At 35.2% G+C, this 144,179-nt stretch overlaps 1 protein-coding gene across 1 annotated transcript; it reads left to right on the top strand.

Moving 5' to 3' along the window:
* Positions 1 to 24,170: 24,170 nt before the first annotated feature.
* Positions 24,171 to 113,930, top strand: GABRG2 (gamma-aminobutyric acid type A receptor subunit gamma2). Its single transcript, XM_008015221.3, has 9 exons — positions 24,171 to 24,792; positions 50,945 to 51,096; positions 52,608 to 52,675; positions 54,770 to 54,990; positions 58,471 to 58,553; positions 61,132 to 61,269; positions 100,873 to 101,025; positions 107,507 to 107,712; positions 111,504 to 113,930. Exons 1-9 carry the CDS (start codon positions 24,686 to 24,688, stop codon positions 111,777 to 111,779), a joined length of 1,404 nt encoding a protein of 467 aa, XP_008013412.1. The 5' UTR covers positions 24,171 to 24,685; the 3' UTR covers positions 111,780 to 113,930.
* Positions 113,931 to 144,179: the final 30,249 nt, after the last annotated feature.

Here is a 144,179-nt window from a genome sequence, read left to right as displayed (position 1 = left end):
AAGGACATATATATTAGACATAGTGTCTTCTGTATTTCACTTTTCAGAAATTTGATTTTTAGAATAGAAAAACAGCGACATAGAGTCATAGAAAGAATCACATTAAAGAGAGATCTAGCAAGCATTATGAGGTTTCCAGAACTGGTCTGTTTTCCTTTCTTTCTAGCTGTAAGTTACTCAAGTCTTTATAGCTATAAGATGTATTAAGAGTCTTCTGCTGAGCATGGTGGCTCACGCTTGTAACCCCAGCACTTCTGCAGGCTGAGGTGGGAGGACTGCTTAAGGCAAGAGTTCAACAATAGCCTGGGGAAAATAACAAGATCCTCATCTCTACAAAAATAAAATATAAAAAGTAAAAATTATCGGCCAGGTGTGGTGGCATGTACCTGTAGTGCCAGTTGTTCAGGAGGCTGAGGTGGGAGGATCACTTGAGCCCAGAAGTTTGAGGCTGTAGTGAGCTATTATCACATTATTGTACACCAGTCTGCACAACAAATAGAGACCCCAACTCTTAAAAAAGTAAAGATCTTCTAATATTTTGTTTTAAGTAAGATAACAAGAGTTTGTAACTCAAAGAGGGTCAATTATTAATTGTATAAAACTGCTGTACATGCTATTTACTGTAGCTTGTATCTAAAAGAACCTCAACTAGTAGTACAAGACTAAGAAAATGTTCCAGTACTCATGTGCATATTCAAATTTCTATTTTTGTCTAGAGTGGCAAACAAAATTAATATTTTAAAGAACATGATATTGAGAAGTGAGACACGAGAAAGAAAGGGGATGAAAGTAAAATTCAGGAAGAACATCTCAGAAGTTGGGGAATTGACTAAATGCATCCCCCAGCTAATTCCCAATTGCATGTTTTTCCTTCACTTTTCTTTCCTTTGTAAAGAATAAATAATAAACAACATACAAGATGGCTATTTGTTAACTTTTATTCCTTTCACCTTAGAGGATTTATAACAAATTGGTAGCTATAGGAAAAAAAATGATTTTTTAAAATAAAGGTTTAAATGTTCTTTAACTTTATAGCTTAGAAAAATTATTTGAGAATTACTGCACTATTATTAACCTACTATTTCCTCTTTTTAAATGTATTTTAATTTCTTTATTCTTTGTCTCTGATCATAGAAAAAAATACCTTTTGGAAAGATTGCAAATAACAACTACTTGCAATTTTTTTTCTTTGCATATTTATGTGACAACACTCAAATATCCATGTTGTGGAGGTTTACTATAGTGAAAAGCAGAAAACAACCTAGGGGAAGAGGAGTTAAATAAATTATGATATATCCATTCCTTGGGATATTAGTCTGCACTTACCTAGAACAAGATTAATCTATATTTTGTCATGAAGCAATAGTGCTTTTAAGGCAAAAAAACTAAAAAAAATACAAAAAAAGTATGATGTAATCTAAATTTTATATAAAAATATTTAAAAAGCTTTCCACCTCCTAATACCATCATATTGGGTGTCAAACTTGTCATATGAATTTTGAGAGGACGCATGCATTTGGTCTATCACATTTTATAAGGCCCTTATAAACCCTCTCCTTCTCACATGCAAAATACCCTCATTTCATCTCAATACTCCCAAAAGTCTGAACTCATTTTGGCATCAAGTCTAAAGTCTAAAGTCTCTTGTAAATAATATCTAAATCAGATATAGGTGAGACTCCAAGTATGATTCATATAATTCTTCCAGAGACAAAGATCCTCTCTATCTTTGAAACTGTGAAACCAGATTAGTTACATTTTTCCAAAACCCCAAGGGCATGCACAGCAATTTACCTCAAATGGCCTACCAAAAAATCAGCCTCCCTATCACCATTGACACTTCAAGCATTACTAGATTTGCTAGATCATAACGTCGAAGCAGTAACACGTCTTTCACAGCAGCCTGAACCTCTTGCATAGCCTTTTCTTGTTCCGGGTTCCACTTATAACTAGCACCTTTTGGATTACTTAGTAAATTGACCAGAATAACACACCCAAATGTAGAATATGTTCAAAAATTCAAAGAGATCCCTAGGCATTGTTCCTTTGTTTTTTTTTTGTTTGTTTGTTTGTTTTTGTTTTTGTTTTTTAAAATCTCGGCATGCCCTATATCATTGGGCCCCTAGAAATTTTACTGAGGTAGAAGACCCCTGAATTTATTCTGATTTTGTACTCTTTACAGGCAGATATCTTATCAATAAGTCCAGAATAGTTGCTACTTCTTGCACTCTAGGTCCAATCAGCATAATGTTATCAATATAAGGCACCAGTGTGATATCTTGTGGAAGGAAAAGGTGACCCACATCTCTGTGAAATAATTGGGACATAGGGATGGAGGGTTAGTAGATTCTGAAGAGTTGTAACTGTGCCAGCCACAGTATGAGATGCTGCATGCAATTTCCAGTCATCTCAGGCTTGAGGCTATACAAGATGAGGATCTCCTCTAGAGCACTCAGAGAATCTTTCAGGTTAGTTATGTGGCACTTAAGCTGGGAAACTGAATCCCTGAGCTCATCTTTTTCTGTTATCATTTTGTCCAGCAACACCAGGAGCAACCCATTTCATAATATTCATTTTTTTTCCAAAAATATGTGTAAGTGTAATATAGAGTCATTCTGATTCTTGCTTTTTATAAGTAGTGATTGACTAGGAGTATCATTATCTGTATTTATTACTTTTATTTAATTACAATTTTTAGGTTTGTTTTGTTTTGTTTTGTTTTTTGCCTTAATACTCTTAAGTAAAAGGCAACAATTGCTTGCGAATAGTTGAGGTCACAAACAAGGTATCATATTGAACTATTTACTCATAACTGGCAATGTGGCCACCTCAGATAAAATACACTGAATACAGGAAGGAGAATTCTGTTCTTATCACAATGAAAAATTGTTAAAAACTATACGGTACAATCCCCATTTTTAATGAGCTTAAAGTTTCCTTAGTAAGATGAGAAACTATATTGATGCAGTAGTATTTCTTAAAAAGATAATTTTAACAGTGTATTCAGGTTTCACACACACATGCACATGTGTACACAGATGTACACACACACACAACTCTCTAGTTGAAGAAACACATTATTATTATTGTTGTTGTTGTTGTTGTTGTTGTTGTTATTTGAGACAAAGTTTCGTTCTTGTTGCCCAGGCTGGAGTGCAATGGCACAATCTCAGCTCACTGCAATCTCCACCCTCTGGGTTCAAGTCATGCTTCTGCCCCAACCTCCCAAGTAGCTGGAATTACAGGTATGTGCCATCACATCTGGCTAATTTTGTATTTTTAGTAGAGACAGGGTTTCACCATGTTGGTCAGGCTGGTCTCGAACTCCTAACCTCAAGTGATCCACCCACCTCGGCCTCTCAAAGTCCTGGGATTACAGGTGTGAACCACCGCACCCAGCACATTATTTTTTAATATTACTAACATTTTAAGGTTATCTTTCATATTACTGCTTGAAGATTTACAGACTGAGGTATCTAAATATGCATAAAATATAATTTTCGGTAGGGTCCAAAGATATTTATATTTCACTTCCATGAATAGGTTAATATGAGAGAGACAGACAGACAAAGGAATTTGAATGATATCTGTCATGAGGCAGTATAGTCCCAGAAGAGGGAAAATTTAAAATTATGACGAGAAAGTAGGCATGACTTCAAAGAAGAGGTACTCAAAGCATGGTATTAGAGAAAAATCAGAAGGCCTTTGCTTGCTTCTATCACGCTTTTATTGTGTAGTCTTTGGCAAATCATTTAGCGTTTTCAGAATTCAAGTTGTTTCTTAGTAAAATAAAAAAGATTGAATTGAATTATCTGTCACTAGGGTCCTTCAACAAACAATCATATATGGCTGTATTCGAGAAAAAAGTAGACATTTTGCAATTCATTTTATTTAATTGTGGGGATAATAGGTTTTCAATTTTGCTTGTAAGTTAAAATTTAAGAATGGTTAAAATAACCTTAAAAATGCCAAAGTTGCCCATGAAATTTAAATATATATGCTGACATTAAACCAGGTAGAATGTTCACATTGTGAGCAGCATGTGGGAAATGAAGGTAAATAAGGCAGGAAACAATTCACTTAACTCATTCTCTGCTTCCTCTTGGAATCAATGGCAGAGATTAAGGGAAACATCTCCTGGAATCTACCTTCTCGTCTTTGATCTTTCACTATCTAGCTCTTGAATTTGTACTCACCCTCTCTGGTTTGCACTTTTCACACACTGTAATTAAACTTGCCTTCCTCTGTAAATTTATAAGTTTCACAATACATGCAGCTGTCTGTATCTCTCTCACAAACCTACACATTGTTGGGGATTAATAAATGTTTATTGAAGCAACCATCAAATTTAAAATTTAAAATTTTGTGTTTACAATGAGACTCAATTAAACATGTAATATAAAATACATATATAAACCATATGAAATATAATATCTATACATCTATACAGATAGATGGTAATAAAAATACACAAGTGAACACTTACTACTATGATATGGCTAGTTATGTACCTGCCAGTATGCTAAGCACTTGACTAGAATTACCTTATTTTTTTCATAATGGCCTATGAACTAGTTATTGGTATTACCTACATTTTACAAATGGGAAAAATAAGGCTCAGAGAGACTTTATGTAATTATAATACACAATTAACCTAGAACTAGTAAATTTTCAGCCAATATTCAATCAATCAGTATAATTCTAGCAGCTACAATTTATTCTAAGTATCAGTCTGTCTACCATCTATACATCTATCCATCCACCCATCCATCCATCTGTTCTCTATGTCTCCATCAATCCATCTATCTGTAATCTGTAACTAAGTTAAAATCATATAAGGTATATCTTCTAAATCCTGCTTACTTATTTAGCAATATACCACCAACATATTTTTCATCATTAAGTATTTTAATATTGTCTTAATGACACGTATATTTCCCTCTGTTTTTAACACTATCTACCTCCTTCTTTAAAAGGGGATTTTTATTTCCTTGCTACTTAATCTATATCTTAACACAACTTAAGCTTTTAGCTTCCTAAAAATACCCTAGAAAAATGGCATTTTACTCAAGAATTTTCATAAAATAAGTCAAATGTGTCCCTGAATTTAATTATGTACTCATGAGTTAATTATTATTTTAAAAGTCTCTTCAATTAGCTACATATCACATTGGAGTTTGAATTCTCCAGCAATTTTTTATTCATTTAAAGTCTGAAACCTAAAGTCTAAAATAAAATGCTAAATGACTAAATGGGTTCTCCTTAAGGCAGCTGGAGATGATAAGGCTAATATGGTCTAAATGAAAATGAAAAATGTTTGGAAAAATGAATTTTTATGTTAAAAGGGAATATTTTGTTTTTCTTTCTTTCTTTTTTTTTTTAGTTTAGTTTATGTTTTGTTCATACTAAATGCTTTATGCCAGCCTAGTTGAAAAAAGCATATTTTTCTCAAATGAAGATAAAATTTATAATCACCACTTATATTTTCGTGTACTTCAGGTATATAAAGTACTGTTTAAAATGTGGCTAAAATAAAATGGTTGTCACTTGAGTAAGAGTCCAAGAAATGCAACCAACATTCCAAGAAAGGAAAACAAAATGGAGAGTATCTTTCTGAAGAGATGAGTAAAAGAATGACACCAGCTCAATGGTTCAAACCAATTCCATCATTAAACTTAATTCTTAGCCAAGCAAAACTCCCTAACTGGAAGCCCCACCCTATGCATTGCACTAATAAGCAATACTTTGTTCTCCATCCCCAATACTGTAAAATGATAAATGAAATATTGTTATCTTGAATAATTAAATTTCATGACTTAACTAAAAGCAAATCATCCTTTAAAGACTGAATTAAATGAACAAGAAACAATTTTATGTATTTCAGAGTATTTAGTAAGAAGAATTGAATCACAAATACTTTATGACCATAATATACACCTTTGTCTTAAACTATAAATTGAAGTCATTTACATGGATGGGAAGACAAGATGAGGCGTGGTAGTGAATTTGCATTTCCTATCTTAATTCTGTTATTAGTCATCTGGGTAACTTTCATTCAGTCATTTAACCTCTCTGGGCCAAATTTATATATTTTTGATACACAGAGAAACTTTGGTCAGGCATTTTCCTAAGGTCACAGTCAGGTCTGGAATTATATTTGATAACTTTCACACTGAGTAATCCATTTGATACTGATTAAGGAAAATGGGTGGAAAGTAAGAAAGTTGATAAACTATCAAATTCTGTAGAAATTACATCATTGGACTCCAGCAATTTTTTTAAAAAGTTCTAGTTGCAATTCTATTTAATAGCTAATACGCCAATCTGCCATGAATAATCTCTTAGAATGCCAACAAATATTTCATCTTCTTAAATCATTTTTTATAAAATGCAGTACCTTAAAAAACTTGTCACCACACTGCTTTTCTTATGTATTTATAAGGGACTTGAGGGCAAATATCATGACTTACCTTTGCATTCTCCAGCACCTGGCAGTGTCTGACACCCTAATGACAATTAACAGTATTTGTTAAATGAATGAATGAATGATTTAATGAATGAAGGAATGATAACCTGACTTAAAAGCATACTAGTTTGCCCAGGTTTTTGGAGAACTAAGTTTGAAAAGTTTTTCTATTAGACATTGAATATAAAAATAGTTTTTACTATTTTGTTACAAAACTTTTAATAACTCTATGATATACAATGTTCCTTGGTTTAAAATGTTTCATGTTTTAAGATTATTTTATGTAACTACACATAGATCATATAATATTTTATCATTATATTTTAAATGCAATCAACTTGAAACTTATTTAATGTGCAAATAAGAGCAGAAAATCAAGAAACTGGGGAAAACACAAGCAGTGGGACTTGGACAGGAGTCACCCAGTCATTTAACTATTAGGCCATCAGACAAACAGTCCTAGACCATCTTTTGCAGAATGTATCATTTAATTGGAAAGACAAGAATTAAATAATCATTTAATTAAGTATGGAATTACAATCATTTATATTTGAAATGATGATAAATCCAGGATGATATGAAACATGTTTAATGGAGACTTTACCTAATTTGTGAGTGAGGGAAGGCTTCATTGAAGAAAACATGTTAAGATGACATCTGCATAGTGTGTCGGAGATAACCAGGCAAATAGAAAGACATTATAATGCAGAGACAATAGTATGAGTCCAGGGGCTAGAAAAGCCTTTTGTACTGTAAAGTATCAGTGTGGAAAACCATTACACAAGTGGTCTGAGAAAGCCATTACAAAAGAGGTCTAAAGATAGACAAATGGGTAGGGTTAGCTCATTCAGAACTTGGGCATGTTAAGAGTCCTTAATTTTATCTTACTATGGCAGAGGAGATGTATTAAATTAGTTTAGCAAAGTATGTAATTTCATACAATTTGTGTTTTTACAAGATCACACTAAGTATTCTAAGGGCAGCAATGGATATGTGGTCAATATATAAGGGTATTGAACAATAATAGGTGAAAAAAATGATGAGGATCCATATTAGGGGATTTGCAGAGGGAAGGAGAGTAGTATGGATTAAAGTTAAATTTAAAATCAATAATTGAGAGGACTGTGGTTGAATGTGAAGGCCGAGGGAAAGTGTTATCAAAGATGACTCCAGGTTTACACCTTGATTTGCTAGTTAATATTATATGAGCAATCATCTGCTTTGAAACTGGCTGAGGTCCCAAAGCTGATAAAATACAAGAGTTTCAGACCTCCTATGCAGAATATACTGGAAAAAAAAAAAGTAAAACTAATACTATAATCCTCAGTGAGTATTTTCCAAAGGAGGAATTTTGGAAATGTGTGTGATGATTCTGGCTATTACAACCATTTGAATGCCTCTACATATGCTGCTGTGTGCTAAATGATACAACCTTATGAAGAGTCATTCTTCATCCCACAAAACTTTCCAATGTTCTGTTAGACTAAAACTACTATATATATTGATAAAAGAAAAAACTTCAGCCGAATTAAGTTTAAAGGAGCAATGAATGATTCGTGAATCCGGCAGCCCCCGGAATCACAGGAGATTCACAGAGACTCCAGGGGTGCCTTGTGGTCAGAACATATTTATAGACAAAAAAAGGTAAAGGGATGTACAGGAATCAACGTGAGGTACAGAAACAGCAAGATTGGTTGCAGCTCGGCGTTTGCCATATTTGAATGCAGGAAGAACGCTCAGAAGACTGAGTGGTTGAAGTTTGGCTGCTGGGATTGCCCAATACTCGGCTATTGTTACAGGTGCATACTATTAAGTAAGGTTTTCAATTTTATCTGACTATTAAACTAGAGTACACAGTTCATCCACAAGGACTCAAATATAGAAGTATGGAGTCCTTCTCAGGCCATGTTTACTTTGCTTTAACAATATAAATCATATTTCTTAATGTGAATACCAGAATCTCATCTGGGCTTGGTGGCTCATGCTTGTGATCCTAGAACATCGGGAGGGCAAGATGAGAGGATTACTTGAGCCCAGAAGTTTGAGAACAGCCTGGGAAACATAGAGAAACCTCCTCTCCAGAAAAAAACTTAAAAATTAGCAGAGTGGTGACACAGGCCTGTAGTCCTAGCTACTTGGGAGGTCAGGAGGGAGGATTGTTTGAGCCCAGGATGTCAAGGCTGCAGTGAGCCATGATTGCACCACTGCACTCCAGCCACAGCCTGGGCAACAGAGTGAGACTTTGTCTCTAAAAAAGGGAAAAACTACAGTCTTTTAGGTTACATGAAAAGCTAGCTATTAAACAAACAAACAACAACAAAAAAATTATTGAGATGGAAACAATGGAAAGGAGATATGATGTAGAAAATTTGTTCTTGGGGCATATTCTTAATGCTGAAGACAATTTACAACATAACATTTCTAACTCCATATTTACTTGGCAATATTACAGCACAAGAGTGCAATAACTGAAAAAGAAAACTAACTGCATCGTTGCAAATATGATATAGATCCACTAAAATAAAATTAGATCAAATTATTAAATCAGTAGTGACAAATACAATATTTCAATCTTATTAGATTTCAGCAATATTTTTTGTCTTAAAACTGTTTTATACTTTCTCACACAGTTAATTCTTGTGGATCCCCCAAAAACAAAAGATATGTATCACTAAAATCACATGCTAAAATTCTATTTAAATATAATTTTGTTGTTGGTTTTTGCTTACTTTTAGTCTTACCTGCTTCTATCCCTGGTGCCACACAATTCTTATATAACATCTTAAGTTCTTTTCTTGTCAGTCTTATCTTTTTTGTTCTTTTCCTTTCTCTTTTCCCTTCTTTTCAATCAGACTGAAAAAAAAATGGGCAAAAAATCATTTAAAAAGATGCTCAATACCAGTAGGAATGTGCAAACTAAAAACACAATGAGATACTATCACTCCTATCAGTATGGTGAAAATCCAAATCCAAAACCCTGACAACACGAAGAAAGGCTGGTAAGGACGTGGAGCTGCAAGAATTCACGTTCTTTGCCGGTGGGAATGAAAACTGGCACAGACACTTTGGAAGAGAGTTTGACAGATTCTTACACAACAAAACATACTGTCAGTGTAACATCCAGCAACTGTGCTCCTCAGCATTTACCCAAATGAGTTGAAATTTATGTCCACACAAACCTGCACACCATTTTTAAAATAACTTTATTCATAATTGCCAAAACTTGGATAAACCAAAATACTCTTCAGTAAGTGAATGGATGAGTAACCTGCAGCACATCCATATGATGAAATAGTATTCAGTGCTAAAAAGAAATGAGCTATCAAGCAGCAAAAAGGCATGGAGGAAACACATTTGACTAAGAAAAAGAAGCCCATCTGTAAGATTCCAACTATATGACATTCTGGAAAAGGCAAAACTATGGAGACAGTGAAAGATCAGGGACCGCAGGAGTTTTGGGGGGAGAAAGGAATGAGTAAGTACAGCACAAGGGATTTTTATGACAGTGAAACACCTCTTATGATACTGTAATAGTGACTATATGCCATTATACATTTGTCAAAATCCATAGAATATACAACACAAAGAGTGAACCCTAATGTAAACTGTGGACTTTGATTAATAATTAAATGGGCTGGGCACAGTGACTCACACCTGTAATCCCAGCACTTTGAGAGGCCAAGGCAGGTGGATTACCTGAGGTCAAAAGTTCAAGACCAACCTGGACAACATGGTGAAACCCCATCTCTACTAAAAGTATAAAAATTAGCCTGACGGCAGAGGTTGCAATGAGCCAATTTCAGCCACTGCACTCCAGCCTAGACAACAGAGACAGACTCAGTCTCAAATAATAATAATAACAATAATGATAATAATATGTTGGCTAGGTGCGGTGGCTCACGCCTGTAATCCCAACACTTTGGAAGGCTGAGGGGGGCAAATCACTTGAGGTCAGCAGTTCGAGACCAGCCTGGCCAACATGGTGAAACCCTGTCCCTCTAAAAATACAAAAATTTGTCAGGCGTGGTGGCAGGCACCTGTAATCCTAGCTACTTGGGAGGCCGAGGCAGGAGAATTGCTCAAACCCAGGAGGTAGAGGTTGTAGTGAGCAGAAATCGCACCACTGCCCTCCAACCTGGGTGGCAGAAAGTGACTCTGTCTCCAAATAAATAAATAAATAAATAAAGATATGTCCATGTTGGTTCCTCAGTTGTAACAAATGTATCACACAGGTGCAGACTCTTGATGGTGGAAGACACTATCTGTGAAAGAGAAAGAAAGAAAAAGGGATATGTGGGAACTATGTACTTGCTGGTCAATTTTACAGTGAACAAAAGACTGCTGTAAAGCATAAACCTATTAATTTTAAAAAATATTGACTTCTTTGTATATTTTATGATAGTCATGCCTTGGTGTTTACAGGTTGGAAATATATTTGTATTATATATTACTTTACTTTTATTTTCCATTATATTACTGTTAGGAAAGTATTTTTAAATTATTGGCTAGGTAGGGGTGGTTTCGAATTGTATTATAAGATAGTCCATGGATGAATAAAAAAAAATTAGTTAACAAAAAAGGTGATTAGGTTTGATACAGTTGAGAACCATATCCATATTGATCACCTAACCCCAGGGCATGAAAATGAAAATGATAGATTCATTAACAAACATTACACAGCAAGCAGAGAGAATTTCACTGGGGAATTTTCAGTGTGCAGTTAGGTCTGTTTAGAAAACTGTATCTATGGGAAGGAAGCCAGGAAGGGAACTGCTTCTCATTTTAAGCTGTGTTTGGAGTTCAGAGGAGTAATCTGTTCCTTGGAGAGCTTGCAGGACATATGATACGTGCATGATTCAGAATTGGAACAGTCTGAAGGCAAGAGACTAGGACTGGAGCTTTCTGGTAAGAGAGGAAGACACAGCGCATGGGAGATATCCTGGGCTTTCACAGATTGGCAACATAGTTATGTGTTTTCCAAGTTAGATGTGATTTCCAAGAAAGGAAGTTGGCGGTGGGTCACTGTAAAGGACTTGTGATCAGTGCAGAGACTGAGATCTCAAACTGAAAGAGATCATCATCACCACCCAGATACCCTCTCTGCAACAGAAAGCTTTTAATGGTTCTTAGTGGGGATAGCCGATGAACTCTCAAAAGTGTTTTATAAAAGAGACAGTAATTGTGTATCCAAGGTCCTGACACCAGATTATAATGTATTTATTGAGTGAAATCTTTTCTGCTTTCTTGTTAGAAAGCAACTTCAGAGCGCGCACGTGTGCGCTTGCATGTGTGGGGTGTGTGTACTTCTCAGGGATGGAATGGAGGAAGATATACCAAGACAAACAGAAGTGTTAATTAATTCTCCCTCCTCTGCTCAGCTTTCTTCTCCTGATGTAAACCTTTCCATTGCAGCAAGACATGTTTTCAACTGGGAAGCATTTGGAGTTTTGTGGTAAATTGAATTGCACTTCTTAATGCCTCCTAAATACCCATTCATTAATTAGCTGACAGGGCCAGAAAAACTGTGAGAGATATGGCCAGGATTTCATGTGGACACAGGAAGAATTAGTTCACAGAGGACGTGGAAATGAAGTTTTTTCAGAAAGATTGTATAAGAAGCTAGGTTTTAGATGTGCCAAGTTTATTGCTCTGGGAGACTCCCAAGAGAATAGATCTATGAGGGAGAGGTTATTTGTTTACAAAGCACAGAAGAAGAAAGTGCTTACTTAGTGTTCCAGTAAGAGTGAGAATGGTAGAAAATAATAATCACTAAACTATAATCTCCTTAAGGGCAAGAAATTTGTTTAATGCAACTTTGCTTAAATAATGACTAGATTATATGCCTGGTAATTAGTAGGTACTAATAAATTTTGACACATGTTGTAGAATAATAAGAAAAGTCATAATGATTTTAAAAGATAATATTTATTGAACATATAGGCTAAGAATTGTACAAATTGTTTACACATGTTAATCTTTTAATGCATGCGCTGCCATGACATTAGTATTATTATGGACTCCTAAAAGACAAATGTAAAAATTCTTAATCAGTTGTAACCTAGAAAAGATACTAACATTTCTGATAAGACTTAAAATATATATTAATTCTCCTTGCTGAAACCTTTCACTTTTTGACAGTAGCATTTATATTTGGCAGTTAATATTTTAAGATATTTTCTCTAAGTTTAAAGGAGCCATGCTTTCTTTTAAATATTAATATGAGGGGATAAAATTAGTTTCCTTAACAAAACAGTCTGATGTTCTTAAGCTGAAAGTCTCCCTACAATTTGGTATATTCATATTGTATTTTCTAAGTTTTCATGCTTGTTTTCTGCTGATGCAAACTGTATCAAATAAACTGTGATAGTTGCAATAAGGCTTTTATTTATAATCATGTTTTTACAAAAACTAAACATGTTTTCAATTAAATCCATAATTTAAGAAATGATTCACGTTTCCAATGTAAATCATAACCACAATGAGATATAATTTCACCCCAGGAACAGCTATGATCGAAAAGACAAAAATAAGGTTATTTTTGCCTTTAGAATAAAGGTTATTATAGCCATTCTATGTGAGGCTAGCCAATGACTAGATTGTAGCTTCTGCAGAGAAAAGAGAACTCACACACTGTTGGTGGGAATGTAAATTAGTACAGCCACTATGAAACACAGTATGGAGGTTTCTCAAAACACTAAAAATAGAACTACCATGTGATCCAGCAATTTCACGGCTGTATTTATCCAAAGGAAAGGGAATTAGTATATCAAAGCCATATTTGCACCCCCATTGTTTATTGCAGCACTATTCACAGTAGCCAAGAGTGGAATCAACCTAAATGTTCATCAACAGATGAATAGATAAAGAAAATGTGTTATATACATGCAAATGAAATACTACTTCCTCCGTTTAAAAAATGAAATCTTATCATTCATGGCAACAGGGATGAGCCTGGACAAAGTTATGTTAAGTGAAGTAAGTCAACCATAGAAAGACACATAGTGCACGTTCTTAGTCACATGTGAAAGCTTAAAAAGTTGTACTCAGCAGTAAACGGCAGAATTATGGTTACTAAAGGCTGGGAAGGATAGAGAAGAAAGGAGGACAGGGAGAGGTTGATGAAGGAATGCAAACCCACAACTAGATAGAAGGGATACATTCTACTGCTCAATAGCACAATATGGTGACTATAATTAACAAAAATTTATTGTATATTTTTAAATAACTAGAAGAGAAGATTTGAAATGTTCTCAAAACAAAAAGTAACGAGTGTCCAAGAGGTTGGATATTCTAAATACTCTGCTTGATTATTACATGTTGTATGAATGTATCAAAATATCACACATGAGCCATAAACATGTATAAAATGTTAGGTATCAATTTTAAAAATTCACCTTTTGTCTGAAAAAAAGAAAGGAAATTAATTAAAGTATATTCCAAGAATGCCATAAATGATCACTCTGATTGTGTACTGTCATTTCTACTTGCCCCTTATTTGTCCCTGCAGTTTAAAATCCTCTTGTAGGGATACCTGTGGAGATTGGGAAGCCATTAGAAAGGTAATTCACACTACAGTTCCAGGCCTGTCTGTCCCACAGGCACTCCTGTGACTCATGTCTACAAGGAAGTCCTTGGGAGGAATATCATTAGCAATAAGATGATAGCCTGGGAAAAATTTGCTTACCTGTGTCATGATTGCCTAAAATATCTTAGAATCATTACAGGGTAATTCACAGCATTGATCAAGTTTTACATTGTGTGCCATACCAAGTAAAATATTGAGAACGGCTAGGAGTTTTCAGACTATATTTTTGGCATTTAAAAAAAATGATAAACCTAGTGATTTCAAAAGAATGGTCAAATTGGACTTCACACATTTGTTTCTGGGCCTTGGAGGCCCAGACTTCAGAACTTACATATCTGTATATTCTCTTGAACAAACCAAATCATGAGGACAGCCCAAGTTCAAAGCATGGAAAAAATGAGTCAGTCTCTTAATCTGGCTCATCTAGTATTCTCCTGAACCACGGGGTAAGTACTTTGACTCTCCTGTGAAATTTAAGAACACAAAGCTTAAGATGACTAAACAAAGCATTTTTTCCAGTTTTTCTTTTAGTGAAATAACATGGACATTGACCCCATTAATGTCATGGTCTAATTAAAGGAGCTAATGTATCTGGAGGAGTTATAGATATTTTGTCTCATGATCAGTGAATGCTATAACTTTAAGATTTGTGTCTATCTCCTATACCATCCCGTCATTGTTTGATGAGGAAATAATATATGAAAAATGCAGTAATTTTTTCAGCGTCACAGAGTTAATGACAGAATCAAGATTCCTGACTCTGAATTACATACTTTCTGTATCAGAGCATGTTGTCACTAAAGTTTTGTTATAGCTAATGATTAGATAAGTGAATTGATAAAAATGCTGTTTATTACAATCATATTATTAAAACACTGTATACATTTATGCTTAAGTGTGCAAATTTTAAAATCAGATTATCCGGGTTTAAAACTTGCTCTACCATGGACTATATGAACTCTATGGGCAAGCAATGTAACCTTCGTAAACTTTAATCTTCTCTATAGTAAACTTTAATAATAATAGTATCTTCTTTGTAGGAATTTTTAAATAAGGATTAAATAAGGTCTGTCACCTAGCACTCAGCCTGGCATAGGAAAAATGCTTAATGATTAACATAATATTTATTAATCAAATTTTTAATTAAGACTAAATTGACACATAGTGAAAATGCTTAGATCTTAAGTGTATGATTCAATGAGTTTATAAGCATTTAAGCCTATTTATAACTTCCTATAAAAATGTGGAATATTACTTCACTCAAGAAATTTCTCCTGTGCCTCAACCAGTGAATTGCTAACTATTACAGGCAACTTCTGTACTGATTTTAATCACATAGACTTATTTTGCTACTCTTGAAGATTATATAAATGGAATTGGGTAATATGTACTGTTTTTGTTCTTTGTTTAATATAATACTTTTGATATTGAACAATGTGATTGAATGTATAATATTAATGAGTTTTTCATAAGATTGTTGCTGAATGGTATTCCATTGTATACGTATACTAAAATCTGATTATTTGGTTTCCTGTTGATGACATTTGGACTGTTTCCAGTTTGAATATATCTATATAATTCTATATTAGAAGGGCTTTATTAGAGATATATATTTTGACTTAAAAAATAAATATCTTGAAGTAGAATCACTTAGTTTTATGATAAATGAGTGATTAACATTGCTAGAAGCTCCAAAATATTTTGCAAGTTGTTGAACCATTTTACATTTTCACCAGAAATGTTTTAGTTTTTGTTACTCTATGTCCTCAAAATAAAATTAATAAAACTGATATTACCAGCTTTGTTCATTGTGACTATTATAGTGAGTATAAAAAGTACAAATTGAAAGCATTTCCTTTGAAAACCGGCACAAGACAAGGATGCCCTCTCTCACCACTCCTATTCAACATAGTATCGGAAGTTCTGGCCAGGGCAATCAGGCAAGAGAAAGAAAGAAATCGTATTCAAATAGGAAGAGAGGAAGTCAAATTGTCTCTGTTTGTTGACGACATGATTGTATATTTGAAAAATCCCATCGTCTCAGCCCAAAATCTCCTTAAGCTGATAAGCAACTTCAGCAAAGTCTCAGGATACAAAATCAATGTGCAAAAATCACTAGCATTCCTATACACCAATAACAGACAAACAGAGAGCCAAATCATGAAGCTTATTTTGTGAGAACTTGAAAAGAATGCACATTTTATAGTTTATTGTGCAATTATTGGATGTAGTATTCTATACACGTCAAGTCAGAAAACTTCTGTTAATATCTCCAAGTATGATTATGGGATTTGTCTGTAACACCTGCTCTCTCTGCTTTTACTACATTTACTTTGAAACTCTATCATCAGACATATAATTTCTTATAATTTGTATGTCTCCTTGGTGAGTTAATCTTTTTATCATTGTAATAAACCTCTCATTATCTTTTATAATACTCCTTGGATTCATATCTACTTTCAGCCACAGTTTTGCTATTTGGATTTTGTTTGTCCCATTATTTTCCTTCTCTGCTCTGTAGTTTCTGCCTTCTTTTTCATATATTAAATTATTTTTTAGTTTTTTTGTTTTAATTTCCGTGTTTTTAAATATATCTTTTTTGTATTATTTTTGTTGATACTTTCAGGATTGCCATTTTCATATTTAATGTATCGAAGTCTATTTACAGTTACTATTATATCACTTCATTAGATAAGCAAGAAACTTATAACAGTAGAATTTTATTTATCTCCAACTCCAGAAAATGTTAAGTACAAATTATAGGAGGCTATTATTTTGGACTAAGCTCTTACACTAGGCCCTAACAGACCAGACTAAAAATCAAATGGGAGTAATTTATGCTAAAGTTCCAGATTACCAAACCTAAACTAAGGTGTTATCTGACCTTCACAGAAATGAGAAGAGACAGATAACAGCCAACGTCTCAAAGAGGTCAGTTGAAATCTTCAGGTGACAGGATAATGAAATTTTCTCTACTTTAATCCTTACACACACACAAAAAGCAACCAAGGCAGGGTGTACAGGCTCAGGTCTGTAATTCCAACACTTTGGGAGGCTTAGGAAAAGGAATTACTTGAGGTCAGGAGTATGACACCAGCCTGAGCAGCATAGTGAGGCTGCATCTCCTTAAAAAAAAAAAAATTAAAAATTAGCCAGGTGTGGTGGTGCATACCTGTAGTCCTAGCTACTTGAGAGGCTGAAGTGGGAGGATCACCTGAGCCAAGGAGTTCTAGGCTGCAGTGAGCTATGATTATACCCTTATACTGCAGCCTGGACAATAAAGTTAGACCTTGTCTCTAAAAAATAAAACAAAACAAAAGAGTTAGCTTCAAGTAACCTGATGTTAAATAATGTTATTTTTCTATTGTTTTTCCCCCATCCCCACCTTGCAAGAAAAGTAAACTTTGAAAGGACTACTGACTAATTGTTCACTTCTGCTTCCTTCAGCCCCTCTCTATGAAACCAATCTCTTCTGCTCAGCTCGTTGGAACAGATTCTACTTAAAGAAATGAAGCATTGCCTAATTCTAGAATCACAATAAAGCCAATTGAGGTCTTTAAATTCGTTGTAATTTCATCCTGTGGCACTACTTTGTGCTATTGTTAACATATATTTTATATGTGCTATAAACTCAAAAATGCACTGTTACGGTTCCTGCATTAAAAAGTCAGGTGCCTTTTAAAGATATCAAGATAAAATATATCCTCTTTTTCTGTTTTCTCACATATTAACCATTTTCAGTGCTCCTCACTCCTTTTTCTAGATCTGGGTTTCCATCTGGTCTCACTTTCAGCATAAAGAATTTCTGTAGCATTATTTTTAGTTCAGTTTCACTGGTGACAAATTCTCTCAGCCTTCATTTATTTGAAAATGTCTTTATTTTGCTTTTATTTTTGAAGGATTTATTTACTAGATATAGAATTCTGTGTATACATTTTATTTCAGCACTTTAAAGATGTTGTCATCCAAGAAGCCAGCATGGTGGAGCTTGCCTGTCATCACTACTACTCGGGAAGCTGAGGCACGATCGCTTGAGCCCAGGAGTTCCAAGCTGTAGTGTGCAATGATTTTGAATAGCCACTGTGCTCCAGCCTGGAAAACATAGCAAGACAAAAAAAAAGAAAGAGAAAGAAAGAAAACGAAAGAAGAAAGAAAGGAAAGGAAAGGAAAGGAAAGGAAAGGAAAGGAAAGGAAAGGAAAGGAAAGGAAAGGAAAGGAAAGGAAAGGAAAGGAAAGGAAAGGAAAGGAAAGGAAAGGAAAGGAAAGGAAAGGAAAGGAAAGGAAAGGAAAGGAAAGGAAAGGAAAGAGAGAAGAGAAGAGAAGAGAAGAGAAGAGAAGAGAAGAGAAGAGAAGAGAAGAGAAGAGAAAAGAAAAGAAAAGAAAAGAAAAGAAAAGAAAAGAAAAGAAGTTGTCATCCACTATTTCCTGGGCTCACTTGTTTTGGTAAGTCACTATATTATTGGCCTCTCTAGAGATTGTAATGGTTCATCTTTCTCTGGGTACTTTCCAAAATTTCAATTTCATCTTTAGTTTCTGGATGTGTGACTATAAAGCTCCTACAAGTTGATTTTACAGTGTTTACTCTGCTTTGGATCTACTAAGCTTCTTGGATCTATATGTTAATATTGTCCAGCAATTTTGGGAAAATTTTGCCCATTATTACTTTGAATATTTTTCTGCTTAATTCTTCTTTTCTTCTCCCTCTACACAACTTTATTAGGATGTTTGATGTTATCTCACAGTTAGCCTGTGTCTTTTTTATTTTTGTTTTTAATATATTTCTTTTTTTAATATTGGATAATTTTTATTAATCTGCCTTCAAGTTTTGCTGATCATTTCTTCAACTGCTATTCTGTAATTGACAACCTGCTATGAAAAATTATGCAGTGACTTGTTCCTTTCAGGCCCTATACATTTCAGTTCTACAGTTTCTATTCTGCTTTTTAAGAAAATAAAATCATTCCAGCCAGTCACAGTGGCTCGCTCCTGTAATCCCAGCACTTTGGGAGGCTAAGGCCAGAAGATCACATGAGGTCAGGGGTTCGAGACCAGCTTGGCCGAGATGGTGAAATCCCATCTCCACTAAAAATACAAAAATTAGTTGGGCATGGTGGCACGCACTAGTAGTCCAAGACACTCGGGAGGCAGAGACAAGAGAATCACTTGAACTTGAAAGAAGAAGTTTACAGTGAGCCAAGGTCACTGCACTCCAGTTTGGGGGACACAGCAAGACTCTGTAATAATAATAATAATAGTAATAATAATAATAATTTCCATTGATCTGCTGTGATTCACTACTGCTAACTTATTTGACCATAAATATTTTATTACCAAATTTTTCTTTAAGTTCTTTAACAACTTTATAGTGGTTGCTTGAATATCTTTATCTGCCAACTGCAGTATCTGGAGCATCTCAGGTTTTGCCTGTTTCTATTGACTGTATTAAAAAATATATACATATCCACACATACATATATATATGTATATATATTTATCCTATTATCTGTACTGTTTTGTGACCTTTTTTAAACAATGTACAAGACATTTTGTATATTAATGACATTCTGATTTGTTATGTTCCTCTGATTGATTCCTGTTGATTTTTATTATCAATATTATGAATTAAATTACTGATAAATTAATCTTGTGGAGGATTCATTTTATACTTTTTGCAGTTTGATCAATCTCAGTTTCATCCTTAGAGTAAATCCATTGTTTAAGAACAGAGAAAAGTTATGGTCCTTCCGGGGTTTTGAAGGAATGTCAGAGAGGTTTATGAAGACCCCCTCACTTTTTGGAATTCAAACTTCAAACTCTGTGTCTCCTGCAGTTAGCGGCAGCTGAAAGATTTGCTCAACTTTTTAAGTCTCTCAATTTTTGCTTTCTTCTGGGCTTCTTGATGTCTTTTCTTCTTTTTCACACAAAAGCGAACAAAATTTAAGGCAAGTTTACATACAGATGTGGAGTCTTATATTTCTGTCTATGATTTCCCTGCTCATGTGAGCTGCTCTGCTAGTCCCAAAGTTTCCTCTTAAACATCAAGTCAATAAGATCGCTGCCGTCTGCTGATTCTAACCTTCCTGCATTTTTGGAATGGAAGGACTTCCTGGATGTTGGACTTTCTGTGCTAAAAACCAGGAAGTTTCCACAGGGGAAAAGCCACAAAATCTTAGATCTTATCCAATTCAATTTTATTTATTTATTTATTTATTTATTTATTTATTGAGATGTAGTTTTGCTATTGTTGTCCAGGCTGGCATGCAGTGGTATAATCTCGGCTCACTGCAACCTCCCCCTCCCAGGTTCAAGCGATGCTCCTGCCTCAGCCTCCCAAGTAGCTGGGACAACAGGCACACACCACTAAGCCCAGCTAATTTTTTGTATTTTTACGAGAGATGGGGTTTCACCATGGTGGCCTGGCTTGTCTTGAACTTCAGGTAATTCGCCCGCCTGGGCCTCCCAAAGTGCTGGGATTACAGACGTGAGCCACTTCCCTTGGCCTCAATTTCCTCTCTTATTGGCCGTATCTTCACACTTTCTGCCTCCTTTCGGTAGCATCCCACTACTTCACATATTTGCTTATTTAATATTTTGTCTAATAGTAATAATTATTACCTACAAAATAGTCCACTTTGTCACTATCAGAAGCAGAATAAAAATAATATATTTTACTTTTCCAAGTAATGAGAGATTTGATATCAACAACCAAACTTGTCCAAATTATAACCTCATATTTCACTTCTGGGTATAGTAACTATCACAAGAATAGTAGTAATAATACAATGTCAAATTATAAGCAAAAAAAAAAAAAACTTTATTCATGGAGAATTAACTTGTAAAACAATTTTCCAATGTATTGGCAAGGCTTGTTTGGATAAGTGGATTTGGGTGGTAGTTTTCTTCTTTTACTTTCCAATGTTTTTCAAACGTTAATATAATTAAATACATACACACACACATACACATATATGCGGCAACTTGGCATACTGAGGATTTTAGACTGAAGGAAATTGAGAAAATCACAGTAGCAAGAAGGTCTTTCTGACCTTCTTCTACACCCCTTCTCTCCTGAATCAGGCCGTAGAAACTATAGAGAATTTCCTTCACTCCTTTTCCCCAGCAGTGGGCCATAAAACCTAGTTGACCTTCCCCTGAAAATAGGTCATAAGGCCCTCATCCAAGGGATGTCCTCCCCGTGCCTCACGTAAAACAAGGTCTTTGTCTCTGAAGACACAGAGACATGGAGAACAATCTGAACCAGCAAGTCCCTCTGAGTTCCCCCGTTTATGCCCTTTAGATAATATCTGTTTTCATCCAATAATGTTTCTGCACAACTATCCACTTCTTTATTCAATTTAGCATAAAATATACAGTTTTCCCTGTTTCTTTTGACCTTTCATTTCTAAAGGCTCCCATGTCACATAAAATTTGTACAAAATAAATATTTGTGCCTTTCTATTGTTAATCTGTCGTTTGTTGTAGGGGTCTCAGACATAAAATTTGTGTCAGATAGGAAAATATATTATATATTTCCTCTACAATATATGCATATATACTATGTACAATGAGAAGATAAGCATCATGTTTATCAAATAACACTTACTTTATTGATTATAAGTGTAATCTTAAAAATGGGCAAGAGTATACCTCAAAGTTAATAACAAAAGAAATTACTAGATCTCTTATAAACACCATTGAATATAACACATGGTTTAAAATCTTAGAAAATATATTAAAATACTTTTTTTAAGACAGCAGTCAGCAGATAAGAAAGATCCACAGAGGCATACTGATGCCTACTAGCTATGAATGGCACAATTAAATTTGTACTCAGATACTATAAATATGAAAATTACTTCTATGGTTTCTCTTAATATGCTGGGCAAAATTCCATCATTCAATAACTTCTAATTTATAGGGGCCATTCATATACTGATAAGGGATCAGTATATGAATCACTTCTTTGTGAATGTGGCAGCATTCATTGTCACAACTTCGTTATGTTTGACAATAAATAAACTCACTTGAGAAACGTACACTCAAAAAAATTAGAAATGTCATGCATGGTAGATATTTTATATAGTCCATAAAAATTGCAGCCTTGTGACCTGGATGCCTACTTGGTTGGCCTCCTTTGTATTTTAAAAATTAGAACATTTTACTCTGCAATTCTTATTTCCATTTCTTCTGGCAATTTTGACTGGAACTGAACAGTGTGGTAGCTCCATTTGGATGGAGTATTGGCACTTGAGTGTGCATGGTTTTCACCACTTTACTGATTCATAACCTGCCAATGTCTTCCATTTATCTCACTTGCTTGGGTTCTGTAGGCTGTTAAGTAAATACACACACACACACACACACACACACACACAGAAATCTTAGCCTACAAAAGTGTGATTCAATAATTTCACTAAGAAAATATATACAGCTATAAACAAACTAGGCTCTTTGAAAGAAAAATTGCGAACATAAGAAGGGGCATGACATTAGCCAGGCATAGCGATGTAGTCCTATAGTCCCAGCTACTTAGGGGGTTGAAGTAGGAGGATTGCTTCAGCCCATCAGTTTGAGGCTGCAGTGAGCTATGACTGTCCCACTGCACTCCAGGCTGGGTGGCAGAGCAAGACCTTGTCTCTAAATAAATAAATTAATCAATTACAGAAAGGAAAAATACCTTCACAGTGCGGCAAAGAACAAGAGGATTATATAAAAACGGGATTTATGTTTGCTCTGCCAATATTTTAGTCACAATGGAAAAAAAGTCAAAATTGCATTTGAATATGGTTTTCATTGGATTTTTGTCTAAATGCCTTAAGAACGAGTTAATGGGTGCAGCACATCAACATGGCACAGGTATACATATGTAACAAACCTCTACATTGTGCACATGTACCCTAGAACTTAAAGTGTAATAAAAAATATCATTAAAAAAAGAATAACTCTGCCTAAGGCAGAGTTATAAAGCCTTGCAGGATTCCAGGTGGGTCTGTCAGGCCTTTTTTGCTTCATTGTCAGAATGCATCTCCTAAACCCATGTGTTGGGCAACAGCTACTGGTAATTCTTTCTGCTTTCCTTGGGTATACTTTAGTGTTAGTGATGGAGTGTGGACCTGATTTTCTCATGTTCTATTCCTATGTCTCCTGGACTCCTTACTCAAATTCCATTCCTAGAAGACTTTTTTCTTGCAGAAAAGGCACTTATTTTGAAACAACTCCTTTTCACTTTCCACAAAGGGCTAAGATTGGTCCTCATCACTAGTACTGCTTCCTGCACACCTTTGTGGTGGTATCTTGACTTCAAAGAACCATGAAACACTCCCCCACTTTATTTTTCATGATTAATGAAAGGGATTTCCTCTGTGGTGGATGAACTAGTTTGGTATAAAGGGGGTATCTTCTATATATTAGTATCTATAGTAACATCCTAGGCAAGAAAGTAGCATGCTAATACCACTCATCCAACCTAAAAACTTTCAGGATTATTACCAAGAAGAACAAAAAAATCAACACCCCACATAACAAACAGAAAACCCTTTGCATTGTTAAATGACCTCCTGACTATACCCCTCTGCCCAGCCCTCCTTCAAAAAACGGCCCTCCTATTTTGTGGTGTGTAATCTTTACTCAAGCAGCTATCCCTATGCAATTACATTTGTCAAACTTCAAGCAATTTCGTGTCTGTGCATTTTCACTGGGGTTGGAGAACTGACAAGGGAGGAATGAATTCTGAGTAGCATAGAATTTCTCCATGTCCTTTAATTCTATCAATGTTTTCTTCTCTCATTCAAATTGAATTCACCAAATCTGTCTGCCTACAGGATGACTTACTGAGACACTCACACCTCCCCCACTGTCTGCTCCCCCAGCTCTAACAATGCAACCATGATTTCTAAGACTGTACGAGTTTAAAATAAGGATTCTTGGCAGATCTGACGACCACAAACCTTCTGTCATTGATGATGTAGTTTCTAGGCTTGCTAAAGCATCTCTTGTCCCCATGAATGCCAGTCCTTGCGTGCTTGTGTGTGCAGTAAAGGGTTAAAAAGCTTTGGAAAGACACCACGCATGTGTTAATTCGTGCTGCAGCAGCGTGCATCACTTCCACTTTGACCTCATAGTTAATCTGCGTGATAGTTAATCACGCAGAGTCGCTAGTGATTTTTTTCCTATTTATTTTAAATACACACACATGCACAGGGCGCTGCCCCCTGTAAAAGAAAAAAAATCAAAACAAACAAATAACCCCAAAGAGATGGACCCGGGGGAGAACGCGTAAGTGTGAGGGGCATGAGTATACACGAGTGTGCACGTCTTTCCCTCTCCCTTATTTGTCTCCGTGTGAGTCTCTCCTTGTACCCTCCCCCTGCCTCGATGATATTACTCCCCCAGACTTGGAAGCCGCTGCCAGAGTGACGCTTTGATGGTATCTGCAAGCGTTTGTGCTGATCTTATCTCTGCCCCCTGAATATTAATTCCCAAATCTGGTAGCAATCCATCTCCCCAGTAACGGGACCTACTAGAGGCAGGTGGGGGGAGCCACCACCAGATCATAAGCATAAGAATAATACAAAGGGGAGGGATTCTTCTGCAACCAAGAGGCAAGAGGCGAGAGGAGGAAAAAAAAAAAAGCGATGAGTTCGCCAAATATATGGAGCACAGGAAGCTCAGTCTACTCGACTCCTGTATTTTCACAGAAAATGACGGTGTGGATTCTGCTCCTGCTGTCGCTCTACCCTGGGTAAGATGTGCCCTTTTTGGCGTCGTTTTGTTCTGAAGAGGTGGGGAGAAGGTGTGGGGAGGGGGAACTCTGGAGACCACCCAGATTTAAAACACTCTCCTAGGATGGGAGGCTTTATAATTTAGGGGAGAGTGAATATATGGGCGGGGATTGGAGGAAGAAAAGTGGAAGGTCACTTTCGTTAATGTATTCATTTATTGGATTTTATTTTATTTTTTGTTTGGTTTTAGAGTGGAAAAGGTAACCTCATAAAGACTAAATATTTGGGGAGTAGCATTTTGACATTACTGCAGTCTGATGTTGGAGTGGGCTGTGCTGATAGACGCAGGCATTTGAGGCCATGTTGCAAGCGTTTTGGGTGGGGGTCTGATGAAGAAATTTACAAATGGGTCCTGGCGCACACCGGAGAGATATGTGTGAGGGAGCTGGGGGGAGGGGCGGCGGGCGGCCCGGTTCCTGTGTACTAAGGCATCGCTTGCTTCTGCACCTGGCATTCTTAAGGTCAGTCAGCCAGCCAGGTTTTGCATCCAGTCCCATTGACCCAACAGCCAACTCCCCGTGTGCAAACACGGTTCAGCACCAGGGACAGCAGTCCTGGTTAGGGCCAAAGGGATAGAGAGGCTTGTCTAACCTGATAGAACGTCTCTAAATATACTCAGGGCATCCATAAAATCAGACAGAAGGCCAATGAAGCCACGGGACACTAATGAAATATAGAGATCCTGATCTGATTACCTCTACTCCCTCCTTGATATGGGAAGAGGACTATTGGGCATAGGGTGGAGAATGTAGTTAAATTATTGCATAGGGGAATATGTGTCTGGAAAAGAGTTGGCCTTGCTGCAGTGTTGGAAAATATGCTGAACCAGGTGATTGTGATGCCAAAATCGTGAAGTATGCATTAATGCTTTAAAACCTTGTTGCACTGAATAGAAACAAAAAGGACAGGCTGGAGACTGGACTCCTGAAAACCCTGAGAATGTATATGCTCTGAAGTGCCTGGCATTTAAATTTACTTGAACTTCCTTGAGCTAAGAGTATTACAGGAGTAACCATCCATGCAGCTTAGTTGACTACTGGTCTACCTACCTAAGTACCTCCCCCACTCTCCAAGCCTTCTAGCTAGGACCAAAGGCGTGTTAGAGGTCCACTATTTACATTACTTGCATTTTTCTATACTTTCGTTTTGAAATAAAGTTCTATAAATATACCTCTCATATCCTACCAATGTAAAGAAAGAAACAAATGAAAACTAGCTATAGAAATTATATCAAGACAGTGCCCTAACATTTTTTTGTGAGATGACAATCTTACATGGTAGTTGTAACAAATGCAGCTGAAAGGGATGGAGGTTAAACTAGTTTTTTTTAAAAAAAAATCATTGAAACTAGGCAACTTCTCTGGCCCCCTCTTATCTAAGATGGGTAGTAAGATAGATAGATTTATGATAAAGAAGTCCAGCAAAACAAAGAGAGAAAAATCTCACTTTAGAGTTTCTAAACAGAAGGTCTGCTTAACTCTTCCAGCACTTTTTGTACCTTCCTTATTTACTATAAAAATAGAATGTATTTTCACTAGGATTATAAGATTTCAGCAGCTTTCTCAGAATAGGAGAGGGCCTTTTACTGGAAACAGTTTTATATGTAAGATAATTTAGTGAAATCCTGAAAAAAAAATTTTTCGATTCAAAATTTGAACTCATTTTTATACTTAAGGTTGTGGATAGCTGTTAATTTGTTTCAGAAATTAGAAAATAGTTACTTACTAATAGAAAATATCTTTCCCCTATTTCTATGATTAATGAAACCTGTGGATTAAAATCTAGACAAGACACAAGGGAATGTCTTTATTTTTGACTCATCTCCATCCTAGTAAACAATTGTCTAACTTAATAGATAAAAATATTATGCATTTTATCTTCAGTAACCCTATTTTAACCTAAACATGTTTAACTTTACTGTAGTTCATAATAAAATATTATTTCAGGTGTCTTCTTGTTGCCACAGCCCCACGTTTTCCATTTCAATGTCATATAAAAAGTAAATTTGATGATGCGTTCTAATTTTCAATTTGTACCAGACTATCTTAGATGAGTTTTTTAAAAGAGCTCTAAAAACATGAGCTATCTGTAATGGAAACTCCCCAAAGTGGTAATCTTTGCATTCTCTCATAGTGACAGAGAATGGAGTCATTGCTGTTTGGTGCAGAGAATGTGATCAGAGTTTCAGTCTGCTGCAATCCCATAAAAAAAGTCATTTGAATCGTTTAGTAGGACTGGAGGTAAATAGAAGCTTTGATCTCTAAAGTTGATCCTAAGGAAGGACAATAAATAATTGGGAAATATTTGAGACATGAGGAGCCCATAGGAAATGAAATAATTATTTATGAAATAATACTTTTGTGGTAAACAGTAGTAGCAGAACCACCTGGAAAGTTAAAGAGAAATCAAAATAAATAATTGGTTTTTTATTTATATAACTCAAAAGATTGTTTTCATCCTCATTAAATGACAAAGTTTATTAGTCTGTGTCTTTACAAAAGTAAAACAAGGAGATAGATAAAGCATCGAAGTGAGAATATTAATAACTAATATGTCTTCTTATAAGTGAAATAGTTAATTTCTGAAACTCAAAATTTTTAAACATTCACATATCTTGTGCTGTCATAAAAAATAACCTGCAGAACTTGCTAAAATGGAGATTCCTACACTATACACTGAATGCTTTTGAATCATTATGTCTGGGGTGGAGAACAGAAATATTCAACAGGAATATTTTCAACAAGTACCCTAGATCTCACTTTGAAGAAAAGTGGTCTATACTTTGCTGATTTCCAAAAGTTTATTTATTACTATATTTAATATTTAAAAGTGTTTTGATAATTCATACTTTATTATTCAGCTGGGCAGGATGAATCAATTTAACATCAATAATCTTTTATTTGTATGTCAATCATTGAGAAAATTATACATATAATAAAGCATGAGGAATAGTATAAAGAACGCATCCACATTAGTTATGAGAAGATATTGGTTCCAAAAAAAAATAAAACATATATACATATATAATGTGTATGTGATTATATTGAAAAACTATATATATACCACATATATGTGAATAGAGATTTTAAAACAAATCTTATACTCTTATAAACTTTTTTGGTGTAATTTTATTCCATGTCAGAGTGAAAATACACTAAAGGGAAGAAAAAATATAGAAAAATATAAAAAAATAATTTAGAGTAAACAAGAATAAGTGAAACATAAAGTGTTTTCATTTTATTAGAATAAAATAAGATTTTATAATATGCTTAGAGTGACAAACAATTATTTTTCAAGGATAGACTGAGCAGAAATAAATTGGACTGAATTTTTGATGATCCATCCAAACTTTAAAGTGCTCATTCTGAATTTTTAAACAGAAAATGCAGTTAAAGGTTTATACATATTTTCTACTTTTAGCTGTTGCCTAAACTAAGATGCTTTCCATGATGTTTCTTATGAGCTGCTAAAGTGTTTTTATTCTATAATTTTATTTTACATATTTCTTTAATAGGCTAGGACTAAGCATGTAGAAAAAAAATATTTTGATTCTTCAATATACCCTTATTTGTTTACAGAATTAATCTCTACCGACAAGCTTTTTACTCCTTATCTTTCTAAATGCTCCATCTGGTATCCTCCAGAAAAAAATTTATTTCCTCAGCAGCCTAAATTGCTTTACTTGTAGACAAAACATTTCAAATAGTCTATCCTGAGGTAGACTGGGTAGACTATTTGAATGGTAGGGTTATTCTACCTTCCAAATTTGAAAGGTTATCCTGAAGCCACCATTAACCTGAAAGAAAAAATAAAGAAGAACAGAAAGAAAGTAAATACTCATCACCCAGTATTTCCCAGAACCCAGTTGCCCACTACTATCTAAACAAAACACCTGAATTGCAGGCAGAAGTTGAAAATTGGCTTGTAATTTAAATAATGAGTTATATAAATGCCTGTTTCATGTCCTAGATTCATTTAGAGCAGCTAATTTCCTCAAAATAATTGATTTAAAGCATATATATTTTAATGACAGAGGTCTCTGTTCTATACTTTAAAAAATTGTTTCATGCCAAGGATTTCCACTCAAATTGGAAGGAAGTTAAGACTAATTTTAGATACTGTATTTCTTTGCTATAAATATTATGCTACTAGGGTCCTGGCTACCTCTCTACTACAATTTCCCAGTCATTTCAAGACAGACTTTTCAGTTTAAGTACAAGTAGGCTTTACTGGAATTATACATACTTGTTGTTCTCCAAATACTTCTGCCAAATTGACTGATTGTAGAAGACTGAATTGTAATTAAAAGTTATAATCAGAGTAGTTTGGAGATGGTTTGATCACTACGGGTGTCAGCACTATTCAAATGCTTAAAGATTCAGGATTTCAGTTGAGATGAATATTCCAGATGTGATACTTTATTCAGGTAGTCATGCAGAAGACAATGCATCTTTCTGCTGCCGGGGTATCAGACACCTATGTGACCTCTTCAAAGTCAGAAATCAAATAGTCATAAGATAATATCAATTTCATGCCCCACTTGTGTCATGTTATACATACACACTGAATCAAATAAGATACACGCGCAAACACACACACACACACAAACACACACTTAATCCTCACTGTGACTCCATAAAATATTTATCATCAACCATATTTGAAAGACTAGGAAACCAAGATTATAGACAGATTAAATAACTTGCTTAAACACAATAGATAATTAGAAGCAACATAATATAATAAGTATGAATGTGGATATAAGTAAACATGTATACATACATAATGATGTTTATATATGTGTATACATATGAATCATAATAACTTGGTTTTTTAGATCTGTCAATATTATCTTCTGTGTTTTTTTAATCAGTTTGGAGTCTCAATCCATCAATAGTGTTCCTAGAAGTGTAACAGGTGGACTGGATTATCTATAAGTTATTTACTAGTTTTAATATTCATGATTCTCTCATTCTGTCGTCAGATGATAGAATCCACAACATACTTTACATCCATTCAGTCCACTGAATAAATCAAAATGTCTAATCTATATAAAGACATGGTTTAAGATACTTAGTCTCCAATAATGACATCATTATTACATTTTCATTGCTTTGATTGAAAGGTCTAGACAGAAATGCTTAGTAACAGTCTAAAATTCAGTTTTTCTTAATTTAAGAGCATATTAAATGGAATTATTTACAGCTGAACCAAAATTATGTTTAGATAATATATTTCCTCATTGGTTGTGTCCACGTAAGTAAAGTATAGTTTAATCTGCACTTAATTATTCATCCAGAACATCCAGAAACTTAACAATAGCATGTCATTCCATTTTTAAAGAGGAGACTTTGCCTTCTATTGAGCAAATCTGTAGGAAACTTGCTCAATGTTTTCCTCCAGTTTTCTTACACAAATTCTTAGAAAAGTGGAAGACAAAATTGAAGCAACTATACTCAATATTAAAGTAGAAATAATATTACAACTTCATGTATGGATATGTATAACTTTAATATGTAGGTATTGAATGATGACATATTTTTAATCACCCCAATCATACTAGCAACCAGTTAATTAACATTACTATGTGGTAACAACATAAAAGCTCTTACGTTTTAATTTCTAGGGTAATAAGAAGTTATAATTTCTAGAAAGTAATAGGGATTTTACATTTTTACACGAATGTTTGCATTCACAGTTTTATTCTCTCAGTAGACTCATGAGTTAGATGAAAAAGATAGTATTTTCTTCTGACAACTGTAGAAAATGAGATATTGAGAGATTAAGGGACTTCTTCAAGGATCCTTTACTATTAGCTGTAGAACAGAATTAAGATCCCCTCCTTGAATTCGTATCGCAATACATCACATTGAACAAGTATAGTCACCCCTCGCCCCCCCGCTTTTTTTTTCTAAACGTAAGAAAATACTTTGGTTGTTTAGAAATGTAAAAGTCCTCTCTAACTTGCGTTACTGGGGAGGGTTATTTCCTATTCATTTGTTCCCCATACTACAGAATAAATATCCTTTTAAAAAGGAAATAAAAAGCTCCTTTAAAGTTACACATTAGTGGTTCAGGGTAAAAATAAAACTTAACTTCAAATCATATTAATCCCTACAGTATTATGATATAAGAGCACAAACTATGGTAATAATTCTATATTATTATAAAAATCATTGTAAAACTCTGCATAGATAAAATACCATGTAAATGCTAAATAAGTAGCACTGATACTACACTCTCCACCCATTCATAAAGAAAACCACATAAGTACCAAATAACATAATCATGGAGAAAACAAGGGATGTTTTAAAGCAAAGATCCTTTGTTATAATTGAAACCCTGCCATGAACCCAAGTGTTGCTGTAAAGCTAAAGTCTACCTAGTAAGACAAATATACAGTGTGTATTTGCTTAAATACACCTAAAGAAATAGCAGAACTTACTGTATATTTATATCAGTAAAACAGCTAAAACAAACTGAATATAATATGTCATTAAAATCTTGATAGGAAAAAATAAATGACTGATGCTTTCACGTGTTCTTTTTTTGTTGGTTATCAGTTCTTTTTATAAATTGCTTTTGAAAACACACTTGAGATACATAATTGAGGAAAGCAACTCCAAACATAAAAAGAGAAAGAAATGCATAATTTATTAATTAATTTATGAAATGAATTGTATTTGAGTCAAATCTGGGATTTTTGCATTATAGAGAAATCAGGCCAAATTTCCCTAAAGAATTTTCTAACCACTTGTTTAGAGAATGCTAAGAGGTTGTAAAAGTTTTTGTGTTTGTAGTAGAGATAAAAATTGGCCTCTTAGTCTTTTTTTATGGTGGACATTTATGAGTGAATTACCTGATTTCCGTAGGCAGAAGTGGAGCTACCTCCCACTATGGTAGGAGATAAGAAATTGAACAGCTCCTTCTACTCCTAAGCCAATAACCTTCTTCCACAAGTACTCCTCTGCCATTTAATCCTTAAACTTCTACACGTAGCTACGAGGAAGGGGAAAGAAAAGGCACCGAGGGCTGTTTTACCAGTCTTTTATAGAAAGTTCTGTTCCTTCTTAGCAGTGTACCATCTATACTAAAAGAGAATATGATGCTTGTCTTCTTCTTTTCTCAGTATCGGAAAATTAGTCATGATAACATAGGGAAAATTTTGTATAATATTATGTTCCCTGTGCAATGTGTTTCTCTCACATATCCACAGATTAACTCACCTTTTGGAAGCTTTTGCTCAAACTTCACCTTCTCAATAAAGCCTGTACCTACCACTCAATGTAAAATTGCAAACTTCACTCCACCCTGTACTTTCAAGTCCTCTAATCCTCTCTGCTTTACTTTGCCTTAGTACTCACTTATAGTCTTTAGTAATTAATCAGAAAAAAATACGTTATTTATTGGTTTATTATTTTTACTTTTAAATTTCTATCTCTCTCAGCTAAAAGCTAGAACCCACAAAGGAAGAGATGCCATTGATACAACTCACCTTTCATAACACACCTAGTCTCTAACAGATGTTCAATAATTGTATGCTTAATTAGGTAATACAAATTGCACTCATTTTCCCCCAAATTTTTATTCTTTTCAATAAAAGGAAATATTTTCAACTTGTTTTACAGTATCTCACTCTAAGTCAGCATACACGGTTGTCAGAAAAAAAATAAAAGAAAATAAGCAAAAAAATAGTTTCCACAGCATGGTATACTTCTTAATAGCATAAGCTATGGAGACACACTTGATCAGGGTTCAATTTGTTGACCCTCAGTCAACCAGTTTCACTCTATCTGTTCATATATATAAAAAAATGAAGGTTTGGAAAGCTGAGGCAGGAGGATCGCTTGTGCCCAGGAGTTCCAAACTGGCCTGGGCAACACGGTGAGACTGTATTTCAAGAAAAAAAAAAAAATTATCTGGGTATGGTAGCACATGCCTGTGGTCCTAGCTTCCTGGGAGGCTAAGTCAGGAGGATCACTTCAGCACAGGATTTCAAGGCTGCAGTGAGTCATGTTTGCACCACTGTACTCAAGCCTGCGTGACAGAGTGAGATCCCGTCTCAAATAAAAAGGAAGATAATAATTTTTCGTAAGTTTATTTTGAGTAGGAATTCATACAATACATGTTAAAGGGCACAGAGTAAGTGACTTTTACTGGGTGTTATTTTTGCTACTGTTATTGTTATTGTTGGTTTTGTTATTAATACAGAACATTATTTATCCCCTGATATATCCCAGGAGGCATGAGTAGTCTCCCCATCCCTGCTAAATTCTGAACTTTGTGGGAGTGTAGAAGAGGGATTTTTTTAAAGTACAACTTTTCTAATTCTTCAGTCTATTGCTTTGACTTGTATGAAATAAGCAAATTGGGTAGAGGTCCCTAAATTTTGAGAATGCCTATTTAAACATTGAACTTAATAATATCTCGAACAGTGTGGAATAGCTTCTATTTAAATGAGAAAAGATGTACTGTCATACAAGACTCCTTCCTGAAGATAATTTTGTCACTGTATGTAAAGAAGGATATTTTCCCAAAGATATTGTAAAACATTATCACTGAGTTGCTAGGCAAATGTATTCAACTCATTATTCAGAGCAAACTCAGGTTGCTACTCTTGATGGTCAAGTTTATATTGGACAGCATGAAGTGGAAGCAGTTGTTGTGGAATCTGGAGAGTAATGAGGAAGGAAACAATCTAAGCTGGCATTTTGCTATTCAGGGTCATGACTTTTCAATTTTCTTTGTGCCTCATACATCTGATCATATAACAAAATTCGACATCATCTGTCACCTGGGTTACTTCAACACTGCCCAAAATACCTTTCTGAATATGTTTTTGCTAACTTCCAATTCACTCACCACATAATAGACTTTTCCCCCACAACTATTTTTTTTTAAATAAAGACATAATATAGATTCAATAAATTATTCAGAATTTAATATACAGTTAGATGAAGTTTTTTTCCAAATGTATGCAGCATTATAACCGCCACCCTTGTGTGTGTGTGTGTGAGAAAGAATGCGTGTGTGTGTGTGATTTTTCTATCACATCACATGTTTTATTGTGCTTCTTTAATAGTCATCATTCTTCCTCTCTCCAATCCCTGCTTGCCCCTGGTAGCCTCTTTTCTGATTTCTTTAATCATAGATTATATTTTTCTGTTGCACAACTTCATAATAATGAAATTAACAATATGCTTACTTTTTTGTGCCCAGCTTCTTTTGCTCAACATAATATTTTTGAGATATAATACTTTTGCACATATCATGAGTTCTTTTTCATTATTATGAATTCCATGGTATGAATTACAGTACATTTACCCAGTATCCCCTTGATGCTTCTAGTTTGAAGCTAATTGAAAACAAACTGTCATGGATGTTATTGTACAAGTGATGGTGAAGGCATCTGTTATTACTCTTGATGAAATGTCTAGGACGTAGCATGGATGTATTTCATTGTAAGAAATTTAGCAAAACACTATTTCAGTGTATGACAGTTTAAGTTACTTTAATTCATTGCAACCTTAGATATCATCTGTCTTTGCATTAGTTATCTATGTCTACATCACCAGTTATTCAAAAGTTAGCAATTGAAAATAAGAAATACTTCTTATTTTGCAGTGTTTGAGGAGCAGGAATCCAAGAATGGGTAGTTTGGTGATTGCAACTTAGGATCTCTCATAAGACTGCAGTCAAGTTGTTGAACAGGGTCCTGGCCATCTTAAGGTGCTAGAAAATCAATTTTCAGGCTCACTCCAATGTGGCCATTAAAAGGAAGTTCCAGTTTCTTGTCTTATGAGCTCTACATGGTGTTGGAGAGTTGGAGAGATGAGACAGAATGGATTGGGGGAGGAAAGAAGGAGGGAGGAAGGGAGTGGGAGAGAAGATTTTCAAAATGAAAGCCATGGTCTTTACAATAAAGTGTCAAAAATTATACACCATTGCTTCTGTCATATGCTGTTGATGATACAGACCTATCCTGATGCATAATGGGAGGAATCTACATGAAGCTGATTCCTTAGTCTGCTTCTGCTACTAAAAAAAAACACCATAGATTACATGGCCTATAAACAACAGATATGTGTTTCTCAGTTCTGGAGACTGGAAGTCTGAGATCAGGATGCCAGTATGGCTGGGTTCTGATGAGGGCCTTCTTCTAGGTTGCAAATTGCTCTTCTCATTGTATCCTCACAAATAGTGTTATGCCACATTAAACTTAATCAAATCCCTTTAAACACTGGGCTTATTTTCCTATCACCTTTCACAGGCATTGCTTTCAGAGCAGCTTACCATATGTGTGTGTGTGTGTGTGTGTGTGTGTGTATTTTTTAAAATTTATTTATTTATTTATTTATTTTACTTAATTAATTAATTAATTAATTTTTTGAGACGGAGTCTCACTCTGTTGCCCATACTGGAGTGCAGTGGTGGAATCTTGCCTCCTGGGTTCACACCATTCTCCCGCCTCAGCCTCCGGAGTAGCTGGGACTACAGATGCCTGTCACCACGCCCAGCTAATTTTTTATATTTTTAGTAGAGAAGGGGTTTCGCTGTGTTAGCCAGGATGGTCTCGATCTCCTGACCTCGTGATCCGCCCGCCTCAGCCTCCCAAAATGCTGGGATTAGAGGTGTGAGCCACCGTGCCCGGCCACCTCTTATCTATTTTTTTAAATCATGTCATCTTTCTTCAATACAGAATTTTCATCAGAGTGATGGCTCAGTGTTTGAGATGTAATTTTATCATAGGTATTTTCTATTTAAAGTTTAAAAAGTGAGGTCATACATGGAACGATATTTAGCTAAGCAAATTATTGTATTTTAAAGCCTGAAATAATAAAAGTGACTTTGCCTAGATAAACAAAAATCTACAACCTTTCAGTCACATTGCATGTCACCTCAAGAAAATATTTTATATATTAATAATTAAATTTATTAAATTTGTTTAAATTAAATACATTAATATTGCATAATTAATAATTTTTAAAATGCAAATAAAATGAACTCAGTGTCATAAAAACAAAAATATATGAGTACTCACATACTCCTCAAAACATCTATTACAGTTGATTGTAATTTTCCAGGTACTCTTGTGCTCAACAGGCCATTTACACAGTTTCCATGGTCCATGATGGAAGTCCTCTTGGGAGATCGACTTCCCTTTGCATGTGCAGCTCAATTTCTCTGATGACCAAGCATCACAGTAAATTCTAGAAAGTCATATGAGGATGGAGAAATTTCTTGATTCAATTTTAGTCTCTTTTACTTCAGGTTGTATGTGATGTACCAAGCAGATTCTTAACAGTTGTTTAAGTTTTAATAAAATATATCAGAAAAGTGCAAATGCGCATAAAGCACCAAATTAGAGATCGTAGTTGTATACTCTGATTCAGGTAACCCACACTATGCCCTCCTGGATTACTATTTATTTTGTTAATCACGTTTTATTAATTCCTACCCACTATGTTGCTAGTACCGTGCCAGCTGCTGAAGATATGGTGCTGAACGAGGCAAACAGAATCCTTGCTCTTGTAAAGCCTATATTCTAGAAGAAGGACATAGTTTTAAAAATATAATATATTATATATAATGTAATAATATATAACACTGCTTTTATAAATTTACTTATAGACAATGTCATACCTATATATTGATTTACTTCACTTATTGATTCTGAGACAAAGTAATTGTATACCCAGATATACATCTTATACTCAAACATTATTTATTTTTATTTTATTTACTTATTTTTATTGAGACAGGGTCTCACTCTGTCGCCCAGGCTGGAGTGCAGTGGTGCGATAGCTCACTGCAGCCTCCACCTCCCAGGTTCAAGCAATTCTCCCACTTCAGCCTCCTGAGTAGCTGAGATTACAGGGGTGCGCCACCATGCCCGGCTAATTTTTGCAGTTTTAAACCGTTAAACCCACATGATTCTGTTCATTTTTCCCCTGAAATAAGCTAACATAAGATACCATTTGGCCCCTGTTGAGCTCTGAGGTAATGTGTTAAATGCAGAATGAATATAAATGCAAGGTGGACAAATTCCTTCCTGCCTGCTTCCTGCCTTCCTGTCTTCAATAAATATTTATTGAGTTTCTAATACTTGCATGGCACTGTACTAGGAAATAGACCTTGCTGTCTGGGGGAAAGCAGACAGTAAACAAACAAATTAAATAAACATCAAATTGTGATAGCATTGAGGAAATAACAAGTGCGGTGTGATGAAGATAATCCAGGAAATTTTACTTTGCATATACTGGCCAAGAAAGGCAATTATGAATAATGGATAAGAAGTTGAGACTATGAGAGGAGGAAAAGAACCCAGCAATGAAAAGATTGAAGGGAAGACCATTATCATCATAAGTAACAGCAGGTACAAGAATCCCCAAAGAAATAAGTGCTTGGTGTAATTTAAGTATGAAAAGAAGGTCCAGGTGGCTGGAAGATAGATTGAGAATGAAACAGTCAGGGGGAAGAACTTGGGAGGCAGAAAACTATTTCCTAATGTATGGTCTCAAAACCGTGGTAAGTAATTTGAATTGTATTCTAGGGAAGGAGTTTAGACTGGTGTAAGACTTCATATACTAATACCAACAGTTTCATTCTTAGGGAAAAGTGTACCTATATAATCTGGGGAATGGTGAGGGTTGCATTTTACCTACCAGTTTTCAGTTGCTTGACAATTAACTCAAGCGCTGACTTTTAGCTTCATCAGAGTTACATAACGTGTTGTTCTACATCCTACTGCAAAATCTTAGCGAGACCAAGAACCAGTTATTGATTTTACTATTATGCCAATGATTTAAAACATATTTATTTTATGGCATTGTAATGAAATTATTGCATTATATTTAACTAATGTGTGTAAATGTGTAAATAGGTTTGTTTTTATAGAGCTAAATACTTTGCGTCTAATAAATGGCAAAGACTATTGCTAAATTCCAAGTTAATTATTATGATTTGGACATTAATGAATGTTTAAAATTTTAAGGGATTCTCATAGAGACCACTGACAAAAGTATACTTATTTCCTATCCATAAAATTTGTTATTGAACTTAATCTGTGTATAAATCCAGGCAAATAGTAAGACAGGATTAAAAATTGTATACAAAATTAATAAGAAACCAGAGTACTAGTTCATTAATGAAATTTTATTTCTCCCCACAAAATTTTTAAAATTTTAAGCCCAATTATCTCATACTTTATTATTAGAAAATTTCCACAAATATCTAATGGCAGAGAATATTTTTTAAAGTTTAATGATGATTACAGAATAATAATTGTATTTTTAAGTTATCATACAGCATAATTGACCTCTTAGTGTATACTTACATACATTTTAACACATATATTAGTTTTCTCAAGTACCATAAGCATCATCCAATCAGTATTCTTGGTTTGAGTGGTACTTATGGTACTCACAGGAACAAAACAAAAGCAAACAACAACAACAACAACAAATCCTTTACTCCTTGAAACTGATCTGTTATTCATCATTGAAGATTTTTCTTTCAAGAGTATAATTAGAGACACATACAATTCATTTAGCATAATGCTTTTGAGATTCATCTAAGTTGTTGAGGTGTCAAATAAGCACAGGACAAGGGGTTCAACATCATTAGCCTTTACCCGTTAGACAAATGCAAATTAAAATCATAATATGATATCACTACACATCTATTAGAATGGGCAAAATGAAAACCACTCTGGCAAGACCAAGTGTGGTGAGGATGTCAAGCAACTCGAACTACATAGCTAGTGTGAATGAAAATGGTATAGCTACTCAGGAAAACAGTTTCGAAATTTCTTATAAGGTTAAACACACACTTAATATATTACATAGTAATTCCACTCCTAAATATTTACATGGGATAATTAAAAACTTATCTTACAGAATACCAGATTTTAAAACACAGTGACTGTCTAGCTAAGTTTTTTTTTTCCAGAAACGCTTACATAAAAATGATCACATTCAGTTCTCTAGACAAAATGGAGTTTTTTTTTCCCTTGAGAGTACATTCTTGATTGAATTAATTATGAACTTTTCAATGGTTATGTGTTCTGCTTTGATACCACTGGTGATTATGTACCCGATGATATTAGAAAGACTAGAGAAAGTAATAATAGGGAAGACGGGAGAAGAAGTACGGATTCTATAAAAGCCTAATTTTACAAAATGCACATTAGTGTTGCAGCCGTGTGTAAGAGATGGTAATATACTGCCAGCAAAGACGGTAATTTATCTTGTTATTTCATTAAGGCACTCTCATTTTCTAATATGAATTCATAATAATTTAAGGCTTTTAGCCTTATTGTGTGTTAAAAGACTTAAACTTGTAAATCTGTAAATTACACAAACAGCCCTCTTCTATTATATAAACCTTTCTGACTTAACACATGCTTAAAATTGGGGTGAAGTTAGGATGTTTTCAAATTTCATTGGGGATTTTTTTGTATTGTTCCAGAATTCCAGGAACAAATGTAATTTTGGACTTTCCAAAATGGGTTCATGAAGAACTAATTTGTTCACTCTGAATATGGAACTTTTAAAAAAAAGTAATAATTCTAAGTGCTAAGAATAGTGCTTAGCTCATAAGACATGTCTGTGAATAAACACAAACGAGTGAATGAACACAAATTTCTATAATCTGGAGTATTCATAATTCCTAGTTATGTAAATTCATATTATATAGAGATAAAAATAAGCTATTTATATAACGAGAGTAGGAGGAAAGAGGAACAAGAACAGTACTAACAACAAGACTAAAAGATAAGGGTAAGAAATGACTTGATTAACTTTTAAAGTGAACAATAAAACCTTAATTTTGAGAAAATATTTTATCTATAAAGAGTCAATGAAAACTTAGTAGTAGTCTTCTAGAATTGGCCCTGACCACGAGGACAGATTTGGCATTTGTTTACCTTGAATCTGAAAATAAAGTTTTAGCACAATTTTAGAAAAGAAAGAAAGAAACAGAAAAGTATAAGAAAGAAGAATAAGAAAAATTGCCAGAATTATGGTCATTCAGATGTATGCACATGTTGTTAAAACTAGTATATGAAAATGAAAATTTAATCAACTATCTGAAAAATTTTGCTCCATAGTTTCAAACATCTAAACATGAAAATAAAATTGGAATATTTCATTTCCTGTCACCATAGAACAATATGAATTTTTAAATACATTTGATAAATTTGAATATCTGCCTAAATATGGAACCAGCCTTCATTTTCATACACTTGTTCTCAGTGACCTTTAAATGATTCTAAATCTGAGACAGTTTAATCTTTTGTTCATGTGTCACGTGAAAGTGCACAGAAAATCTCCTATCCATCTGTGGACTCCTTGCAAATATTTAAAAAAATATTCATGATTATATATATGAACATTTTTGCTAGAGGAAGAATCAAAAGTTTTATCAGTTCCTCAAAATATTTTATATTCCAGAAGAAAATTTTCTTCTTACCCACATAAATTGAGATTTGAAAGTGAATTCAGGCCGGGCGCGGTGGCTCAGGCCTGTAATCCCAGCACTTTGGGAGGCCAAGACGGGCGGATCACGAGGTCAGGAGATCGAGACCATCCTGGCTAACACGGTGAAACCCCGTCTCTACTAAAAAATACAAAAAAAACTAGCCGGGTGAGATGGCGGGCGCCTGTAGTCCCAGCTACTCGGGAGGCTGAGGCAGGAGAATGGCGTAAACCCGGGAGGCGGAGCTTGCAGTGAGCTGAGATCCGGCCACTGCACTCCAGCCTGGGCGACAGAGCAAGACTCTGTCTCAAAAAAAAAAAAAAAAAAAAAAAAAAAAAAAAAAAAAAAAAGAAAGTGAATTCAAAAAAACATTGATAGAAATAACCTCAATATCAAGTTGGAGGTGCTGACAGACAGAGCTAAGTCATGTTCTACAACGTGAGAACTTTTTTGGTATTGTCTTGCATTGTTATTTAAGCGTTGTTGTTTTTCTAGCTGTTCAGGTGTTTGTCTTCTTAAATAGATGAAGTGTTTTGATATCAGCATTATACTTTGTAATTCTTTCCGTCTGCAACTGTTTTCAAAAAAGAGTCTCAAATATAAACCGTTTAATGAAGGATCAAGAAATCTAAATCTGTAAGTCAGTGTTTCCCAAATTCAGTGTTTTCTGCCACATCTAAGTAATACATGATCATTTATGACTGAACTTTTTTCATAAGACAAAGTAGTTTTTAGTAAGATTATTTTATTTAATGCATTTAATAAAACAATACAAACTGGAAATCAGTGTCACTTTTCATATTAGAAGACAACAGCAAAGTAAATTCAATGATAACAGAACAATGTTATCAAATTTTAATTATGTATTTGGTCTCCCAGATATGCCAAGCTTGCTCTTGCTCTCTTTAGAAGGCAGATTAGCAAATTGAAGAGTGGCTAAAGATAAATTAGAAATAAACCGAGACTTTGCCCTCAATATAATTAGATATGCTGAAAGAAAATGTAAAAGGGAAAAACTTTCTAATTACATGTTTCAATATCTTTTAATACCATACCTATGTGACACTTAATTAAAATTGTCTGTGTACTACAGCAGGTGTCCCAAGCTTTAGGAAATGCTAATACAGGGCTATCTTAATAGCCCAAAAATATGGAGGATGATGCTATTTTGAATTTTCGGTTTACCATGAAGCAATATAGCAAGTGACATCTGGCTTACCTAAAGCAGTTACCAAAGTAATTATTTACTCTAAGAAAAGAAAGTCCAGGTTGTTCTGTCATACTATCTTGCAGTAGCTCTTAATTACGGCTGCACCTTAGAATTAGTTGAATACCAAAGTCTTGGTCTCATGGAGACCAATTAAATCAGTATAAGAGATAGGAGTTCAGCACTGGCATTTCTTTAAACCCTCCACTTAATATTAACACCCAGCCAGGGTTAAGAATGACTAACCTATGTCCTATTTTGAAAATTCAGTATTTGCTGCACCTTGCATATTTATAATGTATTAGTCATCATATAAATGAAGAAATACAAAGTATTTCTTGCTTGATATATTTCCTGAGGGTAAATAATTACATCCTTCTCTTTTATGGTTTGCATATCTTCTCTGATTAAAATTGGTCTTGGATTTTCATAGAACATGGCAAGAAATGCAATCTATGTGTGTTTCTGGAGTGAAGGAGTGGAAGCCTTCTTTATTATATTGACTTTGTCACCATGTTGTCATTATAGAACAATAACAAGACAAGTATAGTGTGTAAGTTCTACCATCTGATTAAAAAAATGCTGTATGAGACCAACATATTTATGAACCCACTTCAGGTTACTGCCTTTAAAATCTTCCATGTTAGTGTGTAGTGTGCAAGAAAAGCTGTACCAGCTTTCCCAAGGTCATGCAGGTTATGAGGCTGTCAATATTTTTGTATGTAGCGATATTTCACAAATTTGCATTGTTGTACAGTATTTCATTATATGTACATGCTATATTTTATTTACTCATTTTACTGCTGATTTGAGTTTTATTTATTTCTGTATGTGACAAATAATGCAACTGTGAGCTTCCTTGTACATAAGTAGAACGAAGTCATCGTAGCTTTTATTCTGTAGCAAGGTATACACGAATGAGAAAGCGAAAATACTATTTTTAACGTATTGTAAATAATTCTACTGAATGCTTTATAAAGAGATAAATGAGAAATATTCCAGTTTAATAATCGTTTGTCAACATTTCTTTCTAACCACAATTTAGCATGCGCATTTTTCTTTCTGTCCTACCCAGCAGCCATGGACAGTTGACGTGACTTTAGGATTTGTTCTTGTGTTAACTTTGACTTTGTTTCATTTTTTTTAGTACTTTTTTTTTCTTTTTTTCTTTTTTTTTTTTTTTTTACTTTTTAAAAAACTTTTATTTTGAGTTCAGCGGTAGGTACAAATGCAGGTTTCTTACATAGGTAAACTTGTGTTGTGGGGGTTTGTGGTACAGATTATTTCATCACGCAGGTATTAAGCCTAGTGCCCATCAGTTATTTTTCCTGATCCTCTCCTTCCTCCTAGCCGTCACACTCTGAGAGGCCCCAGTGCGTGTTGCTCCTCTCTATTTGTTCATGTGTCCTCATTGTTTAGCTCCCACTTATAAGTAAGAATATGCGGTATTTGCTTTTCTGTTCCTGTGTTAGTTTCATAAGGATCATGGCCTCCAGCTCATTCAGGTCCCTGCGAAGGACGTGATCTCATTGGTTTTTTTATGGCTGCATACTATTCCATGGTGTAGATGTACCACATTTTTTAAAATCCAGTCTACCACTGATGGACATTTAGGTTGATTCCATGTCTTTGCCATTGTGAATAGTGCTGCAATAAACATACTCGTGCATGCTTTGTTTCATTACAGTTTAAAAAATGTTTTAAACATATGTCATTTGAGTTTTCCTGTGCAGAGAATCATCAGCACTTGATGAAGAAAGCAATGGGGCAACCGTACAATGGCGACTTATATAGGCAACTCCTTTCAGTATTAACTCTAATTGTTACATGGGCACATATATAAAGAGAGTGAGCTACTTACTAAGTTGATTTCCACAAATACTGAATCTTCTTTTAAAAAATTAATACTCGTGTTTTGAAAACTATTCATTGGGTGCCTTGCCAAAAGCCAGACACTTAAAAAGTTTTAGAAAACAACACCTTTGAAGACAGAAGCAGTTCTTTTTCTTAGGTGCTTAATGTTCTGCTTTTAACCTTCATAGCTAAGCTTGATTAGTTTGTTTTCTTAAGAAGTATTAATGTATAAAAAGCATGGAAGATTAAAATATAACTCAATGCATTATCAAAAACTGAAATAAAAACCCATGTAGTTACCAACTATGTCTGAAAATAAAATATTGCCAATGCCCCAGAAAACGTCTTCTTTGCTTCCTAATTTCTGTCCTATTTCTCTTACCTCAAATAACTGCTGTCCTGACTTTGAGCACTACAGGTAATTTTTCTTGTCATTAAATTTTATGTAACAGAAGTATTACGTATTTATCCATGTATATAAATGTCCAGACATCTTTTGCTCAGATTTTCATTTTTCAAATTTATTTTGCTGCATGTAGCAATGTTTCACAAATTTGAACTGCTATACAATATTTCATTATGTGTACAAGCTTTATTTTATTTATCAATTTTACTGTTGATTTGAGTTCTATTTTTTCCTGTATGTGACAAATAATGCAACTGTGTACTTTCTTGTACATTTCTTTAAGTAGATGTGTTAATGCATTTCCTTTTGGAAATAATGGGTTATAGAATCCACAAAATGTTCATTATTAGCAGATCATGCCAAAATATTTTCCCTCCAGTAGTATAGAGTCCTATTTACTCTACATCTTTTCCCTTTTATTTAAGAAGGGTTGAAGCAAAGAATAAAAACAGTGAACTATGATAGGGAGATGTAATCCATAGAACACGAACTATAATGATAATTTCAGAATGTAACCTGACATTGATTATTTATTTCTGTTCTACTCCCCACAATGAGCATAGTCACTGCCTCTCTACATTCTCCCTCCTCACCTTCTGAACTACCACAGTTTTAATTTGGTATCTGTGAAACTCATGTGCTTTTTGGTAAGCTGTTTTCATATTTTATGCTAGTGGTAGGTTTATATAATGAAGGTTAAATATTTATCATTTTCTCATTCTCTGGCCACTGATATCAGTGTAATGTGTCTGATCTCATTTAGGCTAGTGATATTAAAAAACAGGAGGCTTTTGGGGGTGCTTTTAGAAAAGTGACTCTTTTCCTCTTTTAGAGAGAGCTTTTGGAAAAGTCTCTCTCTCTGTTTTTGTGGATACATACAAAGAAGCATAGAGGTGAAAAGTTGTTGCCAGAATCTTGTGACCACATAGATCCTTCTTTGGGTTGAAGTTGACACCATGGAGGATAGAAGAGAGAGAAAAAAAATCTAACGTTTTGAATACATAGTTAAGGAACTGAGTCGAAACTCCCAGAAGCTCATCTTACTTTAGGATTTAAAATTATACCTGTTAGTGTCTCCCAATTTAGTTTGAATGCTGTGATACTTACAATCAAATTCATCTTAGCTAATAAAATCCCACAGACATTTATTTGATATGCATCATTTGTGGCTGTTAATAAAGTAAACAATTTGCATTTTGTGTATTGCAAACTAAGTGTCTGATAATTGATTCAGCCAGACACACCAACAGCTGTTAGCCTAATATCAAAAAAATTAAACAGGATGTGAGGTGAGAAAGACATTTTAAGTAGGACAATTTGTTAGCCGAATGGTTTACTTTCCTGCCCTAATTCTACCCTTTTTGCATGTACACACTCACATGTGCCCACTTATGCATACAGCACCCTCTGAACAGGTTTTGTTCAGGGAATTTGCATGTCCTCACTGGGAGGAATAAAATCCCACAGGCCATTGAAGGACCTATATGAAGAAGCAACTAGCGCCCCAATAGCCCTGTCCATTGAACACCACTATGTCTCTAAAGAGTAGCCAGTCCTCCCGGATAGTACTGCGTGGAGTCCCCTTTATCACAATCATATACTGAATTCCCTTTGCCTCCTGAGGATGTACACTCACCTACTCTGCCTGTTCCTACACTGTTTACCAAACTCCACCTTTTGCAGTGGCTGAAGGATATCCTTTAAACTGAACTACTTTATATGTGTGTCTTGTCTCTGTTATATACATTGCTTTCCAAACAAAGGAAAGAGTTTAAATGAGGCAGATGATCACATCCATTATGTTAAATTGCAAGCTTTGCTTTTATTCCTCAGTGTGGTGAGATCAAATCATTGGTATCTGCAGTGGCAAGTTTATGAAATCTGAACGTTATTAACTTTGTGCTAAAGGCATCATGTCTTTTATTGGACTCAGGCATCAACTAATGTATTGTCCTAAGGGAAAATGAACTGGAACAATCATTTATTTTGGATGATCTTATTGTTTAATGAATGTATAGCTGTAGATTATTTGGTCTTAATTTCTTTCTCAAAGTCATGAAGAATAATGGTTCAATGTTTAGTTTTGGCCAACTAAAGTGACAATTGTGATTGTAACAGTACATCTTTATCTGTAAAACAGGAATAATTATAGGAATATCAGTGTTTTGAGGATTGAGAGAATGTATGTGAAATCTTTATTAAGGTTATACCTAGAACATAGCGAATATTTTTAATACTATTACCTCTCCGAGGAAAACTGGTGAGTAAAAAAAATCATTCATTTCCAAAAATCTTCATCGAGCATACACTTATGAAATTTATAGTTTAGTAATGAAGGCAGATAATAGACAAGTCAATAAATGCACATTGTGATAAATTCTATGAAACAATCTCCTGGTAGAATGATAAGATAGTCAGAAATGGTCTCTATGATTAGATGCTTTTATTGAAACATGCTAAGTAGTAGATTGAGGAGTGGAGCAAAGGAAAGGTTGAAGGTAGAAAGGACAGTTACATGCAAAGATTCTGGAGTTTGGCCTGATTTTCAGAACTCAGTTAACTCTCAGGTAACATGATGATGTAGGGAACAAGAGATTCCTGTATTAATGATACTTTTGGGGCATGGGTTTCCCAGTGGAATCTACAGTCTCATGGGAATCTGGAGTAGCAGTGAGTCCCTGTGCATGTGGTAAAGGAAGGAATAGAGATTTATGAGATATAAGTAGTGGATATTCACAATTTAGTGGTGACAATGGAGCAGAAAATCCAATGCATGGGGATTTTTATTAGAAAAGGTCAAAGGTATCATTTTCCTGTGTGTATGTCTTGAGAGATTTATTTTGACCTATAAAATACTTTGCATATGAACTCATTGCACTTATAAAAAAGTAAACCAAAAATTTTACCAAGAAAATATTAGTGAAACTAACGTTATGAAAGAAGGAAACACTAAAAATATAAAAATAGTTTAAGAATACAAATAATCAATTTTTAAAATTCAACTACTTACCTGCGTTAGAGAAGGATAAATATATATTCAGTCTTTATTATGTCAAACACCAATAGATTTAAAGACATCTGAACAAGCAGACAAATGTCTTTATTTCTCATCCAAATATTTGCTGTTCTACTATCCTGGGCAATGACTAGATTTTCCTCCTCCACCCGTAAACTTAGAGCTTTATTACATATATAGAAATCTGAAATACCTAGGTGGAAATTTAAAATTCCAGAAACTACATGACTAATCTTCACAATGGCAAACATCCAGAATATGTACCAAAATTAAAATGTCTAGAATCTTGTTAAAATTGTGAGCAACCTCTCGTTGAACAATCTCTATGCAGTATTTGTTGTGTTTTATAAACCACTTTTGTTCTTCTAAATAGGATTGATTTTTACTTCTAATTACAAGTATGAATTCATGTTTGTAATCATGCCTAAATTCAAATTATGCATAAAACTGCAATGATGAGAATAAAAATGAATAATCTAATATACAACATGGAGATTCAGATTTAGATCTAAAGCAGGAACCTGAGAATTTTTATTTTAAAAAATCCCACCCCAACACATACACATACATGTACACATACAAGTACATATACACGTACACATACTCATACACATACACATACACACAGAGCCAGGAATATGTGCCACTGATACAACTACTCTATAACTGAGATCCTCAAATATTAATATGCATATGAATCATTTGTGAAACTTGTTCAAATAGCAATTCTGATTCCAGGGTCTGAGTGGGTCCCAGAGCTCTGCATTTCTGGCAAGCTCCCAGGCGATGTTGCTGCTGTGGTCCCAGGCTCTCAATAAGGTGATTTTCTAACCATTTTTTGGAATGTTTTCAAAGATGAAAACTTCACATTCTTTTCTGACACGATCACTCAGAAACGATCACTCAGATGACAAAAATGTTTTTATTATGGTTAGCTAATTGAAGGATAAGTTTAATTTCAGTTATTTTACTCTGTAAGAATATATTTTTAATTACGTGGTACCAGGAGGAGTAATAACTTCTAAAGGCCGTTCCATGTAGGTAAGTACCTTTAGCCAGAAGTTCAAATATGTTTGCTCTCTACCCACTCAACTGTTGAGTGAATTCCTCAAATCATTACCAATCTGTTTCTGCCCAGACATTCTTATGGAGCCTACAATTCCACAGAATGTCTCATCTGATGGTAAGACTTCACTATTCCTAGATAGCCTACCTGTGAATGCAGAGGTTTTTATGTCCAAAGCACTCTAGAGAAAGAAAAAGCATAAATTTAATAAAAGAAGTTCCTTTCTTAAAGACAAATCTGGAAACAATCCCAGATTATGCATCAGCTCCTTTAATTTAGACCTCAGCTGGAAAAACGGTGGAAAAGAATAACTTTATTTATTTATAATGTAGACACCATTATTTTTCTTCCTGACAAACATTTGTTTTTAGTTCTCCTCAACCCATATTGTATTAAAAGTCTTGAAGCAGCATATGTAGATGTAGGCTTTTGGTACATGTTTGGAGCTGGTGTTATAAATCTATCAGTGGTCACTTTATAAAATGATTAATATAATGTTTATAATAATATTTATTCCATTATTAATGAATTATGCTACTGCTTCATTAATAATGTAGTAATTGTCATGGACTTATTTTCAGTACTATGTGTCAGGCACTGTGCTAAGCACTTAAGCATTATCTTAACCTTACACAAGAATGTAATATGAAAACTAATATTAAACCTATTTTAAAGATGAAAACTTTGAGGCTTAGCAAGGTTAAATAACTTCCCCAAAGTCGTTAACAGTAAGTGTCAAGCAAGACAAGAATCCAGAAAGCAGAACTAGCATTTCCTGATTCCCAAATATATACTCTTAAGTACTCTATTTTACCTCTCGATGGCTAAGTAGACATCCTGAAGTGTGAAAAAAACTAGGTGATGACTCTGAGGGAATTGTTGGAGCAATTCTGGAAATAGTCTTACTTCTCAAAAAGTATCCCTTATCTTTTCACTTTACGTATTTTCCCTCCTGGTCTGCCAGATAGTAGTAATGACGGTAACACAACACCATTATACTTGACTCATTTATTTCTTGGCGTGGGAGGTGTCATAAACAAACACATCAAACAATTTAGTACATATCCCCTTTCTTGAAGAAAAATTAATAGGGTGCATGTGTCTTATAGACCTGAGAGAGAGAGACAGAGAGAGAGGAGAGAGAGAGAGAGAATGAGATAGATTTTTTGAAAAGGCAGTTTTGCATGAACAATTTAAACTGTAATAATTTCTATTATGGTATCTGACGAACCAACCATATTCTTTTCTCAAGAGTTATTGGAGGGATTTGAAAATTACTTTGCCAGAGAGCCTTTTTTTTTTTCTTTCCCTAAACCAGAAAGATTTGGGTCAGAGGATTAAAGTTTTATTAGGCAGAGTTCAGCAGTGCTCTGGAGAAATGATGAATTGAGGCCCAAGAGGGATTTTTTTTTTTCTAGCAGCACACTGGCCTCTGCTTGCATGGAGGCTTTTCTCTCTGAGAGCTGACAGAAGCATTGCCCAGCCCATTACACCCACTATGGGTACTGTGTGAAATTAATGCTCCTTTAAACTTCCTATGCTCACTAAAGTGCAAGATGTAAGACACAGTATATTAGGCCTTTCGCAGATATATTTACATGATGTTTCCTAGTCATAAAACTTTAAAGGAATGAAAAAAAGAGGTTACTGTAATCACTAAGTTGACCCATGACAGTAATTACTCTTAAGACTTCATCCTCTATCCTTACTTTCAAATCAGATTAATCACATAATCATCTTCTGCAATATTTAGTCATCAAGATCTATATATACGAAGTATATAAAACATATATGTGCATTCATGTGTACACACATACATACACACATAGCTATGTATATTTAACTACCTTGTGCATGTATATATACTTGATGACTGAGTATGACTGAAGAAAGGCGATAAATCTGGCTTGAGAATATATGAATATATACATTTATTTATTCAAGGTAAATGTGGCAATTACGTCATAGCTGACAAAATTCATTCTATACTATACGCTTAGTAAAATAAGGTAAAGATGGGGGCAGGGGTAGGAAATGTTGTATTTTAAGTTTGTATCTTTTTTTTAAATTTTACTCTAAACTACAAAAGTAACCAACATTCATTCGGTGCTGATAAAAATGAAAATGGCAGATTTTGCAAGGGTGTGTGTTGCCCCTGGATCTGGAAAATATCATCATCTTGGCAGGCTTGCCCTGGGACTTGGGTTAGGGGGATTGGTAAGCTATAGGAATTCCAGTCCCCTTCCAGAGTCATTCTCAGGTGGCTTCTAGCCCAGTTGCTGAAGGGGTTTCTGATAGGTTTGGGTATAGTGAATACAATCAAAGAACATTATGTGGCTTTTTGATCAGTTATAACAGGTCATTTCATTTCTATGACTGTAGTATATTAACCATTGGTATGAGTTTCCAGCTTAGAAATATTTGCCATGATAAAGGGTGGTTTAAAGTCTGTAACCACATTTTTCTTCATAGTACCGGGTTCTTCACAACCAAAGATAAAAGAACCGCCCTTGCCTTCAGTGCTAGTGAGGGGAAAAAATACACATAAACACACCCTGGGGGAAGCAAAGGCAGAGAGACTGAGCGCTCTCCTTAGTTTTCAAGTTGGTGGGGAGAGGCAGGTCTGGCAGTTCGTGGGAGGGAATCTAATTATCAGTCTCTTACTTTCGTTAATAAGTTGAGGCAAGTGAACTCTTCAAAGGAGGAAAGAGGAGATATTATACCTGAATTCTTAGACTACGTATGGTCATTTAACCATCACTTTCACACAAATAGTTTCCTTATAATTCCTTCAGGAGACTGGGAAGTAGGCAGAAAGAATATCAAATATGGGAAAAGTAAAAGTAACTGGCAAAACATGGTTTATTTGTACATGGGAGGGCAAAGAATTCTGAAAACCTGAAGTGTGCACTTGAATACATTTAGTCTCCATCTATGCAGTTTAATTAGAATAACCCTCAAGTGAGACTTTCCAGTTTAAACATCGCTTTAATCCTGTTTCATTTCTTCTTTTCCACTGGTGGTCTGTGGATAAAAGTCGACTTGAGTATAATCTATATGTTTTTGACCAATATGCTTTTTCTTAGCTTCACTAGCCAAAAATCTGATGATGACTATGAAGATTATGCTTCTAACAAAACATGGGTCTTGACTCCAAAAGTTCCTGAGGGTGATGTCACTGTCATCTTAAACAACCTGCTGGAAGGATATGACAATAAACTTCGGCCTGATATAGGAGGTTTGTTAAAGTCTTTTGTGTTGTGCTACAGATAGGAGCACATAAACATGTCTACTTTGTTAGAAAAAAACCATCAGTGTAGTTCAAGAGCAAGGAAGATTTAAATTATACTTTTTTATATGTTGTAAAAGTAGTGATTAAATAGCATTCTGGCCTAGGAGTGGGAGGAGTGTCAATAAATTCAAAATGAAGAAATATTATTTTCAAGTGAAGCTTGAGAGCTAGAGTTAGAAATTCAAATATTCCTAGATATCTCAGACAGAAGCTGTAGAAAAAAAAAGCAATGACCCCTTTAAGAAGCAACATAAATCAAACAAGACAATAATAATAAAGAGTGGATATGTTGTTTACCTGTTTTTGTGTAACAAACAACCAGAAAATCTCAATGACATATGACAATAAACATTAATGTAACACCCCCCTGAGAGATATACTAATCTAGGCTAAAGCAAGCTGGAACTGCTTATTTAGGGGAACTGTACTGTGCATGTTCCTCGTTCTACTCCTGGGACCAGCGCCTAGCTAGGATAACCCTTCTCATAGTAGTAGAAAACAGCCAGAGAGTAAGTAGAATCTCATGAGGCTGAATGTTTAGGCCTAGCACTGGTACATTCACTTTTGTATATATACTATTAGCTAAAGCCAATCAGATGATCCAACCCAAAGTCGAGAGGTGGAGGAATAGCCTCACCCAGGAGGAGGCAAGAATGTGAATGCCAGTTATAGACACTTCAGTCCACCACGGTGAGTTAGGACATGACACTTTCAAGGAAAAAAATAAAGAAAGACTAACGCTCTTGTTGTTCATTAAATGTTAAATAAAAATGGGGACCATGCATTTAGTCATGGATATTATACCACAGATTTTTAGTATCAGTCTTCTCTGACAAATAGGTATGTAATGGGTTTCCATATGATTTTCTCATATTATCTGTGGTATCACAGTGTACAATAAATCATCAAGGAAGATTAATTTTGTGTTGGTGAGAAGTGTGTGAGGATAATGTGGTAATTAAAAGAATCAACAGGGAACTGTGATCCAAAACCCATTTATATTATCAGTTTGCTTTTTATGTTCACTTCATGTTCTGAATGCATATTTTTTTCTGAGTTATTAAGCAATTATTTTTCTATATGGGTCAAGTCAGGGACGTGCTCAAGTCAATTTCAGAGCTTGAAGGAAACATGGTAAAATTCACAATATCTGAGAGAAAGATGGAGAAAAGCTAAGAGAAGCATTTTCTAATTTATTCATTTTTATGTTAGTTTTAAAAGGATAATTGGTTTCAAAACTCTACTAGGCGTGCTTATTACATGTGCATGCTTAAAAAAGATATTTCTTTGAAAACAAAATAGTTATTCAAATGTGGTGAATTAGTAACTGGTACCAAATTAGTTGTGAATAAATTACTTCTAATGTAGCTAAATAAATCTATTCTAGAAAACAAAGATTAAAACATTAAAATCTTGCACCTGTCTACGTGCACACATTTCTATGTTTCTCTTTACAGTGAAACCAACATTAATTCACACAGACATGTATGTAAATAGCATTGGTCCAGTGAACGCTATCAATATGGTGAGTTTCCAAGTAAATTCTTTGTCTATTTTATTAGCACGTTTGAGAGAAAATGCGATGTCATGGAAATAGCAAGAAACATGCCAGCAAAAAGTTTAAGTTTAAAACTTTAGAAGTGAAAGATAGTCATCCAGATCCTTTTTTTCTTGTAATATGAAGATAACTAAATGTTGACTATTTTTGTTATGAGAATTAAGTAGGATTATATATATAATTAATTTGTGTAAATATGCTATGCTGTTGAAATTCATCAGTTGGTGTTTACTTGCCAAGTGCTACTGACTACAAAATAGGATATAGTACTCAAATACTTATTAGAATATCGATAGTTTGGTTCAAATCAGAAATGTTTCTCAGATAAAATAATATGTCAGATGTAATAATAAATGTAATTCTGTTCTTATGTAACACTTTCTACCCAAATGTGAAATATAAAACTAGACTGGAGTCCAAAATATCATATAATAGAGAACATAAAATAGAGTAGAGCAGAATGAAGTACAACATAACATAATGTAATATAATATTTTATATTATACCATATATATATTTTTTTTTAATATATGGTATAATATAGTGATACTATAACTTTAAAACCATTTTTACCAAACTAGCAATAAAGATGCTCTGCTAAGTCAGAGAGATTGATATGCCACTTGAGGCAATATACCATCACCTGCATACTCCAAGCTAGTAAGTTTGCTTGTTTAATCATTAAACAAATTCTAACTTCTTTATAGCCATAATTCTCAGAATATTTAGAGTTCTGAAATAAATCATAAATATCTAAGAAGCAGAAGCTATATAGATAGTTTATTTAAATGCAGAACTTTCTTGTTTTACAAATAACAGTCCCCAGAACTGTTCCAGGATCAAAGATTGTGAAATATTAGTTTTAAGATTCAAAGTTTTTTATTCATGGCTTTTCTTGCCAAAATGCAGAATATAAATTAATTAATTATTCTTTCTACGGGCACATCACTAATTGGTTGACAAAAGATTTCATAAAACAGGTTCTTTCCTCATTACTTGTAGACTGTAAAAAGGAAACTAAATGGTGAACAAGGGTAGAATGGCTTTCCAGGGTAGAAATGTAGCTAATCACAATGACACCCAGTGGGAGGTGGTGTAACGAAAGAAAACAGAACAATGTGAGTGAGACAAAAGACTCAGGCCTAATGGTCTGAATTTCACACCATATCTGCTTTTTTTTACTGAAGTAAAGCACTCTCCAGTTTAGTGATATGTATACTTGATGGAAATAATTACAGTAATTTGTCACTATAGCATTTAAGAATGCATTTTGTAATAGAGATTAGCACAGTATTAGAAATTATTTCTAATTGTTAATTTCATCTTGTTTAGAGAAAAGAACATTACAAGTAAATAGTGGAAAAAAAAACCTCTTCTTAGGTGTTTGCTCTCTGCCAGGCATGATGCAAAGGACCTTTTGTTGATTCCCCTTTTCTATTCTAACACAGCTTACCCAGTTAGGTTCTTTATGATCCCCATTTTAATATAGGCCAACTGAGTTTCCACATCTCCTGCTTAGGACTTTTTTGCATATTCTGTACTTTGTTTCACTCTATAGCCGTGGTTCTGAATCTGGACTTTTTTTTCCCTTTCAGGGGATGTTTGACTGTGTCTGAAGGCAATTTTAGTTGTCATTATTTGGCAACATTGAGTGTGGGTTTGTGGTTTGCTACTGTCATCTAAGGAGTAGAGGCTAGAATTGCTTCTAAACATCCTACAACGCACGCACAAGACAGCCCTCACAGTAAGGAACTAGCCAGCTCAAAACAACACAACGCTCTGCTCTATAGACATGGAAAGGAAAGGATTGTATCAAGGCTATGCTCTTTTGCCAGAACTCACTTAGACAGGTCTACTTTTTCATAAAAGTATTGAACATATCTACAAAAGATGGCTGAAATGGTAATCTCCTCAGCAAAACTCTAGCTTTCTTTTGGATTATTCAAATCCAAGATAGCTTTGTTTCAGATTGGCAAAGAGAACAGGAATGAAATATACAAATATTCAACAATATAATCTTACTGTGTACAAATTTTCTGTTTTATCACTTCATTAAAACAGGAATACACTATTGATATATTTTTTGCGCAAACATGGTATGACCGACGTTTGAAATTTAACAGCACCATTAAAGTCCTCCGATTGAACAGCAACATGGTGGGGAAAATCTGGATTCCAGACACTTTCTTCAGAAACTCCAAAAAGGCTGATGCACACTGGATCACCACCCCCAACAGGATGCTGAGAATTTGGAATGATGGTCGAGTGCTCTACACCCTAAGGTATTATTTTGCAAAAGGAAAGGAGTAATTGTTAGGAAGAAAACAAACAAACACAAAAATCAGCCACAAGTCAAAAAAAAAAAAAAGAAAGAAGGAAAGAAATGTCAAAACTATGTCTTGGTTGGCATGTTATCAAATAGTATATGACATCACAACATTAGTTTTTTTCTTTCTGCTATCAATGAGCTTTATCAAAGCACTAATTATAGGCAAAACTTATTTTTCCACAGCTGTTGTGAAAACTTTTTTTTTTCTCACAACTGACCTGAAATTTCCTTTGTCTTGCAAGATCATCTGTCCTTTGCATCTGTCTTGGCTTTTTGTGTGTTTGCGTGTTCTGGTACTTTAGAACACAAAAATTAAAACATAACTGGTCATCCTTGGGACTGCACCTCTTATGCTTGGAAATATGTTCATTTCCAAAGAAATAGTTGCTAAAAGAGAATTTTTGATGTGTATGTCTCCATACATTCTTCTCTTTTTAGCTTCACAATAGGGAGCACCTAGCATCTATTATCTTTCATCTCCTGGCACCCCACTTCCCATTATGTTAATAGGTTGTTTAACTTAATTTATTGTCTATCTTGGGAATAGACATACTTGGGAGAAAGTTGAAGGAGCTATCTTTCAGCCTCTGAAATTAAATTCTGAAATTAAATGTTGAAATTAGAGTAAAATGCTACTTTAATAAAATAATGATTTTATGCCATTATCTTAGCACTTCATACTTTGCATTTAAAACATTTTTTTACGTTGAAGTTTCTCATTGGTGGGAGTACATTATTAGATAAAATAATAGGTGAGTACATAGTCTTAGGAATCAGACATCTGACTTTGGTTCTTAGCTCTCTGTCTTATCTGCAGGAACTAGGGCAACTCTCCAGCATTTCTATATAAAGGGACTTTGGGGCAGCTATCTGGTGGGAGGACTTTTGGTGTTAGAAGCTTTGTTTGCATAGTAAGCATGATGTTTTTACACGGTTACATTTTTATTTAGGAAAATTAGGTGAGAACTGATGGAAATTATTGGGAAAGAAAGCACAACCACACTGTCCCACCCTGTACCGCCTCTCCCCCAACCTTGGCACCACAACTGAGCAGACTCTTTTACCTTTATTTCTTTAATTTCTATAAAACAGAGATACTTATTCTGACCTTATGGAGTTGCTACAAGGACAAAATAGGGTGATAAGTAAAGTGATTAACATAGAGCCTGATACATAGTAAATATGGAAAAATTAAAATTATTTATGCATTTTAATCAAAATAAGAATAATGCAATTCTAAATCTTCGTATCTGAGAACTTCTAGCTTCAAATGATTCATGTTAAATGTGCTTGCTCAACATACAAAATATAATACTCGAAAGTGGCTCCAAAATCTTTATCAATTATATCAGTTATTAGAAAAAGCCACAATTCCAAAATAAATTCATTCCAGGCATTTTATATTCATCATGGCTTTCGTAAACTTAGAGATATAGTAATAACTGAATTTTTATTTATTTATTTACTTATTTATTTAGAGACAGGGTCTCACTCTGTCACCCAGGCTGGAGTGCAGCGGCGTGACCTGGGTTCACCTCAACCTCTACCTCCCAGAGGTTCCAGTGATCTGCCCACCTCAGCCTCCCGAGTGGCTGTGACCACAGGCATGTGCCACTACACCCTGCTAAGAATTTTTTTGTATTTTTTTGTAGAGATGGTCTCACTATGTTGCCCATGTTGTGTTGAACTCCTGGGTTCAAGCAGTCCGCAACTCAGTCTCCCAAAGTCTGGGGATTATAGGTGTCAGCCATGTCATCTGGCCAATGCCTGAATTTAGAATCTAGTGGGTACAAAATTCCCCTGATACATCAGAGCTCAGTCCAGCTTTTGAAATATGAAGTCAATCATACTATCTCAAGTGTCTTTATTGTTCTTATAACATTGTAGTCATTTCTGAACTTAATTTGTGGAATCACTACATTAGTTAATTATGAAAGCCACCTCAAAAGTGTCACTAATGGAGATTCAATCAAAGCTTGAATAGTTACCAGTCTATATAGAGAGACGATTTTGTTCTGGCTATCTAAAATGAGCTATGAGTGTGTTTGTGTTTTTGTGCATGCCCAAAGACATTTAGATCTGTATCTATGTTTGTATCTGCAATTATATTATTTTCAATTTTAATAATTCCAGTTTAATTTGGAGTAGTAATACTAATAAAATATCAAATTTAATTGTAGCTTCCTTTATGACTAAAACTATTCTTCCCTTTGAAGAGCATATAAATATATAGTAACAATGATTAAAGCCTCAAGTTTTGAAGGTAGATAATCCTGGGCCCAAATTTCAACTGTGCCTCTAGTTATGTGACTTTGGACAAGTTCAGGTACAATAAATGCATGATAATACTTGTTAAATGAGAAAACAATTCACTCTACCCAGTGCTTCATAGTTAATTAAGGGCTCAATAATTATTAAATATATTTTAACATCAGTAATTGCTCCGTTATATCATAGAATTGTAGATTCTTAATTGTTTTCAATTAAAAGTTATACTAATTGGAAAATCTCTTAAAAACAAATTTCCCTAAAATAATACTTTTATTACATCAACAATAATATCTGTACAATGTAAGAAATATAGCTAAAAATATGAAATTTTAAAAATCATCAACCCATTACCATTACAATTTGAGACTATATTCATACTTACCCAAAGGTGGTAAAGACATCTGACTTTCAAATCTTCTCCCTCCTGGAGTTCCAGCCCAGGACTTGAGACTGAGAAAATCTGTATGCTTTAATAAGCACTAACTAATAAGACTTAAACTAATTAAGATTTACTGGCAAACATTTTTCAAATATGTCTGTGTATGTGCATTTAACATTTATTGTATTCTATTAGATATTCTTCTACTCTATAATACCTATTTAATGACATCCTCTAGAATATCCTATTTCGTGACAGTGTAGTATAGAATGAATGCCACACCATTGTGCAACACAGGTATTTTTAAACTCACCTTTAGCAATTAAAGCTAACAGCTAACAAGTTCTTACAAACAGAAGGTCTTGCTTTAATTAGCAGATAAGATCTTAGAATTATCAACATTCATTTACATGCAAACAGTAAACAAGCTTAAGTTCTTAAAACAGTTGGTTCTGTTAAATATATTCACTGAGCAGTTTCACGTGAGCAATTAATTTGCAAAGAGAAAAACCAAAACCAAAAACTTAAGTGATCATAAATTTTCAATAAATATAGTTGAGGTAAGTGAGGTGCCATTATTTGGTTTGTGAAAATGAACAGACTACATTAAGTCTTATGTAATTTTTTCCTGGACTTGGTGGATTTCTTCATTGGGGATTACTCTGTGTTTTCAATCAGAATGTGAGATATTCTCTACAAAAAAAAAATCATTTACAATTGTGCAAATGTACAATTTAAAATTATGTCTAAAATCCATCTTATGTTTAATATCTTTCTACTTAGGTTGACAATTGATGCCGAGTGCCAATTACAATTGCACAACTTCCCAATGGATGAACACTCCTGCCCCTTGGAGTTCTCCAGTTGTAAGTAATATTCCTTCTCCATTTGTATCCTCCCTCACTTACACTCTTTCTGATTGCCATGTTAATTAATTGAAAGAAACATAATGAATTTCAAAGTTGTATTAAGTTATGTTACTGACTTCAATGATTTTGACCATCTCTTTCATCCTAATCCCAGCTTGCTCCAATTAGGGTGATTCCTGCAAAAGAAGGACTTATTTAAGAATCACAAATAGGTTACATTGAGTTGCATACTTTTAATATATTGGTTGCCTAGAGCTTTCTTTTTTTTTTTTGTAATGGATTGTAAGGCCAACACTGGACTCAATAGAAAGGGTGCAATCTTTAATTATATATCCTCTTCCTTTTTCTCCTATGGGCCTAGGAAGGGACTATAGCAGCACGTTGCTAGTTAAGTTCTGCCCCACAGCAAAATTATTTCATTGATGAAATATATGTGAACTACTATTTGACACACAATGAGATCAAATATAAAACCATTATTTTTATATTTATTATTTTTATCAGATAGATGATAGAATGTAGCAAGAGGATCCCTGATGATCTAATGCAGATTATGCTTTAGTAACCTTTACAGATATTTTCTGCCTGAACCAAAGTCAAGCAATCTTAAATTTCCCAAAACGCTTTCCTTACTTATTTGTTCAGCATCCGTGAAAGGTCAATCACTTCTTTTACAATTTTTGTCTGCCCGTTGTGCATATTGGACAGAATAAAAATCTTATTATAGATTTTAAAATTATCTTTGTAGAAAAGTAATTTCTCAACCAGGGAGTCCACTAAGTCATAGTAATCACAGTTTGAAAAAAGTTGATGATCAGAGAAGTAATCACATGTTTATCATTTCATCAATACCAGAGGAAAACAGGAAAAATATCACTGCACATCATATTTATCTAGAAAATTTCTGATTATAAAACTTATTTCATGCTTTACTGAATCAAAGAATAAAATATATTTAATTATAAAGTTAAAGCTTCCCTGAGTTTTAGAGAAATTAGCTTTCTTACTTTTAATTTTCCAGGTGGGACTACTTCTTTCTTGTGTCAGCTAAAACTCAAGAACTGTTGATTTCTGTGCCATCAGGTGGCCAGTTGAAAATGGTCCTCTGAACCCAAACACAATTTAATATTACTTATTGCTATCTGAACAATTCAGTTACCAGCACATTCTCTGCACAAAGTTGTCTCATATCATCATTGTTTGTTGTTTTGTTTTGTTTTGTTATTTTTGACAGGGTTTCATTCTGTTGCCCAGGCTGGAGTGTGCAGTGGTGTGATTTCGGCTCGCTGCAGCCTTTGCTTCTGGGGCTCAAGTGATCCTTCCACCTCAGCCTCCGGAGTAGCTGGGATTTTAGGAATGCACCACCATACCCAGCTAATTTTTCTATTTTTTTGTAGAGATGGGGCTTTGCCATGTTGCCCAGGCTGGATATTACCGCTGTTTTCCTCAATTTTCATCACATCCTATCATACCCCTCTCCATCCCCTGCAATAGTTCTCTACAGACTCTTTTTTCCTCCCTCTTTAATTAATATAAACATATAATAGATAAAGCTGCATCAAAGGGAACAGACAGGAGGAACTATGTGGGATTTTATTCCAAGTACGCAATCAGTGTTCATAATCAAACTAATCTTTACATGCCATTATTATTTATTATCACATAATAATTAGCATTATTAGTACACAAACTGTTAAAATGGTTTCTGGCTTTCATTTATTTTCTTGAAAAAGTTAATTCTGCAGTTGACTTCATAATAATGTTTGTCCATTCAACAAATATACATTGACCATCAATTCCATGAGATAAGTACTATTATCCTCCCTATAAGGGAACAAACAATTTAAGAGGAAAAATATACACTTATCCAAGGTAGAATGGCTGGGAAATGGTATTCATAACCACTACTTTATCTCACCTGCCAGTGTGAGGTTTTCAACGAATACTTTCTGTTCTATTAGTACAAGCTCATTGATATCGTCCTCTTAGCATTTCTACTTACTACTACTTTTAATTGTGTATTTCTGTGTATATTAAAATGGAGTCCTGACAAATTGAGAAAGAAAGATAATAAATAGTTTAGTTTATTTTTTCCAACTATCTTCCACCTCAAATGCATCCTTTGGAGAAGTTTCGAGTCTGTTCTTTCTTACTATTTTCTGTTTCTATGTGACTCAAAATCTTGCTCTGTTAACTGCCTTTCACTGTGATACAAGACTTCATATTTCTACTATTTATTATGGACTGGTCAGTTGGTATGCACTATTCCAGATGATGGAAAGTATGCATATGGCATATATAAAACCACATGTAGTATACCTTCTATGTCATTTAAATTATTTTCAAGAGTAAATTTGACCTTTGAATTTTTGAATCTTACTTCCCACTAGGATGCAATGTCATTGTAATTTATGTCCTCACTGCAATGCCCTGTGGTCCAAGATCCTCATCTAGCTTGTAACTATCTTTCTCAGTCTTTACCTCTGTGTCGTGTTCATAGAAGATTGTTGCTACATATTGCTACATATGCTAATTTATAATCATTTTTAATGTGAGCTTTCCTATCTCATGGCAGATGGCTATCCACGTGAAGAAATTGTTTATCAATGGAAGCGAAGTTCTGTTGAAGTGGGTGACACAAGATCCTGGAGGCTTTATCAATTCTCATTTGTTGGTCTAAGAAATACCACTGAAGTAGTGAAGACAACTTCTGGTAAGATGCACTTGCAAAGAATTTCAAGTGACCTTTCCAGAGTTGAAATTTTGGTATATATGATTTAGAAGGTTTTTCAATACCTCTCTATGAATGATAATCAGAAAATTAAATGAAGTGTTTTAATTTTCTAGAGAAAATTATAATTGAAATTCAAGTAGAACAGATAAATATAAATATATTCTACCAATCTGGGCAAATTGGGTTCAAATTGGATTAGTAAATTATTCCCTAATTTATTTAAGGAAAAATGAATACCAATTATGAAAAAAGAAAATATTTATTAGAAGTACTTTTTTTAGAAAGTATGTTTCATAATGTACTGAAATCGTCACATTTTACACAGGAAGACTGAATTTTTTACAAATGCAGAAAAGTGAGCATAGTGGATATGGACCCATTCTCCATTCAGTAGTTTAATATTTTAAACTTATCCATCAGTGGATAACAGAACAATTCTTGAGTATCAGAGAGGATTGGGTTCAAATCCCAGTTGCATCAGTTATAAGCTATAGACATCGGGAAAATGTATTGAATCTCTGAGATCAGCTTTTCCAGATGCCTAATGTGCATTTAAAAAATTACATCACAGGGAGACAGTGTTTATGCAAAATATAAATAAAATGAAATGCTTAGAATGATAACTGGCACTTAGTGAGCACTTGGTCAATAGTAGCTCTTACTAATATTAATTATGATTATTGGATGTGCATGATAATATGGTCAGGAATTGAGATTTATTTTAAGACAAGCTAAAAGTAAATTTTTTATATTAAATCTCATAATTTCTAATAGTATCAATTATTAATTTAAAACTCTATGTCGGGCAACTTAAATACGTTTCCAGACCAGATCTATCTCATGGGTGGCCAGTTTCAACTCTCAACAATGCTGCTTACATCCTCTATGTAGATTAATCCAACTACTCCTTTTAAAATTATGTTAATTTATATATGTTTAAATTTCAAATACAGACATTGTGTTCTCAGCTTACCATCTATTAACACGTTATTTGAAACATATTTCCAAGAGTTGAGCGATTTTATGTTGATTTAGTCACAAACACCTGATCATTTTCTAGAATTCATAGGAAATATTTTTTGCATGTAGAATAATTTGGAATCAGGCCTTCATCTACTTTACAGAGAGAAGCAAATAAAGGACCTACACAAAGATGGAAATTTATGATTCTACTTTCAAAAGTACCATCCTCCAAATCAAAGAATTATCTAACTGTAACATTGTTTTGAGCATTTGCAAATGTCTCATAAAGGCTCTTTTATTTGGAAAAAAGAATCTGAAAGAAGGTCATAGTAATGCTTGAGTATATTATTTTAAAATGGCCTTCTGTTCCCTTATGCACAAGAAATCTGACCATCACCATCAAGTATTAGAACAATCTTTTTTTTTTTTTTTTTTTAGAAGGAGTCTCGCTCTGTCACCCAGGCGGGAGTGCAGTGGCGCGATTTTGGCTCACTGCAAGCTCCGCCTCCCGGGTTCACGCCATTCTCCTGCCTCAGCCTCCCGAGTACTGGGACTACAGGCGCCCGGCACCACGCCTGGCTAATTCTTTTTTTTTAGTAGAGAGGGTGTTTCACCGTGTTAGCCAGGATGGTCTCGATCTCCCGACCTCGTGATCCTCCTGCTTCGGCCTCCAAAAGTGCTGGAATTACAGGCGTGAGCCATTGCGCTCGGCCTAGAACAATCTTTCATTTGATTCAAAAAGGAAAAGTTAAGGATTGCCTTAGAACTTAAGTCTTCCATCTGCGAAAGAAAACACACACACACACACACACACACACACCACGTAAAATTAATCTCCAATTCTTCATGCTTCCAGAATGAGAAATTGGCCATTAAGTTCTGTTGTATATTCATATTTCTATAATTATTCCAGCACTCTAAAACAGAACCCACAAACTCATGACTAGAAGGTTTCTTGTTTAGTTGTTTTGAGCCCAAGAGTGGTATGAAGGACTAATGGTGGAGACAGAAGGGTTGAGTTTACATCACAGAGCCTAACATTACCACCTCCCCAATGTCTCGCGTGGAGAATGATCTAGGGAATTTACTATCTATTAAGAGACACTTGTGGGAGAAAATTATCTACTTGCTTTAAGCATAGCAAAAAGACTTAACAAGGTCCCTCAAGGCTATTAATCTTCCTAAGGAAATCACAGCAAAACAGTATTGAAAGATACTACATTTCACACTGAGTACCATCATGTGACTGATCTCATTAACTTCTTTGTGCGTCCTAATATTGTGGATAGCCTCCATAGTTGGCCTTCTCTCCCACTCCTCACCCCGCTGGTTTGTATTTTGTGTGTAGTACTATTTCAATGGGCTCCGTGAAGAGAAAGGGCTGAATTGAACATTAATGTTGATAATGAAAGGCAGCCTGATTTCTGTGACAGTGGATTTTTCAATGATTGGAAGTTTTTGCTCGATATTTGCTTGACTTTTGATGCTATTCTTATCTTCAAAGCATAGCCCTGTAACTAGTGAATGTCTACAAGGAAGTTAAGTTTACAACTTTCTTGGGAAATTATCAGGAGCTCAGTCTTAGCCAATTATAATGTGACTTTCTTTTACACTTGTGGTAAATGTATCTCTCTTTAAAATGCCTCTTTTGTAACTGGACAAGAATATTGCCAAATTGTGACATAGCTTAGTGAAGGATTTTCCAACCCTTATTCCTTCAAGCTTTGTTATATCCAAGTAGCGACTGTACTTCTGATTCCTATTTTTTTTCTTTAATTGATTCATGTGTGTGTGGGGTTTTTTTTTTTTTTTTTGAATGCACAATGAATTTTATTATTTGTTTTAACTTTTAGGTTCAGGGGTACATGTACAAGTTTTTATATAGGCAAACTTGTGTCAGGGGGGTTTGTTGTACGGATTACTTCATCACCCAGGTATTAAGCCTAGTACCTATTAGTTATTTTTCCTGATCCTCTCCCTCCTCCCAACCTCTACCTTCCCAAAGGCCCCAGTGTCTGTTGTTCCCTTCTACGTGTCCATGTGTTATCATCATTTAGCCCCCACTTACAAGTGAGAACATGCGGTATTTGGTTTTCTTTTCCTGTGTTAGCTTGATAAGGATAGTGGCTTCCAACTCCATCCATGTTCTTGCAAAGAAAATGTTCTCATTTTGTGTGACTGCATAGTATTCCTTGATACACCGTTTTTAAATGAAATTAATTTTTCAAAGGAAAGTTAATACAAGGACCATAATTGGAAAGCCAGAACATTTAACAAAAATATAAGTGATATAAAAATATGATTTAAAAACAAGTGAATACTCTTACACTTTAAGTGCATATATTTGTGTTCCCTAGACTTTGAATATGTTGAAAACGAGAGAAAGACAGAGAAAAGGATATTAGAGCTTGAGTAAACAGCAGTTAGCACTAAATCAAAACATTCTCTTTGATGTAAACAGAATAATAGAAGAAGAATTTCACAGGAGAGAATTTACTCACCAGGAAATTTAATGCTATGTGAGAGTCCTTGCATCCACCACCTGAATCATCTCTTTTAATACTAGTTTTATCTGTACTACAGTTGAGAAAAATATTTCCCCTGAGGTAGGTCGATAAGATTTGAAGAATATTTTTAATTGGTTGTCAATATGCTAGAACAGATTCTGGATCCATGATTTCTTCTTCAAACTGTAATTCCTTCCTGATTGTTCTATATCTGGGAGAGAACAACCATTGCCCCAGTGAGCCAAGCGTGAACACTCAGAGTCATGTCTCTGCCTCCCACATCTAATGAATCATGAAGGCACTTATGCTTCTGAAATATCTTGTGTAACTGTCCTCTTTTCAGTTGCCATTGCCACTGTCCTAGTTCATGATTCTGTCTGCTCTCATCTGGAATGTGTCAGTAGCTTATTAAGTTATGTGCCTGCTGTCAATTTCTCTCTCATCTCCAGTGTATGCTTTTCACCTTAATTGTAAAAGCTAGCACTTACTAAGCACTAACTACATGCACCACAGCAAGCACTATGTGTAAATGATCTGCTTTCTCATAACCATAGTTACATTTACTGTTAACACTGATGGTATCACTGCAGATGAGGAAATTGAGACTTTGAGGGGTTCATTTACCTGCAGGGATCAAGTTCAAGTACTGGGACAGAAACTCAAAGTCGTCTGCTCTGAGATTCATGCTCTTAATCACAACACTATTTGACTCCCATCATGGCCCAGTGAGCCCCTGATATATCCCTTCCTCATGTCTCAATAATTCGGTAGGTTCAATTGAGCGCAAGCTATTGTTTCTAGTATGTAAGAACCTGGTCGCAGGAACTTTCCAGCCTTGTTTTCTATAATTTCCTAGCTTGTGAAAGAACCAATCTGTGAATACTTTTCTGTGTTTAACCAGTCTTACACTCACATTGAATCTCAATCTCTTTCTGTTTTGAATGGCTTCTTAATGCATCACTACCATCTCATCTCTATGACTTTAAGGCTTAAATCAATGGCATCTCTTCAACAGTGCCTTCACTGATCTTAATACCAAAACAACTTGAAGCAGTTTTTAAGAATGTTCACCACTGGAGTCAGACAGCTCAGGTTTCAGCACCAGCTTTGCCACTTACTAGTGGTGTGACTTTATATAAATCATTTAATATATCTGAGCCCAATATCACCAGTATCCACAGGGTTGTTCCAAGAATTAAGAAACATACTGCATTAAAAATGTGCCTGACAAATGGGAAGAGCTTGGCAAATGGAAGGCAACAATATTACTATTATTATCACTATCATTATTATTCCATTAACTCCTCCAAGAGCATTGTCACCGACCTTAAGAAAACATGATTTCTGCCTTGTGTTGCTTGGGCACTTGTTTTACCCTTCAGTCTCTGACCCCTTCCTCCACTACTTAAGCTTCACAACAGAAACTTTTAAATCACCTCTAAGCCAGTCACCGGTGTGGTAGTCACCATGGACTATTAACCTGGTGTCTGACTTAGAGGTGATTATAGATAATTGTTGTATTAATCACTTGTGACAATTACATTGATACAACAGTATATCATTCATCAATGAAATACATAATGGAGAATGCTATTATCTATGTTTTCCATTGCTCATTGTGTACTCTAAACTGGAAGAGTTTACTCTTTTTGTCATGTTGCCACGGCTAGCTCATCAAATTCTATCCATAATTTTTGACTCTTTTTTCTTCTCTGTTGTCATCCTGAGATGTGGGCTAGAAAAGTGGACAAATGGGTTTCTTACAGGAAACGTACATTGCTGGGATCCTTGTGCCATCATAATGAATCACAAAGAAATATACCACATTTCTCCCAAGTGAGAATACCACTAACTCATATTGTCTTTAGCAATGCATCCGAAACATCAGGGTTTCATGAAACATCTTCATAACTATTTTTGGCATAACTATGTAAATTATTTTCTGTTTTTGTTGTTTTTAATCCCACTTTCTTCTTAGATTCCATGATCTAGTTATATTTTCCTGATTTTTATCACAAGGAATATATAACTGGGAAAATGAAAAATCTGTATACCACTAAATTTATCTTCCTTTCTGCCAGTGACATGCAGATCACAATCTCGAAACACCAGCTCCATGGATGAAGTTCATGCTTGTTGCCTGATTTCTAAAATATCCATATTCTGTATCTTTAAATGCTATGCATCATTATCCCATCATACTGTTCCCTTCCCTGAGGTTTTCTTGCTATATTACACCTATCCCAAAGTCTCTGTTCCTATTTATTTTATTATTTAATACCAAGCTCAAGTCCAGCCTTTTCTGCCTACATCAATATTTACATATGAATAAAATCCTTCCTCAAATAGAGAACAATAGCTTCCACCTTTTAGGCTGTTTTAATTTAAATGTCCTTGGTAAACTAAGGAGACATGCGTAAAACTTGACTCATCATTTAGATGATCTAGTTTGGCAGAAGAAAAGGAAGGTAAAAAAAAGTACGAGTTAATGGTACTTTTTAAATTGAAGAGGTTGAAAGGGAAAAACAACAACAACAACAAAAACTAAATGAAAAAAAAAATACTAAATGAAAAAAGAGAAATAAACAACTACAGCACCAATCCTACAATCTCTTGTTACTCCTGCATCTCAGTGAGTTGTGAGCCTATTTTAGTCAATACTAAATTTTTCAAACTACTTGAAGCAGCGTAATATCTTAAAATAAACCAGTGGATGATTGCACAGTAATAGATTTTAATTTTATTTTTAAGCTTCAATTTAGAAAGTTAGCTTTGCTCTCAGGAGAGAAAAGTGTATGAATTTTGTAAATAGAGCTGGGCCTAGAGCAGCCATGGGGAAGTCACTTTCCCTCCCTGGGATGAAAGTTACTTATCTATAAAAGGAATGCATTTGATTAGATGCTTCTCTAAAGTTCTTGTCCTCAGCATTTATTCATAATCCCTGATATAACCAAGGTTACACTGTCAATGTCCTAATGTAAGAGCCACTTTCTTTATAAATGAATATTTTTCTAGAATGTTTTTCCTTGATCAAGTTTTCAATAAAATTTCAAAACAAATACAAAAGCAAATTCCTTGGGATTTTTAATTTAGAGGAAGCAGTTCTCCCCCTCTATTTTGTTCTTAGTGATATGTTATTACACACATTAAACAAAAATGTTAACCAAAAATGATAACCTATTTTGTTTCCATTGTGATCCTGGAATATTCATATGTTATGTTAAAAATCACACATTTGGATTTTAAATTCCAAGGTTGTGTTCACACTATCTAGCATGGAGATAGTTTTTAAGGGGTGGAGGCAGATGGCATAGAGAAGTTTTGTGAAATCAAAGGAAAATTATCTGGTTTCAAGGTGACACATGTCATTTCTGCTTCTGTTCTATTGGCAAGAACTAGTTGCATATTCCTGTAGAGATAAAATGGGGGTGGGAAATGTAGCTCAGTTTTGAGTTGGGAAGAGACAATGGATTTTATGACTTTCTAGTATCTATGCAATACACACAATGGTATTTTATTTCTCACAAAAGCTTCTGAGAAAGATATTATTTTTCCATTTGATAGATGAGGAAACTAAAGTTTAGATGGGCTAAGTTATTTGTTCAAGGATATTCAATGGATAGAGCTATTTATTCAGATCCAGAATTTTTACTCTATAAAGAGATGAATTAAAATAAAAACTATTCCTAAGCTTGATAACAGCTACTTTTACAGAGACATGCAACAATGAAGTATTAGCACTTAATATGGTAGCCATATATATGAATCAACAGTATGTTAACCTGTAGGAATAGCAATTATGTTTAGATATAACAAAAGTATCAAGTGAGAAACTTAATTTAGCAATTATATCCTTTCATTTTTCATTAAAGTTATTTACCACTTAGAAGATAGTATTATTTACTAGTTAAGTGGTCAGTACTAGTCACTAGTTAAGTGGATCTGCACATGAGCATTCAAATCTGGCTTTAACTAAAAAATTGTTGAATCCAGTGCATTTGTGAAAACTTGTTCTTTGGAAAAAAAAAATCCATTTGAGAGAATATATAATAAATGGTTTACATGACTACTATTATAATAAATTTTAAAATTAATATTTTGTCAGTCTATCAAAAGCAACCAGATCAAAAAATCATTTTTTTAATCCAAGTTGTTGATATTTTCTAACTCAACTGAAAATCCTATTTTGCTACATTTAAGAGAAATTTACATCAGTGTGACTGATATAACTAACAGATCTCTCCTAAACAGCTACTGCCCCAAAATAAATTTGAAAGAAATTTTTTTTGAAAATGCAAAAATGTGAGAGGATGAAGACTGAGCCTTTAGAGATGATACTCTACATGTAAACTAATTGAAGATTGCTTTTACCCTATTTGACGTAAGCGAATGATTTATTCATCTTAGTCTTGCAGTTTCAGAAAATAATGCTATTCAGCATTGCAGATATGCACTTTTAAGCACATGACAGACTGGAAATGGGCAGCAAATAGCAATGAGGAAAGTAATGTATTCTTTTTAAAATATTTTACCTTCTTTTCTTTAAAAGGAAATTTTTATGAAGGCCACAACATTGTGTCGCACAACATTCTAGAAAAGAATTTGCTGGGCATACAGACTAGGGCCTGCAGAGTTTATTTGCCATTTTCACCTGCCACTCATGTAATATATTTCATTTAAGAGATTAAGAACATCTAATTTTAGTAGTACATCCAGCAAAACAGAAACAGACAGTAAAACCCAAGGAAAAAGGATTGACCATTATGTTAAACATGGTTTACAATGTCACTTTTTTGTTTGCTTTTATTTTATTTTATTTTAATATTATTATTATTATTTTGAGACAGAGTCTCACTCTGTCACCCAGCCTGGAGTGCAGTGGTGAGATCATGGCTCATGCAACCTCCACCTCCCAGGTTCGTGCCTCAGCCTCCCAAGTAGCTGGGATTACAGGTGCACGCCACTATGCCTGGCTAATTTTTGTATTTTTAGTAGAGACGGGGTTTTGCCATGTTGGCCAAGTTGCTCTCGAGCTCCCAGTCGCACGTGATTCACCTGCCTAGGCCTCCCAAAGTGCTGGGATTACAGGTGTGAGCCACCGTGCCCAGCCTGGTTTGTTTTTATATATGGATATCTCTGCTGTTCAAGAAATTGACAGTGCTTTACAGTTAACATAGAAAACACATCATAGATGTCTAATTTTTCACATTTCTCTGTTTTCCAATTTATCCACTCCAAAATTAACTACTCTTTGCAGTACACCATGTTCCACAATGATGACAAGAAGATAAACTAAAAAGATCTATTCTCTTAAAATTAGTTCTTCTTCCATGCCCACTATAAACCTAATTGCTTTGCCCATAAGCACTTCTCTAGCAGCTTTATAAGATATCTTTCTTTAGAAACACTGGAGTACAATAAATAAGTTATATTGCTGACAAGACTCAAAGATGAAAGCTTCAGTTTAGACAAGTGAGTTTACTGGATTAGTTTCCAAACATAATTTGTAATCTGCCTATACTCACATGACTAATAGCACCATGTACCACTGATGTACTTTCAACATTACATCTACTGTTCATTGCTAAGTGGTGAAGAGCTATGTACTATAAAAGACAATGTGCAATTCAGGAACTGTGTAATGGTTCCTTGTTAAAGAGGTAATGCAATCATGGACACCAATTACAATCGCCTAATGATCACTTTTCCTTGTGGGTGGTTTCCTGTTACCAGTATTAGTGACTAAGAGTGAAGTAGGATTGGTACAAAAATAAAATTTTAGGGCTGAATCTTAAAGACCAAGCCCAGGTGTAATTTCACTTACAGGGAAATCACTCCAAAGAGGTAAAGTCAGAGCTTCCGAATTGTCAGAGCTTCCGAATTATTTGACTCCTGCCTGTGGCATGGGGCTTTAGGATGGGCAGAGTTAAATTTTATTTTATTTCTCAGCTAATATTAAACAACTGAGAATTTTTATGGGAAATTTAAAGATTTTTATATCTTAAACATCTGCGAAAGCCCTCATTCCCATGTAAAAGCATTTATGTAGAGCTGAATTGTCACCTGTCTCAACATGTGGGTGATACAATCTCCAGTTTACCAAAGTCTCTACTACTCCCTGTCCTATTTCCTGTTTTTGGAGTTATGTTTTCTTCTTGAGCTACTGTTTTCATATTTTGTAAAGCAATGTGTATGTGTATCACTATAAAAATGGGGAAAATTAAAGATAATTAATCTCAAAATGAGATCGCATATGTATCTGTAGAGATGAAGAATATCATTTTATCTTTTAAAATAAAAGATAACAGGAGGTTGAGGCAGAAGAATCCCTTGAACCCAGGAGGCAGAGGTTGTGGTGAGCTGAGATTGGGCCATTTGCACCCCAGCCTAGGCAACAAGAGCATAATTCAGTCTCAAAAATAAATAAATAAATAAATAAATAAATAAATAAAAAGATTAAAGGGCAAAGAGGATTTTTCTATCACAAAATGACACTCTAAAAAATGAATGCTAAAAGCATGACTCAATCAAAGTTTGCCTGAATATAAATATTAGGCGAATTGCAAAGAAGTACCAGAATCTTGTCAATCTAGGTCTCACCTCCTTTTGACATTCTGCAACTGGGCTTATGTATCATAAATATCTAACATAAGCAATTTTAAGTTCATTCAGTTTATCTCTACTTCCACTTTCATGGAAGATGGATTTTGAATAAAAATAAAATTGGGAAGTTCTATATATGGACATCTGTGCCTGTAGTCTTCACTGTCATTTAGTTTCTTTTTCAACTCACGTGTAAGTAGCTAAAAGCTTTGTTGCTGTTTTTTGCTTTGTTGCCATTTTGCTTTGTTGCCATTTTCTTGCACATTAGCAGTCTTGCATTGTCAATCAAATTGATACTGTGTCCTTTTGTAGTTTTCTGAAGATCTGTGTAGTTAATGTTCTGCAATAAAATCCTATTCTTTACTTGCTTTGATGAAATGAGGCAGCTGCATATAGAACTTTACATACCCTATGATTCCTATTTAAAGGTTTCCATTTTTGTTGTGGTATTCGTAGCTGAATGACCTTAAGGAAGTCATTTTCTCTTTGAACCTGCAATTTCTTCACCTCAAAACAAATAAAAACCAGACTAGACTGATTTTGCAGGTCTACTTCACTCATAAAACACTGTCATATTTCCTGGTATTTAGCATCTCTGTTATGAAGCAAACATCTGGTGGGTATTTGCGTTCTCTATGTCCCCCAGAATTCCTAACAAAACTTTTGTCATGTTTTCTTGTTATGTCCCATTCAGAAATTAACAGATCTACTTTGTCTGTCACATGTGGAGATCTTAGGTGAGAGAAGGGGACCAGGGTGTTGCCATAGAGATGGTTGATAAGCTAGCTAAGGTCTGATAAAGTGAATTCAGCATGAAAACATAGACCTGCTGTGAATGGGAGGAGCAAGGGCAGATGCTAACTGAATTTATGTGAATGAGAAATTAGGGATGGGGTGAAGGTAGGACAGTGGCTGTGACATGGCTTTCAGAGAGGAAGGAATAGATACTCAGGTCTTCAAACAGGAAGAAGACTTGCAATCAAGAGTGCATAAAAGGACCTTAATTTATTAGCTTATTATTTTGTTTTTAATATCTTAATTGTATAAATTGGCTGAACTTGTATAGTCCTGTGAATCAGCACTCAAAATAATAATGACACTACTACCTCTACAATAATAGTAATAATGATAATAATAATAATATGTGCTAACATTGTGAAGCACTTCGTATACATCAGCTCATTCATTTTTCACAGCCATTCTATAATGTGATGCTCATTTTGCAGAAGAAATTACCAGGTACAACCAACCTTGTAGTAAAATTGACAGAGAGGGTGGGAACTTTGTGCAATATCATGGTGTAAGTTACTGAATAGGCACTCATCTTTCCTGACTGACAGTCTGATTCCAATTATGAATTAAACACCAAGGGGTGTGTGTGTGTGTGTGTGTGTGTGTGTGTGTGTTTCCAGAAAGACTTACTCTTGGCCCTATTTCTTTATCTAGTGTGTAATTTATGATTTATGTTCCTGTTATTGTTTTGGCATCTATCTATCTATCTAAACTATCCTTCATCTATTTATCTTAAGCTGATTGCATGTAAGTATGGTAGAATCAGTCTGTATTGGTCAGCTTAATCTAGACAATGCTATGGTAGCAAATAACCCTCAAAATCTCAGTGGTTTAAAGTAAGAACAATCTCAATTGTTCTCCCTCCTGTGTTTCTTTATTCTGTGGCATATCATTCTCATGAGCCAAAGGGGAAATGATAGAAGAGTAAAATGGTCCTTAAAGCCTCTGCTTTGCGGGTCTTAAGTGATTTCGACTCACATTCTACTGACCAAAGCAAATCCCATGAATAAGTCTGATGTCCATGGAATATGATGCACAATGCTTTCACACAAAGGGACACCAGGGAAGGCCTCTATAGGGATGGACTTTGTAGAAAGGGGAAGCAAATATCTGGACTACAAAACCATCACCAACAATTAACAATAGTATAATCCTTTATACTACACACGACTCGCCTACCTGGCCATGTCAGAGGGGCCAGTCACCAGTTCTCATGAAGTCTTCTCTAGAAGCAGTAGGGCAGGCAATACTCTGTGACATTTAATTCTGCAGTATGAGACCGTAACTTTGACAAAGATCCCATCTTCTTAAAGAGGTTGAAAGGAATTCCTAATCATGTGAATGGGGAACAGAGTCCCAGGCTCGTGATTTGCCAGTTTTAGTTTCTGTTCCGATCTCAAGATCATGTGTCAGGATAAGTTACTTTTAATAACAGAAAGGGATACCGTGCTCACAGAGAAAATACAGCCCAGGCATGAAAATGTCTGTCTGAGAATTATCTTCTCAAAAAGAGACTGTTTTGGGTCAAGCCTGTCTCACTCTGTCAGTGACCTATAGCATGATTTCTAATTTATGTAAAATTGGTTTCAGAAGAGCAGGTGAGAACACATGATATTAACATGAAAATGATTGTAGGGTGATGGGAACTGTCACATTTTATAAACATAAGCAAAATTTTCTTTGTTGTACTGCTGAGACAGCTTTATTAATTATAAGTCCAAAATATTGGTCCTGTACTAAATTCGATGTTACAGTTATTAGCCAGTGGTAACTTCTAAGAAATGATAAACCAGAATCATCCCCTTGTCAGTAGGAGGAAGTAATTGAACATGATTTAATAAAGAATGGCCACAAAATAATGTAAAGTTCAGATTGTCTTGATTGTTATTATTTTTTGCATGGAAAAATATCCTTGATGTCCCTAACAGTCCTGTGTAAGAGGAATATATTGTCAAAAAGAGTAGTTTCCACCAACTTTTAAAACGCTTTCCTGTATTTAATCTTAACAATCGAGCTATGATTTAACCTTTTCTTTTATGAAGCATTCTTAAATTATGTTCCTCTATTTTATAGATAAAGTACATGAAGCATAGTGCTAACAATAATTTAAAACATTGCCATATGGCCAGTTATTAGTAGAACTAAAGCTAATTAACAAGCATAGGGAACCCCAAGCAACTGTTCTGTCCTCTACCCAAGACTGAATTAGTACAAAACAGAATTGCCATTTCATTGGTTGACGTTGAATAATTGAGTACTAAGAGATATTTTGGTCCTAAAAATCTGCCACTGTTAATATATGCACAGATAAGTAGTGTTGGTAATGATATGATGATGATAATGATGATGATGATGACGCAGATACTAAAGCAGACCGTTGTTGGGCATTTCACATATGAAAGACACCGTGCTAAGCACTTCACTAAAACTGTAAACCTGCAACAAATTTTTGCAGGTTTTTGAATTTTAGATTCAAATCCTGAGTCAGTAGCTGATTTGAGAAGTCAGCCCCAGAATTTTTGTCAAGTCTTATTTGTAGGTAATGGTGATTTGGTATAGCAGTTTTGTGTATTTTTTTCTCCTCAAATCTTTTTCTGCCATCCATAGTAGTTTTATCAAGGGGGAAAAAAAAAAACAACAACTATTGATATTCACAGAAGTTCCAATGCTGTGTGTGTGTGTGTGTGCATGTGTATCTGTAATAAACATGATAAAAACATGTATTTTCAGGGTACTCATGCCAATTATATACTGTAACAGCCTGATAAGTTTTATTGACTGCAATTAATGGCCATAGAGTTTTGATAATTAACTCTAACCTAATATGCCTAGTTTTCTTTATATAAAAACAAGAATGAGGCAGTAACAGGTGTAACTTAATCAAGGACATTTAAAATGCTTCCCATAACTGGACATATTATCTATGTCTCAAAGGAAAACTCTGGGTATAATTACATAGGTGCTATAATAGCAAAACTAGGCTAGAGGTGAGAAGATCTGGCTTTAAGTCCCAGGTAAACTTATGAACATGTGAATATATTTGAGCAAAACTCTCTCTCTCTCTATATATATATATGCATATATACACATATGCATATATATGTGTGTGTGTGTGTATATATATGCCAGTAAGCAAATTGACACATGAAATAAATGAATCATTTCTCCCAATTCCACAAGAAGCAAGACTGAGATTGTGAGTCAAGTTCCTGCTTCTCACTCCTGGGTTCCTGTGTTCAGATTTTGTCATTGGCACTTAAGAAGGATGACAAGCTGATAACAATCAACGGTGTTATTAAAGCAACACAAAAGGCAAAATTCTGACTTTTCTGTCACTTTGGTGGAAAATTGCTATTAAAAGATGAAGGCTAAATGTGGAAATAAAAGGATAAAGAATGCCTCACTTAGAGGAAGCCAGAGGAAGGCGGTATTGGGATGGTCCCTAAGATTAATGCAGTTTAACCTAAAGTGAAAAAGGGACCTGTAGCATTAGACCATTGTGAAGTCCCCAGGGGCATTTGAGAATGCTGGACCCAGTTAAATACAGTCCTTTAACTCATTTGGGAATTGAAAATTAAACTTTCAGATAAGAAATGTAGGATGAAAAACAATTTGAAATTAGACTCCACAGAGAGATATAGAGAAATATTTAAGAGACTTATCCTTTCATATTAAAACATTCAATGCGTTCTCTTGCCTGTATGTAGGGACACAAGGAGAATTACAAAACTCTGCGTTAGCGCTAGTCTCTGTTCTGTCTGGGGCTGAGATAAACAAATGCTTATTTCCTCCTGAAAACTGAGAACCTATTTTCAACTTCCCAAATTTCTCTCCGGATAATTGCTGTTTACTTCAAGATTCCATAGTTACCCAATGTTGTAATAAGTTATTAGTGTATTTTGTTTGTTGAAAACTACTGTGTGCAACAAACTGCCCATAGCACTTTGTTTATAGTATATCATAATTCTCTTTAGAACTTTGAAGTAGATATATGATCACTACCTCCTTTTAGAGGTAAGTTTCTTGATTATTTATTCTGGGCCTCCCATGTTCCCAAATAGGGTTCAAGAAAGTAAATTTTCCTTGATCAGTCCACAGTCCAATGAAATGACAATGAGTCAGATGTAACTGAACATTAAATAATTTTTATATGAATCTCTATATGCTAAGACTGATGAAGCACCTACCCTTACACTGAAATCTGTGCTTTTTACTACAACTGAGCACATCAGTGCCTACAGGCTTCAATAGCATGTCATTCTCATTTTTATTTTTTCTGAATGAAGAAATCATTATCCTAAATATACCTTAACTTCTTAAAATACCTTAGGATATGTTTGGAATATAATTTGAAGGTATTGGTACAGTCATAATGCTGTTTAAGAGCTATTGTAGTTCTTAATTGTGATGACTCCAGGGGCTTATTTTAGCAAGTTGCCTACTTCCACCCACTCCTCTTCCTGGCATTTGGAATGATCGCCCCCATGCTTGCCATGCCTAGTGCCTCTCAGACAGAGGCTGGTGGGAGAAATGTATCTGCAGCGTCCATCTGCCAGCCCTGCACTGAAATAACTGGGGTTTACTTGAGGAGCCTTTGCTGAAACCTCAAAAAGTGACAAAAGTGGTATTTCCATAGCTGTGCCAAGTTAACATTAATTCAGGTGCTATATGGTTTATAGTTGCCTTTCCCTGTCTTTTACATTCAATTTTTGGCCATGGAAGTACCAGGCACAACGTTTGCACCCGTACATATGTCATCTGTCTGTAATTCTAGATATGATAGTCATTTGATGTTGTGTCCAACACTTCCATCTTACCTCATTCCCTCAGGGGTTCTTTCTGAGGCCTAGGAAAATATAATATAATAGATCACATTCAAAGAGAATATTAAACTCTTTTTGCAATTATTACTCTAGCACTGAAGTTTCATGTCTGAACCTGAGGTTATGCCTACTTGAATTCTCTGTACAGTGGAGATATTAGAGAGTTGCAGTTAGGACTCAAGAACTATAACTTTTGCTTGACCATTCATCCTTCAACATAAGAGACAGACTTGGGAGGATTTGGGATGAAGTATCAGATAATAGAGATGGCATGTGAGCTCTCATGACACCTCTGCAAGCTGCATGAACTTAGGCAGTTTCTAATCTACCTTAGCCACACTTTACGTGCCTATAAATAGAAAATAAATATTCAATTTATCTGACCTTATAGGATCCTTGCAATTATTAAATGAGATTAAAGTATATGAAAATGACTCTGCAATTGCAAAGTACTATAGAACTTTACAGGACCATTTAAACTGCGTTATACAAGAAGAGAACTAGTCAGTTTAGATTAAGAATTCTCATTAAAACCTGGTAGTAAAAGCCAGCATTGCTCTCTTTAACCAAGCTATTACTCAATTAGAAACATTGTTCATTATTTGTTTAGTATTTGCTGAGCACATATTGTATATAAAACACTGTATCAAGGGATATCAGGTTCAAAGTTATACAAGGCAAGGATTCCCGTGTTAATAAGTTTAAAGTCTTACCTATTCATGTGAATCATTATAAAACTGTAGAAGCACTATGCTTTTTACTGAAACCTCCCTCTGTCAAAAGTATGGATGAATGACTGTGGCAATTTGAACGCTAAATGCTCATGAGTCATTCCATCGCATGTCCACATACTTCTGCTGAGTTTAATATTTATCCAGAGTCAGTTGTGTTTCTGCCCAAACCTGTTAATGAATGTTGGACTATTATTGCAATGATGCAATTTAAATGTTACATAACGCCATATAATTAGGTGTGAGCTAATTATTTGCAAATGCTTATAAAACAGCGCATATTAGAAAGAATTTTTACACTTGATCTTTTTAAAATTGATGAATTTGAATGTGATTTGTATATGAATGATGACACCTTGACAACCAGTTGGCAGACTCTAGCTCAAAGCAAAAGAGCTTTGGATCTATTTTTTTTTTAATGGTGGACAAAGTGTACATTTTGTAGATTTTTAATTAAAATGCATTTTGAAACATTCTATAAATTATATTCATTAGTAACTTATAAAAGATTCCTTTTCACCAACGGACCTAGTACAAGCTCTTTTTGTATTTGATAAGAGGGTTTCTCCTTCATAAGAACGATTCTAGATACAATGCCACGAACATCCCATTTTATTGTTATCTCCTTAGCAACTAGCTTAGTGCCTAGCACACAGTAGGTGCTTTTTAAAGACATTCTGGAATTGAAGGAGGTAACTAGAAGAAAGATCATGAAATGGAAGCATTTGAAATGAATCTTGCAAATAGGGAGAAATTGGGTTTGATAGTGAAGTGGACAGAACAGAAAGAGCATCAATGTGTCCCCTTAAGATCAAGGGATTATCGTTTAATGTAACTTAAGGCATTTGAATTTCTGTATCTATAAAATGTAGAATAGCTAGCAGTCACAGGGTCATATAGAAACTGTGCATGCATAAATAAATTAGTGCTGTCATTAACTTTCCAATGTCTTAGTGTCACTGATGGCAAAAGTCAGGTTTAAAAACAATCTTAACTTTAAATTACGTAAGAAACATAAGAAAATTTGTGAAATTGGAAGAGTTTCAGATATATATTTCTTAATTCCTCTAGAATACACACAAACACATAAAAATAAATGCTTACTTTAAAATTTGGCGAGATATATATTTATGTAACTTGAACTAATTTTAAATTATTTAGAACCAAAATAAAAGTTGAGTTGGCTAAACTTAGGGAGGAAGTTGACTACTTAAATGCAATTCATAGAACCTATACCCTAATAACTATGAGTTAGGCCTCTGCTGCAGTGTTGTGCCTATTAAAAGCAAATCAAAACAAACCAAAAATAAACAAACTAGACAAATGAAAACACACATACACAAATTTCAAAACAGACAAAAATAACTGAAGCCATTTAAAAAATTAAATGATTATAGAATTTACTTCCACTGAGTATATTAAAAGAGAGAACAGATAATCTACATAATCCATTTGCCACATGTATTATTGAAGGCTTTCATCACCAGTGTAGAGACATTCAGGGATAGTCTGTTTTATAGTTCAGATTATTTAATGCTTGTTTACCTTCATGACAGACAGCCCATTATATTTCAATTGTCTTGAACGGTCATTTTAAAAAGAGAGAAAAAAATAAAAGATCAATGAGAGCCAAAAAGAAAGACTTTCACAAAGACATCTCTAGATAAATAACTTCATCAGTAAATATATTTAAACATTAAAATAAAATATTATTCTTATACAAACGATTTCAGAACGGAAAAGATAGAGCATGAGTTTTGAGCCCATTAAAACCTGACATAATAGTAAAAGACTTTGTCAGGCAAGTAAGAAAATAAAAAAGGAAGGAAGGAAAGGAAAGGAAAGAAAACATTAAAATTACTTTATTTTGTTGATTTTAAAGTTTACGTTAATTTTTCTTTTTAATATCTCTAAAATTTAGACATTTAAAAATCAATGCTATAATATCTTGCAGTATGTATCTGGGAAGTAACTTTTGGCACAGTCAAGAAAGTACCAGAGTGAAAATACCTTAGAATATATTCAACATGAAAATCATTGTATATTTGAAAACAAAGGGCTTAATCACAATTAAAAGATGACTAATTAAATGTCTTAATATTCTACAAAGAGTTAACTAATCGTATTTGAGAAAAAAGAAGAAATAGAAGAAATAGATACTATTTGTTTTCTATCAATAAAATCTGAAAATCATCCTCCTGATATTATTTTTTTTCTAATTTCTGTTTCTTCACACTTGCAACATTAAAAGTCAAAGATGTATTTGTTTGGAATTAGTCATGGATAAGATATAATCATCTTCATTGGACTCTAATAATGTTCTATGCATATGAAACTTTTCTTTATCTAATGATTATTATTTTATCTAATTATTTTTGTATGATCAGATGGTATTGTCATACCACACATCTATATTTAAATAAATTTTCTTGTGGAACTTGATGGACATTAACCAAAAAAAATAATTATGTATTCTCAAAACAAATAAAAAACTTTAGTTGAGCTCAACCTGTCTTGGGAGTTATAGCAAAAAGAAAAAGTAACATACTTATGTAAGTGTGTGTCTGTTTACATATAAACACATGTATATTTATAAAGACTGATGGTAGCTTCTTTTCACTGGGTATTTGCTATGTGTCAGGAGCTGAGCTAAGTATTTTATAGCATTACTCAATTGATCATTATAGTAACTGTGAGGACTTGTTTTATTATTATTCTACAGGAGAGAAACAGATTTAGAGAAGTTAGGAAATTTACCAGTGGGTCACATAGTGTGTAGCAAAGCCGAGACTTGTAAATGGGCCTGTCTACCTCCAAAGGATGTGTCCGTAACCACTGTGTTAATGCTTTTGTATGTGTGTGAAACATTGAAAATAATTATAACTATAGATGCAACATCTTCAAATGATTGGTCATCAGGAAATCTGGGAGAAAAAATGATTCTCTTTTATTCATATAAGCAAAATGCAGCAAGGAATGATGAATCAAGGTGAGGAATAACTAGGGTTAAAGCAATGATCAGGAGAGGGCCTAAGAGGTGTGAGGAAACATAGAAGTTTCCTCAAAGAGAAAGTGGTTGAGCTGGGTCTTATTGTGAAATTTCAGTTAGCTAAAGAGAAAAAGGGGGCATTTAGGCCAGTATACTAGTATAAATAAAGGCTAATATGGCAGAATGACCAAGGGTTTTCAAGTGATTGTGAATGTTTTTGTTTAAGAGTTCAATTGGCAACACCATCTTCTTGCCTCCCATGTTGTAAAACAATAGAAAAATACAACCAATAAAGTGAGTAGAAAGTGACCAAAGCATCATCTTTGTTATTGATATTCATGATATTGAAACATTTTGTTTATACCTATGAGAGAAATTGCTTTATAATATTAAATCCCAGAACTAGAATTATCTATCTAGCAGAATCAGTGTTACTCGCCCCTGGAAAAACAGAATAGAATAGGTATGCCCTTTAGAGAGCCCTCCCAAGAAAAAGGAATAGGAAGGAATGGGGCGATGCACATCCAGGTTTTTTTTTCTCCTCCAGGGTAGAGTTAAAGGACAGACAGAGAGAGGCTGGTAGCGTTGTTCTAATGGAGTTTCTTCAAGGGAAGGAAACATGAGGAGTGAAGAAAAAGCATCCCTCCACCTAGGCAAGACTTGAAAATCTGCATTTCTCAAAAAAGTGCTATTTCTTAATGTGCTGCATGACACACAGTGCTAGAGATCTGGTCTGTTATTCCCAGCCCTTTCTAAATATTCCTAATAGCTAATAAATGGAAGAATTGAAATATGCTTCTGCAAAATGATGCAAGGAATCTCACAAGTCACCATGAAAGGGCATTACCTACACATCAGAGCAGTCTCAAAATAAATAAGAAAATAAAACCCTGGGACAAATGTGCTATATTCCAAGAAAACAGAAACTTTCACTTTCTGGTAGAGAAACAACTAGAGAAATCTATTGCCTATTTTTTTCTCTTAATTTCCAGTATTTATATTTATTTATTCCCAGTTGAATCGTTGAGCAAACTCTCTTTGGTGCAAGCATTCTTTTTAATCTTCTGGATATTCATTTTTACTCTGTTGTTTGCTCATCTATCCTTTCTGTTGTTAGTGTCTGATTTTAAAATACTTTTAAAATGGTATCATGAAATATGATCAAAGAGTGTCTGGCTTCTAGCGACTAAGTTATCTCCCACCAAGACTTTGGGTGATATATCACTGAAGTCTCAAGGCAAATGTAGATAGCAGCTTCACTTTAAGGCATGATGCATAAAGTTTGATGTCCTGTGCCATTTTTGATAGTTAGGATTCCCAGTTTTAAACTCTACTTGTTAAGTATTGAAAAGTTATTAAGGCGAGAAGACACGTCGATTGTCTAAAGAACAGCAAGAAGTTCAGGTTGGTTGAGAGTAAGCATAAAGCAGAAGAAAACTTTGGTTTAATCAAAGTGGTGGTTTGGTCAGATGAACATAATGCAAGACAAAGGAACTGAGGGAGTGGTTGTAATGATCAACGAAAGAACTCATGCAGAATAAGGAAGGAGTGACCACTGAGGGGATGAGGCAGGGTTGTAAGGTCATAGAATCAAGAGACTAAAGGTCTCCATAAAGTAAAAAGATTTGGAATGCTAAAGCATAAGAGTATAAGAGGGGCTTAATCAGAAACAAATAAGAGATGTTGTTCCACAGTAAGATTCATGAAATAGACATTATGGAAAGGTTACAGTTATTAATTTAAAAATAGTAATGTCTTGAGTATGTCATTGAAGAGGGTGAATGAAATAGTATCGAGGTCAACCTCATATACCATCGATGCAGAGAAATGTAAGAAACTTAGAAGACAGGATTTGTGGGTCATATTTTTGAAACCTCAAGAATTAATACAAAAGGTGTGGAGTATGTGATAGTGCCAATAGTTAAAATCTTCAAGAAATGAGGGGGTAATGACATTTCATACTAAGATTAGACATAATAGATTCAAGTCAGCTAGTGTTGGTGCAACTATTGAGAGTATGAATGAAGAAGTCATACTTGTGGTTTCATCTTCACCCCTACAGACGAGGAAAGGCATTCCAGAGGATTGGATGTTTATCACAGCGTGCAATCCAGTGCTCCACCCACAAGTGGATCTCTGATAAATGGAAAAGCCTATGGAAATCATTGTCCTAGAATAGTGTGTGAACTCACTTTTGACCTCTATTGTAGGGGGATGGAATTATATGAAGTGTGAGACTCCACTTGACATCTTCAGATAGAGTTAAAACTTTGGGAAACGCAGATGTTATCCTAGCATGAGGTTTCCCTCTGCACACCAATGGTGGTAGATGGCCTAAGAAATGCTTCACATTGTCCCCAGAAGTAATTTCAAATACCTTAGCATGACATACATGAAACTTCATACCCAGTTCTTCGAGCCCATCTTTCTCCGCCTTCCCCTTCACCTAATTCTCGTAGTCAACGTTACAGCCACATGAACTGTTTGTAGTTTTTCAAATAAGCCCAGCTTCCACATGCCCGAGGGACTTTTCACTTGTTTCCTCTGCCTGAAATGTTCTTCACTTGAAAACTCTTGTTTGTCCTTTATCATTACGTTGTGATGTGGCAATTTCTGAAAATATGCTTATTGTCCTTGTTCATGGCAGTTATAACCATGCTTTGAATTGCTTGTTTACCTGAAGTCTCTCATTGTACACACAAGGTACTTTTCAGTCTGGAACTCTCTTGTTTATCCTGTATCTACATTTCCTACCACTGGGAGTGGCTGATAGCAGTCAACATAAGCCAACAGTCAACAAACTCTGGTTGTTATAAGTTCATTTAATTTCCCATAGTAGTTAATCATCCTGAACATTTTAAAATTTACAGTTAGAAAATTCCAGAGGTAATTTCCAGGCACCATTACCTCTGCAAACCTACCATCATTAGAATTCAACCGTAGCACTCTTAAGGATGAAAAGAAAGATAAAAAAAGTCTTAAGTACAGACACATAAGTAATGGAGATGAAGATAGCAGGATTGCCAGAAGCTCATAACTCTTGTTAAGAATTTTTAAAGCAAAGTTATTAAATCTCTGCACACTGGAAAACCTTTGTGTTTTGAATATAAATGTAGTTTTTTTCATGAAAATCATCTTGTCACTAGTGCCTATACTTTAGATATTTGTGACTAATGGCTTTTCCCCAAAATTAAAAGTATGCTAGAAAAAAAAAACCTAAGATCATTCTAAGTTTATTTGTTCTAGTTTGTTTTCTTCATCTAATCACCTATATGGTATGCTCTAGTATATGACTAAATCTAAGATTTTTGTAAGATTATAAAATTTGGGGTATCTTTACTTATAACATAGTTCAACCATCACTGGAAACTCATATCTCAATATGTGAGCATCACTGAGTTTGGGTCTTTAGGGCAGATTAGAGATTCTGTTTTTTCAATGAATGAATGAATGACAATGAATTTGAGGGCTATAGATATGATCCCATCCTCCTATGCACCATGATACCAAAACCCCATTATTAAATATGTTGTCTCCTGAATTCACAACATTGTATCTTCAGGAATCCCCTAAAAATGCAAATGCCCAAGAAAGGCAATCATTAGACACCTAGTATATTACGCTTTCTATCAGATCAGTCAAAGGGAGGGAATGCAACACAAAAGGTTTGAGCAGAGACATGAAGAAACTGACGATCCAAGGATTTCAGTAACTTAAAGTCATACACTTAGTAAGAACCAGAGTCAGGGTGTGAATCCAGATTTGTTCTGAAAGCCACGTGGACGTAGTGAGAGCACAGAGTGCTGCTCAGAGTAAATGGTCTGGCAGGTGCCCTGTGTGAAGTTATGTAGGAAGTGGAAAGCAGATCTTTGGTCACATGGGACAGAGAGTATCAAGAGACCATTTCCCAGAGAAATGCAAAGCACGCCTGATATATAAATTCAGTATTTATCATGCTTTTACTTCAAATTATTCAGAAGAAGGGAAACTCCTCTTTTCTTTTACCTGCTGGCCCAATTTCCTGAATACCCTCCCTTTCCTGGAGATCACAGAAGGTGGCTACATGCCAAGCCAAACGTCTCTTCTGCTTAAGTTTTCCCCAGTTCTCTTTTCTGGCTGAGATACAGTGAGGAGGTGTATTGATTTCAGCTCAGATTCTCATCTGGGTCATTCAACCCACATTCCGCAAGTGGCATTCTTTCACTGCTGGAAGCAGAGAGACACTGTCAGTCTCTCCCTGGAGGACAGTTGACTAAGTGTGGTAAGACTGTTTGCTGGCATCCCTTCCATTGTCTGGGTTTGTTTTACGTAACAGCATGCCACAACTCTTCAAGGAACAATGTTGGAAACGGCCCTGGCTTCCCTTCTCCTGACATATAGGAGGGAAACATGAGCATTTGCAAAATACTGTTGCTCTAAACTCAGCTTTCAGCAGGCAGATAATAAATATTCCTCCGTGCTGAGCTCCTTCCTCTCCTCTCCTCTCCCTCTTCTATCACATGGTTTTCTATGACAGTGAAGCTCTGATACTGCACTTCGACTTCTCGAGGAGGCAGGATGAAAAGCAAGGGGCTTCAGTTTCATCATTTCTAAGATGGAAGGATTGAAGGAGTTGATATCTAAATGTGCATAATTCTGTGGTCATGGTTATCCTGTTATTATTTCAGCAGCATGAGCCGAAATCTCTGTGCATGTCTTTTAATGGAATGCCATTGTGAGAAATTCTTAAATTAAGAATCAAACAACTAAAATTCTACATCTAGATCTGGTACTAATCATGTGACCCTGGGTATGTAATTTCAACTCTCTGAGTCGCAGTTATAGCTGGATTAGGTGATCCTTGATATTCTTTCTAACTGCAAATAATAATCTATTATATACTTTCTTTTTTCCAGTTGGTTTATCTTTTATTTACTTTAAAGTGATAATATTTTAAAGAAATAATTTTAGAACTAAAAACACAGGAAGCCTGTTCATATTTTATTAGTTGTTGATCAGCATATTTTCTTAACAATAACAATAGCCAAACTGGCATAAGAAAGCAAGAAAGTTTGTGAGCAATGTTTATGTCACCAGAATTTTCTTTGCCTTTCTACAGAAGATAAGCTACATGAAATCTTGGTAAATTTGACATTGGGTAAGGTTACAGATTTTACACAAAAGTTGATACATGGAAAACAAGAAAAGGAAGTATTTATTTTTCTCCTTGTTCAGAACACAAGTCTTAAAACATCACTAAGGGTATCTTTCCCAACATGAAAAAGATTAAAAACAATTACTTTTAACTCAAAGCAACTATTTTCCAGGGAAGGCTACAGAGGGCAAGAAAGTGACTATTATTTAAAGACCAGATTCAAAGTAGGCTACAAATTCATTAATGCCATCATCAAATCCTCCTTGAAAAATCTCTCTATATCATTTGGGATGAGAAGTTGTTTCCTCAATGCTGAGAGAACAGTAGAGCCTTAGCAATAATGTAGCTCTTTAAAATTAAGGACTTTATTTTTCCCTTATTATTATTTGCAAATTATTAAAGCAGTTACTCCACAAGGATAGGTTAACTCTGAAGTTTATTCAGGAACTCAAGCATGAAAAAGGAGAGGGACAAATATATTAAATATTTTATGCTTAAACTATAGTTCAGATTTACAACTTATAGTTTAGTTGTTAAAATGACAGTATTGATTAAAATATTAAAAGCACCCACTGTAAACTGAGGGACCTGGCTTCACGTGCAGGTTCTAGGTGTGAGCAGTGACCTGTGACAAGCTCCTGTACCTTTCAGGGCTCCTCTTGCTCACTTGAAGAAACTGGTCTAATCTATAAATTGTCTTTCAGCTCTGACACTGCATGATCAAATGCAAAACCTTTTTTTTTTTTTTTTTTTTTTTTTTTTTTTTTTTTTTTGAGACAAGAGTCTCGCTCTGCTGCCCAGGCTGGAGTGCAGTGGCACGATCTGGGCTCTCACTGCAAGCTCCACCTCCCTGGTTCACGCCATTCTCCTGCCTCAGCCTCCCGAGTAGCTGGGACTACAGGCGCCCACCAACACGCCCGGCTAATTTTTTGTATTTTTTTAGTTAAGACAGGGTTTCACCATGTTAGTCAGGATGGTCTCAATCTCCTGACCTCGTGATCTGCCCGCCTCGGCCTCCCAAAGTGCTGGGATTAGAGGCGTGAGCCACCGCACCCGGCCATCAAATGCAAACGCTAAATCAGCAATGAAAGCACTGTCACTGAAAACTGTCCATATTGAGGCCAGAGAAAGTTTGAGTTTTGGTGAGCAGAGCGTCGTAGTATTGTTTTTGATGCTGATTAGTCATGGGATACTAGTGAAAATAAAGCAAGTACCAACTCAAAAGAATGAAATTGGAGAGCCTTTGGTAATCCCCTATATTAATCCTACGGTAGCAGAAGCCAGATATAGGGCAGATGCCTACATACTTTGATTCACAGGATTCTTCTCTCAGAGCAGTGGCTCCTAGAAGTCTGTTCTGCTCAAGAGTACAACCAAAATCTTCCCTGTGGACAGAAAATGCTTGACACTAACCTCCCCCCAACCCCCGGTTTGTCTTTTATAAAATGAAAGAGACTCAATGTCTTATATGGCAAACAGATTGAGGCCAGAGTTCATTGTTTGAATACAAAATTAGCTGGGTGTGGTGGCAGGCACCTGTAATTCCAACTACTAGGGAGGCTGGTGCAAGAGAATAGCTTGAACCCGGGAGGCAGAGGCTGCAGTGAGCCAGGAACACGCCACTGCACTCCAACCTGGGCGAGACTCCATCTCAAAAATAAGTAAATAAATAAATAAATAAATAGGAGTCATTCTTTGGCATGTAAACTGAAAAACAAGACAAACTTGGTTCTGAATTCCAAATATAATCTGAAAATGCATATGGTTATCTGCTTTTTCCAAAGTCGTCATGTTATTTTACTTGGTGACACGATCAAGTCACAACAAAAGATTTTGATGTACAGAGGTGATTATGCCTAACAGTGGAGTAGAGGTAAGATGGCCCTGAAGGGAAGCTTTTAATCTGCAGAGTTTCATGTAGTGTACAAGGCCTGCTACCCTTTACTAGGCAGCATTCTTATATCATGGCTGAGCTGTTGCCTTCTCATATTTCTATGGCTGTAGTAGAGTCTTGCCAGGGAAAGAAGAAAGATTGTCCTCCTTTCTTGGCTTTACAATGCATGATAAAAGATCTTGTTAGAGGTACAGGTATAGGATTTTTAGATTTAAAACAGGAAGACGAAAGAATGAGACTAAGCATGTGATTTCCTGACAGGTACAGAAAAACATAAAAGATTTTTTTTTTTTTTTTTTTTTTTTGGTAAATGCAAACCCAAACAAACAACTGTGATATACAACTAGTTTCTCAAGATTATAAGACCCTATGAGTTATGTGAAAACATTTAAAAAGTGAAAAAAAAAATGGTAGTAACATTCAATAACATTTGTTAAGCACCCGATCTGAGTCCTTGTGCTAAAACACCATAGGAATCATTTATTTAATCCATTCAACAAATCTATGAGGTACAGATGATAATTTTTTCCTTTTTCATCTGCGAAAAAAACAGACCAGACAAGTAAGGTAACATTTCTTGCTCAACATTATAAAGCAAATAAAGGTCAAACTAAGAAATTAAAGGTTTTTTTCAAATTTTTCATCAAATGTTGTATTCCTTAATTTTTCAAAAATAAATTTTAGAACTTCCATTGTTAGAATTTGACATATATATTATGTATGTAAATTTAAATAACACTATAAATTTTTAAATATTCAAATTAAATTTAACATTTACATACAGTTTTCACTGATCTATTGTTTAATTGAATTTGTTATAATTTATAGGGAAGAGAAAGAGAATTAGAGAAGAGATGGGATTCACCTAAGATCACACAAGGTCACATGTAGGCAGGAATTAGAAGCTAGGCCTGCTGACTTTGAATCCAGTGCTTTGCCCACCAACATAGAAAGTTTCCTTATTCAGAGAAGTTGAGCTTTTTCGAATCAACTCTATATAGTATGGTAAAATGTACAGAGGTTTTAAAATACATATTGGCAATGATTTTTAACAGATATCTTAAAAATATCCTTGAATTTCACAAAATGAAAAACTTCCTGGGTGAAAGATTCCATGGGGGCAGGGGTGTGGTAGTTTAAAATCGAGTGCTTGGAAATAAAGAGCAAGTAAGGTCAAGTTTTTAAACCTATAATTTTGCAGAGTATCCCCAGGAGTGATTTGACATCTTGGGGAACATTTTGTGATTTGACCTTTTGCAACCACTGCCTGCAGTTGTGTGAATTTGAACAATTTTTTTTTTTTTCTTTTCTAGCTGCTTTCAAAGCCATTTTAGAAAGCTCGATATTCTGATAACATTAGGTTTCTCTACCTCTGTGGAGCCTTTTCTTTAAGAAAATGTCAGTGCCTGGGTTACGTTAATCAGGTCCGGCCAAAAATGCAAAGTTACCCAGGCTCATCAAAAAGGTGAATATGACAAGAAAAATAAAGCATTACTACTAATACGCTTATTTCTCCAAAAGAGGTTTCTGGGTTTGGGGCTATATTTATTAATAACATTTCTCTCTTTATCTCTTGATTTTGACCCATTTGTGAGATAGAGTTGCAAATTGAAGAGATAGGATTCAAATATCATCTTGATTGCAGGTAGCCTTGGTTTGTAGGATTTGTTTTTATTTACAGCTTGGATTCTTGCTTTTTCTCCACCAAGGCTAATATTTGGTATTAACCAACTCAAGAGAGATGTGGGTGTGGGAGACCATACACTTGCTTGGAATAGCTGGCTGACACTCACTGAGTCTCCATAGTAGGCACGGAGAGAGACCACGAGGTCATCATCTAAACAGTAATCCATGCCTTGATTCAAGACAGCTTATCAAATGAAGGACAAAAGCAAGGAATTATGAGATCCATTCAGTAAGAAAACACCTAAGTGGTGAAATGTCTTAATTTCACCAATTAGATAACCAAAATGAATAAAGTGAGAGGAGAAACAGTGGAATCTTTTCTTTCCAATACTTCTAAAAGGGCGTATATTTCTTTTCACAGGTCAGGAAAAAATGAAGGAAGACAAAGGACATTATGACTCCTAAAGAGCAGTGTCCCCCACAGCAAGTCCAGCTGAATATGTGTACTGTAGGCTATAGTAAATGTTTCCTAAAAACCTAGTTTTGTGATAATATAGCTTTAGAAAATGCTAAGTTAAAGGCAAACATCTTCTAGTGCAGAAGCACACATGTGCTAATGTGCATGGTGAACCTCCAGTGGTATCACATGCTTTTCCACAAAAATCAAATGTTCCTGATTGAAGAAGTCATTATTTTTAGCACATTATGAAACCAATGTTCAATAAAAAATATTATTTAGAAACATCACTTTAAGAGTATTCCCGACTATTCTCTTCTTCTTTCTCCTCCACTGTGTTCTCTTCCTACTTCCTTCTTTTTTTTAAATATATTAAATTCTGGTAGTTCTCAAACTTTGGTAGGAATGTTAAACAAGCAATGAAATAAACTATGAGCCAAAAGAAAGAACAAAAATTTGTAATATTTATAATTATTAAAGAATACAAATTATTGATAAAGATTAAATTTATATAGAATAAATATTTATAAAGACTTTTAGCATGCATACTTTCAAATCCACAAGATAGCATCCATCTAAATATAATCTGAATCCATATGCCATGATTCAAATGTCCCCCAATGTTCATACTGCCCTCCTTCTAAACTTTGCAGCTGTTACCTTATTAGAATTATTGAAAAATAATTGGTAAGCCTTGGATTTAGGGTCAAAACTTGGTGAGATACCTACTCCAATATTAGTAGCTATAAGGAAGTTACCACAAATTTGAAATCTATGTATATTAGTCAGTGAAACATTTCTAATAGTAAAACATATGTTTTGGGTGGCATTCAGAGTTCCTAGCAGAGCCTTCGGCACCAAGAGGAGGATCAAAAATGGTGGTAATTACACCAACTATTGATTAATTACAACCAGTTATTGCAACAGGTATTGCAAGAACTCTGTGAGGTTGCTATGGAGAATTTTGTCATCTCTATTTTACAAAATAGGAAACTGAGTCTCAGATTGGTTAGTTAACATAACCTCCTAATATCACAAATTAGTTTTTGACCAATTTGGGACAAAAACTTGGTTCTTACTAAAGATACTGTCCTGTTTTTATAAATTTATGGATACCAAGTAATTTTTCAGGAGAACAAGATTCTGTCTGCCGAGTAGATGGAAAAAGTGGTTCCCCATGGATAAGGCATCTGTTTTTCAGGATAGACCTATGGACCAGGCATTTTTCTGTTGAGAATTCTTTGTTCTTCTCACACATCATAAATAGAATTTCTACTCATTTTATCCGTGAAATGCAGTCTCATCATTTCTATGTCAGAAGGGCAAAATGTAACATATCAACCCCACCTCTGTGGCTCTGGGATTCCAACTCTGACAAATCAATTATAATCTCTTACTCAGAGGAGGATATCTAGCACTTACCTAACTATGTATGGTTGAGTAGAAGTAAATGACTGCAAGATTACTCAGAATTTATCAGATCTTCACTGATACCTCTGTAGATCCCACTTTCTCTCTTAAAGCTAATTTTATCATCAGAGTTAATAGATGCAACTAGACTGTTGTATCTGCTTCTTATTGGCATCTCTCTTCTGAAGTGCTGAAACTATTTCCATTGAATCATGAGAGTTAAGAATGGAATATGAATTCACATTTTAAAATTTCTCCCCAAATGGGACTTCTGCAGAAGGTAAATTAGATCTGTTAGTGTCACAATCATACTCTATACAAACATTAACTACATATAAAAGAATATTTTGTTACCTTCTGACAAAACCTGTTGGTATGTAATTAGTCTGTTTCTCGAAATCTGAGTTGAACAGAAGAGCATAATTTTACTAATGCAAATATGTGAGAGCTAATAATGTATTACTGATTCTAATAGTGTATGACTCTAATAGTATATTACTGGCTTTCATGGATGCATTAATATTAGTAGAAACAAGATTAAGATTCGCTGCTTTACTATTACTCTTGAAGGCTGAAGGCAGCCTTTTAACAAAGGCTAAAAAAAAAATTACTCAACAGGAAAATTACCTACCAAAATTACCTACCAATGTCACAGAAGTTATTTTTCTAATCGACTGTCCTCAAAAAAGCTCTATGTACCACTTTATTTATACTCTGTGTTCGAAAGATGACAAAACACTTTCCCTACCATTAGCAAATGTGTTTCTCCCAATAGCCTTAGCAATAAGTTTGTTTATTTCTACTTTAGTGAGAGAATTTAAACAACTTACCCGCATTTCTGTACCTTATTATCATGATCGCATGTGCTTGAATCCTGGGACTAGATCTGCTGCTGTGAATCGCCCTGCGTTTATGTAAAACATGTTTTAATATCTAGTTAGATGTTTGCAGGAGTTACAGTTAATTATACTGGGAAACTGCTGTCTCTTTTGATGGATCAAAGTAGCAAATGTATTCATTTGTAGCTGTAGTTTTAGATTTCTGAGCTGGAGTTGTTTTATTTATGTGTATCCCAAGGTGAACATATTTGCTGCATTTTTTGGAATTTGATTTTGGACTCAGACAAATGAATTGCATTACAAAATTCCACATTGGGCTAGGCATCTGTGGTAGCTTTTTTGGGGGGTGAGAAAGAGAACCTCTTGCATAAAGAGAATTTTCTAGTAAAGGAAGGCAGAAAACTGGGATATTAGCAAAGACCTCACTCTGTGAACCTAGAGAAAACCACATTTGGAGGCTTTGCAAATACTGAGCTTTCTTTCGTCTAAAGCTATCTGCCAAGAGAAAATTTCTGCTATTATTGAGTCAGGCACAGGCTGGTATTCCAGACAAATGAGTTTTCAACTTCCTAAAGCTAATATGTGCATTATATAAGGTTCAAGAGTAAATGAAGTCTCTGTTTGAGTTTGAGGGCCCCAGTTATCCAAACCAGCTTTCTATATCAACCACGTTCTTGACATTCAACAATTAGTCAGCATTCCACATTGTTTTTGTTTGTTTTTTGGATTTATCGTCATAGTCCAAACCACTGATTTAGAATGCAGAGGCTGTTTTCTACAGAAGGAGTATGGGTTTATAAGGCAGGAGTCTTCGGCCTGCCACTAGGTAGCTCTGTCTCTTTGGATAAAGCATCCTTCTTTGATGAATGTCAACTGCTTAATCTCTAAGAGAATAGAATTGGTTGGTATAGATTTATTCTAAGACCCTTTCTAACTCTAACTCTTTTTTAAATATTTGGTAAGTTTCTCCTATGTTTATTACGGGTCAGAACAGTGTTCAATCATATTTCATAGATACTCTGCTTTGTCATAACTGACATTATCATACCATCCTATGTGCCAGGAATTGTACCAAGAATGGCATGTATATTCACTCTTTTTATGTTCACAATATTACTGCGAAGTGGATTCCATTATTATCCTTACTTTACAGATAAAGAAGTTGAGACTCAGAGACATAGAAAAGTTGCTTGAAATCGCATAACCAGTTAGTGACACGATTCGAATTTTGAACCCAGTTAATCTCACATTTGCCCTTGCAGTGGACACTGTTGACGCCCCTGCCACCCTATCACCTTCCTTGAACTCACACACCCATCTCTCAGATGTTCAGGAGTTGGCTGCTGACACCTCACTACTTGCCACTTTTTCTAGAGAAATACCATTGGCCAAAATAAAGCCATTTCAGCTACGAGACTGAGACCATCCCTCCTCGGCAGCCTGGAGGGAACAAATTACTGCTCTCCTTCTAGGGAAAATGATTCAAAGCAGTTCTCATTCTTCACTATAGTTCTCCACCCCTGTCCTAGGTGGATATTCAGATGGAGTTTTTAAAGGATAAATTTAAACCAGAAAAATTATGTTAATGCACTTTTTAAAATTATATTTTCCTCAATTGCTATTTTGTTCTTCTTCACGGACTTAATAGATGAAATGAGAACGGCAAAGTTTTTAAACGAAAACACACCTAGTAGGCTTGGCAGACTGTGACGCTTGTGTTTTAGCAGCCAAACCCCTTTGTTCTCTTCTTTCGCTAATTGGATCTGGCTGAGAAGCTCAAATCACTGAATAATACTTTACTAAACATAATGCAGCCACTCTGATAAAGCTGATTTCCCTTCTCTCTTTTTTCTTTTCTTGGCAAGCAGTTAAGATTGCTAACAGCTCACTGTGACCTTATATCCATTGACATTAAGTTCAGCAAAAATTTTTCCAGATGCAATAATTTGTAATGTAAAAGTTTAATATCTTAAAAACCCATGTTAATCTCCACCTTGGTCTTAAAGACTTTTGATGTATAGCTCATCTAGAATTTTCTTCTTGTCATTCTGAGCTAAAGCATTTATTTATGTAACAGATAATTGTGGAATTCCCTCTATGTCCCAGGCACCGTGCTAAATGCCCAAAATAAAATAGTGAGGAAAATAGCTAGAGCTGCATCCCTTATAGAGTTCATAAAATATTAATAATCTAGAATATAATTCAGTATTCACCATCATATATTTTTATTGTGATCTTACTGAGCTCTTACTATGATGTCTTACTGAGGACATTTGATGTAATAAGAGCTTCTTTCATGATGAGATACATTAATTGACATTTGAAAAATAAATGGAGTTAATTGAGTAAAGAAAGATGGGATATCAGAGTTGAGGCCAGAGGAGGCAGCAGGTGAAAGAACCCCGTGGGAAGAGGAAGCAGGGTGAGGAAGGCATGTAAAGAACTACAGGAACCCCAGTCAGTGAAGAATCACTATTGAATATGAGTCTGAGAATATAGTGAGGGAAAACAAAACAAAACAAAACAAAACAAAGCAAAACAACATATGAAGCCCTAGAGAACAAGTTAAAGAATTTTATTGTGTCCTGATATCAATGGGCAATTATTGAAGAGTCTGGAGGTATTTATATGTATATGGTATGATCAGAGGGGTAGAGAACATTTCGGAAGTTGAGAGCAACATATTGCAAACAAGGTCAAAATAATGAGAAGTTTCCCCTTGGAAAAGCAGAAAATAAATCATATGGCTGAGCTCAAAGTGGGGAGATTATAAAGCTGGGACGGTTCAGGATGGATCGAAGTAAACCGGGCCAGAATCACATGTTAAGCAGTGTAAATTTCATACTGAGATGCTCAAAGGGAATGACCTGAACAAATACGTATTCTAGAAAAAAAAAGCTTGATTTAGCACTGTCCAACTGAATGTTCCATGATGAAGGAACTGCTCTGTAATCTGGACTGTCCAGTATGCTAGTCACTAGCTACAGGTAGCTCTTGCACACTTGAAATGTGGCTTGTGCAACTAAGACAGTAAATTTAATTTTTTAAAGTGTGTTTAATATGGCTACCATGTTAGATAGCACAGGTGTAGTTGCATTGTGGAATATGTGTGGGGTGGTGGTGGCGGTGGTGGCGTAGGTGGTCAGAAAGTTGGAATGAACAAAAAGAGTAAAGAGATTATTTAGCAATCTAGGAGAGAGATGATGGCAGGAAGAATAAAGACAGAAAAATCATAGAGGCATGAAATAAAAATATTTAATTTATTTGTCTAGGGCTCAGAGGACACAAATAGAATAATAAGAGAGAAAGACCTAGGTTAAATTTAGATTACAGACAGCCTTGATTGCCAGGTGTAGAAGCCTAGGCTTTCTCTGAAGAGGAGCATAGACCTATTTAAGTTTGGTGAAAATAGATTTATTTACTCAGAATTTTCAAAAATGTGCCTGTCAGAAAGTTTAATTGTGGTGTGTAAGATAAATTGGCATGTATCTGTTATATTAGAGCTCTTGTGCCATTATGAAGTGATAATATATTGATATGACTTTCTTGGCCTGACAACTCCTTGATGGCAAAAGCTAGAGCTTAGCTATGTATTTTTTCCCTCTCTTGACCTCACAGGACCTGGTTGGCAGGAGATATTGAAAGTACTCCAGAAGAGTTAATGAGAGAATAAACAACCCCGAGAATGGTGGGCAAGTGATGAATGCAGAAACTGCCTGGGAGTAGCATTTATAGAAGTTAGCAACTGATTAATTTGGAAATCTTTTATACACAATAATGTTCTGGATCACTTAAGCTCAGGGATTGGGATTCTGCCCAAAGATTGGGTATTCTACCTAGACTTCTAGGCACGTGACAAACCATGAGAACATTTTGGTGCCAACTGAGTGGCAATATTTGACAACTTTTTGTTTCTGTCATGTTTATCCAAGACATTTAAGAATAAAATATGTTTTTATATACTTCCAGATTATCTTCCTAAAAGTTCACTTCATTGTATATCCCCACCAAGAGTGTGTACCTCTGATCCCTGTCCACATATTTTTCAGGACCAAACATTACCAAGGAATTTATTTTTTCCTCAATCTGCCAGGCTGACAATGAAATACTATTATTAGATGTTGGATTTCACTGATCCCCTCTGAAGTTGAGTTTTCAAATATTTTGTATTTATAAGTTTTTCATTCATGTTTTAGCTTAGTTAAAAATTTAGGTTTTTTTTTTTCTCCTCAATGACAAATTGGAATTCCTTATGTATTGGTGATATTAGCCTTTGAATTCTTATTTATTTTGGAAATATCTCACCACATTCAAATGTGATGTTTTGCCTTTTAAAACTGGTTATTGCAGTCATTCTTTTTCTTTTCTTTTCTTCCTTCTTTCTTTCTTTCTTTTTTTTTTTTTTTTTTTTTTTAACAAAGTCTCACTGTCACCCACGCTGGAGTGCAGGAGTCTGAGGTGTGGTAGAAGGATGTCCTTCCACCCACTGCAACCTGCAACCTCCACCTCCCAGGCTCAAGGGATCCTCCTACCTCGGTCCCTGGAGTAGCTGGGACTACAGGTGCATGCCGCGATGCCTGGCTAATTTTTGGTATTTTTTTTTTGTAGTGATGGGTTTTCACTATGTTGCCCAGGCTGGTATTGAACTCCTGGACTCAAGCAATCCATGTGCCTTGTGCTCCCCAAGTGAGGGGATTACAGGTATGAGCCACGGTGCCCAGATAGCAGTCTTGATAACACAGAAGTCTTACATTTTACACAGTCAATCCATAACTTTTTTCCTTTATGCCTTTTAAATTTTATGTTATACTTGACAAAGCTTTTTCCACACTAAGATTATATAGATATTCTATAGTTTTCATTCTGTAGTATTTATATTCGCTCATAAATTTGGATCTTTGTTCCATGTTAAATTTATTTTGTGTGTTAGAGTGAGGTACAGATCTAATTTCAGAAAACAATTTTCCCAAATGAAAACTCAATCAACTCTCCTGCATGCCTTTGGTCAAAATCAGCCTCATGGATTTATGCCCCCAATTCAAGTGTTTAATGAGGGATGCTAAAGCTAGATCGAATGCATTGTCCCAGAACATCTCTCTGTCTATCTGGGTTGTAGAAAAAGAATAATCTTATGTCCTTTTAACACACTTAATTTAGAATCAGTTATGAGGCCCCCTATGTCTTAATCTCCACATTACCTAATACACTGCTCTATGCATAGCAGTGATTAAACATATCTGTGGGCTTTAAAAAGGAGCTAGAGAAAGGAATGTAAAGAAGAGTACAGCACTATTTATGCCCTCAAAGTTAACCTAGTAGAATAAGATATACTTTATTCAACTATGTTTTAGTTGAGTAAGAATGGCGAGAGAGGAACAAAATAAAGATACATTTGATACTTTGTTTTTTACCATCCTGACAAAGCATTTAGGATATTTACAGATAATATATGCAAACCATTCAGCCCAGTGTCTACACATAGTAGGCTTTCATGACTGGCAACTTGAAAATTATTTTCTATTATGTCAGGGGTTCAATAGAGGCAAAGACTTCTTTACCGTGGAATCTTCAAGTTTTTAAGATGAGATAGTTTCATGTAGAAAATAAGAACCTAAACACTCCACTAAATATTAAATTTTAAAACTACCGTATGGTTATTTACCACTACAGCTTAAAAAAAAACCCCACATTGATACTCTCTTCCTAAAACTAGACATAAGAATTTCACACAAAAAAAGATCAACATTAATGAGTGTTGTTTGAAATTATATGTCTCTGCTCTTCAATCATAGCCTTCATCTATAAACTCTAAATTAAGACCAAAGCAGGAATGAAACTAATAAATAAAATACTATAACTTTAATGTCATATGTTAGGATAAATCAATAGGAGGAATAAATCTGAAGTGGCAGAAATAACTACCTTTGACTTGCTTGGCATTTAAACCATTCAGGCTTGGGGAATCACTGATGCGGTACTTTAAGGGGATTTGATTTTATAGGCTCTTTAGCCCAGGAGGTTTTAGGAATACAGAAAGCGACGTGGCCTTGGAGATATGACAGGCATCAGGCTGTCACCGTGAAGCTGCCTGGCTTTTAAATGGCTTGTTCTCAAGTTTGAGTCCATAATCCACTGGTAGAAAAGCTGTAGACTTGCTGGCAATGGTGAGAGATGCTCAGAAGCCATTACCTTATAATAGAAATTGATAGATAAGTGGACGATGGAAGTTTAGACTGTGACCTAAAGGGAAGTGGAGAATTGAATTGAGGTAATTATCTTGTTAACTTTGGACAAAATTAAAGTTCACCTTTAAAAATGCCAGATCATTAATACCAAAGTGCAGATCCTCATTCACTTACATGATAAGGTGAAAAGAAGTTACTAAAATTGTCTAGCTTTATTTAAAACATTATAATTCATAATTTTTTATTTAAACATATTTAAAATGTGCGGAAAGCTCAAGGACTGGGAAAATAGGAGAAAAGGTACCCCTAAATATTATTATTTAAATGAAAAATCTTCTTTTATTACTTTGCTTTTCCTAACTGGAATAAGAGAGGATGTATTTGCCTTTAGTATTCTGATCAAAGAAATGAGAAAGAAAAAGATGGATGTTAATAGAGGTCATCTCAAATTAAATCTTTTTACTCTTCAATCATAGCCTGTGTCTATTATATTCTAAATTAGGACAAAAGCAGAGACCAAACTAATTTATGAAATTCTATGGCTTTAAATAGCTTATGTTCAATAAATTAACATAGGGAAGCATATGCTGTGGGAATTAGCTAAAATCTATTATCATTGATAAAAAATTTCTACCTTCAAGTCTTTAGGCACAGTTGCTAAATAATTGCTACTTATTGATCTCTGAGAGGAAACTGGTGTCCCATTGGAAGCCGAATTCCCTGATCAGTGCTAGGTCATGATCACTACATCAACCAGGTCTGACTTAAACAAGTAACTGTATGCCAAAAAGCAGTGTTAAGAGGCATTCAAAACCCCACTTAGGAAACAATGCAACATTAGGCAACAGTCTACTCCCTCAAAGAGCATCCAGTAAAGGTCTTTCTATTTCAGCAGCTTTGCGGGGTATGGGTAAAGCTTGAGAGTGGGAAAGAAAAACTAGACTGAGTAGTAATAACTCACCCCTCTAAGTCAATCTTCTCTGCATGAGGCTTCTAGGGCACCTTATTTTCAAATCAGATTAAATCAGGCATGTAAGTAGGGAAACGTAGGCACAAAGCCAACTAATCAAGCTAAAAGATATGATTTGAATTTAATTATCTATGCATTTTAGAGCAAAATATAACTTAGCAAAGAAAAAAGAAGCAACATTTGAAAAGCTATCTCATTTATTCATCCCACATTGTGAGTGCAGATACAATATTTGAAACTGATATGCTCTAAGAGTATTTTAAAAAGGTGTAGTAACTGGGATGTGTTCCTGTAGTATATTTTCTGATTTTAAAAATTAAAATGCTTTAAAATTTTACTTGGGATAATTCAAAATGAACGACATGGAATTTTAACAGCAATTTATGCATCATGACTTTAAAAAGTCAGAGACTTCAAACTGTGTCACAATAAATTGTTCTCATGCACGGCTACGTGGTTATTCCTTTATTCTTTTAGTAGTTTTTCTAAATATATTCTCTGGATTATTTACATAAATTTTGCTGTTTTTTTTTTTTTTTTTTTTTGAGAAGGAGTCTCGCTCTGTTGCCCAGTCTGGAGTGCAGTGGCACAATCTCAGCTTACTACAATCACCACCTCCCGGGTTCACGCCATTCTCCTGCCTCAGCCTCCCGAGTAGCTGGGACTACAGGCGCCCGCCACCTCACCCGGCTAATTTTTGTATTTTTAGTAGAGATGGGGTTTCACCTTTTTAGCCAGGATTGTCTCAATCTCCTGACCTTGTGATCCGCCCACCTTAGCTTCCCAAAGTGCTGGGATTACAGGCGTGAGCCACCATGCCAGGCCAAATTTTGCTTTTTAATTCAAAGGTTCCATAATGTATCTTCTTGATTTTTAGAGAATTTTATCTGTAGAATTTATAAAGGCATGAATTCATTTGCACAATTACTTGACAAATATTACTGAATGCCTGTTTGGAGTCATGCAGAAGGCTAAGTACTAGCATTTGCAATGGTGGGCTTAAATGGGCACTGTTTGTGGACTCACGCAGATAAAGTCCAGTGGGGGGAAAGATACTGCAAAAATCACCACACGAATGAAGATTCAAAATTTAAAGTAACTGCTATGAAGGAAAACCATATGATTCAATTAACATGTGAAAAAATGTCACATCATAGGAATTTAGTTATACATTCTGAGTAAAATGTTCATTTATTAGTGTCAAGCACCACGATATTCCTGTCTGGTTTTTATAGATAAAGATTTTATCCTAAGAAATAAGAGGAAATTGTTACAAAACCTAGAATGAATTGCAGGCAAGATATGCACAATGTAGAAATACTGTTCCCTGCCCTTCTCACCAAACAAACATTTTTATAACGTTTGTGAAGTAGGAAGAGAGGACGTCAGAAAGCACAGAAAGAAGAAAATATATCAGTATGCTAAAAATGTTTCCTTCCATCTAGTAGACAAATTGCTTCCGAAAGAGTCAGGATTCAGTTCAGGTTGTGTTTCGTTTTTGTTTTTTAACCCAAGTGGGCAAAAATAGTTTTCACCATACCACTTGTAGAAAACTCTTAATTTAAATGTGTGTGCATGACCATTGAATATATGCTTATTTTAAAATGCTTTCCAGTGATTGATAAAGGGTTGTGTGGTGCTATCTTTGCTCTGTTCCAGGAGATTATGTGGTTATGTCTGTCTACTTTGATCTGAGCAGAAGAATGGGATACTTTACCATCCAGACCTATATCCCCTGCACACTCATTGTCGTCCTATCCTGGGTGTCTTTCTGGATCAATAAGGATGCTGTTCCAGCCAGAACATCTTTAGGTGAGACACCTTTGTTTATGTTGCAGTTTCTCAAGATAAGTGGCAAATACAAGTAATTTTTACTTCCATTTCTATGTTGATCTGCTTTCAATTTAGCCTGCAATTGCATAGAAATACCATTAGTTTCATGTTCAAGAGAATTGGCGTTTTTTAAAACAGTGTTTAAGGTTTCCTACTTCTGCAGTTTGGTTCTCCTTAGTTTCCTGGATAGGATTTCTTGAGTAACTTTTCTTAAGAAATTTTAGTTAACTAGTTTTTAAAAACTGTTTTAATATGAACAGATGTGTTTGTTTAGGTCTCTGGGTCATATGCTGAAGCTGCTTGCACCAGCTCGTGAAAGCTGATTGTGTTTCTCTCTTCCCAACTTAGTATTCGGTGATGTCACACTGATAACGTGAAATCAGCCAAGGAGGACATATTAAGAACATGGAAACAATAAAAATCAGGGCCTTCTATTTTCTAGAGTTAATTGTTACACATTTACCAGCACACCTTTGACTTTTGGCTATTTGCCACATGAGTAATTTTTGGGATAACATTTGAAGTAATTGGCTCTTTACAGAAGAGCCATGGAAAAAAATATTTTTGAGAAAACATATTTACCTGTGAAATTTTAGGAGAGAAAGCGACTCTTAAGATTATTTGCAATTTGCTCAATCTAATATATATGGCAACCTTTGTCTTGAATTTTCACATCTTTTTCTTCCCATGGGGAAGAAGACTCACACAGACTAAAACAAAGCCCAACACGTGAAACATTTTAAAACCTGAAGTGAAACTAAAGCTTGTGAGAGGTGAATAAAATTCAACACCCTTTCATCAGCTATGTAAAACCTAGAACCACATCTCTTGCTGACTGTCTAAAGAGTCAGTAGGGTGTAATAGCTAGGAAATTGGGTTTTGAAGTCCCACAAATATGGGTTTGACATCCCACATTTAGTATAACATTAGAATGTCATTTAATCTCTAATTCACAGTTTCCTCATATATAAAACATGTATAATTTCCTGCACCTAACTTATTGGGTTCTACTAGGGTTAAATAAAGTATTTGATGCAAATTGCACATAACAAAGTAAAGCCTCAGAAATGTTGGCTACTATAATCATTTTCTGACAAAATGGTCTGTACTAAGTTATTAAGCTGAGGGCAGAAGTGATTAGTGGGGGAAAAAAGACATCATTTGCATATCTGTCCTCTTCCAAACCTAATTTAGTTTCCCATCTGTTTCAAAAGAAAGTTATTTTGATTTTTCCTGTTATATGTGGTACTTTGTGTTACAAGTACTTCTCAAAAATTAAAATATCTTGTCTAATGCTACATGCTGAAACAAACCGCAAATATGTTGAGCCTATTACTTTAGGATCCTTACTCGTCACTGTGAATGGATATATACTGCATTACATGCTTCTATGTCTCTCGTCAGAATGTCAGTCTTGTACATCTCTAGTACAGTGCCTGGAACATGACTGGTACCTCAAATAATTGTTCAATTAATGTATACACTTATGAATGGATAGAGCAAATACATTGACGTATTCCAATCCACCCACTTCCCAAAAACATTTTAAGGATGAGATTTCCAATCAGTCCCTCCTCTTGAAGCCTGGATTCTTGCTGGCCAAAATCTCTCTCATTACTCTTTGGGTAGCTCATTTAACCCACTCAGTAAATGAGTATTCACTGGCAAAGGGTTATGGTGGAAGAAAGGATCAAAGTGAGTGAGTTTTGGAATGAGCGAGAGGCCCTTGAACAAACAGCAGACAGGTACTTCTATTTGTTTATAATTTATAAGTCAGGAATGCTCAATATTGTCTCTATGTCTTTTCTATTCTTCACAACACCTGCATGTAGAAGTTACTGTAATGATCATTATTATCACAATGTTTAGAGCTGAGCTAAGAAAGCAGAGTTGTTGCAAGGTTTGATGACATACACAAAGTCACAACATAAGGAAACAGTAGATCTGCACCTCAGCTGATGGGACATAGGTTTGCTCTGGGTAGGAGGCCTTGTTGAAGGCCAATTGTAGGTACAGATGAGAAGCGGAGCTTAGCCAGTTTCTCTATTTTAACTTTGCTGTCTCACTTTTCTAGATCAGTGCTCCTTAAATTTAATTGCACATTTAAGTCACTAGAGGACTTTTTGAAGTTCAGATGCTTCAGTTCAACCCCAAGAAATGTTCATCTAATGTGTTTAGAACATGACTTAGGTGTTAGGATTGAAAAACAAGCAAACAAAACATCCCCAGGTGATTCAAATGTGCAGTCACCTTTTATAATCCTGCTCTAGATTTCACTGAGTCCCATTACTTTTTCCAGTGTTTACAATCCAGAGTTAAATGAGATGACCTTAAGCACATGCAGAGCTTAAGCTTCTTGCCACAGAACAGTTAAGCCATGTTGTTTGATGAGCAAGATAAATTTATCCACGTGACTCAGAGATAATGGCTGTTTTCTGAGCACAGAGTCCTAGAGTATGGGTAGCCATCATCTTGGAGCATATAAAAGTGAATGTAGTTTGGTTCCCAGGTGGTAGTTGGTGAGGTGTATTTCTGGTGTACTGACAATGAATGAAATGAAAATACCATTTGGTATTTTTCACCCAACTGATTGGAGGTGAGGTAACATCCCTGAAGAGCTTACTTCATGCCAAGACTGGAGGAACTGGTAAAAGCTATGGATATATTTCATCTACCCCAGGTAAGAGAAGTCTAACTTATTTACTTATCAGAATGGAAGCGGTCTTATTGTTGGTTGAGGAGCCAATATAAACCATCCCTGCTCTGCCTCTCACTATTGATGTCACCGCCGTCTCTTTCCTGTGACTCCAGGCAGAGCCCTGAAAATATCCTGAGGAATTTGTTCAAGAGTCTACTTCTACATGGCTGTGATGAATGTCTATGTAGCCTAAATAACATTTTCCCAATTTGCTGGATCAGTATTTAACTTGCATGTCAGAATTTGTTTCTTCCAAATTATCGCATGTCACATTTAAAAAAAAAATTAACTAATCTATAGTACCTACCATAAATACTGACATTTTCACTTGTCAAGGGTCAAGTGTGGCCTCAGGCCTGATTGTAAAATGAAGGCCACAGTGCCAATTTAGTTTTTCAGTCCTCTGCAAAAATATCAGTTGTGATCAGGTACAATGAGGAACTTACATGAATTAATGCATAGACAACCTAATTAAATGTTTTTTAGTTTAAGAAATAGAACTTTCTTTCCTAAAATAAATACTATGAATACCTAATATTTATTGGGATTTTACTAGGTATTGGTACCTTACACACATTTTTAAATTTAATCTTCACAAGAGACTGATAAGGTTCCCCATCATTATCACCACCACTCCCAGTTTGTAGATGAGGATCTCAAACCTCCCTAAGGTTCTACCATGACAACATGGAAGATGCCAGACCCATAGCACCTCCCCAGTCGGGAATCTACAATAGGTCCCATCTCTGGCGTTTCATTCCACATATTTTTCATGTATTTATGGAGCTAAAATACTGTGGTTCAGAGCACAGTATTTGATGTCGGGCTGCCTAGGTTTGTATCTTATCTCTACCACTTTCTATCTTGAACAAATTTTTATTCTTCCAGTGCTCAGTGTTTGTTACCTGTAATAATAATACTTACATTATAGAATCATTATAAGGATCTTGTGAGATAATAGAGAAAAATTGCTTGACACAGTACCTGGCCAAAGGAAAAGATCAATAACTACTGTTTTTTGCAATCAAAAATATCTCCCAAAAGTCATAATTATGGATTCCTATTATCAAATGTAGATTGAGCATCTTTGATCTTTCATGTATATACTATGCATTGATTCATTGTTTCACACATACATTGGGCTAACATTTATTGAGTCCCAGTCCACTGCATTAAGACAGATTGTGTTGTCGTAGAGTATACAGACTAGAAAGGGAAAATGGTTATTACATAATCAGTAATAGTATAGAAAAGAGCCGATGGTATTTATAAACGTAGTTCACTTGATCACCTCTTTCCTCTATTAAAGGCTACCTTTCCTCTATCGTTATTTCAACCAACACTAGTCTTTCCACTCTCTGGAATTTCATAACACAGTATGTATTTAGGAAACTTTCACATTAAGTTACACTTAAATGACCTAAGAGAACCACATGGTTCTTGGAAATGTAGCTAAACCCTTCAAAAATGGCTCAAAGACTTGAACAATTAGGAAGATAACAGCAATTTTATTTCCTCTTACTTATCCTTTCTTCAAGAGTGTTTTTGCTTTTCTCAGTTTTCTTCTAAGCATATTCTACCAGTTACCTACTTATTAGAGAGTAAAAGCTTTACCTCTTTTCCTGTATGACACTGGTGCTTTTCTCAGTATCTTCTTCTCTTGCCCTCCAAGTCTCTCTACCTCTTGCTTTCTTCTCTTTCTTTCTTTCTCTTTCTTTCTTTCTCTTTCTTTCTTTCTCTTTCTTTCTTTCTCTTTCTTTCTTTCTTTCTTTCTTTCTTTCTTTCTTTCTTTCTTTCTTTCTTTCTTTCTTTCTTTCTTTCTTTCTCTCTCTCTCTCTCTCTCTCTTCTTTCTTTCTTTTCATCTTTCTCTCTCCCTTCTCTCTCTTTCTTTCTTTTCAACTTTCTCTCTCTCTTCTTCCTCTCCCCTCCCTCCCTCCCTCCCTCCCTCACTTCTTTCCTTCCTTCCTTCCTTCCTTCCTTCCTTCCTTCCTTCCTTCCTTCCTTCCTTCCTTCCTTCCTTCCTTCTTTCCCTCCTTCCTTTCTTTCTTTCTTCACAGAGGCTGGAGTGCAATGCCATGATTGCAGCTTACTGCAACCCCCGCCTCCCAGGTTCAAGTGATTCTCCTGCCTCAGCCTCCCGAGTAGCTGGGATTACAGGCACCCGCCACCACGTCCAGATAATTTTTTGTATTTTTAGTAAAGACGAGGATTCACCATGTTGGCCAGGCTGGTCTCGAACTCTTGATCTCATGATCCACCCACCTCGACCTCTCAAAGTACTGGAATTTCAGGTGTGAGCCATCATGCCTGGCCCGACCTCTTTATTTTGAAGTTTCCCTAGCACTTCCATTTGACACAGGAAAATCTGACTGTCCCCTAGAAGTCTCTTGGTTAACAGTAATAGTCATGATTGCACATCATTAAATGATGCAAACGTTATTTTCATTTCTGTCCCCCATAAGAAATATAAATAACAAAACCTGGTAAAGGTGTGGGATTATTGCTTTTAGAGTGCAAAAAGATGCTTCCACTCAGGATTAGAAATGCCGAACTAGAATCGTAGAATGGTAAGCTAGGTAGACCTTCAAAGAGTTAGTACCACAGATGAGAAAACTGAGGCCTAGAGTGTTAAGATGACTTAAGTTCCTATAGCAAGAGCTAGAACCTATTTGAATATTGAATCCATGTTGCTTTTAGTATAAATAACACAACTTTTACATAGGAGATCTCCTCATCCTTCTCTGGTTGATAAATATAGGTTGTCTTGACATTGTTCCCTGTCACTAAACAATCACTGGAGAGGACAGGTTTGGATAGGTGCTGTTGTATAATTAGTAAAGTAAGAGCTTTGAAATCAGACATGTAATTTCTGTGTTCAATTCTGTCTGCTACTTACCAACTATTGGATGAAGTACTGGTTATTTAGCCTTGTTCTTCTGTCTACATATTCAGAATGAAAATACTTGCTGTGAAGATTCAAAGGAACAATGTATATGAAGTGCTTATCATTGCGCTTGTCAGAAGGAAGTTTTCAGTAAATATTACTTATTATGTTACTTCTGAGATACTTATTTTAATCCTATAATAATCTAAAAAGAATCCATCAATCAGAGCATGCCACTTACACATAACCCACCTCCTCTATTTAACATCTTTGAATAATTTCTCCTTGCACTTGGAACAAAGTGTAAACTGTCTACATGTGCCACATTTTATAACTTCCTTTTTACCAAAATAATCTTAAGCCCCTTGTCCCTCCCCAGGTGCCAGGTCTTCTAAAAATTTAAAAAACAGACAAGATTTCTCTTTCTCAGAACCCTCCCTTAATCAAATAATAATCAAAAGGTTAGTTTCTTCTTACATTTTAAGCTTTACTTTAAACATCAACTCCTCAAAAAGGTCTTCTCGGAACCTTCCATCTAACTAGATTCTCACCATCCCTGTATTCTCCATGGCACATTCCATAATGTGACATTACACTTTTCTTTGCTGACATGATTCACGGTATATCTCTCTCACTAAAATATAAGTTACATAAAGGTCAGAACAAATCTATTCATCAGTGTTTGTCATTTTAACTGATACATAGTAGACAGACAATAAATATTTGTAAATAGAGTGAATTAATTCCACTTATACCTCCTTTCCCGTTGTTGAAACTGCCCATCAGAAGTCATGAAACAAGTGTAGTTTCACAAGTGACTCAGTTACCCAGCTTGCTTATGCAATCACATGACCTGATATATTGTACCTCTCTTCAGGTATCACCACTGTCCTGACAATGACCACCCTCAGCACCATTGCCCGGAAATCGCTCCCTAAGGTCTCCTATGTCACAGCGATGGATCTCTTTGTATCTGTTTGTTTCATCTTTGTCTTCTCTGCTTTGGTGGAGTATGGCACCTTGCATTATTTTGTCAGCAACCGGAAACCAAGCAAGGACAAAGATAAAAAGAAGAAAAATCCTGTATGTATCATTTCCCATTGGGACCATTGAAATTTTTATGATTTTGGTTTAGTTTGTTTTCATTAGCCTATCTGCAGGCTAAGGCTCAGCAATTGGGGCTCCAAGATGAAAACAGAATGTATGAGTTTGGCCAGGCCATAATGATTCATTTATGGTCATTAGTTACTTGAGGGAGACTCAAGTCTGTTTCTATTTTTCTCTCTCTGTCAGAATTTTTATGCAAATATAGTTACCTGCTCTCTTTATTTTGTGGAGACTAAAGTCATTGTTGAGAAATGCAACCTTCTTCTAGTTGCTATTATTCCAGGTTTCACTGATTTTTTGAGATCGGGTGTCGCTGTGTCGCCCAGGCTGGAATGCAGTGGCAGGATCTCAGCTTACTGCAACCTCTGCCTCCTGGGTTCAAGCAATTCTCCTGCCTCAGCTTCCCGAGTATCTGGGACTATAGGCGCACACCACCAAGCCTAGCTAATTTTTATATTTTTAGTAGAGACAGGATTTCACCATATTGGTCAGGCTGGTCTGTAACTCCTGACCTCAGGTGATCCACCTGCCTCAGCCCCCCAAAATGCTGGGATTAGAGGCGTGAGCCACTGTGCCTGGCCACGATAATATTATTAAATTACTGATGTTTTAAATTAAAATTTCCATCTAAGGCATTCCACTAGGAAGCTATAAGGTCCTTGAAGTTTCAAGGGTGACTATATTTTTGCAAATGATTTAGTGTGTGTGTGGAGGTGGAGTTTGTGTATTGTCACTAGAGAATTTCTATTTGTTTCATTCTCGAAAGGTATCTTTTTGTTTTTAAAACAAGTGATTTACTATTATATGGGCAAGTTAGTTAGCCTCTTTGCGTGTGTGTGTATATATATATATATATAATTTAAAAACACTTGTCTTGTGGGACTGCTATGAGAAATAAATGTGACAATGAAGGGCAGAAAAATTAAACCCAAAATATTACATAGTGCTCGACACATGAGTGTACTTAACATTAGTAGTTGGTGATGATAGTTGATTTTGATGATTTATACACTTACCAGCCTGGATTGACTTCAGTGCCATGGTTTGAAAACGGGGAAGATGACTTCTACTTGCCACCAGACTTCAAATAGTGAGGATGAGGCACAAATACAAATGCCTAAAGCAACTGTTTTTTATTGTGAGTGTTGAGGAGAGCACATAGTTACCCATTTACACACCTGAACAAAGTGGCTGGCTCATAGAACTCCCCATGAAAGTTAAGGTCCATTCCCTTCCAAGATATGGGCAAAGAGAATCACCTGACTGTCCTGGATCCTGGTCTTCTGCTTTGAGAGCCGTAATAGTCTCTAGCTATCCAACCCAGAGACTTTGGAGGTTGAATTTTAAGGAGGGAATTTAGCTGATTCTAGGTTGTATTCCGATGCAGCTCCAGAAACCCAAGTGAAATACTGCAAGAGTAATGTGTTTATCTGAATGTAAGATTTTGAAACATGTAAAGAAAGAAACGTCATTATTCTTGATTTTTAAAAAAAATGCTTGTCTTTAATTGCTCAAATATTTACAATGCTTTATGCAGTCCTTCCCTTCCCTGTCTGTTTTGCCTCTCTCTGACTTTCCATTTTCTCTATCCTTGTTTTATTTTCCTTGTTGTGTTGTTTTTGTTTGCTCCCTCTTGTTCACTTTCCATTTCACTCTCCCTCAAGAAGGTGGTTCTTTTGAGAGTTGGCATATTACCTGCCAGCTATAACAAGGACGTGAGGACTGACTTTCAAACAAGTTCTGATGAGTCCTTTGGAAAAAGCCCCTTGGCACTCTGTCAGCTAGGCCATTGCAGAGTGGATTTTGTTGCAAAGATAGAGGCAGATTCCTTTATTCAGGGTCATGGAAATGGCAGAAGAAGACAAGGCAGAGGAGAACAGGATAAAAAAAATTGAGAAAATGAAATTACCTGAGAATTTCATGCACTTCTTTTTAGGCAATTAGATGATTTATCAGAGCTAGCAAGAAAATAAACTGGGAATGAGAAGCTGAAAGTTTATTTTCCTGTTTAATATGCCTTTTGGATAATTGTGTCAAGACTCACCTATTAAATTATCCTTGATGATAATTAGAAAATAGAATCATGGTATTTTTAAACAGGGGAACCAGGCAATAGAAAACTTCCTCACAGTTGAACAACTCTGGCTTCTTCAGTCAAATAATTGTAGATTAATTTATTAAAAATTTCACTAGTAATTGCAAAATTACACTTAACTTTAAGCAAATACTTTATCCCAAGCTCAGAACTCTCCTTCTGTGTTTATAATTTCAGTTCATTTCACTTACTATGTTTTCAAAATGTATTTTTAATTTATCTTGTCTCTCTCTCTTTTTTCTTTTCTTTTTGTCTCCTTTTTATTAAAAACAAATGCAATTCTCTTTTCTGTCTACACACCCAAAGCTTCTTCGGATGTTTTCCTTCAAGGTATAATGTTTTTGGAATGGAAATTCACTGCATGCAACTGCTGAATTTAACTATTAATGCTTACATGGTGTTTTATTTTGTTTTATGACTAGATATTTAAGCATTCTACTAGAGATAATATGTTGGAGAAAGTTCTATAGACTTCTAGAGTTGATTCAGCAACTATACACTAATTCACATAGGTATTAATCTTACACCAAGCTAAAAAGCTATAATCCTTATGAGCTGTCATAGGTAAAGAAGGCTGCTTTATCCATCAAAGTCAAAATGAGCTTCCTCTTTTCAGATGAAAATGGGATTGAGTCTTACTGGTTACACCTACTAAGTTTGTACTCTTTTAAAACTAAAATTTAACTCTGTAAATCTTAATTCAAAATGGATTGGTTCATTATTGTTTCGTAAACTTAATGATTTCTGTTTTTCTGAACTTTACCTGTAAGTTCTATAAGAACAATATTCGTTTTGAAAGGCTTTGAGTTAAAATATCCATTCCTTGTTTCCAAAGTGATCCTTGGGCCTGTTGGCTCTACCATAATATGTTGCAATGAGATTTCTATTTAAATATAATAGCTGATTCCATGATGTTAGAATTTCTGTTTACATTATCCTAAAACTAAATCATCCAAATTAACATTAAATGTATCATATACTTGTATAGAAATTTACTAACTGGTCTAGCAGGAAATTTGCCAAGTAGTAACATTCTTTTCTCAACTTCCGTTCACATGTAGGTAAACATTGTTGGCATTCTTAAGCTTATAGATGGTGAATATTAGGAAAAATATCATAGTGCTTTAAAACATAAGCCATACCTTTGTGGATAAAATCAGGAGAATTCTATACTTATATAGATTTTAACATTTTCTATTAACAACATGTAATACATTTGCTCAGTGTAACGGGTTTTCTATTTGCCTATAACTAAGCATGACACAATATTTGATTTCAGAATTGATGCATTTTTATTTATCTGTTCTACTCACATGCAGCACCATTAAATGCATTCATGTAACCAACTTCACATCTAATAGTTACTAGAATAAGACTCCATGTGGTTTTATTTAAATCTTTAACTTTGAGTTCTTTTGGTGTTCAATCTCCTTGCTATAGCTATTAGCTTGATGATATTATTTTCAGCTGCACTGCTTAAGCTCAAAATTTGAAATCTGCAAATGTGCTATCTTTCTAAGTTCAATTTTACCATTGTAGATCATGATGTCATAGCAATTTCCTGAGTACCCATTTTCAGATTCATCATCACATTGGTGACATTGTGGAAAAACAGACTAGGATCTCTCAAGAACAACTAACTGATCCCTCTCCTTCCCTACCCTCATCCCAGGCCCCTACCATTGATATCCGCCCAAGATCAGCAACCATTCAAATGAATAATGCTACACACCTTCAAGAGAGAGATGAAGAGTATGGCTATGAGTGTCTGGACGGCAAGGACTGTGCCAGTTTTTTCTGCTGTTTTGAAGATTGTCGAACAGGAGCTTGGAGACATGGGAGGATACATATCCGCATTGCCAAAATGGACTCCTATGCTCGGATCTTCTTCCCAACTGCCTTCTGCCTGTTTAATCTGGTTTATTGGGTCTCCTACCTCTACCTGTGAAGAGGTATGGGTTTTATTGATATGGGTCTTATTCACTGAGTCTCATGGAGAGATGTCTGTTCTAAGTCCACTTAAATAATCCTCTATGTAGTTGATAATGATCTGAATTTGTTTCTATGTCCAAACCTGGTAAATTTTATAATGTCATATTGTTTGTGCCCAGCCCTCCTTTGGTTAGTGTACTTTGAACTTCAATGTTTGCTGTGTTTCAAACCTGCAAGGCAAAGTAAAATTAGAGCAAGAACATTCAAACCAAATAATATATTTTTCAGCTACAGCAAATGAAACAGTGAAAGCCCTGACTATTTACAGTGGTGGTATCCTTACTAGATTCATAATGCAATTAGATAGAAAAGGTCCAAAACTGTACCCTATGTTCACTACGGGTCAAGTTGTGATACATTTGATCCCAATAGAATACCTCTCTCATTTAAGAAAAATCACAATTCACTTTAAATATGAAAGCCTAGTCCAGAAATCTATTACGCCTTTATCTCAAAATAGGAAGAAAATTTCCTCCATATTCATGTACAATGATGTAAATATTTCAATAACTTAGAATGCTTCAAGTTTAGTGCATGCATCTCTTTAGATCCAAAATAAATGGATTGAAGTTATCATCCTATTGTCTTTTATTTTGTGTCCTTGGGCTATAAAAGAATCCTGAATGTAATTATAAGGATTTGGGTTTGGAAATGGAGGGAGTAATTTTCATTGCCTTCTCCCTCATGCATGAAGATTCGAACAGCTTATTTTTTCCTTGTATTACATATTACAACACTTTAAGTAAAATGTAGACTGAATAATCAACATTTGCCACCTCTAAATATGCCCAATTTCATAACTAGAGTATAAAGTAATTGTATGTGCTTGCCGCTATTTTTTCTTCCTTTTAGGATGATAGATCATAACAGAACTTATTCTCCATTTCAAGATCTGCTTCTAGTGATTGTGAGTGCCTTGTGGGCAGAATCCTTGTCATTTCCTCTTTGGGTCCATAGCACCTTGCATAGTGCCTGGCACATAGTTGGTGCTCAATAAATATGGTTTGAAGTGAATTGCCCTCAGATGCTTCTGGCAAATCTCTGTGCTGGCCTGAAACCAGTGATTCATCTTCTCACATAGGTGTTGTCAAGTGATATTTGATTTTGTAAAAATAACCAGTAGGATCCAAAGAATTTTAGCTATTTATGTTCATCTTCAAAAATTCATTTTAGGCAAAGTCCATACTCCTTTTAAAACAATATTTATGTCCTATGTTTGTGTATAGAGATGACTCTACTAGGGCATAATTAGAGTTTGTGTATTATTTTTCCAGGTTTGGGGATGAGTCAGTCCTTACCCATCCACAATTTTGTTTGTGAACTTATAACAGGAATAAGTAAAATTCATACCTGACTAGTGTTTGGAATGTAGTATTCTGTGTGAAAAAGTACTGAAGATTAGATTTTAAAAACCGAAAAAACAAAAATGAATGACTTACATAGAGGTTGAGCCAATGACTGTGGTCTCATTAGATTATATTGTAATTAAACAAAGCAGTTTCTCCAGACTTAAAACATGATGAGTTGAGCTCTATCTTCATGTACTCATCCTGAATCCTTATTTTTCTAAAATAGCACCCTTTGTTAATTATTTTTATGGAAATTATTACTGTTATAATTAAGTCATAGCTAGTATAACTTTACAGATAACCTAAAAACAATAGAAGAGAGAGCAGCTTTGTCAGTATAAAACCATGTAAAGTCATCATCAAGTCATCTGGATGAATCTTGAAACACATTTAGCTGCCAGTTTTACAAACCTTTAATATATCAGTGCTCCAGTATATAACCTCAAACAAATGTAAATAGAATGAATTATTTTCTTGTTTTGAATTGTCAATATATTAAATGTTGACTCTTTGGGAGAGTTGTTGGCAAGTTTCATTGGTGAGAAACATGTTATTGTCAACTTGAAATGTGTTCTGTAACGGGGACACTACAAAAAGCTAGCTTTCCAATGTGTGCATAGTATTGGCAATATGAACATATATATTATATATAATCTAATACTTATTATAAGCTGCTCCCTGTCTATGTATTTGGAAACCTTTTCACAAAGGGAATTGCCTAACATGTGGACTTTTACAATAAAAATGCTGCATTCTAATCCATGGTGGCATCTCAGTAGTCTGGTAGGACTGTTTGTCTTAGAGATTGTGACCTCTCTTTCCTGTCTCATTTCCCCAAATCCCCTGTCAGTGAGCTTTATTTGTGAGCTGTGTGACTGTGTTTTGCATGGCGGTACTCTTCACCTCAAAAAAATTAAGAGAGGCATGTGGGTTGTAGAGTGAAGAAGAAAGGCAGATATATAATAAAGTAAGTAAAAATTCAAGCCTTCTCTACCTCAAGAATTTTGGTGTGGTTAACATTAATTCCAGTGCCAGACAAAGTTGGAATCCCAGCTTTACTATTTACTAGTTGTTAGACAATTGTCGATTCAGCCTTTAGAATCCTCCATTAAAAATAATTTATGTATTTGTTTATTTGTTTAGAGATGGGGTCTCCCTCTGTCACTCAGTCTGAAGTGCAGTGGCACAATAATAGCTCACTGAAGCTTCAAACTTCTGTGCTAAAGCGTTCCTCCTGACCCAGCCTCCTGAATAGCTGGAACTACGGACACATGCCACCATGCCCAGCTAGAAGTCTCCATTTTAACAGCTATAAATTAGGTATACTAATGCTTACCTCTGTAATGACACACAACAAATGGTCAAAAGCTCTCTCCCTCACTTCCAACGCCTTCCATGCACTGTTGTCATGCTCCCTTCACCCTATCAAACTAGCTTCCCTAATAGAATCCAGCATTATGCATATAAGCCTTTAAGTGACTCTACATCACTCTATTTTATTTTTAGGAAATATTTGCATTGCAAGTCTTTTAAACTATATGTTGGAAATTCCAGTCTCATTGGAAAAAACTTACACATTACGTTAGTTATTTTTAAGGCCAAATAACTGTTATTCATACCCCCCAAATCTACAAACATACAAAGTCGATTAGCCCTACTCCAGAGACAATGTCATGTTTTCTTGAAGTCTTTTGAAATTCTCCCGGGAATATAGTATGATCTTCACAACACAGTTGCCCTAACCATCCTCAGCCCCATTCTCTTGACCCTGTATGTCTTCCTGCGTCTAATTTAAACATCTATTTCTCACCTTTCAAACTTATAAAAATGTAGTTTTCACTTAGATGTTCTCTGCTGTCTAACTCAATGCCCTTATCTTTAGCTGAGTGCATATCTTTATATGGCCTTCATTCCTTGTATTAAGTCTCAATATTATTCTGACTAGTAGCAACAATTTTTGTCTGCAATGAAGGTCAAATTAAGTTAACCAAATGATGTGGTCTTCAGGGATTATGTCAAAAATTGCTATCTCTATGCTTTGTCACTATGAATCTTTGTCAAAGGTGTAGAATATGGGGGAATGACGTAGAAAAAAAGCTTGGCTATGTTTTTCAGTGCTCAGTGAACTGCCAAAAGTCACACAGCTAGTTAATGACAGATCAAGGGGTCATCTGAGCATTGCTTGTTCCACTGTGTCTCACAGTATTTCAGAATTTAGAAGTAAAATTCTGGAATATTTTATCTTTCTGTTAATATTTTAGGATCTGCCAAACTGCAGGATGCTTTCTTTCTTTGATCTAAACCTCACTTTGACTCATTTTATTGTAATGAAACAGGAATTTTAGAATACCTCATAACAGAAGGAAGTCAATGGGTTTTGTATTTATTTTATTCCTTCTCATGTAAAATGACCAATTGATATTTAATATTACCCATACTACTTTCAGAATGCTGTTTCAAAGAAACATCTAAACAACTCCAGACCTAGGGTTAGCCTTTGTCCTTTAGGGTATGGGGTAGTAGACAACCGAAAAGTTTCCATGGCTAGGATCTGCAGGTTCATTCTTTCTACTATTTAAGCAAAGTGGTGACGAGTGACCTAACTATTATGATTCTTTCTAAGGTTACAGATTATAGGGAAATTGCAAAATCCAGTTGTAACTTTCTTTTGCCACATTTGGGATAATAAAGAAATAGTTTACTCTAATTATGGTTTGTATAACTAATTGGAAAAGCAGAGGCTCTTGCTCTAGATTAACTAGGTTCAAATATCAGCCCTGTCAACTTTTGTCTGCCTCAGTTTTCTCACCTGAAAAAATAGAGATAATATTGGTGTATATGTCAAACTTTATTATAAGGAGAAACTGAGTTAATACCAAAGAATTACTGGATGCTAGTAATTTTCCTCAGTAAGGATATGAAGTTTCAGAAAATACAGGGTACAAAGACCATATCTACTTTGCTTAAAAATATTGATCATCATTTGTGAGGACTATCTTTTCTCATTTAAAAAAAAAAGTCACTGGACAAGGGATAGAAATTTCAGTTAACATCTGGGGATTTCCAAATATTCCTATCTTGATGATATTCAGTTTCTTATGTAAATGAGAGAATTTGGCCCCTTTTTCTCCAGCAGGCTTTTATTTGATCACTTCTCTGCTATTTGCTATGGCCTGATGTTATTGATTACCATCTAACATTCTGACTCTATTAAACTATGTCTTATCTCCACACAGCTATCTTGGCTCATTTATGTTATTTCCTTCTTGAGACTTCTACGAAAAAGCACAATAGTCCTAGAATGTCTTTCTCTGCTCAACAGATTCAACAGTCTCTAATTAAAGACTCTACCTGGTCTGTAAGGTCTTCCCAGTTTCACTAAAGTTCAATATGTTATTTTCTTTTATCTCTTCCAGTTCTTGATGTGACTTTCAAATGGCCTAATCCTAATGTTTATCTGAGTTAAATACTTGCATTCATCCAATCCTCTTAGTAAACAAACATTAAATGAACAATGCTGTGACAAGAATATATTATAAATAATTCACTATCAATTTGCATCTTAAATCATGATGGTCATCTTCTATCTCCATGCTCTATAAATTTGCCTCATAGTTTTGTTTGTTTGTTTGTTTGTTTTTTTCCTGAGACTTGTATGTTTTATGGGTGTGGAATTAAGTTCCTCATCAAATAAGTTTTCATTAAGCATCTATACATTCAGTTTAATGTAAAGTTATCAGTAAATTCATGCCATGGGCCTAATATAGGGCACTGTGAGTGCAGGAAGAGATAAATTTCAGCTATGCTTGGCCCTGAAATGCCCATAATATGATACAAAAGTCAGAAAAGAATACAAATAACTCTAATGGAACTGCACACAAGTAGTTGTAGATAGAATAAGTCATTATTCTAACTGTGAGTGAAGTCAGAAAAGGATTTCTCTGTATAAAAAGCATTCCTCTACATGTGAGGAGGTCCCTTCATGCTTAAAAGCCCCCTTTCTATAATTACTAATAAAAATCCTATGGACTATTTGAAAACTATGTACATGCACATAACAATATTGTTTTTAATCCATTAGCAAGAGTTAATCACTAAAATAGTATTTACCTTTTTATTTTTGTTTTCCTCCATATATATTTTTATAGCTGAGAGTTTTATATGTATATAAATATATGTAACAATATATAAATATATATATAACAATACATTAAAAATATAAATAACTCTATATATATATATATGTCTTCCTCTATTTTCATAGAATAAATCCCTAAACATGAGCTTTGCTGAATTAAAATGTATAAGCATTTAACAATTAGAGTCCTGGCAGAAAACAAATGGTATACTCCAAGGAGTAATTGAAGAAAAATTAATGAGGGGTTACTTAGAAAGATTTAGGCCAGGTTAAAGTTTACCAATTAAAGGATGGTTTAGTACAACGGGTCTAGCATCTATCAACTGAACTAGTTACCTATATCCATTGTACAAATTATCATGAACTCAGTGACTTAGAACAATATAAATTCATTATCATAATTAATTTCAGAAGGTCAGAAATTTCAGTGGCTGAAGTCAAGATGTGAACAAGGCTGCATTCCGTCTGAAGGATTTAGGGGAGAATTAATTTCTTGACTTTTCCATGTTCTAGAGGCCTCTTGAATTCCCTGGCTTGTGGTTCATGTTCACCTTTAAAGCCAGCAACTACATCACTCAGTCCATTTCCTTCATCTTTCCTCTGGCTCTGACCTCAAGCCTCCTACTTACAAAGACCCTTGAGATTACATTGGATCCACCCAGGTAATCCAAGATAATCTCGTCTCCAGATCCTTAACCAGGTCTGCAAATTCCCTTTTACCACATAAGATATCATATGTACAGTTTGCACGGATTCAAACAAGGACCTTTTTTGGGGACCTATTATTTTGCCTACCAGACCACCCCAGTCATTAAAGCACAAAAGGAAGGGACAGTTACTGGACCCAGAAAAGCTGTAGAACAGGAACTGTGACTTTAAACTAATACAGCCACTGCCCAACAGTGGCCAGTCAAGGAGAGAGTGTAGGAATAAGTAATCAGAATTCTCTCTTCTCCTACCTAAAGTATATCTAATTGGTCAAACCAAAAGGAAACTAGTGGACAGGGAAATGCAGATAGGGTGCGCCAGAGGTCAGCCTCATGGGGCACAACATGTGATGAAGAACTTTGAAGAATGGATCCAGAGAAATGACTAGAAATGATCCAGAAAACCTCTCCAAAAATTAGCATGAATGCTACAAAAGAAATCTTCTTTACTTGTACCCTACTTATCATAACTTTCTGAAATAAAGAAGAAGTTTGAGGTTTTCAAATAGATTTCTATGCCATGGAAAAAGTAGTCTTTAAAAGTTGTTATGCTGGAATATTACAGATCCATATATTTTATATTGGGTAATCTGTTCAACCTGAACAACTTTTCAACAGGCTTTAAAACGATAAAGCAAAAGTCTTTATACAACTACTTTCTGGAAGTTAATGTGGGTTAATAGACATGCCCTTCTGGTGAGTCCTGTGGCAAGGGTGCCAATTTAGTCAGTGATTTGCAGGCCATAGCACCCTTGAGCTATTTTCACAAAGGGTGGACCTTGTGAGCCAATATTCCTCATCTGTTATTGTAGACCTTAAAAAGGGACAGGGCTTCTGAGTCACTGAGAGCCCAAGGGTACAATTCTATACTGGGTTCAAGGCTGAAAATAGCAAAACCACAGACCTATTTCTGTAAACACAATGACTGTAAGGACAATTAAAACTTAATCTGGACAACTTAACCTAAAGTGAAAACAGTAAACCATTTGGAAAACAGACTAGCTTAGTACTGACACTCTGAACATAGCCTCTTACAGTGTACAAGACTATGACTTTCTCATTGACAGCCTTCCCATCCTCTTGAAGTCATGGGGGAAACTGAGTCTTCATTAGGGCTAGATTGTGGACCCTGTTGAACAAAAAAGAAGGACAATTTTACATGGCACTTAAATTTAGCTCTTCTCTTCTAAACCTCTATTGACTCTGTTTCTCCCCTTTCATTCTTTCAATCTCTTTTATTTCTTCAAAAAGACTTGATGTTATTGTGAGGCAATGAAGATGTGATTCAATTCAGTAAGTATGTTGAGTGCCTACCATACGCCAAGAACAGCACTATGCATTGGAGATATCTTGGTAAAAATTATTGGCTTAGGCCCTATCCTTACAGAATTTACAATATAATACAAAAAGAGGTAAGAAATGTGAAATTAAGTGGGTGGTTAGTATTATTAATGCAGAGGTAAATATCTGATCATAAATGCCTCACACCTCTCCAAATTCTATATATATAAATGTGTGGGGTAGGTTTAAGCTGATATTCTTCAATTAATATTAATAGATTTATTTCTTAGATATAGAAAATAAACCTATGAAGTAGTGGATCATGGGGTTTCCTTAGGATAATACATTTTTCATTTTTAAAAATTGCTTGTATCTGCTAGAGGATCGAATCAGGTTTTTTTCATTATAAATGTATTTTCAGGCATGTATATGAAATTACACAGGCAACATGTATTTCTTTGGAAAACACATTGCTTTTCAGGCATAGTGATCTTTTACCAAGGGACTAAACGACAGAGAATCGTAAAGTGCTCTCAGTGGTATTTTATATTAAATGATTGACTTCCCTAGTTTGGCATTGAGGAATTAGTACCAATTATTAAAGTAATAAATTCCTGCTGCTACCATGAAAATTGGGGCTTTAAAACTTATATTGACCTATGATAAGCAATAATTGTACATTTTAAGCTAATATACACGCCCCATGCATATCCATGCATTTGCTATATATATATACTTAATGCAATATTTCTTGTAAAGCTATGGCTTCTCAAAGTGAGGGCCAGAGTTTACACTTCTAAATCTTTATTGCCTAACACAAGGCCTGACCCATAATAGCCACTTGAGAGATGAAGTTTTTAAAATACAGTCTGTCAAAATTGAGATGCTATTTGACTATTATTTGTGAAGGTTTTATTTTAAAAACCCATTCTATTTTTTTTAGTTTAAGGAGGACTATATATATATATATATAATATATATGTGTGTGTATGTATATGTTTATGTGTGTGTGTGTGAGTAGTCACCACAACATTCTAAAGCATCCTCTCACAAATCTTCCCCCAGAAGAGTACCACTAACTTGATGAACATAATCAAAGGTAATCCTCAGATGTTAATATGAGAGCATCATCAAAGATGGTATCTACTGAAAATCCCCATGAAATTTAAGACAACTTACTGAGATTTGTTATTTAGCAATTAACTATCAATGGCAACCAAGCGACTCAATTAGTTTTGAGGAGAAACAGGAAACACATTTCCTGAAATGAGATTTTCCCAGGTAAATCCTAACAAGGGTCAAGACTAAAATTACTTTCTTTCTTGATAAATAATATGGTTTGGATATTTGTTCTCTACAAATCTCATGTGGAAATGTGAACCCCAATGTTGGAGATGGGGCCTGGTAGGAGATTATTGAATCATAAGATAAATGTCTCACGAATGCTTTAGCATTAACCTCCTAAAGATAAATGAGTTCTCACTCAACTACTTCACAAAATCTGGTTGTTGTAAAAATTCTGGGACTTCCTCCTTCTGTATCTTGCTCCCTTTTCTTCTTGCACCATGTGGTGTGCTGCTCCTGCTTCACCTTCTTCTATGAGTAAAAGCTCCCTGAGGCCTCACCAGAAGCCTAGCAGACGTCAGCACTATGCTTACTGTATAGCTTGCAAAACCATGAGCCAATTAAGCTTTTTTCCTTCATATATTAGCCAGCCTCAGGTATTCCTTTATAGCAACACAAAATGGACTAATACAACAAGTTAGCAATTATTTATAATTGTCTTAATTTCTTTAAGCCCTCAGTGAACACAATTTGGAGAGTTTATTGTATTTTTTTGCATAATGTTTTAATACTTAATCCAAGGTAGAAAAATAAAAGGATGATAATTTTCTGGTTATTCTGTTTAATGTCTACATCCTTCAAAAGCTTATTTTGATGGTTTTATATACATTATACAAAATGTAAGAAATAGGTCATCTTTACATGTTTATAGTGGGTGAGAGTAAGAGCAAGATCCAGGCCAAGAGCAAGATGAGATAATGAGGAATAAATAACACAATGGGGAAAGGATAAAGGAATTTATACTTCTCTGACCATTAATTCATTACTATTAGAAATAATTTAATCAGAACTCCAAATGTAATAATTTCTTCATATTGGGATATGATATTCTTATTTGCAAAAGTTATATTAGTCTTCATATTATCACTAGTAACACTTTGAGCACTAATATTTTTATTTGTATATTGAGTAGAAAATACTATTTATAATTTTCCAAATGTTCTGTTGTTTATGACAAAGTTTAATCACAACATGCTGCTCATCACTAGTACTCAATAAATGTCTGCTTTAATTACAATAATGACAAAATTATATGCTAAGAAAGATGTGACAGGGGGAGGGACAAAGATGACTGGTTAGAAGCAGCTACAGTGCATAGTACTTATGGAGGGGAATAAAAGGGCCAAGAAAATACAGCACCTTCAACTGAAATAACCAGGTACTCTTATTGGGACTGATAGGGTAAACAATTTGACCCATAGAGAATGAAGAAAAGCAGGGCAGGATAATGGCCTACCTGGGAGCAACATCGAGTCAAGTGAACCCCTACCTCCTGCCAAGGGAAGTGGTGAGTGAATGTGCAACCCTGGAAAACCACACTTCTCCCATGGATCTTTGCAACCCTCAGATCAAGAGATCATCTCATGTGCCACTCCACCAGGGCCTTGGGTCTGACACACAGAGCTGTGAGGAGTCTCAGCAGAGTAGCTATTCAGGCATGCACATACTCTGACCCTAGGGTTCCGACAAAGGTGACTGCAACTCAGGCAAGGCAGGAGGTATGTGAAGCAGAGTCATTTGTTTGGGGTAATACTCGAGGTTCCTTCCCTCATGCCAAGGAAATGAAGGACAACGTGGAAAAACACAAGGAGTGAGTATAAAAGCAGAAGTTTCATAGGCAAAAGAAACAGAAAAGAGAAAAGTTCTCTCTCTTGCAGAGAGAGAGAAGTTCCCCAGTGGGTCTTCTGGTTCTGTGGTGAAGTGCACAGGATTTTGTAGTAGAGCTTGAGGAGGCAGTGTCTGATTTACATAGGGCACAAGAAATTGGTCAGACCAGGTGTCCCATTTGCATAGCACATGAAGAAGCTGTCCATCTCACCCCAATCTTTTATTATGCAGAGGGGGTCTCTACCTGGCTGGTGTCGTGTTGTCTGCTTTTTTACTGCACATGTAGCAAAAAAGAAAAGGGAAGAGAAAACCTCCATGTTGAATATATCTGGCTTCCAGGTATCCCTTTTCTATTGGCACAGCTGCTAGCATTTACCTATGCAAGATTTTGGCTTGCTTATCCATGCTTGCAGCCTGATTTTTCAGGCTGGGCTTCTTGTTAGAAAAGAAATGATTTGGGGGCTGCTTTTTATTAAAAGGAAATCTTTCTGAGGACTCTCTTACCTTTGCTATCTGCCTAAATCATTTCTAGGTCTTGTAACATCTGTACATACTCCTAGAAGGGGGCTGAATCCAGGGGCTGGGCAGGATTGGTCTGAAGGCCCCATTTCCATGGCACCACACAAGATAAGACTTATTATCTTGAAATTCCAGCCAGCCACTGGCAACAGGGTAGAACCTGCCTGAGACCTGAGATGGGATAGAGCCCCCAAGAAGAGGGGTGGGCCACCATCTTTGCTGTTTGCACGACTCAGCCATTCCAATCTGCAGGCTTTGGAGAGTCCAAACGATCCTGACAAGGAAGGAACTCCCCAGTGTAGCACAGCTCTTTACCAAAATGTTGATGGACTGCTCCTTTAAGCAGGACCCTGATCCATTCCGCACTGTGATGCACCTCCTAGCAAGGGCCTCTAGCCAACCCTGCCTGCCTATATTCTACAGACAGAGCTCTGAACTCTCCCTGGGATGGAGAGCCAGGGGAAGGACAGGCCACCAGCTTTGTTGTTTGGATGACTCAATCATTCCAGTCTCTGGGCTTTGGGGAGTCCAAGCAGTTTAGACAAGGAAGGGACCCCCCGACCACCACCTCTACACAGCACAGCTGCTTTACCAAAACATGGCTAGACTACTACTTTAAGTGAGATCCCAATTCATGCCTCCTCTGGGTGCGACCTCCCTGCTGGGGTCTCCAGTCACCCCCCCCATATTCTATGGACAGAGCTCTGATCTTTTCTTGGGATAGAGTGCCCAGGGAAAGGGGCAGGCTGTGACTTTGCTGTTTGGATTATTTCGCCATTCCAGCCTGCAGGATTTGGAGAATCCAAGCTGACTTGGTCAGAGGCAGTTCCCCAGCATGGCCTGGCTGTTTTGTCGAGGCATGGCCAGACTGCATTTTTAAATGAGACCCTGATCCATTCCTTCTCACTGGGCAGGTTCTCTTAGCTGGGGCCTCTGGCAACCCCTTCCTGTGTTCTATGGCAAACAGAGTTCTAATTTCTCTCTGGGACACAGGGCCTGGGGGATAAAGTGGGCCACCACCTTTGCTGTTTGGGCACATCAGCCAGTCCAGCCTTTGGGCCTTGGAGAGCCCAGACTGATCAGGGGCTGAAGAGATTCCCTACACAGCACAGCTGCTCTACCAAAATGCAGCCAGACTACTTCTTTAAGCAGGTCCCTGATCCTGTTCCTCCTGACTGAGGAGACCTCCAACCTGGGGTCTCCAACCACCTTCTATAGCTGTGTTCAAGCCTACAACAGTTCAGTCCTTTCCTGGGGAGAAGTTCCAAGAGGAAGGGGCAGGCTGCCATCTTTGCTGTTTCACAGCCTTCACTGGTGATACCTCCAGATGCTGGAAGAACCAAGACAACTCAGGTCTGGAGTGAACCCCCAGCAAATCATAGCAGCCTTACAGAAGAGTGGCCAGACTCTTAAGAGAAAAATAAATAAAACAACAACAATTACAACAACAACAACAAAAACAGACACAAAAACCCCATCTAAACGTCAGCCTAGCTAGACAAGCCAATATTCAAACTCAGGAAATGCAGAAAACCCCAGTAAGATACTCTGCAAGAAGATCATCCCCAAGGCACATAATCATCAGATTCTCTAAGGTTGAAATGAAAGAAAAAATGTTAATGGAAGCTAGAGAGGAAGGCCAGGTCTCCTGCAAAGGAAAGCCCATCAAACAAACAGTGAATCTCTCAGCATAAACCCTACCAGCCAGAAAAGATTGGATGTCAATATTCAATATTCTTAAATAAAATAAATTGCAACCCAGAATTTGATATCCAGCCAAATTAAGCTTCATAAGCAAAAGAGAAATAAGATCCTTTTCAGACGAGCAAATGCTAAGGGAATTTGTTACCACCACCAGACCTGCCTTACAGGAGCTTCTGAAAGAAGCACTATGTATTTTCTGGAAAGCAGAAATCATTACCAGCCACTACAAAATCCCACTGAAGTACATAGACCAGTGACACTATGAAGCAACCACATAAACATGGCTGCAAAACAACCAGTTAGCATCATGACGACAGGATCAAATTCACACATAATAATAGTAACCTTAAATGTAAATGGGCTAAATGCCCCAATTAATGAGCATAAAGTGGCAAGCTGGATAAAGAACCAAGACCTATTGGTATGCTGTCTACAAGAGACCCATCTCACATGCAAAGACATACATAGTCTCAAAATAAAGGGATGGGGAAAATTTGCCAAGCAAATGGAAAACAGAAAATAGCAGGGGTTGCAATTCGAGTTTCTGACAAAACAAACTTTAAACCAACAAAGATCAATAAAGACAAAGAAGGGTATTACATAATGGTAAAGTATACAATTCAACAAGAGGAGATAATTATCCTAAATACATATGCACCCAATACAGGACCACCCAGATTCAGAAAGCAAGTTCTTAAAGACCTTCAAAGAGACTTAGACTCCCATACAATAATAATGGGAGACTTTAACACCACACTGACAATATTAGACAGATCATCAAGACAGAAAATTAGCAAAGATATTCAGAATCTGAACCCAGCTCTGAATCAAACAGAGCAGATAGATATCTATAGAACTCTCCCCTGCAAAACAACAGAATATACATTCTTCTCATCACCACATGGCACTTACTCTAAAATTTATTGCATAGTTGAAAGTAAAGCAATCTTCAGCAAATGCAAAAGAACTGAAATCATAACAAACAGTCTCTCAGACCACAGCAAAATCAAATTAAATTCAAGATCAAGAAATTCACTCAATTCACTCAAAACCATACAACTACATAGAAATTGAACAACCTGCTCCTGAATGACTTTTAGGTAAATAAAAAAATTAAGGAAGATATCAAGAAGTTCTTTGAAACTAATGAGAACAAAAAGATAACGTACCAGAATCTCTGTGACACAGTTAAATCAGTATTCGGAGGGAAACGTAGGCCAGGAGCAGTGGCTCATGCCTGTAATTCCAGCACTTTGGAAGGCAGAGGTGGGCATCTTATGAGGTCAAGAGATCAAGACCATCCTTGCTAACATGGTGAAACCCATCTCTACTAAAAATACAAAAATTAGCTGGGTGTGCTGACACATACCTGTTGTCCCAGCTACTCGGGAGGCTGAGACAGGAGAATCACTTGAACCTGGGAGGTGGAGGTCACCATGAGCCAAGATCACGCTGCTGCACTCCAGTCTGGCAACAAAGCAAGAGTCCATCTCAAAAAAAAGAAAAAAGAAAAAGAAAAAAAAGAGAGGGACATTTATGACACGAAGTTTCCATATTGAAAAGCTAAATAATTCTCAAGTTAACAACCAAATATCACAACTAAAAGAACTAGAAAAACAAGAGCAAACAATACCCCAAATTAGCAGAAGACCAGAAATAACAAAGATCATGGTTGAACCAAAGGAGACAGAGACACAGAACAAGACTTCAAAAGATCAATAACTCACAGAACTGATTTTTTGAAGAAATTAATAAAACAGACTGCTAACTAGGCTAATAAAAAAGAGAGAAGATTCAAATAAATGCAATCAGAAATGATAAGGGCAGTATTACTACTGACCTCACAGAAATAGAAACAACCATCAAAGAACATTATAAATACTTCTATGCACATAAACTAGAAAAAAATTTAGAAGAAATGGACAAATTCCTGGACACATGCACCCTACTAAGATTGAACCAGAAAAATATTGAATCTCTGAATAGACCAATAACAAGTTTGGAATTTGAGGCAAGAACAAATAGCCTTCAAACTGGAAGAAAAAAAAAAAAAAGCACAGGACCAGATAAATTCACTGGTGAATTCTACCACAGTTACAAAGAAGAGCTGGTACCATTCCTACTGAAACTATTCCAAGCAATTGAAAAGGAGGGACTCCTCCCTAACTCATTAGATGAGGGAAGCATCATCCTGACACCAAAACCTGGCAGAGTTACAACAATAAAAGAAATCTTCAGGTCAATATTCTTGATGAACATCAACGCAAAAACCCTCAACAAAATATTGATAAATCAAATCCAGCAAAACGTCAAAAAGCTCATCCACCACAATCAAGTAGGCATTATCCCCAGGATGAAAAGTTTGTTCAACATACGCAAATCAACAGATGTGATTCATCACATAAAGAAAACAAATGACAAAAAGCACATTATTATCTCAATAGATTCAAAAAAGGCCTTTGATAAAATTCAACATCCCTTCATGTTAAAAGCTCTCAATAAACTAGATATTGAAGGAACATAACTCAAAATAAGAGTCATATATGACAAACCCACAGCCAAGATCATACTAAATGGGCAAAAGCTGTAAGCATTTCCCTTGAAAACCAGCACAAGACAAGGATGCCCTCTCTCATCACTCCTATTCAATATACTATTGGAAGATCTAGCAAAGGCAATCAGGTAAGATTAAACAAAAAGAAAAGAAAATGAAGGATATTCAAATAGGAAGAGAGGAAGTCAAACCATCTTTGTTTGAAGATGACATAATCCTGTATCTAGAAAACCCTATTAACTCAACCTAAAAGCTTCTTAAGCTGATAAGCAACTCCAGCAGTCTCAGGATACAAAATCAATATAATCAATATGCAAAAATCACTAGCATATATCCAACAAAAGGCAAGCCAAGAACCAAATCAGGAATGAACTTCCATTTACAGTAGCCACAAAAAGTATAAAATACCTAGGAAGACAGCTAAGAAGGGAAGTTCAAGACTTCTTCAAGAACTACAAACAATGGCTGAAAGAAATTCAGAGATGACACAAACAAATGGGAAAACATTCCATGATCACAGATAGGAAGAATCAATATCATGAAAAATGGCCATACTACCCAAATCAACTTAAAGATTCAATGCTATTCCCATTAAACTATCATTGACATTCTTCACAGAATTAGAAAAAGTTAAAATTCATATGGAATCAAAAAAGAGCCCACATAGCCAATACAATCCTAAGCAAAAAGAACGAAGCTGGAGACATCACATTACCTGACTTTAAACTGTACTATAGGGCTACAGTAACCCAATCACCACTATACTGGTACAAGAATCAACAAAGAGCCAAAGAGCCAAGGCAATCCTAAGCAAAAAGAACAAAGCTAGAGGCATCATGCTACCTGACTTCAAACTGTACTACAGGGCTATAGTAACCAAAACACCACTGTACTCTTACTAAAACAGACACATAGACCAATGGAACAGAATAAAGAGCCCAGAAATAAAGCCACACAACTACAACCATCTGATTTTCAATAAAGGTAACAAAAACAAGCAATAGGGAAAGGATTTCCTATTTAATAATTGGTTCTGGGAGAACTGGCTAGCCATATTCCAAAGATTAAAACTGGACCCCTTCCTTATATGATATACAAAAATTGACTCAAGATGGATTAAAGACATAAATATAAAACTCAACACTATAAAAGCCATAGAAGAAAACTTAGGTAATACCATTCAGGACACAGGTATGGGCAAAGATTTCATGAAGATGCCAAAAGCAATTGCAACAAAAGCAAAAATTGACAAATGAGATCTAATTAAACTAAAGAGCTTTTGCACAGCAAAAGAAACTATCAACAGAGTAAATAGACAACCTACAGAATGGAAGAAAAGTTTTGCAAACTATGCATCTGACAAAAGTCTAATATCCAGCCCAGCATCTGTTAGGAACTTAAACAAATTTACAAGAAAAAAAACCTTGTTAAAAAGTGAACAAAGTACATGAACAGTCACTTCTCAAAAGAAGACATACATGAGGTCAGCAAACATGAAAAAAGGCTCAACATAGCTGATCATTAGAGAAACGCAAAACCACAATTAGATACCGTCTCATACCAGTCAGAACGTATTACTAAAAAGTGAAAAAATAACAGATGCTAGTGAGGTTGTGCAGAAAAAGGAACACTTGTACACTGTTGAAGTGTAAATTGGTTCAACCATTGTGTAAAACAGTGTGGTGATTCCTCAAAGACCTAGAGGCAAACATATCATGTAACCCAGCAATCCCATTACTGGGTATATACCCAAAGGGATAGAAATCATTCTATGACAAATATGCACATATTCACACATATGTTCATTGCAGCACTTTCCACAATAGCCATAACATGGAATCAACCTAAATGCCCATCAATGATGGACTGGATAAAGAAATTGTGGTACATATACACCATGGAATACTATGTAGCCATAAAAAGGAATGAGATCATGTTCTTTGCAGGGGCATGGATAGAGCTGGAGGCTATTATCCTTAGCAAACGAACTCAGAAACAGAAAACCAAACACCATATGTTCTTGCTTATAAGTGGGAGTTCAACAATGAGAACACATGGACTCAGGGAGGGGAACAACACACACTGAGGCCTATCAAAGGGTGGGGTTGGGAGGAGGGAGAGGATGAGGAAGAAAAGCTAGTGGATTCTGGGCTTAATACCTGCGTGTTGGGTTGAACTGTGCAGCAAACAACCATAGTACACGTTTACCTATGTAACAAACCTGCACATCCTGCACATGTACCCCTAAACTTAAAATAAAAGTTGAAAATAAAAAAGAAAAGATATTTCTCTATATTTTTATACACATTTTTCCAATAAATTTTATTTTGTGGACATTGATATTTTAGATATTTGCCATATTTCAAGATTATTCCATTTTTCTCCTAGCACTTTTTTTTCTTTCAAAGCTATGTTGTTACACTTATAAAAACTTGTTAACTTATAAAAACTTAAAAAATGTAAGAAGTACTTGAAGGAGAAAAGAGTTCTTACTCAAGACATGCCAAAATAAAATGCTAAACATAATGTCAACAACTGATAAATTGGATTATTTATTTTCTTCAAAAGACACATTAAAGAAAGCAACACACAGAGGATCTAGGAGTTATTTTTGGTACATATGTAGGAAAAAGTCTCGCTAAAATTGTATGATTAACTCCTACAAGTCAATAATAATAAGAAAACCCAATAAAAAATTGTCAAATATTAAGTGAGTTCTTTACATATGAGATACCAACTAATCTATTTAACTATCATGAGTGTATATTAAAACTGTAATGCCAAATCAATATACAACTACTGAACTAGTTTGAAAAAGAAAACATTTCAAGTGTTGCAAACATGTGAAGCCATATAAACCCTCAAACTCTACTTGTGGAAGTGTAAATTGCACAGTATTTTTGAACAGTGTTGGAAAAATTGACTAAACTATTCATATCCAATGACCTAGAAATTCCCCTAATGAAAGCATAAACATATTCAGCAAAAATATAGTTATAAAAATATTCATCAGAGCACAATTTTTACCAGCTTGTACATTCATAGAATACTACTTTTTTAATAACTCAAATAGCAAAAACACTAAAATGCCTATCAAATGCAGAATGAATAAAAAAGCTTTGGTATAGTCTCATAATAACATATTTTGTACTGTAGAATATATAGTAAATATAATATAGAATAACGTATTTTGTGCAGCAAGCAGATAAAATATGTATGAATCTCATATCTGTAATGTAGAACAAAATCAACATCATATTTGCGCTACACTAAATACTTGTGTGCCCCCAAAATTCGTAAGTTGAAACCTTAATCCCAATGTGATAATATTAGGAGATGGGGCCTTTGGGAAGTAAGTAACGAAGGTGAAGCGTTCATGAATGGGATTAGTGCTTTTTCAGGCTGGAAAGCCAGGTAGTTCTCCTTCTTTCACATAGGATACAATGAGAAATTGACAATCTGCAATCCAGAGAGGGTGCTCATCAGAACCTGACTATCCTAGTGCCGAGATCTCAGAATTCCATTCTTCAGAACTATGAGAAATGTATTCCTACCATTATCACCCAGTCTATGATATTTTGTTATAACAACCTGATCTAAGACACTAAGATTACATTCACATAAAACTGAGAAAGAGCCAGGTGTGGTGGCTCACGCCTGTAATCTCAGAGCTTTGGGAGGCCAAAGTAGGAGGATCAGTGGAGGCAAGGAGTTTCAGACCGCCTGGGCAAAATTGTGAGACCCTGTCTCCACTTAAAAAAAAAAAAAAAAAAAATAGCAAAGTCTTGGTGGTGTGTGCCTATAGTCCCAGCCACTCAGGAGGCAAAGAGAGGAGAACCTTTTGAGCCCAGGTGGCTCCAGTGAGCAATGATCATGCCGCTGTGCTCCAGATCAGGTGACGGAGAAAGACCTGTAGATGTGAGGAGAACTCTTGTGTGTGTGTGTGTGTGTGTTGTGGAGGAGATCCGGGAGAAAAGGGCTGAGCATGAGAAGCACTTTGGGATATTGATAACACCATTAAACTCCTTCTTGATCTGGGTTCTGCATAGGTGGATAAGTTGCACCTATTTTGTGAAAAATATATGATCAGTACCCTTTTCAATACATATATTTATTTCAATAGAAACTTCAAAAATACATAAAGGTGGCTGGGCACAGTGGCTCACTCCTGTAATCCCAGCATTTTGGGAGGCCAGGGAGGGCAGATCACCTGACGTCAAGTTCAAGATCAGCATAGCCAACATGGTGAATTCCTGTCTCTAGTAAAAAAAATTACAAAAATTAGCCAGGTGTGGTGGCAGGCACCTGTAATCCCAGCTACTCAGGAGGTTGAGGCAGGAGAATCACTTGAACCTGGGAGGCAGAGGTTGCAGTGAGCTGAGGTCACACCACTGCACTGCAGCCTGGGCAACAGAGCGAGACTCTGAAAAAAAAATTGCATAAAGGTGTACGTTTGCATATATACATATTCTATATTTCTTTATATATATCGACAAACAATATACATCTATGATAAATAAATAAAATACATACTTTGGTTGTGAAGCCATGAGGCATAATATAAGGGATCTTAAAGAAAATCAGATTTGTTTTATTTTAAATACTGGTTTTTCAACAAAAAACATTGTGACCTCAGGAAAAAATATAGCATATCCAGAGTTTTCTCATGAGGGACTTGAACTATATTAACTCCAAGTTTAACTTTCGTACCTTATATTCCATAAGCTATATGTGAAATTTCATATCGATCTCCCAGGTATTGATACTGCCTTTGAGAGAGTGTAAAGATAATGAACACAGTTTCTAGAGTATCAGTAGATCATTGTTATGTTCATTTAGATTTATACTTGTTCACTTCACAAAATGCATGTTATAAGTTGACCACGGATTTTAACTATATAACTAGAAGCCCAATAAATTGCATCATTATTTCAGTAGTTGAAAAATATTCTGCAAGTTGTATGAACAGAGTAATTCATATGTTGTGAAAATAACGCCTTTATGCATATCCATGGAGAATCAATAACTCTTACCAAATGAGAAAATCTTTCGTGCTATTTACACTCATCTATGTAACATACATTGGCCAAACAAGAATTAGGCACATAAAAATTGGTTATCTTTGTGACAGATGACTTGAGACAGCTGTTTTATGAATTGTGAGCCTGTCTTCCCTGACCAGAGTCACATGGTCTGCTAAACTGTGCCTAGATCTTAGCTGTTTTGAAGACCAACACCCAAAGAGAGTTCTGCAAGGAAAACATCAAGACTTTACCATCCATCTGAGAACGAACTACAAAAAACCGCTCATGTTCAAAACAAATCATTATTTTCAACTTCTCTGGGAACCTAACTGTGGGTCCCCCAAAGTAAATTTTGAGTACACCACATAGCACATTTTCAATCCGAAAATCAAATTTTGTGGATGGATTAGCTAGAGAGATGATAGATAGCCAGCCAGACAGAAAATATATTAATAATATTTATGCTGTTTGGAACATTAGAGACCATCAGTGATTTTTATTTTTAAAAATATCCCTCTGAGTTTTCTAAAATCTTTAATTGTACAAATTAATTTTATTTAATTAAGAAAATGGATATATTCTTAAATTATAAAATTGCTATGACAAAAATCTGGATTTTAAAAATATATGTGGTCAGAGTGGGAAAGATTGTTCCCAGTAAATCAAAATTATACAAAAAAAAAAAAGGTATATGCGTAGCAAAGTAGACCGCAGGGCTACATATACAATTCAAAAAAATAAATAAATAAATAAATAAAGTTTTTAAAAAATGTCAAGTGTTCTAAAAACCAGAAGTTGAGTGCATTTACTTTCCGTTGTTGTTTAAACACATTCCCTTTGTCCTTTCCTCCAAACCCTTCCTGTTTCAGATGACATTTCAGGGAGCTATTTGAAGGCTCAGCCCCTCCCACACCCGCACCTCCACTTTTAGTTCCTTTTTTTTTTTTTTCCTGAAAAATACAGAAAGTGCTCTTAAGAAGCAAGAGAGAAATAGCTTTTGAGACTGGAGTTGTCTCTACATTTCCATTATTGGAGGAGGTCAGATGGCACTGGTCAATATGTTCCACCATCCCACAGTGATATTTTAAATGTTGCAGAAGCGCCAGGGCTCCAAAACTGGGTCATGGTTGCCCTCCTCCAATTAGTCACAGCTACTCTGCTGTGAGGCTGATGAAAGAAAGTTGCAACATTCCTGTCTCCTAATGTGGACTGATTAAGAATGATTAAATAGTGTGCTTGCTGTCCACAGCACCCATGCATGAGATAATAGAGGACACTGTGGAAGGGGAGTATATATACGTGTATATATGATTAAAAACACACACATATATAATATATATAAAAGAATCTCTCACATTTTATAAAAATCCTGAAGATTATCTACTTCACTCAGTGAGGCTGTTATTCTACTATTCATTTATTCATTCAAAAATAGCTAGGGAATACAAGTGATGAAAATGATGCTTCTCGGTACAATAGAACAAGAACGAGTCAGAAACCTCTTCCTTTTAAGAACAACTTATCTAATGAATGGTTTAGAACATCTGTTATGAAGCAGACATTATGATGTATGAAGACTAGAACAGGAAAGCCTGTGTAATAGCCAATGCTGTTGAGACCCACATCTACCATCTGTATCTGATGTAGAGGAGCCCAACCTTCAACTGTCAGCTCTTGCACATTTTTTTTTGGCCTGGGGGCTTTTGGGTCATTGGAGTTTATCTTGTTGTCTACACAACAGACTAAAAGTGTCAGGGAATTTATAACAATCCCCCATTCCTCCAATCACCTGTCTTCTCTTTAGCTGCCTTTAACCATAACTAATGGAAGTTGGTTCTAGGGTGATTACTCTGGTTTGTCTGAGACTGACGGGTTATCCAGGATGTAGCACTTTCAGTGATAAAACTGTAACTTTCAGTGCTATCAGGCTAGTTGCTCATACTAGGTAGTGTGTGAATATGGTAACGCTTTCCTAGGCTAGAGTAACTCTGAGGCACATATTTTACACTGTCTCCTGGAGAATCTAAGCTCCACTCACCTAGAGTGGTAATGTCCTTGATGATCTGTTTATTGATTACTTTCCCTTCCCTGTCTCTCTTCCTTACTCTGTCATCAGTAAGGAAGATCACTTTCAAAATTATTGCACTTGAATCTTTCTCTCAGGCCCTGCTTCTAGGGAAAATTAAGCCAAGAGAAAGTCAAGGTGCCTACCCTTGAAGGGACATAAAATTCAGTGACAGTTGTGCAAAAAAAAAAAAAAAAAAAAAAAAAAAAAAAAAAAAAAGTGAGTAATTAAGATGCAAAAGAAAAGAGGCAGTGTGATAAATTCTATGATCAGGGTAATGATTATATCCTCTGGGAGATCATAGGGAGACCTTGGGGAGGGAGAGAAGGCTTACAAGAGGAAGTTAACATCTAAGCTGAATCATGAAGGATGATGTGCAGTTAGCCTACTGAATGAGAGAGAAGGTCACATTGTTAGGCAGTAGAAAAGAACTTTTTTTGTAAATCTTAAAGGTGAAATAAAGTGCAGCCTGCTTGGAAATCTACAAATAGTGTCCAATGGTTGGAACATAGAATGAAGTAAGTAGTTTGGATAGAAGAAGCCACAGATTTAGACATATGCTGGGTCATGAATGACCTTGCATGTCTTACTAAGGAGTTTGGATCTTATCCTGAAGGCAGTAGAATGACATTGACAGGCTCTAAGTAAGCAAGAAAGGGACATGACCAGATTTAACTTGAGAAAATAACTCAGAATGCATTGCAAAAAATAGACTGGAAGGGTCATGAACTGGAACAGGGACACCAGTAAGGAAGTTGCTGCAGTGATTATGGGGTGGGTTAAATGGTGTTTTGAACAGCGGGGATAGAGAGATTTGGCTGTATATTTCAGGTTTTAAGAAAGGACAAGCTACAAAACTTATGATCTATTACATATGATCTGCAAGAGAAAATGTCTAATTTCTTGAGTGTATAAATTGATGAATAATTGCAAATTATTGCAATAATAAATCAAATGGAAAATTTCAATTTAGGTTCTGTTGGATTTGAGTTTTTGTGGAGAAGCCCTTGCATATTTATCACTAGAGGCAGAATGAAAAGTGACTAATAGCATGGGGTTGGGAGTAAGACACATCTCAATTCTAATTGAATGTATTGAATAATTTATTAAATATCTGTAATCTTCAGTTTACTTATCTTTAAAGGGAGTTAATATTTGAAACTGCCTTTTAAGGTTGATAATTCATCAATGGATTTATCAGGGACTCATCAACAGTGAGTTCTCAATTATTATGATTCTTATATTTAATAGTGGTACAATGTTACCACCAGGCTATACTTCCATAGATACATTGATATGTGGACTGGAGATAAGGAGTAAAACTTACACTGGAAATATAGCTTAAATTATTAAAATATAAAACAGTACATGAAGATCAGGGAATGGATAAGTTCACTGAGGAAAAGTGTTCAGAATAAAAAGAGGCTGTAACCACGAGGAAAACAAAAGAAAATTCTAGTAAGGAGGCTGAGAAGGACACATTAAGAAGGATGTGGTGTGACATGCTCCCTCCCCCACCAAAATAGAGTACAATGTAAGGAAAGGTTGATGAACACATCAAATTCCAAGCAAAGATTAACCAAAACTAGGGCTGAGACATTTCCATTCAATGAAGTAACAAAGAAGTCAATGGTGATTTTTATCTACAACAATTTCAGCCTAGCAGACGTGACAGAAGCCAGGTTGTAGTTGTGTGAAACACAAATAGAGGGTGAAAAAATGGATACAGCCATTTTTTTTTTTTTTTTTTTTTTGCAGACAGCTTCTTCAGGACACTTGGTTGTAAAGGGAATGAGAAAGATAAGAGAATAGCTTCAGGGGGTCCAAAAGAGGTGAAGGAAAAATTTTATATTTTAAAGATGGGAGAAACTTTTATTGGTTTTAATACTCTTGAGAGGGGTCAACAGAGAAGAAAAGGCTGAGAAAAATAAAATAAATTGTATTAAATGACCCAGACCCTTAAGGACACCGAATGTGATGGGATCCAGTACATAGGTGAAGGGAAGGCACCTTTAATATCGTGCCCTTGCCAAAATATCTTGCTAATGTCTATGCAATTTCTAGAATAGACTCTTTTCTGGCCGTGACTGATAGTTTGCATTGTAGTCAAATTTGTCAGGGCTAGTTGATTGGATTTGCATGGCGTTAGTTATTAGAGCATGAAGCAAAGTTAATCAGCGTCTAAGGGACAGATTTCCTGTTCTGTTAAGCTGAGCATCAGGGAGATTTTATCCCTCAGAAGTTAAATTGTTTCCACTTTGCATTAGTTTTCCAGGGCCATCATTTAAGCCAGCATACATCTTATGTGCCAGTTTTAGCCAGTTAAATATGATCCTTGAAATGTAGTTGAATTAATAAAGTGACCTGAGAGACTGGCGTTGCATGGGAAAGGACAGGGAGTCAAGGATGGGGGGTTGGTATTACATATGCCTAATGTAGCACATGTCTTTTGTATGCCAGCCAGATTGGCTTAATAAATAATTTATTCTGTATTATTTACATATATATTTGTAACATATATATGTCAATTAAGGAAATAAAACCTAATTCCAAGAAATTGTATATTGTGTTTTGTATATGTATTATATATCATTTATAATATATTGCATATTACTATATATTATATAACATATAATATATTGTATAATATATTTATAGATAACATACAATAATTAACAATAATGTATAATATATACTATATATTATTAGCATATATCAATTATTCATGATAATATATATAACATACTATATTTTATAATATATAATAGTAATAATTATCATAGATAATTATACTATATTACATATTATTATAATATAGTATAATTATTAATGATATGTAATTATACATATATACACACACAATATAAAATTTCCTGGAATTAGGTTTTATTTTCTTAATTGACATTTTAGACAGCTTTCAATCTATAAATTTACTAAGTCAAATCAATACCAAAACTATTAACATTATTGTCATTAATTTGCCTCTCAGCTTGACTTCTACCAAGGGAAAAATTTATAACAGGGAAAGGTCCATTCCTTGCTCTACAGGTAGTTTTGAGATGTCTAAGTTGTTCTCAGCTCCTACAAAATCTCTACTAGTCATTAGATATGTATTATATGATGTTAGTTTGCAAACAACGTAATTATACTCAAAGGATCACTGGTGCAGAAGTTAATGGACACTCTAGACTATTCATGAATAGATTTCAGGGATTCTGTAATCCTCTGAATTTATGCACATTATGTTTTCAACTCAAATCCAAGGACAACCCACAGTTTGTATAGTTTGAAAGAAATGTTGATGGTTGCGTTCATCGGTTTTCCTATCCACTGACATTTCTCTTCAAAGTAGTCGCATCAGTTTAGACTCCCACCAGAAAAAATATAAGAGAATAATGTTTCTCACACTTCTGCTGATGAATATTATTTAAAACTTTTTAATGTTCTTTCTGATTCATAGGATTTGAATTGTGCTGCTTTGTTTTAAGTTGCATTTTTACAAATTTATGAGATTCAAAATCCTTTCTTATGTTTGTGATCATTCAGATTTCTTATTTGAATTGATTGTCCATACCATTGGTTGTTTTTTATTTCTTTCTTCTTGGTTTTTTTTTTTCCTATTCATTGATAGGTGTTTATTTTATGTTTTGCATATTTTACTTGTATTGGAGATGTATAAATGTTGTAAATATCTTCTCTTAGTCTACCCAGCTGTTTTTTAAACTTTATGATTTCTATGGAATACAGAATTTTTTAATTCATTGTGGTTGAACTTACATGTTTTCCTTCAGAAAGTCTTCCCCACACATAAAACTCTATTTACATATTTTATTGTAACACTTTTGTAGTTTTCATTGTTTTAATATTAAGGTAATTATTCCAGATATAATTAATTTGTATATATATTTTTTGCATTCATACAAGTTATTTTTTTTATTTCAATAGGTTTATGGAACAGGTGGTGTTTGGTTACTTGAGTAAGTTCTTTAATGGTGATTTCTGAGATTTTGATGCACCCATCACCCAAGGAGTGTACACTGTAACCAATGTGTAGTCTTTATTCCCATGCCACACCCCATCCTTTCCCCTGAGTTCCCAATGTCTAATGTATCATTCTTATGCCTTTGTGTCCTCATAGTTTAGCTCCTACATATGAGTGAGAATGTATGATGTTTGGGTTTCTGTTCCTGAGTTACTTCATTTACAATAATAGTCTCCAATTCCATCCAGGTTGCTGCAAATGCCATTATTTCATTCTTTTTTATGTCTGAGTAGTATTCTATGGTATATGTATATATATACACATATATATGTGTATATATACATATGTACACCATAGAATGTTTATATATATATATATATACACACACACACACACATATATATAACATTTTCTTTATCCACTTGTTGATTGATGAGCATTTGGGCTGGTTCCATATTTTTGCAATTACAATTTGTGCTGTTATAAATGCGTGTGTGCAAGTATCTTTTTTATATAATGACTTCTTTTCCTCTGGGTGGATACCTAGTAGTGGGATTGCTGGACCAAATGGTAGATCTACTTTTAGTTCCTTAAGGAATCTCCACACTGTTTTCCATAGTGCCTGTACTAGTTTACATTCCCATGAACAGTGTAAAAGTGTACCCATATCATAGTATCCACGCGAGCATGAATTATTTTTTGATTTTTTGATTATGACCATCTTTGCAGGAGTGTGGTGGTATCGCATTGTTGTTTTGATTTACACTTCCCTGATCATTAGTGATGTTGAGCATTTTTCCATATACTTGTTGGCCTTTTGTGTATCTTCTTTTGAGAGTAGTCTAAGTCATCAAAAGTGTTAGCCCACTTATTAACGGGATTGCTTTTGCTGCTGTTGATGATTTGTTTGGGTTTCTTGTAGATTCTGAATATTAGCCTGTGGTCAGATGTAGATTGTGAAGATTTTCTCCCACTCTGTGGGTTGTCTGTTAACTCTGCTGATTATTTCTTTTGCTGTGCAGAAGCTTTTTAGTCTAATTAAGTCCCATCTATTTATCTCTGTTTTAGTTGCAACTTCTTTTGGGTTCTTGGTCATAAAGTTTCAGCTAAACCAATGTCTAGAAGGTTTTTCCAATGTTATCTTCTAGAATCTTAAAGTATCGGGTATTAGATATAAGTCTTTGATCCACCTTGAGTTGATTTTTGTATAAGGCAAGAACTGAGGATCCAGTTTCGTTCTTCTACATGTGGCTTGCCAATTATTTCAGTACCACTTGTTGAATAGGGTGTCCTTTCCCCACGTTATGTTTTTGTTTGCTTTGTTGAAAATCAGTTGGTTGTAAGTATTTGGCTTTATTTCCAGGTTCTCTATTCTGTTCCATTGGTTTGTGTGCCTATTTCTATACCAGTTCCATGCTGTTTTGGTGACTATAGTGTTATAGCATAAAGTTGGGTAGTGTGATGCCTCCAGAGATTTGTTCTTTTTGCTTAGCCTTGCTTTGGCTATGTGGGTTCTTTTTGGTCCCATGTGAATTTTAGGATTCTTTTTTTCTAATTCTGTGAAGAATGATGATGGTATTTTGATGAAAATTGCATTGTTTGTGTCATTTATTATTTCTTTCAGCAGTGTTTTGTAGTTTTCCTTGTAGAGGTTTTTCACGTCCTTGGGTGGTACATTTCTAAGTTTTTATTTTATTTATTTTATTTTTACTTTTTTTTTATTTTTATTATTTTATTTTTTTAATTTTTACTTTTTGGCAGCCATTGTGAAGAGGCTTGAGTTCCTGATTTGATTCTCAGCTTGGTCATTGTTGTTGTAGCAGAGCTAATGATTTATGTACATATTTTTATATTTTTAAAAGTAGGACCTAATTTAATTTATTCCATATGTACAATTATTTAATCCAGCAAAAAGTATTCATTAATCATTTTCCCCTTTAAAGTGTATGCAACCTCCTTCTTTTAATGATTTTGCATACGTTTAAAGGTATCTTTCCAAAATTCCTGTTCTAATCCATTGTTTTATTGGTCTACTTCAGTATAACACAATGTCCACGTAAGTTCTTGAAGGAAAGGTAAAAAGAAAAAAAAAATGCATTGCTACAGTTTCGGTAATAATGTAAAGTTGGGAACAGACATTAAGAAGGGATTGATTATCACAAGTATGGCACATCTATGCAATGTGCGATATCCAACAGCTAAAGTAATGGTGTTCATTTACTGAAATAGGCTGAAATATACATATGCTCAAATACGTATATTTAAAGTATGCCTTTAATATTTATATAGAAAGCATAAGCTTAAAAATAATGTATGTAGTAAAATATATATACACATACACATTTAAAATATATATTTAAATATATATTAAAATAATGACATGAATGTAAACATATATGTGTGAGAGTGTGTGTGTATACACATATATATCAAATTTACTGATTTGTCATTCTATATCTTCCCATTAAACCTCATGTATTTCTATTCTCCAATATAATAGATTTTTCTTTTGGTAAAAACTACCCAAGAGTTGGTAGCTATAATTTCCATTTTGTAAATAAGCAAAGCAAGAATTAGATGAGAGATAAGATGTGTGAGATCATGCAGGGACTAACACAATTTACATATAGGTTTCCAAGCAGCCAATAAAATAACTCATTGTGTGATATGGCTTTAAGCAGGAAGTTTAATTCCTATAGACAGTAACATTTGTCTCTTATTCTTGGGTCATTGTTAAAACCTTAATCGCTAGATTAAAGTGGTGGATTTTTTTACACTTTCCTCTTGCTGCTTGGATGTTGTTTAATCTTTATTTCTAGCACCTGTGGATTTCTTTTCTTTTGTAAGCATAAGTTTTTCCACAGAATAATTTTAATTTGTGTTTTTCAGAAGTTTAAGATGCTTGTAGCTAGAACTGTGCCAGAATCAGAAGTTAAATGAGCTTGTACAATTGAGGAATGGTATGTTCTCATGTACAAGATCCATGAAAATGTAGGCTTATTTTCAGTTTTAAATAAGCATTTAAATACAATGTAGCCTTTTACTTTTTTTTTTTTTTTCAGACTGGTGCTGTTAAAACAAAGACAAATTATCTTGCCATGATTGATGTAATGCTATTGCAGTATCCTTTGTTCTCAACTTTTCTTTATGAGTGTGAATCTCATCAAAACCTTTGGAAATATCAGAATTTTCTTCTTATTTATTTATTTATTCATCAATTTATTCATTTATTGCTTGTTTAAAGCTAATCATTCAAGCCAGGAGATGTGCAGCATGCCTTCAATCTAAGATACTCAGGAGGCTGAGGCAGGAGGATCACTTAAGCCCAGGAGTCTGAGTTCATTTTGGACAACACAGTGAGACTCCCATCTCTTAAAAACATGTGTAAATAAAATGAAGTTAGTGGTTCAAAATCCTCATTTCAAACGGAGTCCTATGCTTTCAATAAAGAATATAAATACAAATTGTTGGGCTTTAATTTTAATTTGAAAAATGATACTAAACTCTTAAAGGACAGAATTTGTAGTAATAACTCTACTTAATTCCATGTTAAAAACCACTTCTGTCATTTTCTTTATTAATATATAACTGGTATAATTTGACTATGTCCACACCCAGATTACATCTTTAATTTCAGCTCCCATAATTCCCATATGTTGTAGGAGGGACCCAGTGGAAGGTAATTAAAATATGGGGCAGGTTTTTCCCTTGCTGTTGTTTTGATACTGAACAAGTCTCATGTGATCTGATTATTTCATAAAGGGCAATTCCCCTGCACACACTCCCCTGCCTGCTGCCATGTCAGATGTGCCTTTTCTCCTTCTTTGCCTTCTGCCATGATTGTGAGACATCCCCAGCCATGTGGATCTGTGAGTCCATTAGACCTCTTTTCTTTATAAATTGCCCAGTCTCAGGTATTTCCTTATAGTGGTATGAAAACGGACCAATACAGTCATACATTAGATACATTTTTTAATTTTGCTGTATTTGTTTTCTCACATATCTCTTGACCTATCCATTATTCTTTTAATTCATTTTCATTTTTAAGAGTAAAATGTCTATAGAGTGAAATGTACAAATCCCAAATGTACCATTATCCGACCGTTGACAAATGCATACATCTGTATAATGCAAACTAATTTCAAGATACAATATTACCATTATCCCCAGAGAGTTTTCCTCTAGCCCTTCCCAGAAGATTCCTACTATCAACTCCCAAAAGGCAATCATTGTTGTTGTGTTTTTTTTTTTTTTTTTTTTTTTTATTGTAGGTGAGTTTTACTTATTCTAGATGTTATACAAATGGAAGCAAACCATGTATATTCTTTGGTGTATGGCTTTTTTCACACAGGATGATGTTTTTGAGACTTTTTCCACATTATTGCACATTATGAGTAGTTGTTCTTTTATATCTCTGAGTTGTATACTATCATATAAATATATCAGAGTTTTATTTTAACCATCCTTCTTTCATGGAAAGTGAATTTTTAGCTGTTTTAAGACTATTATAAATAAAGCCACTGGGAATATTATGTTTCCAATTTTTTAAGAGACGAGGGCTCGCTATGTTTACCAGGCTGAACTCAAACTTCTGATTTCAAGGGATCTTCTTGCCTCATCCTCGTGAGTAGCTGAGACTACAGGTGCACAACACCAGCTTCAAATCAGTTTGAGCTTAGGGTTTCATGTATCTTGGGTAAAAAACTAATAATGGAATTGCTGCATCATAGGGTAGATATAGGTTTAATTTTATAAGAAACCACCAGAACTTTTTCTAAATACATTGCAATATTTTACAGTCCCATCAAAAATGTATGATAGTTCCAGTTGCTTTATATCCATTAAACATTAGTTGTCATTTTTGAAGATGTTAGTCCTTCTCATGGGTGTGTCTCATTGTGTTTGGCTTATTTAATTATTTTTCTAAAACGAGTGAAATTGAAACAGAGAAATATGCCATCATTTTTTTTCTAGATGTTTTTTACTTTTAGTTTAACTCTGTTGTGGTCAGATTACATATTCTATGAGATTTTATTCTTTAGAGTTGTACACTAATTTATTTTATAACCCAAGGTGTGCTCTATCTTGGTCGATATTCCATGTGCACTTATAAAAATGTTGAGTATATTGTTCAGTACATGTCACTTAGAGCAAATTAGTAGTATTGCTCCCTTCTGTAGCCTACTGAATTCAGAGTGTTTTATTTTTTGGTACAATCAACTGATAATAGAAAAAATGTTAAAATAGCCAGCTGATTTTAATTTCTCTACTTTTTCCTTCAGATTTATTTTTTTTTTAATTTCCATAGTTTATTGGGGAACAGGTGGTGTTTTGTTACATGAGTAAGTTCTTTAGTGGTGATTTGTGAGATTTTGGTGTACCCCATCATCTGAGTAGTATACACTGTACCCTCTTTTATCCCTTTCCCCTCATCCCCTTTCCCCATGAATCCCCAAAGTCCTTTGTGTAATTCGTATGCCTTTGCAGCCTCATAGCTTAGTTCCCACTTATGAGTGAAAACATACTATGCTTCATTTCTGAGTTACTTCACTTAGAACAGTCTCCAATCTCATCCACGTTACTTCGATTGCCATCAATTCATTCACTTTTATGGCTGGGTAATATTCCATCATGTATATATGTGTATAGATAGATAGATAGATAGATAGATAGATAGATAGATAGATAGATAATCACAGTGTCTTTATCCACTCGTTGATGGATGGGTATTTCGGCTAGTTCCATATTTTTGCAATTGCAAATTGTGCTGCTCTAAACATTCCTGTGCAAGTATCTTTTCCATATAACGACTTATTTTCCTCTGGGTAGATACCCAGCAGTGGGATTGCTAGATCAAATGATAGTTCTACTTTTAGTTTTTTAAGGAATCTCCACACTGTTTTCCATAGTGGTTGTACTACTTTACCTTCTCACCACCAGTGTAGAAGTGTTCCCTGTTCACTGCGTCCACACTAACATCTACTCTTTTTTGATTTTTTGATTATGGCCATTCTTGCAGGAGTAAGGTATTATCATATTGTGGTTTTGATTTGAATTTCACTGATCATTAGGAATGCTGAG

Source organism: Chlorocebus sabaeus, chromosome 23, assembly GCF_047675955.1.
Source record: "Chlorocebus sabaeus isolate Y175 chromosome 23, mChlSab1.0.hap1, whole genome shotgun sequence".
NCBI classification, from domain to species: domain Eukaryota; kingdom Metazoa; phylum Chordata; class Mammalia; order Primates; family Cercopithecidae; genus Chlorocebus; species Chlorocebus sabaeus.
This window is presented reverse-complemented; position numbering and strand designations above follow the sequence as displayed.

Excerpts from the sequence above, each read along its gene's own strand:
- GABRG2 (XM_008015221.3), top strand. The coding sequence starts at position 24,686 with ATGAGTTCGCCAAATATATGGAGCACAGGAAGCTCAGTCTACTCGACT. Across the intron at positions 52,676-54,769 it reads CAGTGAACGCTATCAATATG|GAATACACTATTGATATATT; the intron begins GTGAGTTTCCAA and ends TCATTAAAACAG. Across the intron at positions 54,991-58,470 it reads CGAGTGCTCTACACCCTAAG|GTTGACAATTGATGCCGAGT; the intron begins GTATTATTTTGC and ends CTTTCTACTTAG.